Genomic DNA, 144,073 nt, shown 5'->3' with positions numbered 1-144,073 from the left:
TTGTCGACCCATACTGGCAAACTCCTATGTTCTGCCTCGGTTCGAAATGTTTCGGCAACGGTGGCTGAGCAAATGGCCATCGCTATAGCAATGAAGGACCCGTCGCGTCCTAATATATTCACGGACTCGCGGTCCGCAGCTAGGGCTTTCGCTTCGGGCTCGATCTCGCGGGAAGCAGCGGCCATCCTCGGCAGCGAGGGGGCTGCCGGGTTTCACACTATAAAATGGTTCCCGGCCCACATGGGGGCCAACGTACATCCCGATGTTCCCAACGCCAATGAATTTGCCCATGACCGTGCGCGAGGTTTCGCTCACCGCGGCGGTGCCGGCGGATTCGAAGGCGGGGACGCCGGGAGGTACAGGGACTCGCTCCTCACTTTCCACGAGATCTTGACTCATTATCATCTTTCGCGGAGGGCTTTTCCACCTCCTCACCCTAGACTCACTCGATCGCAATCGACGGCCTTTAGGATGCTCCAAACGGGGTCTTTCCCTTCGAGGGGCAGATTTAGTCACTTTTCGCCCAACATCGAACCGCAATGTCCGGACTGCGGAGAGGCGTACTGCTCATTAGCTCACATGCTCTGGCAATGTCCTGCGTTACGCGACACAGAGTTCAACAACGAAGAGGTCTGGGAGGAAGCCCTTAAAAGCGGCGACCTCTCGCTTCAACTTCGGGCTGTCCAGAGGGCCTGCGAGAGGGCGGAGGGCCACGGTCTTCCGGTCCCTGCGTGGGAGCGGCCCGCGACTGCTACCGACTCCCCCTGAAAGGGGGCGTCCAAACGCAGTTCCTCAGGACCTGAATAAAAGTTCTTTGTCTGTCTGTCTGTCTGGTACTGTTGCTTGCGCTTGCCTTAGCGCGTGACAATATACTTATTCTCGGTGTGCTTTGGACTTTTCAATTAAAAATAAACATTTTCCTGAGATATTTTTTATGTATCTTTATCGAAGCGTGAACAGCGGCGAATAATAAAAATACGCCGGATAATTACTCCGCCGGTATAGGCCCGGATGCCTCTTCTTCTGGCAGAAGAATCTTGAGCGTCGGGGTCGGTCGGCATTTCATTGGATTAATTTGTGGATATATACCTATATGGGAATGTTATGTGCGCCGAATGCAAGTGCCTGCGAACGGGCTTATATAACCCCTCAATGCTGACCAACAAAGTTGTGCCAGTAAGCGTACCTCTTTTCCACGTAATCTAAGCATACCGACCTTTTAATTGAATAGCGCATTATACTCACGGGATTATTTTATTTACTAGATCTCTTTTGCTTTAGCCATTCACGATGTGCCACTGTGGGTGTTTGCCCACACTTTGCCAATCCTCCAGTATGGGTATGCGCCACTGTGACACAGGAGGTACAGATTCCTTAAATGTAACTAGATACGTGCGGTATTCCTCTGTGCATACACCTTTCATAACGATTTTCCCCTCGACAAGCATCATGCATCGCTTTCGTCCTTAAGACGTCTCATATACTGCCTCCGCCTGATTTGGTGTTTGCATTTTGGCTTAGCTTGTGAGCGGTGGAGCGCAAAGACATAAACATAGGATGAGATTAGAGTTGTGATAAAGACAACATTGCATGAGGTCGCACGCCACGTAGAATGAAAGCAAACAATTGTACCTGTCGTTGTTACTTGTATAGGATTTGAAACACCGCACTTAACTAAAGCTTCGCTTCACATAAATTTCAGCATGTGCGTTGGGTCTGCAATAAATATTTTTCTGCACCGATCAAATCAACACGCTAAAAAGCTTCCGCTTTATTCGTGTTTATATTTTCGCTCACTACACACAGAGAACTGAAGGAAACATCATTCCTCATGGTGCGAAGATATTTACTGTGGAAGAAGTTTCAGTGAAGGACGCCAATGGGTTAGCTATGTTAGTCACCGGAAACGGCCAGCGAAGAATAAAAAAAGATCCTTCGCAGAAGAGGCTTTGGCACCATGTATGACAATGAACAAAGAGAATTCTACCGTGCTTCAGCATTATATCCGTTTAACAGATACTATTGCTCTGAAGCTGTCATATTGACATAATTGCCTGAAGGCAACACCGAGACGGATTACTGAAGCGGTAATGTAAACGTGAAATCCATGCAATTTTTTTTTTATTCACTGAATCACTGGTTGCAGATAAGCAACCAGCGAGTCGCTCCGCGTTGCTCGCAACTAGAGCGACCTGGTGACGTTAGGGAAAACCAATTTCTTTATAGCAATATTTTTGTCCGACAGATGGCGCAGCAAGTACGCAAACGCGTTTTGATTTCACTCACCGTGGTACCGTAACCGTGGTTTCACAACAGTGATTCAACCGATAGAACTGACGAGTACGGAGCAGGTGAGGATACCGTGAAGGAGTTTAAAGAGAACCAGAAGGTCAGCGTGATCACGTCATCAAATAAGTAATGGCAGTGACAATAGTCCGACAGGGCTAGAACAAGGTCCTGTGTGAGTGTTAGCAAAGCGGTGATGATATATGCATGTTTACAAACAGTTTTTTCGACCCGATCTATGTCACTGTTGGATCTCGAAATGCCATTCCAGACGACCGACGCGTAATAATTAATATATATATATATATATATATATATATATATATATATATATATATATATATATATATATATATATATATTCTACCTCAAGGGCCCCGTTGGGGCATTACATGAGATGCTTGGTGGTGATGTGGCAGTAGCAATTATTCATGCAAGATGATCCTTTCGATGGCAGTTCTAAAGTGGGAGTAATACGTCGTCAGAGTGATATGGCTGGGTAGATTATTTCAGCCTTCGGCTGTATGTTGAAAAAAGGAGTGCTGGAAAGCTTTTGTATGGGCACGATGGGGGTAAACCGCATTTTGAATGGCTGTGGCGGGAAAAGCGATGAGATGGTCGGGTGAAGTTGTTCCCCGCTGGGGGAGAGTAAATGAATTTATGATAAAGGCAAAGTCGTGCTATCTTACAGCGAGAGGCTAAGGGTGGAAGACCTAATTGATTTTCCAGTGCTGTTATGCTGTCGTTATAGCAAAGTATGAATTTAGTCGTGCGGTTTTGGACTGATTCAAATCTGCTTGCTAGGTTAGCCTGATGCAGACCAAAGACAATTTTGGGCGCATGAAAGTCGTGTAAGCGTGGAGTTCAACAGTATTCGAGTTAAGGAAGACAGATTCTTGTGTACAAGTTACGGAAAGGTGTTAAATAACTGAATAACTGAACTGAACTGTACCACAATAGTACAGAATCTACAGAATAAGAAAAAGAAATGCTTGCTCTTTTGTGAGTGAAAGTCATGACTTTTGTCTTTTCAGCATTCAAGGTGAGGTTATTATTTTTGTACCATTTAGAGAAAGAAAACATGTCAGACTGCAAGATACGAGAGTCATCAACAGTATGAATTTCCTTAAATAGCTCGATGTCATCGGCATCTAAAACAAAAGAAATATTATGAATAAAGGAGAAATTGTTATTAATAAAAATTAAAAGAAAAAGGAATGGCCCTAATACTGATTATTGTGGGACGCCGCTCTAGTTGCCGTGTACAAAGAAGACATTTGTCCATTGACGTTACCATAACGTGATGTATCAAGAAGATAACTGCGCAAGAGATTGACAACTGACGAGTCAACACCAAAATGCGTAAGCTTGATCACAAGCAGTGAGTAGCTCACTACATCAAAATATTTGTGGAGATCCGAGTAAATGGTGTCAATTTGCCCCTCCTGAGCTAGTGGCGCGAAGATCTGCATCATGGAACTTGCAAGATTTGTGATAGTGAAGTGGCGAGAGAGAAATTCATGCTGATTAGAAATCAAGGCGTTCGTTGCAGTAAAAGATAATATGTTGTAAAGAGCAAGCTCAGAAATGTTATACCTGGCACATGGCACAGAGAAGAGAAATCGGCTGGCGGATAATTATAGAGATACTACTACTACTACTACTACTACTACTACTACTACTACTACTACTACTACTACTACTACTACTACTACTACTACTACTACTACTACTACTACTACTATTACTACTACTACTACTACTACTACTACTGCTACTACTACAACTACTACTACTATACTCAATCAGTCAATCTATCATGTTTATTTAACGTGCCCAGGAACAGCCCTAAGGTCTGAGTGCTGGCACACGCATACATTATAAACCAAAAACAAAACACTGCAGGGGGAAATCATGAAAAATAAATGAATTAAAATAAAAATTGTCAAAAGAAGAGAGTACCGACAACAAAGCGCAAAGTGAATACAAAAGAAAAAGGAGGAGAAGGGCACTTGAAGAATGCATGAAATTATAATACAAGGGAAAGCTCGGAAAAGAACGATGACAAGGAGTTATGAAAGATATCAAGATCACGAAAGTAAGCGTTATAAAGACTCTGTATTCTGTGGACAGTTGAGTGTTCGTGATGACAGGCAGGAACATGGAAAGGTCTATGTTCTCTGGTGACCTTGCGTGGGATACGAAACATGACACAGCGGAGAAGTTCGGGACACGTGAGGTTACCGTGAAGGAGTTTGAAGAGAAACAGAAGGTCAGCGCGATAACGTCGGTCGCGAAGTGAGGGCAATGACAACAATCCAACCGTGCTAGTACAGGGTGCAATGTCCAGGTTTGCAAAGCGGTGATTACATATGCTTAGAAACTTTTTCTGGACACGATCAATAATGTCACTAGTTGGATGTAAAAGAGCCATTCCAGACGACCGACGCATATTCGAGTTGAGGAAGACAGATGGTTGTGTACAATTTGCGGAACGGTGTAGGAGACTTAAATTCCCTCGATAGTCTGCATACAGAACCAAGAGAGCGCATACCCCGCATCGCAACACGTTTAGTGTGAGCCGAAAAGTGTAAGGTTGCATCAAAAAGTTTATTCCTATCCTATCCATCAAAAAGTACACCAAGATCTTGATCTCGCAGACCTTACACAACGGCACAGAATTTACAGAATAAGAAAAAGAAATACTTGCTGTTTTGCATGTGAAAGTCATGACTTTGGTCTTAGCAGCATTCAAGGTAAGGTTATTATCCTTGCACCATTTAGAAAAGGAAAACAGGTCAGACTGTGATAATTGACTGTGATAATGTGACAGGAGACTGTGAGGTGTGTGAATTTTCTTTAAAATCTTGTTTTCATAGGCATATAGAAGGAAAGAAGAGTTCCGAATAACAGAAAGAACGTCATTAATAAAAATAAAAAAAGGAGTGGTCTTAATACTGACCCTTGAGGGACGCCGCTAGTTGCTATGTAAGAATGTAAGAAGACGTTTGGCCATTGACGTTAACATAACACGATCTATTAAGAGGATAACTGCGCAAGAGATTCGCAACTGACGAGTTGTGAATGTCATAAGTGCGTAAGCTTGATCAGAAGCAGCGAGTGGCTGACTACATCAAAATCCTTGCTGAGATCGCAGTAAATGTTGTCAACTTGCCCCCTTTGAAACGGCGTGGAGATCTGTGCCATGAAACTTGCGAGATTTGTGATAGTGGAGCGGCCGGTGAGAAATCCATGCTGATTCGGAATGAGCGAGTTCTTCACAGTACAAGACAATATGTTGTGAAGAGCAAGCTCAAAAATCTTGGACGTAGCACAGAGAAGAGAAATTGGGTGATAATTCGAGACATCTGATTTACATCCAGACTTAAATACCGGAAAAACACGAGCAGTTTTCCACATGTGAGGGAAAGTGGAAGTAGTCAAAGAGTTATTAAATATAGATGTCAATACTTGAGCAAATATACTGCCGTAAGCTTTTAGAATTGCGGAGGGGATACCATCAGGGCCGCAGAATAGGGAATGCTTCAAGCGATTAAGGCATTCGTGGACCAGCTTTTCATCAAACAACACCGCACTAGATGTAGGAACTGTCGTGTGCTGCTGATTGACACCAGCGTTGAAACCTGCATCTTTATATAAGGAAGAGAAATGGGCTGCAAAACAATCCGCGGCTGCTTGGACTTCTGCCCATCTAAAGTCAAGTAAGCGAAAATCCTCTCCACGTTTATTGGAGCGCTTAAGGATATACTTCCGAAATTCCGCCGGCCGGTCGGAGGCGCTCTTTTCCAAGAATGTCATATATGAGTCTTGATCCCGCTTATAGAACGTTTACAGGGAGCCCGAAAAAAGCGGAATTCTTCTCTGCACTCATTAGGCAATGGAATTCTAGATTTTCGGTGCTTTAGGGCAATTATGAGTTCAGACTAAAACCAGTGGGCATATCTAGAGCGTTTAGGCCTGTACTGGGGAATGTATTTGCGCATACTGCTCAAAACAAGCTCCGTAAACTGATCTACTTGGTCATTAACATTGCTTTTGTCGGTAACCAGTGACCAGTCGGTGGTGGACAAGGAATATATAAACCAAGATAATCACCACGCTTGAAAGCAAAGCGTGGGGATTCATTTACGCCACTGGAGGAGCTCTGCCTCAATGCTGACACAGAGGCAGTTATCTTTAGTGGCGGATGAAACTTATCGGTACGCACAAGGAAAATTTCGGAACGAGAGACATCTAAAACTTGCGCATTCGAGATGCAAAGATCTAAGACGTTTCCACAGGAATTGGCGATCAAGTTATGCTGCTGAAGGGAACAGAAGGACAGTCCAACAACAGGCTGCATTTCTTCTCTGTGTAATGATTGTAATGAGAATATCTATGTGTGTTCCAATCAATACCTGGTGTATTAAAATCACCAAGAAGAATTACTTTGTGCTTACTATGGGAGGATATTACACTTTCAATGGAAGAGATGACTTCATCAAACAAAACAGTGGAAGTATTCGGCTGTACATAGAACAATCCAATCAATTTTTCACATCGGGCTAGGCTGACTTCTAGCCATATCGACTCCCGTACACTTTCTATATACGTCTCGGTGAATTGCCAACTGTGATTAGTACACCACCACCTTTTTGTTGAGATCCACTGAAATCCCGGTCACTGCGGAAGACGTCGTCGTGCGGTGGAAAGAAGTCTGAAGACTAAATGTCACCACACAGCCAAGGTTCAGAAATAACAAACATAGGAAAAGAAGATGAGATTGCATTGCAAAAAAATTCACGTGCTTTGGTGCGAAGTCCACGGGCGTTTTGGTAAAAAATGTCCAAATTACACGCCACTTTGATCCTGGGGGGTAACTTCTGTAGCATGAATCATGTCATCGTGTAGCACCCCGCGGAACGGCTTGAACAAGCAACCCATTGGCCACATTGACGGGTCGGGTCAACCGTTGGCCACATCGACGGCTACATGAAAAGAAGAATACGATTGATATTTATAAGTCGCCAGCAGGAGAGGGGAGAAATATTCAAGGCCTTTAAGTGGTTGGTCAGGTCGGAAGAGGTTGTTTCGGAGCTCAAATTAGACACAAAAATAGCCTTAGGTCGGTGCGGCCATTGGGCTACAGATAATGTCGAAGTCTTTCGGGCTCCAAGCGAGGCTGGACTCTTGTTTTTTTGTGTAGTCTCGGGTGCTTTTTCAGTGGACGAAGCGAAATCACGTGGGGAAACGGCATCTCGTCGTTCAGCAGTGCGTTGTAACACAGGCCCATCAGCTCGCGTTGAGGCAGGAGTAGAAGAAGTAGTAAGGGTAGATGACTTTCCGGAGTCGACAGGCATGTTCACAGGCGTGGCAGTTGCACGTCGCGACAGTTCGTCGCGCAGGCAACGAACCTCTGCTCGAAGGCAGGCGACGACTTGTGTCTGTTGCTCCACGCCGCGGGAATGGTCCTTACGAAGGCGTTCATTCTCCTCTCGCAGTTGGGAAACTTCTTCGCTCAGAACGAGATTCCCTCCAGCGCGTCGAGGAGACGACGCAGACCTGCCACGCCGCCGCCAAGGTCACCCGGTGGGGCACTAGAGGATAAGGGGGAGAAAGTTTGGGAAAGGGAAAGCTGCGGGGAGCACGCCGTCGGGTCGTTGTGGCTAGGATTAACACCCTGCTCATTGAACTCACACAAATTGCAGCAAAAGGAGCGCGATACCGACTTCAAAAGATCGAGTTCGTCGTCTGGCCAGGTCACACATTTCGCATGCACACGTTTCTCCCACTTTTCACAGCGAAAGAACTGCTGTTTTCCGAAAAAAGGGCACGAGCAGAACAAGCAGGCGTCCTTACTGGGCGCCATTGCTGTAGGACTAATTGATCCCGCAGCACTGCTACTACTACTACTACTAATAATAATAATAATTATAACAATAAAACACTTCAAGCCTTCTTGGTTGCGAACATCCATCGACACTAGGGGAATGCTACATCCCAGTACGTTACATCAATTACTGGTGTAGTTCGCAATTGGTAGCATTGCCGAATCTTTTCCGTGTCACATTGCGTCGGGCTTTGTGAGGTTTTACTTCCCGAGAAGTGTCGAGTTCATTTTTGGCCTGACTGCTCCCTCTTCATTGTACCTGCATCTTCTTTAAATAAAGGGACACTTTCTCGAAACGTTGCTAGCTACTGTAACCGGTTATTTCACAATGACAGATAATATTAAATAAATAAGAGGATTGCACAAGTTGACTCAACCAATCACATCAATAAAGTTAGTTTTCGGCGCTTCATTGCACCGCACCTCTGAATGTAGCCTTGTAGCTTTATTCGGTGCCACGTACGAAACAAAACGAAATAGAATAAATAATTTAAAATGTATGAATCTCCTCATAGCCTTTGCGGTTTCAAAACATATACCCCCAGCTTTAGGAAGGAATTCCTGTAAAATAAGCACGCTTCGATCACTGTTTTAGTAGCGGTGTGCGTATATTAGAAATTTCAAGGACGAATTACGAAACATAAAGATAACTTGGGTTGAAGAAAAAGTGGGTACTGCGGTTGACTGTGGTTAGTTGTGCTTTCAGTATTCTCCATAGAATGCTTCACGGCACGTTCAATTTTGTCAGCGCATGAATTTTCCACTGACCCTATATATACCAAGTCATGTGTCAGAAATCCCGGCGTGGCTCTAAAAGGGGGAGGAAGGCTGGGTTTGCTAAGTCCATCTGAACTTTTATTTCACCTTCGTCGTCAGGCCTTAGACGTATTCGTCCTAAGCTCAAACCTTTCCATAGGGCGAAGAAAAATAAAATTGCCTGCCACCACTGGGCTATGGAACTCCTGCACCTGAGGCGCGTTGTGGGAGTCGAACGCAGTAAGCACTGATTTATCATGGAGATATTTTTCTTTTAGCCTTAATACACCAAAAACAGAACCGAGTATATACCACAGAGATAACATCGCTATGCACATACTCGAAACTATGACAAACACACATGCGTCCAACAAATGCATCCAGTCCGGTGGAATTACTTGCCCAGCATGCCACTTGATAAATAAGTTGTAGTTTCACGACAAAAACGCTCTAATAGATCGCGATCTTTCGCTATGTCATGTTGCTGGGTCTATACGGCCATGTCACAACATGAACATGTCATATATACCGCCAGTATCACTAAAAGGTAGAAACCTAATTAAGTATGGCGTGATGTCTATGGCCTATTTAGGTATTCGTTGGATAATGTCTCAAGAAAATATAGCATGTCTGCAGTTTCTAAGACAGTCTCGGCACGTGGACACAGTCGGCAATTCGTTGACCACGGCACAAAGCGGCCCCCGAAATTTAGCCAGGTTTTAGCAGGAAAGGTTTCCGAGTGAAACATTGGCGCTTGGTAGTGTATGCGGAGTTTAACGGACCATGTACACCCTAGAGTAGAGAAGACTGTGCATGTATTTCGAAGGGGAAGAAGAAGACGACGCTCGAGCCGTGGTTGCGCTCGCATCGGCTCTCGCTTTGCACCAATTTTTCTAGTGTTTTTTTCACCGAGTGCTCACTAAATGTTGTTTCGCTTCGGATCTGTGAAGACATCAGGATTCTACCGATACCATATTTGACTGCAGCGAGTGATTTTCCGCCAATTTATGGTCATTTTCTTCTTGTGAGGGGCGGCGCCCTCGCTAACCATAGCAAGCGGCTCGGAAGACCGCGCTTATGCTATCTATAGGCTTACTTTTGCCTGTGGCCGGCCCTTTGGAGACCGGTACGCTTAATTTCTTACTCAAGATGCTGTATCACGAGGATGGGGAGGATATCTCCCCGAATGAGGTTACTCAAGATCAAGGTTGGCAGTCCGCGGGGGTCAGAAGAGTTGGTGCCAAAACGCGCACGGCTGACTAATGCGCTATCGCCGCAGCCGGGAGCGCGCCGCGGCAAGCAGGTGGTGCTGCGCTAAAATCCAAGGTGCTACGAGCGGGACGGATGCCCTCACTTCCTTGAGATGATATCAAGATTGTGATCAGGCCACGAGGTGGACTGGATATCTCCAAGATTGGCGCGGTTCTGGTGGATGACGCCATACCGTGTTCCATACATCACACGTGTTCCGTGTGATGCCGCCGCTGGCATCAGCCAGGACGATCTGTGCGAAGATACGCTATGCTCGAATCTACAGCAAACTATTATGGTTGCCAGTACTCCCAAGCGCGAGAATGCGAGCCGCTACTTCCAGATGAGGCAAATACTCATCTCGGCCAAGGTACATGAGCTCAGTGCCTACGAGACGGCCCCGAACTCCACGTGCAAGGGGATGATCTGCAACACCCCCCCTTCAAAACGGCGCTGACGTCATCGATGCCAAGATTGTCAACACCAATAATCAACTCGCCTTAGCAGCCAAGAGAATAGCCCAAACTGGCACGGTCATCGTCGCATTCGACGGGCATCGTGTACCGAACTTTGTCAGGTATGGGCCAGTTGCTCATGCAGTGCGGCTGCCTCGGTCATCGCGTCGACGTGTGCCCCACTCCCGGTGACGTCATTTGCCGTGGCTATGGTGCCCCTAGCCCCGATGAGCAGCATCAGTGTACCCCCAAGTGTATACTCTGTGGTGGCCAGCATCTCACGCCTAGTAAGAAATGTGCTCAAAGGTTCAAGATCCCATACATCCTGCGTCGTCGTCGCAGTAAGCGCGCCAAGATGGCCGGTGCCGACACTGCGGACAACTTCCAGGCTTCGTCTACCCTGGGTGCTCAGCGCAGAGGACGCTCCCGTTCCAGGGGCCGCTCCGCCTCCAGAGGACGTTCCGGCTCCCGCTCCGGGTCCAGAGGACGGGCCTGTTCACGGGGACGCTCCGGTTCTCGGCCTCGCTCCAGCTCCAGGCCAGGGCACGACACGTCGGGGCGGATCAGGTCCCGCTCCCGCACGTCCACCGCCCTTAGAAGCAAGAAGAAGCTGACGCTCTCCTGGGCCGACAAGGCCCGAGGGGGACGTGAGGCCCCAGAGGCGACGACCTGCCTCGCGGTTCGCACCACGCGAACGAGCTCGAGGAGTTGCGCCGAGTTAACGAGCAGTTGAGGAAAGAAAACACGCGGGTTAAGCAAGAAATGAGTGGGCTAGCCGCGGAGATGGCGGAGATTATAGGAAGCTCGCGCTTACACGCTCACCGGCGCAACCCGCCTCGGTCGCGGTCCCGGTCGCCAGGATACGTCCGAGGCATCCCACGGGTTTAGCGTGCCCAAGCGTCGAGCGGTAGAGAACCAGGCAGGAAGACAAGAATATAAAACTACTCTCGGAACTCAAGAATGCCTTCGCCAGCATGTAGGCTAGCTTAGTAAAGGTCCAGGCAGCTATAGCGCACTCCAAAATGGAATTAGGTGCACTCAGTGAACGCATCAGCAAATTGGAGGAGGTTGATGCCAGGAGCGAACCCAGGCCGGCTCCTTCGCAGGTCGCAGCACAACGCAATGTACTAGCACCACCAATGGAAGGCGTGATTCTGAGGGCCGCCTTATCCGTTCCACCCTCCCCTCAGCCTAGACATGGGTAGTGCGGACGGGAACTTTAGCATCTGGCAATGGAACTGCGGAGGGTTTCCCAACAAGAAGGCACTTCTGCAGCAATATTTAAGAACCCTCGCAGCTAAGCTCCAAATCATCGCTATTCAGGAAGTTGCATCTAGTACCCACATCAAACTCGCGGGTTATCTCGTAGTATCATCACATTCAGGAGATAGGGCAGCTGCTACCCTCGTCAACAAAAGGTACGATTGCCTCTCGTGCGGCCTCGGCGCAATTGGCGATGGCATCGAGTACGTCGTGACTGAAATCCTCATGGACCCACCCAGAAGGGGCCTCAGAAGAAACAGCCTCTTTATCCTTAACGTATACTGCAGTCCCAGCTATCGCAGAGCGAGAACGGACTCTCTCCTCAAGAGGGCCGGCCGTTAGCCTGGCCGGTGGGCACCCCCTTGTCGTCGTCGGGGATTTCAACGCCCCACACGGGGTGTGGGGGTACACCTATGACACGCTCAAGGGACGCGAGCTGTGGCAGACTGCGATGGAAGCAGACTTGACCCTCATCACCGATAACGATTTCCCCACTAGGAGAGGCAACTCCACATGCCGGGACACTACGCCAGACCTCTCTTTTATCAAGAACGTCGGGGAGGTTAAGTTGGTCAACACGGCTCTAGACCTCGGGAAGTGACCACTACGTCATCGAGGTCTCCCTCGCGGTTGCCCGCTGTAGGACGAGGAAATTCAAGGTGATCGACTAGGACGTTTTCCGCAAGATCAGAGCCGAGCGCGCACCGACGGCCGAGACAGATTTTGAAAGTTGGTGCAAAGGCATCAGGGATGATGCCGTGGCGGCGACTAAGGAGGTCGTCACTGACCTCGACGTTGACAAGATGGATAGCAGGTTGGCCCGCCTACTGGAAGCAAAGCAAGCCCTCCTTACGAGATGGAAGGGGCAGAAGCATAATAGGAGGCTCCGCAAGAAGGTTTCCGAGAATGACAGGGAGATCGAAGAGCACTCCAAAAACCTGTGTAAACAACAACGGGAGGAACTCTGCGAATCCGTCGAGGGCCAGCTCAGATCCAGCAAGAGCTGGGGTCTGCTCGAACACCTTCTCGATGAGCGCAGCACCAGGTCCAGCCAGAGACGATCTCTCGCGCGAGCCATCCACCTAGTTTCTGACTCTACTCCGGACGAGTTGATTGTCGACAGGCTCATAGCCAAGTACTTGCCAGTCGCGGATAGCTCTGCCCTCACCCAGTTCCCGGACTACGCGGGGTGTGAGGTGCCGGAGTTGGACCAGGACTTTACTGCGGTCGACCCGCCGGGGTGGCTCAGTCAGCTAAGGCGTTGCGCTGCTGAGCACGAGATCGCGGGATCGAATCCCGGCCGCGGCGGCCGCATTTCGATGGAGGCGAAATGCAAAAACGCCCGTGTGCTTGCGTTGTAGTGCACGTTAAAGAACCCCAGGTGGTCAAAATTATTCCGGAGCCCTCCACTACGGCGTGCCTCATAATCAGAACTGGTTTTGGCACGTAAAACCCCAGAAAGAAGACTTTACTGCGGTCGAGATCCGACAGCAAATCCGCCCCTGACCCAGATGGCGTCACTAACAAGATGCTCAAGAATCTCGATGATGAGTCGATCGACTTACTCACCGAAAGTTTTAATAAAGTCTGGGGCAGTGGACTGTTCCCCACATAGTGGAATACAGCCTGCACGGCACTCATCTACAAACCCGGTAAAGCACCAGGAATCGGCAATCTAAGACCAATTTCCCTGACGTCCTGTGTCGGTAAAGTTGCAAAGCATGCCCTGCTGAGCCGGCTCACGGTGCACTTCGAGACCAATGACATATACACCCACAATATGATTGGTTTAAGAGCCGGCCTCTCGAAACAGGATGCCATGAAGCTGATAAAGCACCTAATCATCGACCGGAGCACGGCAGATACCAGAGCCATCCTTGGATTAGACCTGGAGAAGGCCTTCGACAATATCTCACACGAATTCGTTCTCCAGTCTATTTCCAGCCTCGGGCTTGAGAAGAAGGCCTACAACTTCGTCCGATCCGCCCTTCATTAGAGAACTACCAAGCCGAAGATTGAAGGATACCTCTCGCAAGAGATCACCCTCGGTTCACGCGGCATGCCTCAGTTCTCAATCATCTATCTCTCCAACAATATTCAACAACGCAATGATCGGGCTTTCCAAGAAGCTCGCCAAGATTCAAGGAATCAACCATACCATGTACGCAGATGACATCATCATCAGGTGCGCCGGCTGTAGCGACGGCCAAGTTGACGCCATGCAGAGCGCCATTGATGCGACCGAGCGCTTCCTCCGCCCCACTGGGTTCAGTTGTTCTCCATCGAAGACTGAACTACTTCTCTACAAGAAAAGACCCAGAGGCGGTGGCTATCGTGGTTTGAGACCGGCGTCCGAAAGCGAAATACGGCTTTTCACTGGTGACGGGTCCCCGGGCCCAGAGTGGGCTCGCTCCGAATATTGGCGATGTATATCGAGTCTAACGGTGCCAATGGCATCGCACTCAGCAAGATCATCGCCAAGACGGAGAGTGCTCTCGGCCTCATCCGGAGGATCGCCAACAGGCACCGGGGAATCAAGGAAGACAATATCATCCGCATTATACATGCTTTTGTGCTCTGCTACCTTTCATATTCGGCAGCCATGCATAATTGGCATGTTGCAGAGAGGGAACAAGCTCAATTCCCTCATCAGAAAGGTCTTCAAGCTCACCCTCGGCTTACCTGTAAGCACTCACACCGAGAACCTGTTCAAGTTCGGAGTGCACAACACGCTCGAGCATCTTGCGCCTCGAATCGAGGCGCAAGAGCACTCACAGCTGCTCAGGCTATCCGGCACGCCGGCGGGCCGCAACATAGTCGACGAGATGGTCCTCAACTCTGTCGATCAGAGCCCCGATGCCGTGTGGATTCCCAGCGACATCAGATCTTAACTACACATCGCGCCCATTCCCCGCAATATGCACCCCGCACACAACGTCGGCAGACGTCGGGCCAGAGGTAGAGCTCTACTCGAGCATGTCCGTAACAACCAAATTGAGGCAAGCTTCGTCGATGCCGTGGTATATGTCCAGCAACAGGCATTCGCCGTCTCCATCGTCGACTCAGCTCACCAAGGCTGGAAAACAAGAAGCCGTTAACACACCAATGTCACTCGTATCCAGGATCACTTGCTGCGCTACGGTGCGCACTTCGTACGCCTTGGTAGCCGAACAGGTTGCAATTGCGCTGGCTGTGGTCGATGGTCGCAGAGAGGCAATATATAGCAATTCCAAGGCGGCCATTAAGACCTTCCAAACCGGGATGGTCTCCCCTCTTGCCCTTCGCATTCTCCAAAGCGTCAAAACTATATCTCCCCATTTTCTCAGTTGGTTTCCCGCTCACTTGGGGTCGACTGAGGGCTCTCCTTCTAACCCTAACAAGAGCGCGCACGAGGCCGCGTGAGGACTCAGTAACCGCGCCGCCTCCACAGTTCCCCTGCCCCGTGGTTAACCCTTGCTCACGTATAATGAGATCACCAAGCATTACTATCTGTCAACACGGCTATTCCCCCTCCCGCACCCTGCCTTATGCAGGGCGTGGGCGCTGATCCTTCGACTTTTACAAGCCCGTGCGTATCCTAACCTTGCGGTTCTTCAAGCTATATGCCCTGAAAGGTATCCCGGTGCGGACTGCTGTGCCTGTGGACTAACGGCAACATTGCACCATGTGTTTTGGGAGTGTGAAACCATCGGCTCCGCCTTCAGCGAGGAGCTCTTGGGCAGCCCCAAACTCAACGACCAAACCCTGGCCGTCCGGAGTGCCCGCGATCGGGCCGTCAAGCTCGGCTTGGCGGTCCCTACGTGGGACTAGCCGGGTGGTGCGGGGTCTCCCCTGCGTCTTCTCTGGACCGAAATAAAGTTATCTCACTCACTCACTCACTCACTCACTCACTCACTCACTCACTCACTCACTCACTCACTCACTCACTCACTCACTCACTCACTCACTCACTCACTCACTCACTCACTCACTCACTCACTCACTCACTCACTCACTCACTCACTCACTCACTCACTCATGTATTTCGAAGGCCACAACATGCGATACTGTAGCGAACGAACACGAGGCTGTGCCCATCGCAAATCTTGCGAAGATTAAGGTGTCCGCTGTGACAGTCTGCTGGTGTCGCACTCACTCGGGACATTCGTTGTAGAAGTTGTGGCCTCCGAGATGGTTAATCCTTAGCAGGGGCTTTCAAAAGAAGCTCACCAAGGCTGGAAAACAAGAGGATGTGGGCTTTCAGTGCACGCCAGACATACTTACATTTATGTACTACGATATTCTTCAACCGCACCCCAACCCCTTATCCCCAAAGCACTCGTTAACCACTGGAGTCTAGGCCCTTCCACCGCAGTGGGCGACTGCCATTAAGTTAGGGTTGGTAACCAGGGGCCGGATTCACAAAAACGTTCCCACGCTAAAACTGTTCGCAGAAACAGGTATCAGCCAATCGTGGTGCTGGACATATCATTAGCGAAGGCGGCTGGCCAATGGCAAGGAGCACTTACGAACGAAAAGCTTTGGAAATTCGGTCTCAGGCCCCCCTGGGAACCCTCTCTGGGCCCTTCGGTTAAGGACAGAGCCTCTGATAGTGATGATGGTTGGAAATTTTGAGGACCACGTTCAACCATTCAACGACGTGCACTTGAGCCATGATAAAGCGTTCTTGCTTTCAGTGCCACTAAAGCAAACACGGCGCCTTAAGAAAACAGCTTCCGCTATTTTATTCGCTTTCTGAGATCAGTACGACAATATTTGCCCCAAAATATCAAGTGGGAATTTTAAACAATCCTGCTTTCTTTGAAGGATGTCCTGCTCGATTTGAAGGAGAAAAGGAACCTGGGCCGGTATTTTGTAGCGATGCCTTTCCGATGCTAATGCCTTTTCGCGCTTTCCGCGCTTGGTCAGTGGTCAGAGCGACGGTCCGCTCACGTTATCAACGGGATCAGCCGGCCGTGAGTGGTGGATGATAAAAGTAGCATAGAATAAGGCATAAGGCATCGCTTCAAAATACCGGCTCTGTCTTTCAAAGATGTATCGGCCTTCAAGTGACAGGCATGCCCACTTTAACCCGCGTGCGGAGAAGAATACGTGATCCTCGCCTTTACGAAGCGCCTACGCGGGAACTGCATGGTAAGCATTTTCATCACGCAGCGAAAAAACTGAAACCGCAGAATTTCAATGCAGATGAAAAAAAAAAAACAAGCAACAAAAAGAAGTAAATGAACCGCTTAGATCCTTGGAAAAGCGCCGGGGTCATTAGTTGGTAATGTTGAGAGCCGTCCAGCAAGGAATTTCTCGCGCGGACGTGCATAACGATCGCCAGCGAACGCACGCGTGAAGAGTTGAGCTTTTGGCGCGCACTTAATGAGGCGCCGCAATGCGTAAGACATTCAAGGCGCGCTCCAAGCGACTGAGGCTTTGAGAGTCTGATCAATCCTACCAAGGAGCCCCCCCCCCCCCTCCCCCCGTCGCCAACTGAATTGCAGCTGCATCGAACTACGCAGGGCTCTCTATCGCCGCGGTCGATCTGATTAACCGGTGCGTACAAAAACGTTCATATGTACCAGTAACGAGTGTTTGGCAAGGGTATACGATCGCGCACCCGCTTGGGACAAAGAGGAAGTGCGCGATGAAAACATCAAGCGTATTCAAAAGACCCCTCAAGAGCACACCGCGCTACGAAGGCGCACATGTATATATATTTTTCATCCTTTAATGAGAGAGAGAGAGAGAGCATACTAAATTTAAGTCTGCTGAGGATGGTGAGCTTCCGAGTCTCAGTGCAGGGCCTCACAGGCTGCGTTTTTCGCGTGGTGCACTCATTCATTCCGCCAGGTATATTTGGTCCCAGTAGGTTGTCGCCGGAACCATTCAGCAATTGGTGTCATGGTGCTCTTTGTCCATACCTGGCCCTTGCCCCATAAAATACCACGCATCATCATTCAGCAATTGGTTTGGCTGGGGTAAGTGTACTGTATTTTGGTAACGGAGTAAGATATGGAGGGCAAGTTCTCACTGAAGATCTAGAGTTACTGTAGGAAGATCCCCTGCCATGCCTCCACTGCGGAGGCTATCCAAAGACCTCGCACATACTCTCGTTTTGAAATAGGGTTGTGATGATCGAGGAAGGAATCATTTCCGCGGCAGTATTTAAGGATGCTTTTTCTGCGGTTCTATTTATTTCTTATCACCCTTCCCATTTAGTGGCAAGTCCGCGCAATATTGCGGCTTCGTTTGAGTCAATGATGAAAAATGGAAAGAATCATTTCAAAATATATGGCTGCCGTATTTTATTTTATATTGTTAATTCAATTGCATGATAATCATAATTAGAATCAATTTATTCAAGATTTAAAAAATGATGGCGAGAGCATGCAGAAAGATTTGACGATGGCCGGCCACCTCAACGAAAGCTGTGGTCTTCATATTCGCAGAAATCTTAACATAGCAGTATGGCAGAAACAGGCACTACTACACATATACCAAAACAAACGCCGAGAAACAGTATCGACAAATAGAAGTCAAAGATCCACTAAAATTATTGCAACGTGAGAAGACATACGATTTAATAGAAACGGAAGATTATATCTCTGGATTTGCCGACCCTAATGTCTTCACGTTTTCGGATTTAACTGAATAAGACTCTCTTCCCATATTGCCGGGAAAAGACAACCAGTGTTCCCCTGGTTCTCTCTCAGGGAACAGTAAAAAAAAAAAAAAAAAAACGCTGGCCTCAAGGTGCTGACCCGACGTCTAACGGCAAATCAAAGAACGGGGGGAAAAAACACTCCGTCATACAGTCTATAACGTTTGAGGGGAACTGCTTCTAGAAGCTCTAGCATTTGCACGCCGAAATTTTCTAACAATGTTGCATATAAAGAGTGACAGATATAGCGACGCTCGACGCCTTTTTCGATATACAAACAGCCGCTGTGTCCAAGTGCGGCTTCACATGAATGGAAAAGAAAAAAAAGGAAAAGAAAACATGCATTCATTTAAGTAACATTGTACTGGATGTCTAACTGGTTTGAAGACGAAGCTCAGTGTATTAGAAGGCGCAAATTATGCAGTGCTGGACCCGAATTAAAAAAGAAAAAAACTGTTTTGTTTCCTTATTGATCAACACGTCGTTTTTTGCTACTCATGACATCGCTCGGCGTGATAAAAAGATGATTGCGGTGGCGACATCCAATCCTGGAGGGCACCTGTATGAACACGGGCCGCGTATATCGTATTCAGTGCACCATGCAGCTGTATACACTGCTTTCTATGCAGCTGAATCTCTGGCCACTTCGCGCCCCATCGCACCGAATGTTCTTTCTCTATTTTGTTACTGTACCAACACATGAATTTCTGTGGTATTCTTTTAATGGTCGATACATTTATGAATTGTCAGAAAGTAGAAATGTAGACTGGCAAACGTCGCTGTAACGATACTACAGAATGGCCTTCTGCGTGTGGCTATCTAACAGGGGCTTCTGATTGCGAATCGAGCTCTGAATGCCGCAAAGATCAGAGGAAAATTTTACTAACGAATCTGGGGCCGAATTAACAAAGCTTTTCTTCCGTAAGTGTTATTTATCATCGGCCAGTGGGATTCGCTAATGATATGTACAGCATCAGGATTGGCTCAAATTTTCTCTTACGAACAATTCTAGCGAAAGACGTTTTAGTGAATGCGAGCCCTGGCTTCCATTGATGTAATTTGCAGAGAGTGGTCGAATATTTAAAAAGAAAGGCCAATCGAAAAGCACTATTCTCATTTAATAGGTAACATGACAGCTAATAGCTAGCAGGTAGCGCTAAGATTGTCTGTGTTTGAAAACTGCTCTACGGTCATATCAAGAAGAAAAACATTTAAGAAACATGAAACCAACAAAAGAAAAAGAGATATGCATTTCCAGCAGCAACAATAATCATACTGTGCTATTTATTAATTGGATTGCCGGAATACACAGCCAAGAAATCTTGTAGCAGCCCCCTCAGCCACCTGTTGGCTTAGAAAGGACAAGCAGTGCGTAGCTAAGATTTCAAAATCTTATCACTAAGTTATGACAGGACAAATAAAAAGCAATAGCATGTTACAACAGAAAAAGAAAACGTCTTGACTCTGAAATGGTGCATTAGGGTTGAAATGTCAGTCTTCAAAGATGAAATATCAAAAATATTGATACAATTTTTCCTGCTCTCCTTGGAAACAAAAGCTTCGTGCGTTTAGCCGAAAGAAGTGTCAGTTCGCCTCGCGAAGCCATTCGGAAGCCAAAAATATATAGGGGCAGCGTACTACGTGCGGTGGTATCAAGAAAGAGATATAGCGTTCTTGTGAGTGTATATTTGAGGATCTCCTGTCGGTCGTAATAAGACTTAAACGGACAACATTACTTTACTGCGCATTGGAGCGCATAAAACATGAATAAAAAGAAAAAAAAAACATACCGCAGTTTCACTCGCAAGGCTATAATTTGCTATCGATTGCGATAGTAAATAATTAGACAGCTATACAAAGTAGGGATGGTAGTTTTATCGGCTGTATAAACTTGTAACATTCGCTTACTAACTAAACTAGCAAGCATGGTGTCACGCGCACACAGGCAAATCCGAACACATCCCACTCCATTGCCGCGGTGGCGGGCGGCCACCATCTTATCGCACTTGGACTTTATACGGAACATCACGGTGACGGCGACAGCAAAAAGTCGCCTAAAGTGTCCATATAATTGCTATCGCAATAAAAAAGTAACGCGAAGGGTTCTCACACTTACTTTGGTCGAGTCAACACGAAGGATATATATCTCGATGCCCCCGTACCAAAGCCAGCTTCCTACTTTATATATTATCTCACTTAAGCGATGGAGCGCTCTACAAATTGAGCTTTGGCCTTATGTGGCATGTCGCTCCATCTACTGGCGAATAACAAAGATGCGGGCGTGGAAGAGGAAGTATAAAGACGACTGAAACTAAAGCAATAATTAACGAGTTCAACACCAAACTAGATCTAAATCAAGGTCGTGGTTTGAATTCGTCTCTCAGGATGGTGCGTTAGGCAATGCGTAGGAGATTGCGGGAGGAAATAGCAACTGAACGGCGCTTGAATATTTGCGAATTCGTTTCTTCTCCTTGCTCCTTCCTTGCTCAAGAAAGAATTCAACGGTAATCTTAGTTTCAATTACTTTGACTGCTTCAGAACAATATACTGATAGTTATTAAAATGCGAATGCAAGTTACTGCTCATGCACTTTGGATACTGAAAAGTGGGAGCCGGGATGTAAGGTATTTGGTGCGTGAGTTGTTATATCCTCCTCCCCCCCCCCCCCCCAAAAAAAAAGAAACAAAAAAGGAGAAGGTTGAAGACCAACGAAGCTGTTTAGCATACTACACAGAGGTGACACAGTATGGGGAGGCCGCGTATAGTCCGGACTCCCTAGGAGCAACGCGCCTACGAATACCGACGGCAAACAGACACGAAAATGCAATCGTCGCTGGAAGTGCGCACAACACGCGGCCTCCCCATGACGACGAGAGAGAAGTGAAATTCAAAATGGAGAAGAGCCCATTGTCCTATACACACGCGCGACGGTGCCGCCGCCCCGGGAGAGTGGCACTAAACTCGGCACGCAAGCGATTGGAACGCCGAAAAAGAGAGGGCGGTGCGAACGTAGACATGGCCGACGCGGGTCGGCCTTTTTGGCTAAGATGCGATGGTTATACTCAATAGTTTTAGCATTTTATATTACTAAGACCACTAACTGATGTTTTAGCCATTTTTTCGTTGGATTTTTTTTTGTATACACTCTTATCCCGTTATCTTTTGGTTTTGTAACCCGTCCATTATGATGTTTGTAGTTAGCATAATAAAAAAACTATGTTGTTACTCTTGTTCCTAGGACCTCTTTGGGTCCCAGGTGTGACAAGGGTAGTTCAAGGGCGGGTTAAAGGTCCCGGAGCCCACCACCCGGAGTCCATAGTGGTATGTGCCATTGCAACCGCCGTGGTTGCTCAGTGGCTATATTGTTGGGTTGCTGAACATGAGGGCGCATGATCGAATCCCGGCCTCGGCGACCGCATTTCGGTGGGGACGAAATGCAAAAACACACGTGTACTTAGATTTAGGTTTAGGTGAAAGAACCCCAGGTGGTCCAAATTATTCCAGAGTCACCCCACTACGGCGTGCTTCATAATCAGATAGTGGTTTTGGCATGTAAAACCCAATAATTTAATTTTTTTATGTGCCATTGCACTTGGACCCTTGCTTGACTATAACCGGGATCGGCCCACATTTTTGCACACGCACACGAAAAATGAACGGAAGCTTAGCCATAAACAGATTCGCTGTAAAAGAAAGAAAAAGAAAAAAAAAATCTAAAGCTTCTCCCTATCGATGACGACGAAAGGAGAAAGCATCGTCAGCTGGAGACGTTCAATTACGTTTTTAAGGTCTCTATGGTTAAAGTTTCGTTTGAGTACTGCCTCCGAACGACTGCATGGCGAATGGTGAAAGGCGCTTTTGACTCTTGCATCAGGATTTGCGCAGGACAATAGTATAACGCGAAAAGCGAACGAGCGCGTTTGGATATTATGTTGCTGCAGCAATGCGAGCAGCTGCTTTGCCACGCGTTCACTTACGAGTACACGCTTCGTAGTCGAATTTACGCTTGGGTCATTAAAACCGTAAACACTGTAAAAGGCCTCGAGCGAAGAAGATCACAGAATTCTGAAAGCCTACAAAGTGACACTCACGGAACATTAAACTTCAGCCCTAATATGTTCAAAGCACTAAAACTAAAAGCATCCTGTACATTCTTTTTACTTTGTCAGTTACTCATCGCTGACGCACAAATGCGTCAACCCTGTCCTTACATTCTTTGCAGAGCCTCTCGCTCTTTCAGGGCAGCCTGCGCGAGGCGGACAATGCAATACTGCAGCTATATGGAAGCTGCAGCTCACTGCGCATCGTTGTCCGTAGGCGAGTCACGAATCCAAGCCGGGTCAAAGTGCACACCACTGTCACTCCTTCATTACGACGACACTGGAGTTTTGCTATTTCCAAATCGCATCCTGCGACCGCGGATACGGCTCAAACGCTGCTTCGCGCCCCGTTTCCGGTGTCGATTCGAGAGTGCCGGAGCCACTCGTCTCCCTCTTGTATAGGCTCGTTTCGACTGCCGGCCAGGGCGAATGAGATTGCCAGGTCGAACTTACCGCATTGCCCGCTTGAATTTTTTTCGCTTGTCTTTTGCTGGACAGGGGCGCAATCTCATCGCGACTGTCTAGCTTTACCTATATACGCGTAGTTAAAGGTGCAGGAAGGAGCGAAAGATAAAGTAGGAGTGGGTAATAGGCGTAAGAGCGGAGGCATCACATGGCGCTCACAAAGCAGGTCCGACTTCCGTCCTAAGCCCAGAGCGCGCTGTGCGGGGAGGGCCGCGATCGTGCCATCCACGCAATACACTGGCGGACGTACAGTGGCCGCAGGCGAAGTTCCCAGGACCTTTGACGCCTGCGCTCGCGCTCCTTCACGCCGCCACGCAGGGCGGGTTTCGCTGCGAGGGTGAAGGAAGGAAGTGGAGGCGATGGCCCGCCACTTCTCCTAGCAGACCGTCATTAAGGCGAGGTCCGACTCGCCGACGTGCATTCACAATCCCGGCTCACCTTCTCTCTCTCTCTCTTCCATAGTGAGGAATGCTCGCCGGTCAAACGCGCCCACGTCATCGCGGCTTTGGTTGTATAAAGCGTGCATAGTATACGGTGCCCTCTTTTATCTGCTGCGTGGCCGGATGGCGCGCGTAATAAGATCGGCGTGTAGTAGTAGGAACGGGTATTTTGTTAATGGACCGCTCGTATCGGCTCGGCAGCAGGTGGAATCTGACGCCGGGAACCCAGAATGAAGGCAGGGCTCGCATCTCCGTTTTTACCCAATCACTGAATTTCCGGTCAAGCCTTTTGTTTCGCCCACTCAGATTTCTGATAATATCGATGAATATAAAAATGAGAGAAGAACCAGTTTTAGTACCCTCATGGCGGCCACTATAATGGAGTCATGATTTTGTCGTTTCAAGATAGAAGACAGTAAACGCATTGATACATAATACGCGCATAATAAACCTCGACAGATTAGACCTACAATGCATAGCGTATTTCCAACGCACATGTTTCAAGAAGTTACGATGTTATTATATATATATGAGGAGCACAACTTCGCGGTTATCTTTGGTTTATTTACCCAACAGTTTCGGTCAGTCCACCGACTGAAACTGTTGAGTAAATAAACCAACGATAACCGCGAAGTTGTGCTTCTGATCTTTCTAAATACTGAAAAATCTCCTACCCTTTCTACCCACTGAAAAATACAGTTAGTACTCTATGTACAGGGTGTTTCATTTTAGCTGCACCAAATTTATAAATATTGCCTGTGGCAGATAGCACAATTATAATCCTTGATCTAAACTAATCGAGTAGGCGGCCATTACTTCCACAAAGAATCAAAATGCCTAATTGAATAATTAACGTAATTACGCTAATTAACTTTTTTAATTAATTATCTTATGGCACATCTTTCAATCTACGAATTATAGTCCCTGAGTTCACAAGGCGTATTCACTTGGAACGAATTCTGAGGACTGAACCAGTTTCGAGATATTAATTTTCAAAGTGTCCGATGAAATGCATGGGCGTTCCAGTTAACTCTATGCTTCAGTGCATAAAACAGCGTTTTCCTCAAAAAGTTAAATTCCAAAGAGACGTGGTTTCGTGGCTTTTGTCCGGAATGATGTGGAGCGGGCGTTGTCATCACCGCCTTCAACTGAAATCTCTATCAGTAATGGCCTGATCTTAAGAAGTCGGTTAAAACTCCTGGAGCAAGGAGTACAGGCAGTATACACTTACCTTGCGGCACAGGCAATGTTGTCGGCATGCGCTGTTGTCGCTTTGTATGTTCTGTTAATCCAGACACGTTCAAAAGCGTATTTAACGCAACAAAAGGTTACCGCACAATCACAGTTTGCAGCATCACATTTGTGTGACACATTTGCACGAATTCACCACAGCCACTTCTTTAATTATAGTTAACACACCGGTGACAAGCAAAGTAATAAGAATTCAAAGTGTAGCCTCTACGAGATAAACTCAGAAATGTAACAAATCAATCATATTCTTTAGTAATTATCAATGATTTGCTGTCATTGACAAGCAACATTTTGCCCTCACACTCCTTGGTGTGGTCTAATTTCCACTCAAGATTGTCTTCAATCCTTCCAGTATATCAGCAGCTTTCAGAAGAGTTGAGCTTTCCTTGATATATGAAATAAAGCAAAGAGAAAATTGAATTAGGCACGCACTACGCGCATATACTGGGTGTTTGCAAAAATGCGTCGAACGAGCACGAAGCGAGCGTCCTTAACACGCCATGATCTAACTCGCTTCGTACTCACTCAATGGTGAAGCGTGGACAGCTGTGTCACTCATGGGTGTCTGCTAAAGGCTTGACAGCTATGCTTGTTGGCAGTTAACGAAATTGGCCGAACTTTATTACGCTGCAGAAATGAGCAGCTACAGCCTTCTTCACGTCTGGAAGTTGGCACGAGCATCCAGGGTGACGTGTTCAAGTCTTGCATTATATATATATATATATATATATATATATATATATATAGACAGCTGTGTTACTCATGGGTGTCTGCTAAAGGCTTGACAGCTATGCTTGTTGGCAGTTAACGAAATTGGCCGAACTTTATTACGGTGCAGAAATGAGCAGCTACAGCCTTCTTCACGTCTGGAAGTTGGCACGAGCATCCAGGGTGACGTGTTCAAGTCTTGCATTATATATATATATATATATATATATATATATATAGACAGCTGTGTTACTCATGGGTGTCTGCTAAAGGCTTGACAGCTATGCTTGTTGGCAGTTAACGAAATTGGCCGAACTTTATTACGGTGCAGAAATGAGCAGCTACAGCCTTGTTCACGTCTGGAAGTTGGTACGAGCATCCAGGGTGACGTGTTCAAGTCTTGCATTATATATATATATATATATATATATAGACAGCTGTGTTACTCATGGGTGTCTGCTAAAGGCTTGACAGCTATGCTTGTTGGCAGTTAACGAAATTGGCCGAACTTTATTACGGTGCAGAAATGAGCAGCTACAGCCTTGTTCACGTCTGGAAGTTGGTACGAGCATCCAGGGTGACGTGTTCAAGTCTTGCATTATATATATATATATATATATATATATTGCAATGCAATAACGGAGACACAGAGACAGCACCCGTTCCTGGGCCGGCTGTTCTATTCTCTCCTCGTCGTCCTTTTCTTCTAGCGCTCCAGCGCCCGCCTTGCGAGCGCTCGCGGCCAAGTTCACTTTGTCTTTACACTCGGCCACGCTGAAACTGAGTTTCCGGCGCGCTTGCAACAAAGAAACTTGTCCAGGGTGTGAGGTCGTCGTGGTGAGCCATCCAGCGCGCAACCAGCTTCTCTGGTGGGCGGCACTGGCTGTTGCGCGCTGGTCGCAGGCCTTGCCAACTGTTCTTGGAAAAGGATGACCACACATTGTCCGATAATGTAGACCTGAACATATTGAGCAGCACGGGTGCCAGGGCCGTCGGCTCCGCTTTGTTGCGGTGGCCGCCATGCCTTGGGCGCCGCACTGATTCTGAATGGCGCACCTTCACTCCTGCGTGGATGTTGCGCTTAACTGGCGATAACACCGATAGGGGCAGCAGGGGTGTTCTCGGAAATAGAGGACCGTGCACATGGTAATGGGTCATTCTGGCAAATGGTCTTGTCGGCCGCTGACGCTTGTTTGAACGCCAAACCCTGATATCCTGTAGCAGGAATCGGAACTGAACGACGGCCACCGTCACTGCCGCTGGAACCACGAGGTGTTGGCGTTGGTTGCAGCTGAACACTGGAAGACACCGCAATACTGCCACTGCTCCCCTGGTGCGGTGTTGGCCCCGGGCAACAGGCATCCCGCAGTGAAGGCTGCCCCGTGATGCCTCCCCTGCGACCCGGTACAAGTGAAACTTCGGAAGACGAGCACGAGGACGGCACCGGGTGGAGGGGGCCTGCAAGCTGCTGCTGCTGCAGCCCAGGGATGAGTGGGACAGGGCTCTGCACCATTCGGTCCAGGCCCTGGTCGGGTTCTCGCTGCTTGCGACGTAAGTCGAACGCCGCCTCGTAGACAGGCTGGCGGGCCACCTCGTTGGTGGATGGCGCCCCCTTTGCGGCAGGGGTGGCGTGTGCCGGCAGTGGGGCTTTTGCGATTATCCTCGGCCCTCAGCAGCCGTAGAGCAACGGCGGCTTGGTCCGTGTCCCAAGGGTCGCCGTACTGCTGATTGCCCGCATCGTCGCTTGAACCGGAGGTCTGTGATTGATGCGGGGGCGGCTGAGGGATCGACTCGCTGCCGCTGTTGCTGAACCGGTGGTTCTCGGCTGCGATCTTCGACGACGACGAGCCGCAGCTGATGTTCGGGGATGTAAGGTCAGCGCAGGCATAAGGGAGCGGGCGGAAAGCAGCTATAAGAGCTGCACTCCATTCAAGCCAGGACCCCTGTTTGATGCCGTCGTACTTATCCCAAGCCTTGGCGGCACCGCAAAGACGGTTTGCCGCAACCTGCCATCTTTGTTGGTCTGGCCAAGCATGACGGTCACCCATGGCATTGATAGCGCGAATCCAAGGGATGACGTCATCTTCAAAGCCGCGAAACGTCGGAATTTGTATGAAATGCGGCTGCTGGAAGTCGCAGCGTATCATCTCCGCCAGGCTACCTGTCCATCGGCCCGAGGAACTAGGGCCGGTGTCCACGGACAGTGGGGTCGCTGTGGTAGTCGTGGCAGCCGGTTCTACCACAAAGGAAGCATCGACGGCATACCTGGGTGGCTGAGGAGTCGAAGAAGTGCCGGGCATGATATTTTCGCCAAGGGAAGCGTGGACGGCGTTCCCAGGCGTAGCAGGTCCAACACGGAGTCCTCGAAGCGCTGTCCCACCGTCTTCGGTAGAGCCGACGACGACAGCCGGTGAGCCAGCACCTACGGCGGGGTAGCCTGCTGCTCTCCCTGTCGAGACGTTGCTAGGGCACACCTGCCGCAGGATCGAAGCGGTAGCTCTCCGGAGCGCCGTGCGCAGAACTGTGCTGATCAGACTCACCGCAGGCATAGGTGAGCGGGCCGAAAGCAGCTATCAGAGCTGCGCTCCATGCAGACCAGGAAAGCTGATTGATGCCTTCATAGCTTTCCCATGCCTTGGCGGCACCGCATAGTCGTTGTGCTGCAACCAGCCATCTTGTGTGGTCAGGCCAGGCATGACGATCACCCAAGGAATTGATGTTGTGGAGCCAAAGGGTGACGTCATCTGGAAAGCCGCGAAACGTTGGTATTTCCACGAACGCCGGCGGCAGGTGTGCCCAGCAACGCCTCAACAGGGAGAGCGTGAACGGGGGAAGCGTGAACGGCGTTCCTGGGAAGGAGGGACCCGGCACGCCGAAGCACCGTGCGAGGAACACTGGAGGCTGGAACACCTTAAGTCAGGTCCGTTGTAGTCGACTGCGCCATTGTAATGCAATAACGGAGACACAGAGACAGCACCCGTTCCTGGGCCGACTGTTCTATTCTCTCCTCGTCGTCCTTTTCTTCTAGCGCTCCAGCGCCCGCCTTGCGAGCGCTCGCGGCCAAGTTCACTTCGTCTTTACAATATATATATATATATATATATATATATATATATAGGATCAACCATCTGACTTTTTGGTTGAATAGTTAGTGTGATTTTCATAATTACGAGGGGCGTCCTGAAAGTAAGTTTCGTTATTTATTTTTTTTTGGGGGGGGGGGAGGGCGGGGAGAGAACATATGCACCAGGTGAAACAAACAAAGGAATGACACATGCGCAGAGCGTCGAAGAAGAGAGAGTAGCAGCAGACCAGCATGCCTGAGGCTATTCGAGTACAAATCACGGTGACAGACCGACGTGTGCCTACAACGTGGTCGCCAATGGAAGTGCGTGCTGTTAACCGGTATGACTGGGGACGTGGGACTAGTGTGTCCGTCATCCATGAACGCCTACAGGTCATGCATGGTGAAGAGGTCATGTCTCGTCAAATGGTTGTTCGCTGGTGTTGCATGTTCTGTGAAGGAAGGCAGAGTATGGAGGATGAAGAACGAAGTGGGCGTCCCTCCACATCCATGAATGAAAACAACATTACTAGAGTACAGGACAAGCCGCACTCTCGTGACGTCACTTCCGAAACGATGCTGAGGTGGAGCAGGCTGTGCGCCGATTCCTTGCATCGCAGGGCACCGAGTTTTACCAGAGTGGTATCTTCCAATTGATTGCACGCTACGACAAATGGCTCAATGTCGATGGCAACTATGTAGAAAAATAGTGCAAGGTGTATTGTTCATGATGCCATGCTGTATTTTTGGGGGGCAATAAAGTTTTCATATGAAAATAAATGACGAAACTTACTTTCAGAACGTCTCTCGTACTTGTGTAATTACAACCTCAAGTGATTTAAAATGTATGCCTCCATGGTAGAAAATATTCCTAGGAAACCTTTGAGTTTACCCATTTTCCGTATTTTAAAGCAAAATCCAACAAATTTTTTGAAACAGTATCTATATGAACTTGATAAAGCAATATAAAAAAGTCACATAATGCCGTAATCATAAATTCTTCAATTTCGCCCCTCCTATCATAACTGTTGCAAACGCAACAAAAATATTGTAAAAACTTTTCATTGGTGCTTACCTTCGCGTAACAAATTCGTATGAAATCCTTAGCAAGGGGTTTGGCATCTTCACTATAGAACACACTACCAGGAGTGGCCATCAGCTTCTGAAATGTGTTTCTTTTCGTCACAGTCACAGACTTTTATTTGCAGCGTACATCCGCTATATGCGCAAACATGAAGGACATACAAAGCAGAAACGCCTGTCAAGTGCCTGTCTTTCATCTTTTTTTAAGAACTTCATGCGCATTTTTAAAAGCAATATTAGTGCGATTAAATAAACAGGTACAGGCCAGCTTTTCATGGCACACTGGAGAAGTGGCATGTGTAATTGATTTCTGAGAGCGGTGTCCTTGCTCTACATATCATGAACCTATATCTTCTACTCATGTTGGGCTTAGATAACAATCCATCGATCGCCGCTTGTTTTTCTTTCTGAAAATAAAACCTTGCGGAATTGTCTGCCCGACGTACTGAGTATTTATTTTGCCTGCTTTTTTTTTATTACAGAGGTCGCTTTTTATAGTGGAGTCATTCTATTGGTTTTATGCAAGTGTCAAGCTTGTTAAGAACTTCGGATAATCAGCATTCCGCATCTCTCCTCTAAAAAGATTGCCAGGACGACATGGAAAGTCGTGAATGTTATTGCAAAATAAATAAAACGAGGAAAATAAGACGAGCCAAATATTTTTCCACAATCGCAAGGTGATGGGCGAGATAAGTGCGAGATAAGACTCGTTAAAAGACAACTTCTCAACGTTTGAGCATAAAATGGCAAGAAATATTGCGAACATCATTTTTTCAAGAGCTAGCAGAATTTTGGAGAATGTTATTTCGGTATAACTTCAAATGTCTTAGAAAGAACTGAACTGTCTAAAACACAAAAATAAGCCTTGCTGAAAAGTCGCAAGAGAGACGTAAGTGCTTCGAAGTCTGAGAGCTGCTACAAAACCTCGAGGCAGACGCTTATATTCCCCTGGATTTTTTTATGTTGCAGAAATCATCATCAGCCTATATTTATGTCCACTGCAGGACGAAGGCCTCTCCCTGTGATCTCCAATTACCTCTGTCCGGCGCCAGTTGATTCCAACTGGCGCCTGCAAATTTCCTAACTTTATTACTCCACCTAGTTTTCTGCCGTCCTCGACTGCGCTTACCTTCTCTTGGTATCCATTCCGTAACTCTAACGGTCCACCGATTATCCATCCTACGCATCACATGGCCTGCCCAGCTCAATTTTTTTCCTCTTAATGTCAATTAGAATATCGGCTATCCCCGTTTGCTCTCTGATCCACACCGCTCTCTTCCTGTCTCGTAACGTTAGGCCTAACATTTTTCGTTCCATCGCTCTTTGTGCGTCTTTAACTTGTTCTCGAGCTTCTTTGTTAACCTCCAAGATTCTGCCCCATACGTTAGCACCGGTAGAATGCAATGATTGTACACTATTCTTTTCAACGACAGTGGTAAGCTCCCAGTCAGGATTTGGAAATGTCTGCCGTATGCATTCCAGCCCAATTTTATTCTTCTGTAAATTTCTTTCTCATGATCAGGCTCCCCTGTGGGTAGTTGCCTAGATAAACGTACTTCTTTATAGACTCTAGAGGTTGACTGTTGATCCTGAATTCTTGTTCCTTTGTCAGGCTATTGAACATTTTCTTTGTCTTCTGCATATTGATCTTCAACCCCTCTCTTACAATTTCTCGCTTAAGGTCCTCAATCATTTGCTGTAATTCGTCCCCATTGCTGCTGAATGGGACAATGTCATCTGCAAATCGAAGGTTGCTGAGATATTCGTCATTGGTCCTCACTCCTAAGCCTTCCCAGTCCAAGAACTTCTTCTAGAAGTGGCGCATGACACAGGCAAAAAAAAAAAAAATGTCGCCGAGAGCTAGGGGGGCTACACTAGTTCAGGTGCAACCAAATTAGGAAGGCCCACTAAGCTTCAACAGTCACTCCCTCACCAGAACAGGAATTGGCCTCCCTGGTGCAGTATTCGGTCACTACCTCCCTCATGACACCTACACTTGCAGAAATAAGGAACTACAAAAATACAGTAACCAGATGCCACAAAACACTGAAATGCCAGCAGTATTCTTATTGCGCAGCAGAGCACATGGCGAATTTGAGGATAAAAAGTGACGTAGTATAAAAAGAACAAAATACTAACAACCTTGCCAAGAAATCATTTGATTTGGTTCATTCGTGGGGGATTAACTTCCCAAAGAAACACTGATCCAATGAGAGGCGGCGTAGTGAAGGACTCCGGATTCATTTTGACTACCTGGCGTTCTTTAACGTGCACCTAAATCTAAATATAGGGGCCGTATAAAGTAAAACCTTCTGATTTTATTCCAAACTCCTGACGTCAAACTTACGCAACCGTCGACGCAAGCATAGGGCGGTGACCCGCAGCGTTGTTTTATAAGCCCAATCGAACGCTCTCCTCGTTTATAGGAGGTCACTTTGCTTTGAAAGCAAATGTCATTGCTTATCTTTAAAGGTTTTTCTTATCTTAGTGGCTGACAAGAAGCGAGGAGCACGCAGAAGCGGGGGTGGTTTCGGTTCGGTCTGATATAGCACAAGGAAAGTAGATAACCGGACGAGGAGGGCGATGCCGCCGTCTGTGATTGGTGCGCTTCTCTTTGCTTCGCTTTCGGTGGCTGGTCGAAAATCTCGGCGGGGTGCAACAGAACGTTAAAATGCCGCTACAAGGGATCCTCAGCGAAGAAAATTGGCGGAGCGTTGACCCATACGTGCCTCAAGGGCTCAACAACGTTATACTGCCACGCATTTTTTTTTCTTTTATTATACGCAGATAAATTCATTCTCCCCGGCCGCGCCGAGTAGCCAGTGCCAGATCGATCAACGGGTAGCCACCTTTACTCCTTTCGGAACGGGGCTGTCGTCGGCTATTTCGAAATAAAAAAAAAAAACATTCAGTTTTAACACGATAGGGCCCCGTGCTACAGAAAATCTGGTGTCGGTGTCGGCGCCGTTGTTCGTTCGAGAAAGTTATATGTAGGTTTATGTGTATGCGACGCCTTGCAATATTACATGCGGTATATTCGGGTTATATTGTCACACCATTCTATCACTAAATTTGCTCATACCTTGTCTTACATTCTTGACAAAGTTATTCCTTGCAATTTTGAGAATGACAGCCCCCAAACAAATGTCATGAAAGAAAACACCTACAGACGTTTGACTGTGAAAACACCTTTTATGTTAGATATTCTCAGACTGAAATATTAAAAGTGCCAAAGAAAAACGGAAACATCTAAATTGTGTAAATTTATTGGCGTGGCTGTGCATTACCTCCGGGATCGGCCCACACAAAAAGCCGCGTTTCTACCAGAAAGCTCGCCTTCGTGCATAGCGTTCGCCCCCAGCGTTTCCCCGTAAACATTACGGTTACATAAGCTGCAGTTGCAGGCAAGCATGAGAAGCAGTCAGGGATCTTTGATTATTATCGCGTTCCACTCCTAAAGGCGAAGCGTTAGCGTTTTCCAAGTGTTTTTGTTTGGCATATTAATACATCTTTTATGCGTACACCTCCCTTTGAGGCCGTGAGTTCTCGCGGTTGTGTGACGTCGCTCGACAGACAGGCGAAGTGGGCGCAGCCTGCAAGCTTTTTACCAATAGTGGAGGGCTTATGGTGAAAAAGCCGTGCAATGCAAAACTTATTTTTCCTTTGTTCGATCTAATCATGCATGAGTAGTGTTGACACATCATATCAGATGAGGTCTGCTATCTATAAGAAGAACATTCCAGCATTGCAAGATGAACATCCCAGCATTCCGGCACGCAATCTCGTGGGCCCAAGCTGATTTCTGTTTGACACACACACGCGCGCGCGCAACATGCTGTGAGTGTGCGACCGCTCAATTGTGAATAGGCGCACGGCGCCCTTTCGCTTGAGCCTTGGTCCCTAGAAGGACACTACTACGTATATTTCCGAGGGACGGTTGTATTCGAGGAACGGTTGTTCGAGGACGTTATTTGTGATACCACAGAATTCCGGGGTTAAAGCCAAACCCCACATATACGATTGCTGCCGCACGCAAGCGCGGGTCAGCGCGCCTACGCATACCGAGATGGTGCGGGACGGCTCGTCAGCGTCGAAGCGCGGCTCAGTGCCTATACAGGGTGTCCCAACTATCATGTGGGAAAAATACTCAAATGCCACGTAGCTGCACAGAACTAAGGTAATGTTGTTTGACGTTGCTTGAGATACAGACAGACAAACAAAGAACTTTAATGAAGGTCCTGAGAAGCTCTGTTGCTCCCTCTCAGGGAGGCGACGAAGCCGCGGGCCGCACCCACGTCGGAACGGGGAGACACTCAGATTATTTCTAATATTCTTCCTCATTACATAATTTGTCTTCATTAATTAATCAGCTTCTCAAGTATTATAATTAGATGAAAAGTGTCAATGAGAAAATTGTAGAGCAACATGAAAAACTACCGATACAGCTTTCTGTTGCTCAATACGTGCTACATAAAAGTGTTTTTTCGAGCGTGAAATGAGCCCGCGAATACACGCAAAGTGCTCCGAGCGGCCAGTCGCGCGGCAATATGGGCGCTCAGGCTGGCTCGCTTAACCACCGGCCTGAAGCAACGTCCTGCGCATAGTCAAACGTCTGCTATATGTACGACGTGGCTGGAGTATGTGCGCGCGCTCGCGTGCTCCTCTGACCGCGTTACGTGGTGTGCGGAGCCGCTTTTTCGTGCACCAGCTGGACCGACGGATAGTACTCAAAGTGAGATTTCACATTTTGAAGCGCTATGAATAGCTCAGTACGAAGCTATGTCTGCCAAGGCGTCTAGCTACCAAACCAGTAGTGGGCGCGCGCTGGCGCGCGTCCCTGGGGGCGTTACGCGTCACTTGTATATGCAAACCGCCATTCCTTGCGCGGCGTGGCGCGGCAGACGCAATGCGCATAGACGCGATATTGCGCGTGTCGGCAAGCAGCTTTATGGTCTGGGCTTTACGCTTCATGTCTCACTTCATTTTCAGAGCCACGTTTTTGCGTACTGGAGCACCTGAACGGAGCTTTATGACCGCGCTATAAGGACTCCTGAAATTGTTACCAGTCGAGAGATATTCGTCCTCCAAATGAGCTACGTTGAGCATGTCTTGCAATACTCCACGGAAGCGTTTTGTTAAATAGAGCTACGGGAATTTATTTGAATGCGCATTTTGCAGATGTATATCCTTAAAATGGTAGTTATCTCGCAATTGTGCCTGAATGATGATTACCCTGCTACAATTCCGAAGTTTCAACATGTGGCCTGATGCAAGTAAGTAAAATAATTACTGAAAATTTGATAAATCGTGAATTGCACGCCTGACTTCTCCAAGTAATGGCCGCGTCATGAAATTATCTGCCCGAATAGGCACAATATCTCACTCTCGCACACACGACTTTGAAGAAAGTTTGTTACAGGTGTAAGGCAAGACTTCGTATGCACTGGATATTTGCATCAAGCTCTACCGCTGTTTCAAGTGAGCTGTGTGCACGAGTGGTGTTTTTTGGCAAACAATCCGGTGAAGGCCCATGCAAGAAACATTACCGAAGCTCTCTTGCGTAACAGATGCAATATAAGTTCTGTGAAGTATACAGGCTGCAAAAAAACTTTGAAACAATTTCGCACAGCAACGCCACTGCGAACTGAATCAATGAGTCCCTGTTCACGCGAGGCCAAGCTTACTACTACTTTGTCAAAAACGTGCCCTGCAGCGCAACTTTTACAATGATACAACGGTTATTTTGGTCAAACAAACTTGATCGGAACGTCAGGAACAGTGCAAGGAAGCTACGAAGGAAGCACTTCGTCCTTCCTCTCTTTTTTTTTTCTCGTCCCGTCTCTGCGCTATTCCTCACGTTCGGATATGTACCAACCAAACCAAATAATCATTTTATTACAGTAAACTTAAGAGGATGTTGGGGGCAGCGATAACAAATGCTACAACATGACCTACGTACCTTTTTTCTGCACAACCATTCTGTGAGCTGGTGCTGCTCGTGTTCATTGCCTTGTACGTTTAGTTTTGATGCTTAAAGGAGAAAAGCGTATATTATCAAGACACTTGAGAGTTTGAATTGAATTGGAGAATAATCATTACAAAAAAAGAACATCCGACACTTTTGTAAGATGCGATTAATAAACTAGCCAGAAGTCCGACACGATGTTTCAGCTAAGTATTATACAGGGTGTTTCAGCGAACACTTTCAAAATTTATTTAAGGTTGCCTGTAGCAAATAGCCCAATTCTAGTTAATGAGCTGGTCTACACGAAGAGGTGGACATTACTTGCACAAAAATTGAAATGAATCCACTAATTACAAACATTCACTAATTAAGTTTTAACTAATTACATGATGGCCCATATTGCAATTTACAAATTGTAGCCGTGGAATTCGCAAGGCAGATCCACTTAGAATTAATTCTCAGGATGACACCAGTTTCGAGATATTAATTCCCGAACATTGCGGAGAAATGCATTGGCGTTCCAGTTAATTTTGTGCTTCAATGCATAAAGCGACGTTTTGTTAAGAACCTAACTGGAACGCCAATGCATTTCACCGCAATGTTCGGGAATTAATATCTCGAAACTGGTGTCATCCCAAGAATTCGTTCCAAGTACATCCGCCTTGCGAACTCCACGGCTACGATTTGTAAATTGCATTATGAGCCATCAGGTAATTACTTAAAAACTTAATTAGTGAATTTCTGTTAATTATTCGATTATGCATTTCAATTTCTTTTCCAAGTAATGTCCGCCTCTTCAAGTAGACCAGCTCATGAACTAGAATTGTGCTATCTGCCACAGGAAACCTTTAAGAATTTTTGAAAGTGTTCGCTGAAACACCCTGTATATTTGCCGCATCAGGGAATGCATAAATATATATTAGTTTTCACCTATTCTATTCGATGATCCGAACCTCTTGTTGCATTCGCCCAAGGAATTTCGATACAGGGCTCAGGCATCCTTACTTGGTCTCAAAGTAAGGAATGCACCGTACGTTAAGGATTCAACTTAGATGGGAATTCTATAATATATATTATTTGCTTGGTTCGCTGTCGGGGTTAAACATTCATAAGTAACACAGGGGCTGTAGAGAGATGCCTAATTGAGGGTACACCATGTTCTAGTGTGCCTAGTAGAAAGAATCCTTGACATCCGCAAGTTTTCTCGCTGGGCGTCTTCCAACTTGGAAGGCGAAATCGCTTCACATATTATGGCAGCCTGAAAAAACAGTTGGCACAGAGCTGGCGATAAGGATTAGTGCATTGGAATAGGTGCAGCGGCGCGAGTTCCTCGAACTCTTGGGTGTCGTTGGAAACTCCGCGTTCAGCGTGATTTGGAAGTGAGAAACGTGAGAAGCTGACGTGTTTTTGTTGAACTATTACACATGACGTAATAATACGACTTTTTTTTTTTAATGCTCGAGCGTCCAGTTCCGATTGAGGAGCTTAGAAGCATTAGGTCGCGAAATCTCAACAACCAGCTAGATACGGGTAATTGAGGAAGCGAACGTGTTGAAATCGCAGAATCGACGCCGGTTATCAATCAAGGTACATATCCACCTAATACCCTCATCCCGAGACTATTGGCAACTCCAGAATCCGCTACTTGTGTTGGCCACACTGTCCAAATGGCGACCACATCCAGGTTACAAAATGGAAGTGTTTTTGCGTAGCGGGCCTCCGAAAGGGGCAAGAACTATTTCGCGGCGTTGCTGCACCGGTACAGGTACGATACTTGACTGCTTTCAGCCTTCATACGCAACTCCGCACTGCGACTCGCGTTGTAGTATATCACACATAGCATCTCACAATATATAGGCAGTAAGGTCTGTCGTGCTTTCAGAAGCTCAATACGGATATTCTGCACTGAATGAACGAGGCTACAAACTGTAACGTTTCCTGGTCACTGTGTCTTGGGATAAAAACAAATGAGAATTCCGTTTCAGAGTCGGCGTGCACCTTTTTTTATAGTTAGCTGATACGTGTGATAATGGAGTCTGCGTCCGATGACTAGTGGTTGTTCGTGCTCGCTGTACGCAGTGTTCGAGGTAGGGCCCCGGCTTGGGAACACAACAGACACCTGCCGCCCGTAGGAATTATCAAACCCCGGTGAAACGTGAGAAGCGAATAACAACCAATCGGATCAAGTTGAGTTTTTTCCAACAGGTTTCCAAAATTTAGCGAGGGTTTTCTTTTGAGCAATCACTGTATTACTGTCAATGCATGACTTGGAAACGAATTGAACCAGTTGTAATGGAATTTCGCTGTGTGCATAGTGTAGAAAACAAACTAGCGGTGCTGTGCGCAGGTCGAACGCTCGAAAGCTGGAATGAGCGCTGTTTGCTGTTGCTTCTAAATTTCTTGCGAGCAAGTAAACTGACAATTCATAGCGTTGAATGAGAAAACAGCATCTTCTGATTGCACCGCCAAACTAAAGCATGCTATGAAAAGGTTGTGTCGCCTCGCGGCGTTACATATGTGTAATAATCAACTTCAGGGCTTTTGAAATGTTATCATTCCTTCTACCGTGCATGCAGACAAAAGTACATTAGCGAGGTGATTCCTGCTGTCTAAAGCAGTAGTAACACTGATGCTGGGGCATAAAACTAAAAAAGTTGTCGCAGTTTCACCTGAAAGGCGAAGCATCAATTGCGATAGCAAATTTGTAGAGAGCTATACGGAGTAATGATATTAGCTTTATCAGCTGTATAAACTTGGACATGCAGCAGCACCGGCAACACGCAGAACTATTGTCGACGCCGTCGGCGTTTTTTCCCGCGTTCGCTCAAAATGCGTGCGGCGTTGGTGACTGTTGCCGGAGCCTCTGAATAAATAGGCACTTGGTGCCGCAGCTAAACGTCGCCTCCCTTCCCTCCCCCCCTCCCCCACGGCCTCTCGCGCGTCGGAAGAAGGCGCGTTTGCTCTATACATATATGGTGATTGTAAAGGAGGAAAGAGACGCCTACTTCTGCAGCCCTTAAGGGAGCACGGCGCAGAACGCGCGTTTGTTCTCCGCCGTGCGTTCACTCCCCGTGAAAGCGCGCGCCCCTCGCGCCCTTTCACTCGCACATGCAGCGTTCGGCGCGCGGCGACGATTTCATCTCCATTGATGTCATACGGAACCTCACGGCGACGGCGACGGCGACGCCGACGGCAGAAATCTGCTTTTGAGTGTCCATATAATTGCTATCGCAATAAAACGAACAAAACCGAATGAAGCTTAAGCGTACATCACTGTAAATTATTAGAGCGCCTGCCTAAACAAAGTACACTCCGCGATTTGAAACGCCAGCAAGATGTTTAAAACAAATAAAAAAACAATGTTCTACTCGCCGGGAAGAAAGAAATCATCCCAAATGAAGTGTTTCGAACAAACCGGTATAGTATCAGTCCCCTTTTCCCAATGGGGAAGTTTCCTATCCAAGTCGCTCTCCGATACACGTCGTCTGCTTCTTTGGGAAGAAGATGAAATCATACATTGCTGCCTTTCCACCGCAATGACACGCATAATGGTACAAAACAAAAGTCTTTCGACATCCGTCTTTTTTTCATTTTCGGGCTTGTGCGCTGCGGCATCACGGCGATTTGAGAACTACGAGACATTCAGCGCATGCCATGAAAAGATACCCTCTTTCGCTTCAAGCTTGAACCTTGATCGGCTGTTTTGTCGGCGTGGTCGCTAGGTAACGAGAGTTTAATTGGAGTCGCGAATAGCACCAGCTTCGAGATATCCGACAGCAAACGTGCAGTAAAATGAATTGGCGATCCACTTCTTGTTTTCTCGGGAAGCCATACGCATTGCGGGACAAATCTACAAGAAACAGCAGCGTACATTGTTGCAGGTCCTGCCATTGAATAAAATTAGGTTTTGAAGGTGGTGTTCTTGGTATTGCAGAGACCCGTCAAGGGACCAAGTTACTGCATAAGTTCAGGATCCTGTGTTCAAGGAACGATGTGCTTAATATTAATAGCCTTGTTGGTTAAAAATAAGAAGGGTTTTCGTGGTGCTCAAACAGTAACGAACACTGCGAATTCTGCCTGGAGAAACTAAATTTGGCGCGTTATTTTTTACGTACCAGAGAGAGAGAGAGGGTGGGAGAGAGAAAGACAGGGCGGTTCGCCAGTGTAGGCCGGCTGGCTACCCTGTGCTGGAGTAGAGGGGTAAAGGGAATCAAAGATGATAGAGATACCAACTTAATGAGGGCTACCAGACATGCCGAGTTACTAGAATAAAATTTTAAAATGTAGATTTGAGACAGAATTCTAGCGAGTGAATGAGAGGCCTTCTTAATTTCAACGCGGAAAAGTTCTGAAATGTTGGAAACCCGTCATAATGTACTGCTTCGCTCGACAATACAGATAAGGAATTCATGGCGCAGAAGTACCAGAATTACTCGCTGTACCTCTGAATGCAGACACTTGATCTTGAGCTTGCGCTGTGTGTTGCTTTTGAGCTTGCGCTGTGTGATTGGTAAGTCGTCAATACTCATGCTTTTCACTATGCAGCGAGGACTGCGGCAGTTGCAGCGGGCGATACGCTTAGCGAGCAAACCAGCTTGACCAGTGCCAACCAACTACATAGCGAGAGACGCGAGTTGCGGCCAATCTGGCGGCGCATGCTCAAAACAGATTGTCTACAGATTGTCTTCAACTTGTGTCCAATGGTATACAGACGGTGCCAGCGCACGCCTATGAGAACATAGCTACTTTGTTCTACGCAAGTGTGCTGGGCGCTGTATGTATCCAGGGTTTGATTCAGTATATGTCGTGGTCAAATATGCATGGGTGTATCTTAAATTAATAACACATGCGGTGTTTCTATGCTTCGATATACAGGCCACAATTCCCCGCAATATCCAGGGATGACATTCGCAAGGATTTTAGGGCTTCCGTACAGTTTGTCATTGCCCGGAAGCCTTCACTAATATTTTTTTACAACTACTATTGGCTCTTGAATACGTGAGTACGAGTACTGCTCCGTGAATACGGCTGAGATTCCACCCCTGTTGAGCAGTACATTTACACATTGCTCCTGTTCCGAGACACAGGGTATGAGCAGTAACCCTCACCTAGATTTGATAAGTCACAAAAAATGTAGTAAGCTCCTTGGGGAATGGTGGCGGTCACGCCGAGGGATCCGAGGAATCCGTAGATGAAGTCGCGCTTCTTCTGGAGCGAATGGCACTGGCGGTTCTTCCAGTATCCTGTGGGATCTGCCGTCCGGCCCATTTGTTTCTCAAGACCTACAGCCACTGCTTCCTTCCTCATGGGTAGCGTAAAAAGAAATGAGGCGATGAAAGAAATGAGACCTGCATCAGGGCCATTTACATGATCGAGTAACGAGGTGGCTGACGAATCCAAACAAGACATACGTTGACAGCTGGTTCACAGGAAGATCGAAACTTGAAATGATCAACAATGGTCGAACAAGAGATGCATCTTGGGCCAACGTTTAGACGAGGGAACCTGTTGTTCTTTCCGAAACGTTGGCTTTACAGACATCCCTTGTTCGACCTTGTTATTGTGTCTGATGAATACGTCGAAAGAAACATAAGAGTCGACAAACCTAGCCGTAATAGTACCAAGCATGCTGAGTAATAATAATAAAATTTGAAATGTAAGCTTTAAGACGGAAGTCCAGTGAGTGCCTTCTTAATTTCAACTTGGAACACCTTCAAAATGGGGGAAATCTGTCATAATATATTGGCGCGGTCGACAAAACAGATAATGCATTCATGGCGTGGAAAACGCGGCATATCCTTCTGAGCTTTAGTGCTACTCTATATTGTATTTATTTATTATTTATTCAAAAATACCTTACAGGCTCAAAGGACATTGAGTAAGTGGGGTTTACTTAATACAATGAAAGCACAAGCAAACTAGTGTAGGACAGGGTTACAATGCAAGTGAACATCAAAACGCAACGTAACAGAGTAAATTGCAGAATGTAAAACAAGTTTCCAACGCAAGTGAAGAAAAAATGCAGCACAACAAAATACGTTTCCGAAATAAGCACTAAAAGAGCCTTTGAGTGCAAGTGAAGAAAAAAAAAAAAGCAACATATTGCAAAATAAACAAAAGAACTTAAACGACGAGACCATGTTACAGCTCTTTTTAACAAAAAATATGTACCTCAAGCTTGTGGCGAAATGTGCTAAGGTTATTATCAGAGGTGATATCATCGGGAAGATCATTCCACATGCGGATGGCTTGTGGAAGTGCGGATGTGTTAAAAGCGTTCGTATTGCCAAAGATGCGCACGAAGCTGAGGTGATTATGTAGCCTGCGTGACGTGAAAAGGGGCGTTCAAGGTGTAACGAGGCTATTTTATTGCTGTAGACGTACTTCTAAAACCGGCATAGGAGAGGCATTTGATGGCGAATGGCCAATGGTTGAAGGGAATGATCAAGTTTAAGTTGAGTCACACTTGAATTATTGAAACCGCGCCTAGCCAGTCAAGCGCAGGCGCTCATTTTCTTTTCAGTCTCTCCCTTTACAGCCAGCCACAGCGGACATCGAGGTGACGTCACTCCACTAACCCTTTAAAACTAACCCGCCGAGGATGACGAGGCCGCCTTTGACGAAGATAGGTCCTCCTATCGAAACGTTGGCCAGCCTTTCTGAGGCACCTTATCCCTGTTTATAATCCTTATTCCTCGTCATAGTTCCTGGAAATGTAACGGGCGGCTCTGTTCTGAACTGCTTCAAGCATGTTAATTTGATAATGAGCGGAAGGGGACCAAACAGATGAGGCATATTCAAGTTGTTGGCGGACGAAAGTTAGATAGGATAATTTGCGAACGTTTGAGGGGCAATGACGGAGGTTGCGTCGTAGATACCCTAAAGTTTTTTGGGCTTTCGCGCACGCAGCAGTGATGTTTTCAAACCAGGAGAGGCCTGGTGTAAGGTAAACGCCAATATATTTATAACATGATGCCCGGGAAAGATTGTCTCCATGTATGTGGTAGGAAAAATGGAAACGTCACGCTTACGTCCGAAAGAAATAATTTTACATTTGTTAGTATTTAGGGTCATGAGCCAGGTGCTACACCAGATAGAGATAATGTTGAGATCGTCCTGAAGGATCAGGTGGTCGTCGGGACTGTTAATTGCTCTGTATAACATGCAGTCATCAGCAAAGATTCTAATACTTGATATGTTATTTGGCAGGTCATTTATATAGATCAGGAAAAGAAGCGGGCCTAGAACGCTGCCCTGTGGAACGCCAGGCTTGGACCGAAACTGTTAATACACCGAAACTAATAATCTTAGATCGTGTTGGAACCTGTGCGTGACCTGCTCGGTAAGTGACAGTTTCGCTGGATGGGCGAAGAAGCATGCAAATGGGACACGGCAGTGTTCCTCACCGTGGTAGCTATTTCTTTCCCGACGTGTTGCTCTATATATAGACCTGCATTACACTTCCCCCTACGCATTTCTGGCGCTGTGCCTGGCAGACTATCGCATTTGTAGTCCCTTTGTCAGCTGCAGTTTTTATAGGAATTCGTCTAATTTGTGGAGGCACTGCAAGAGCGATCGTCAACTGAGCAGTATTTTTGCTCGCTTTCCTTATCAGTGCTTAAAACTTTTTAATTATTCCCTCAAAAGCACATGTCCAAGTTGCGGAAAGTAAATCGAGCAGAAAGCACGGCCGTCCAGTGTGTGGAAAGAAATCTTTGCTTTAAATATTAAGAACGCGCGTCGCCCGCTAAGCCCATTTAAATGTGCCGGCTCTCTATTGTCTTCCGATGTGCCGTCATGTCTCAAAAAACTCCAAGCCTGTCTAGGAGCCGCTGACTGGCCGCGGGGATGCTTCTTGGGCACAAGAGGAATAATCTACACCCTGGTGAGCCCAACAACCGATCTAAGTGGCGTCACTCAAAATGCACCAGCGTCGACGCCCAATGCACAACTTTGGCGTGTATCACAGGAAAACCTAAGAGAACATGTCAATCGCATAAAAAAGTGTGCGGGCAGCGGTTTGTCAGTGCCGTTTTGAACATATGTCACGCGACAGGCTTTGAGAAGCTCTCAATATTTTTTTTTTCGTGAGCTCTTCCAATTCAGTGTTTTCGCTCTAATGAAAGGACAATACAATTTTTCCAAATCTTGCTCATTTCCTCCCAGTTCTTGAGTTTTGGCCATAATTATTGCAGTAGAGCGCTGTACCTAAATGTTTCACACCTATTGTCAGCTGTTGTCGCACGATCTCACCGTGAAATGGATTTCTGCTCTAAAACCCGTTAAGGTATAAAAACAATTTCAGTTCACCTGCATGAGAGTGCTGACTGTGTAGATGCAGTTCTGGTGCACCATTTTTAGTCCTTTAAGCAGGTTCTCAGGGCCATAAGCCCAACCTACCTGTGTAAAAGTAGAAAGTCAGTTATGAGGAGTTATGAGGAGCTAGGCAGCGACAGTTATGAGGAAACCATTTTCACGCAGAACTTTGCAAGATGCGGAGCTGTCATCATAATACAGCATGACATACCGAATTTCCGAACTTGGGCTTATGTTCGTGTTTAGACCAAGCTGCGCTATGGATGATTGCGAGTCGGCCAGCATGGTGTTGAGACCCATGGGATCCGTTGTCCCAAACCGAGGATATGATAAACATTACCTCTCGAACAAAATGATATCGTATTGTGGTGACGTACAGTGCTCAGCGATTGAAACGCGATACTCTGACAACATGACGGCCGGCGCTTGTTGCACGCCCGGTGATCGCTGGGTGATCGCTGAGGGGGCCGAATGCAGTTACAACGCATCAAAAAGATTCTCGCTTTCATGTGACACGAAAATACATAATCTAAGTGTCACCAGTGCCCACCGGTGGCGAAAAAAAGTACCGGCCGCCATGTTGTCCGAGTATCGCGTTTCACTCACTGAGCACTGTACATTCTATTATAGTTAAAAACAAGGCTGCCAGCGCAACAACGTGCGTTGTCAGGGAGACGTCGATCACTGCTTTCTCTGGTCTTGATGCGCGCTGTAGGTAAACACCACTTTCCCAACATAATATCATTCCGTAATTTGTCAGTGCCTTCGTAATTACATTCATTGTATAATGATATTTGTCAAAGCCTGCTCGATGACTGACCTTTGCAGAAACGACTATTTGAGGAAAGATGATGAGACATGATGTGTTGGCGACTTATCAGTGCAAACACTTCACGAGTTGGGCTTTAAAACGACATCCTTCGATGCATGCGTGACAGGTTTCCAAATATTTCTTTAAGGTCACGCCGCACGTTTTACAGTAGACTAGCATACGTTGAAGCCAAGTGATACAAATTTATCATAAAGCAGAAAAGCGGCTTTCCTTCGCTACAAAACAAAAATGAGTTGTTTCAGCGATGAATGTTCGGTGCATTAGGATAAGAACAGTTGTGCCGCATATTATATAATAAATTTCGCACGGGCGAATTGCATTCAAGGTAGCTAGCATTCCTGCATTTTAAGGTTCCCATCCTATTTCTACTGTTCATCCTTCGTGGGTAAATTTTTTGGGGAAAATTTTTAACTTTCTCTTCCTGTTAAAATTATGCGACAGTTTTGGAGACGACTAAGCGTAGAAGCAAAAGAAAGCCTGATTTTCTCTGGGATTGGCTGAACTTGTAAGAAGAGTCTAATGAAAATAACAAAGATGTAAGGCTTGCTGTGCACCATGGGCAAGTTGCTATAGCGACGGCTGTAGAAGTCACAGTATCGGTGCAGGTAAAATAGTGCAACTTGGCTGTGCCAGGGGCGCTATAACGTAAAATGATACCGAACTGTTTTGATTCCAATTTCTGCAATCGGCCTCCACGATTGGTCAAAACATTTTCGGGCCACTCCCAACTTCCCCTGTCTGTCACGGGACGTCACGAAAACCGCGATAGCTCCCCATTTGATATAACCTGTACACACTGATTATGCATGAGCAAACCGCACAAAAGAAAAATAATCATTGCTGGTTTGACGCCTTTTCACCATTAGCCCTCTGCATTGGTCCAATGTTTTCTGGCTATGCCTACTTCACCTGTCCGTCACTCGACCTCACAAAACCGCGAAAACTCACCATGTCAAGTGACGTGTACGCGAAAAAATGCATTAATATGCCGAACAAAACTGAAACATTTTCTGAATAGCCACAGACTGCCCCATTCCAAAAGGAATAGAAGATGGCTGCCCGCCGATCGCTCAGGCCCTCGCTATTCGCACCTGCCGGTGAGCATGTATTTATTTGCGCATGATAAACCTTTTTTCGTGGCAGTAAAACGTTATCGAGACCTTTCGGCACGCATACGACACCGCTCTGCAACTCTTCCTTGCTGAGAATCTGTTTTAGTGGCATTCTTATCCTTCCATTGCACGCCGCCACGATTTTCGACCAGCCACCGCAAGCTAAGTAAGGCGAAGCGGACCAATCGGAGAAGCCGGCACCACCCTCTTCATGCGGTTATCTATTTTCACTGTAGCTGGCTCGGCCGCATCGAAACTCTCTCCACTAGAGTGTGCTCCTCGCCTCTTGTCAGCCAATTCGATAAGAAAACCGCTGAGTGTAGACAATGTTATTGGTTTTGAAAGTGAACAAAGGTGACCTTCTATAAACGAGGAGAGTGTTTGATTGGGTTGTTCAGACAACGCGGCGGGTCACCGCCCGATGCTTGCGTCGGTGGTTACGTAAATTTGACGTCAGGAGTTTGGAATCAAAACAGTTCGGAATCATTTTACGTTGTAGCGCCCCAGGTCTCTAATGTAAGCAGTAAAGTGACACCATCGCAAATAGTTTACAGTAAATATTTTTGTAAACAGTGAACAGTGAAGGAATTTATGAACTCACCCTCCAACCAGTAGTGCCGAATGCTTTCCCGGCACTTCCTAAAGTTATAGTTCTTTCCCACATACCAGGAAGCGTGTCTAGAAAAGAAATGCAAAAATCTTCAATTACTACTAAACAATGATGATTACTATAAACCAGGGGCAAATGTAAGTATAATGAAGTGTAAGATTTAGTAGAAATGCTATATCAGGGCAAGAATCCATGATCTCTCCAGAATTTTAGACGGGCCTAGCTCGGTGTCATCGAATAAACAGTAATTCTATGCCAGCTAATGAAGAGCTACTGAATGCGTTCGATATGTTGCTCCTATAAGTAAATGCTTCGTGGAAGCGAAATTGTTTCAAGAACTATGTGAACAGTTGGTCCTGACACAGTCACAATCGTATGTGTTCGTTTAGCAGAGTGCGCGTAATATTCCCAACATGTTTCTGTTTGCGTAGAAAACAACTGTCTAGGCATTTTGTCACACACATGTATACTTAAATGTGGTCGGAGAGAGTAAAATGCCCTGTAGACACGGTGTCTAACCGAGCTCGAACTGGCACTAAAGACCATACCCGTACTGGAACATTGGCCGGAACTGAACGCTATGCGAATAGATGCCTTTTATTACTGGGTCCTCTTTGTTATCCACGATTTGTGCCATTTTACTCCCTTCTTCCTTCCCCCACTGCTGACCGCCGTTCAGGCGTCAGTAGTAAATCTTTCTTTTACTTTTTATTTATTAGTGCCATGAGCATCGAGTGACACTCTTGTTTCTTGCGCAGCACTTCAGGTTCACCTCCTGAGACGACCGGGGACGAAATTCAAAGTAAGAAAATATAGAAAAAAATAGTACAGTCTAAAATTCATGGATTTCATTACAGATATGATACCAGAGCATAAGTTTAGTTACAAATTAAGCTACTGAAGTGTCTGGAAGAATTATAATTGATTTGCTTAGACGAAATTAAAAATAAATCAGAAAAAATAGAAGAAATAGTGCACTACAACATTCACGTGTTTCATTATATTTATTTATTTATTTATTTATTATTTATTATACATACTTTCAAGGCCTAGTAGGCACAACAGAAATGAGTGGTGTACATATGCAATATTTTTAGTACAGGACAAGAATGAAAAAATTGAACTATAAGGCACTTTGAACGGCGTTATTGAATAGATTTTTTCACAAATGGAGACTGTGGAGGCGGGAAGGCGGTTCCATTCCTGGCACTTCAATTTTGTGTTAATGGTCGATACGAGATGATATGTAACTGGGTGTGATGAAAAGGTTTTCTTTAAGAGAAGGGTTAAGCTAATATATTCTATGAAAAAGACCGAGACGAGAATACTTGCGACCTAATGAGAGGTCAGGCAGATCTAGTGTTCTTTCCAAGGACGTGACGCTATAGATATGATATCAGAGCATAATTTAAGTTTCAAGCTGAGTTACTGAAGTGTCTGGAATAATCAAAATTAATTAGCTGAGCGCAGCACTTCCAGTTCACCTCTTGAGGCGACCGGGGACGAAATTCAAAATAAATCAGTAAAAAATAGGAAGAAATAGTATAGTAGAAAATTCATGAGTTTCATTATAGATATGATGCCAGAGCATAAGTTTAGTTACAAGTTGAGTTACTGAAGTGTCTGGAATAATTGGAATTAATTAGAAGTCACCGATTATCGTAAACCAAAGCACAGAACACCAGCGCGGAGGTGAGAGTGCCCCAAAGAGACACTCATGTCAAAGATTTGGGTCACCTACAGTTATTTATTTATTTATTTATTTATTTATTTATTTATTTATTTATTTATTTATTTAGTTATTTATTTTTAAACAAATAAGTACAACTCAAACTGAAATTCGTGGAAAGGGCATGGACCTGAACCGAACCTCGACCGAAAAAAAAGTCGTAACGATTACTGGTTCTGGAAACGGAACGGCTGCCCGTGCGTGCTTATAATGCCAAAAATAGCAATGAGGGAAATTTCGACTACTCGCTTCCTCTATGTCCAAAGGGTCAAAGGTGGGAGCTTCCATTCATACAATACATTGTGAATTAGTGATGATTCCGACCCCACGAACCATATACTGCCATTCATCAGCAGCAGTAGCAGTAAATGCCTGCAGTACGAGTAAAATGAAATTAACTAACCTTGTGACCGTCAAGGTAACGATGCGTACACACACCGCACGTGCGAGCAGGATTACTTTTAACAGCGGAGCTGTTTAAGCCGAGCGTTAGTCCGTAACGTGCGAACAGAACTGTGGGCCGATCCTGGCGGTAGTGCAGAAAGGGTCCTAGCGCAATGGCACATATACCCCAGTGAACTAGCGAAGCTGGCCTGCGTAAGTCTAGCTCAGCATGGTTGGGACTACTTAAGCTTAGTCAGTCATCGGTAGACAATCGATAGCCGATATAGCTCATCGATCATCGATGAATAATCAAGAAATTCCGGAAAATGCTGTGGATGACTTGGTAGTGCTTAGCCTAGCCCAAATATGTGGCCAATACCTTGCGAAAGCCAATCGATAGCCAATCGATAGCTAATCGATAATCGATCAACTATCAATGAATTCTGGAAAATGCTGGGGATGACTTGGTCCAAAAGCCAGCCCAAAAGCCAGGAATCGCTAGGTGCCAATCAGCTCCGCTGTCTCTTTAGCATTGCGACTCCAGTGGAAGCTACGCTAATTTTTTTGTTACCTTTGACGTGCAAACATACATTTAAAAAATCCCCATATCTGCAAATAGTCTCGTCTCTGAATTTCTGCCACTATATAGTTGTTTCCTCCCTATGCATTAATTTCTAAAGACTAAATAGTGGCTATGAAGGCACGGTGATGTGTTTGTTTACACAAGCGGGCGCGTGCTTATCGCGCGTCATGCCAGTCTATTCAAAAACAACAAAAACAGAGGATTGAGCAGTCTCTCTTGGCGTGGCCGGCATCACATCTGGCTCCGTGCTGCACCCTCAAGACAACAGCAACTCCTTACCTCTCCCCCTCCTAACCCTACCCTCTACACACCGACACCCGCTTTACGTGCGTCATTGCAGTGTCAGCGTGGAGCGATGCTCTGAAACACGCTCGGCATTGTGGCGTCAGACATGAGAAAAGCCGTCGCTAGGTCTAGACTTTAGTCTGCACACGACGCGCAAGGCTTGTTAACCTCCCCCCCCCCCCCCTCCCCACTCCAATCCCCGCCCTCAGTTCTGTTGTTACTTCATTGTCTCTCATTTAGCCCCTAAAAACCCGTCTGCTCGGTACACCCTTGGGGCATTCCTAAGACAATGAAGGAGGCTGAGGATAGCAAGACTGTCAGGGGAGTGCAAAGCTCTGAAGGCAAATGTCACCGTTATACGCTTTATCATTCACCCTTGTGACCACGGACATGACATGGGCGAACTATGCGGCACCGGCAGCGTCGTGACAACCTATGAAGATTGACGCTGAGTTAAGTTATTGATCCAGCCATGCGCTCGCCCGGCTCTTCCTCTCTGCAGTGTCACTTTGAGTCTGCTCTGTTCTAGCATGAACGGCGCACTATGCCTTTATTGAATTTTAGTGGTGTTTCTCTTTTGCGCAGATGCAGTTAGTGCTGGAGTTCAGCCATACTGATAGTGAAGGTGAATAATATATATATATATATATATATATATATATATATATATTCTGCTGTTGTACGTGCCGAAACTACGATCTGGTCATGAGGTACGCAATAGTTGGGACTGCGGATTAATTTGGCCACCTCAAGATCTTTAACATGCACGTAAATCTAAGTAGTTGAGCGTTTTTGCATTTCGCTCGGGCCATCGAAATGCGGCCGCTGGGGTCAAACCCGCGACCACGACCTCAACAGCGCAGCGCCATGAACACTAAGCTACCGCGGTGGGTGCGAATGTGAATGTCAGACAAGGAACCTGGGTGTGCTGAGCATCTAAAGCGGTGGCAATTTGTGTCATGAGTGGTGCTCCCGTTGCGTCTGCGGAGTGACCCGAAGTTCGAATGTTCGAAACAACTTACAAAGCAAGGCGGTGCGCCGGATTCTGAATTGCTCTCGTGAATCGTAACTATAAAGTGGCATTATATACTATAATTTCAGGATATTGCTGTACAACATAAAGTGGCATCTTGTTTTGCTCACGGGGAAGTTTTCACGTGCATGACGCACAGCGTCTTGGAGGAAGGAGCTTTATCCTATGTCTGGAAAGGCTAAAATTTGCCACAGTGCATTTTAGAACTTTCTTGTGAAATAATTTTCGCGGCTAGGTACCTTAAGTTCTCCCCAGAGTGTTCAATCCGGCAGCATGTTTTTTATTACATCCTGGGCATTGTATGTCGAGAAAATAGGGCGCTATCTCACATGTTTAGGACTATATATATTATATATATTTTATATATTTCTCGCATTTATTTTTTCTTTACGTGCTATAGATTATAAGCTTGTATAATCGCTCTTTAACGTTTATCTGTATTCACATGAATGTTTTTGAACGCCTGTACTTTTCTATTAGTAAATAATAATTTATTATCTATACAAAAAATTGTGCCAAGTTATTTCAATTATCACTGACAGCTTTTTATTATTTACTGAAAAAGTAAAAAAAAAGTAAAGCTTTTGGGTTAATCTTCTATAGCTCTGTCATGCTCACCATCAATCAAAGTAAAAGAAAACGTGTAAAAGTGGAAGTGCACGCGTTCATGCTACGAGGTGCCGCACCAGGTCCCGCACTTTAGCGACAGCAGTATGTGAAATGCCCGCCTTTGTGTGTACACTTGCTGTATGTACAAGCTGCCGAATCACGTCGTGTAGAAGAAAATCGGTCAGACCTGTGCCGCAGCTTGTTGGAAACGCTCTAGTGATGGCGTAGCGCGTGGCGTGATCTGTCGCCACAGCGACCCACTTGTTGCCAGACGTTGATAGAGGGAAAGGGCCAAGTAAGTCCAAGCCAACGCGAAAGAACGGCTCCGCAGGAATGTCCAGAGGCTGAAGGCGTCCGGCAGGGAGCGTCGATGCTGTTCAGCGCTGGAATTTCTCACACGCCGCAACGTATTTCAGGACGGAGCGGGCAAGACCTGGCCAAAAGAAGCGTCGGAGAATCCGGTCGTAGGTGCGGGAGACGCTGAGGTGACCTGCTGTGGATAAGTCGTGAAGTTCTTGGAGAACAGCTGACCGGAGGTGCTTAGGAATGACGAGGAGTGGGCAGGACCGTCGGGGGGTACGTTGTGGCGGTATAATACACCATCCCGGAGAACAAACAAGTGAAGGGACGAATCATAAGGGGAAGATTTCAAGCGATCAACGGTGGCGCCCAAGGTGGCATCACGGCGTTGCTCATCGGCGATGTGTAGCAGCTGAGAAACGGAGAAAACGCAAGCGTCGGCATCGGTGTCAGGTTATATTTGTCAGGTTCTGTGTCAGGTGTCAGGTTCTGCATATGTATACTTCTGCTTCCGAGCACGAGGGCACGGGTTCGATTCCCAGCCATGGCGGCTACATTTTGACGAGGACGAGATACAAAAACGCTCGTGGATTTAGATTTAGGTGCACGACCGATAACCCCAGTTGGTCAAAATTATTCCGGAGGAGCCCTCCACTTAGTGCTCTGCACGGGCTTACCCGAAAGCCCGGGACCGACTTCACCCGTGGGCCAGGCGCGGGGAAGATAAGCCAGTTATGACGTGGGCCTTGACAGGGTTCCGGCCTAGGAGCTTCGGGCTCGATCGGGCTCTGGCTTCAGTCGAACCCGTAATAGGCCTCGTTATGGTATTCTTGACTTGGCAAAATTGTACACCGTAAATAATGCCGCCCTTACAGGTGTTGTTGTGAGTGGCGCTCGTCGGTCTATGAAGAAGCAGTGGCAGGCAGGCCACGACAGAGTAGCGGGCGGTGCACTCTACCTATTATTGTACGAGCTAGTGGCGCCACAAGTACACAAATACTTCAATTAATGACTGAAAAAATGACCTTAAAATGAAGCTGAATAAAGGGATAAAAATTCCTTGCTTCATGTGACATGGTCGCTCATGAATGCTGCCCTTACGTGTCACCTGTTTATATAGTATATAATAGAGCTGCAACAGCTTCTAGCGGCAGTGTATTACGGAATTGTAAATTCCAATAAATCAGCCTATTTAAATTTACATTCCCGCCAATGTTATTTGTTCTAATTCTGGTATTGCACGTTGCAGTGGTTCTTCTAGATAAAAGAGAGATGAAATGGCTAACGGTGTGTACATGAGTAGTCACCTTTCCCTTCGCTTTATATTGCTGTACAAATATTTGGCAGATGTATGGGCGTTCATATCACACAGTAACGCACGAGAATCATGAACAAAAGATGTATTTTATATTTTTTTACCTGTTCACTTGTCAGCAACAACTCTAGTAAGAAAAGCTGACAGTCAAATCAGTCTCTGGCAAAGAATCTCTCTGCGGCTTATATCTTCACAATAACCGATGGCTGGAAAATGCTTCGTTTAGGCTCAAGAGGTAAAGGGTCGAACAGGGCCGGGCTGCGCAGTTACGGGCCAGGTTTGAAAACATTGGACCGGGCTTGGGTGGGTCAGCACATGGCTTTTTCGGGCTCGAGCCGGGCCCGGGCTAGAAACAACGGTCCGTGCTGTGTTCTACCTTCAGTACGGTGTCTCTGATCAAATTCGTTCCATTTGTTCAATGGCATTTTTTTTTGTGCTTGACATCCTGCTTGTAAGTGTACTTCACCAGTGTGGTATGTATAAATGTTGTACTTACTCATTCTAATATGCTCGATTCCATCATAAACAATCCATTCGTAAACTTCATCCATTACGCAGATAACATTGTGCTTCCTGCACAGCTCCGCAATCATTTCTAGCTCATCCTGGGTGAAAACCTGTGCAGTCCAAAATGCGAAAATTACATCAAGAGCTGTCAAGAAGTCACCAGAAATCACAAGGTTCGGGGAGGAACGACAACAAGCACCGCGTACCGTGACTTACTGTTCACAAACAGTTGCATAGAAGACAATAGACGCTAGTAAAGAATGCACGAGTACAGCGCACTTATATCAAAATCATTAGTTCTCGTGCAACTAGAAATGAGGCGAGGAAGTCGCAGTTATTTTAACAGCGGAGCTGTTCATAGTCGAGCCTTCGCCGTCTGTCCACCGTCACGCAGATCACGTGACCAGGAGAGGATGAGTGTCGCTCCATGGGAGGGCAGGTCACGGGACCAGCAGAGGAGAGGCGCGCTGGGGGAGGAGGCGACCAATCAGAGGCCGCTCTAGGCGTGAGGAGGAGAGGAAATAGGTATAAGAGAAGGTGTTTCTGTGCGGCGCGCCCTTTCGGATAACAAACGCTTCCTACAGAGCTGCTGCCGATGCCGTCCGTGTTTTCCCGCGTTCGCGCTGAACGCGCGCGTTGTCCGTGACTGCAGCCGATGCCTGTGGCGGTGGTTCGGCAGGTTTCTACCAGAGAACTGGACACTCATCGAGTAGCGTCGGAAGTCGCTCTGCGCGCCTCTCAACGTTTCAATATAACTTCCTGTTGTAGATCTGTGTTTACTTGTGTTTACGCGTTTGCATCACATGCAACACATGCCCATGTAACACTCGTAATACTCGTTGTAACTAACACAGCTTCGCTGTTCGACCATCTTCACGGAGTGGAAGGGGTGTTGATTTTTTTGTCAGGACAGAAGATAGCGTAGACATCTGAAGCGTTCAGTAACATTGGCTGGTGACGATAGGTGCATCGTAGTGACATACTATGAGTGAAATACAGAGCAGAGTCTGTTAATCACAATTTCCTTGTCATCTTACTTAAGTGAGAGAAACCAGGAAAGGAAGGGAGGTTAACCAGACGGACGGGACTGCTATGAGTGCGTCGTTAATACATGTACGCACGAAAGTTATGGATGGCTTTATCCTTGGCAGAACCTCCACATATGTGCCATGTTTAAGGCTAATTATCATAATTGTCCCCTATGTCTCTCTTCTGCCGTCGACGCTGTTTTCGCGAGCATGAAAACGAAGAATTGTACACCAACATACCACTATCTTGTCCAGAACAATTTATATGCAATGCCCATAACGTCATTATCGTCCACAAAATTACTGCTTATGGCCTCTGATATACATGCAATGACGCCACTGCTCTTCGAGTGTATGGAACACAATATACCTTGCATTAATTGTCCAGCTTTTTGTTGAGCAATAGCGCAGTGGTAAGGGCTCACCGGGCCTTCCAAGCACACATTGCTACAGTTCCAAGAGTTCGAATACCAGTGGTAGTAGTGGTGGTAGACTTTTATTCTTTTCCCTATGGCGATAACGAAGCTCAGAATGAGGAGACGGCCTGACGACGACAAAATAATGCCGAATACGACAACGGTCGTCATCGGAGTAACAGAATGGATGGATATGGCTGGAGGGACGGACAAGGCAAGCCTAGTTTATCGCAGTAAAACTTAGGATTTCACTGTCATTTTGTGTGGTAGAATTTCAGCGTCACCATTTTCTCGGAGTTATGTTACGCTTTAGCGTGCTTTGCAGGTCAGTGACGTACGCAATGTCAACTGTTCAGCAGCAGAGAGATACAGATATGAAAAGGAAGGCAGGGATGTTAACCTGTCCGGAGTCCAGTTGGCTACCCCGCGCAGGCAGAAGGGAGAAGCAGCAGAGTGGTTATGCTTGCCTTTGGCGATTTCTATATCTGTAGTATCCGTACTGAAGCGCTGCGAAGACATGACGACTACGTTTTCCATATCTAGAGAGAGCGTTCTATTGGGTCTATTGCACAGTGGCTATACTGTGAGCGCGAAAACAAGATGTTTCGAACGCAGCGTTGCCCATTCTCAGTGAGAGATTCAGATTAATTGGTGATTTCGCGATGCGCAGTGCTGGAGAAAAGAAGAGAAAGGATAAAAGGAGAGCGTTGCCAAGCAAACACTCAATAAATATATTCTGCGCATTAAGAAAAAATGAGCAGTGTTTGATTTGTAAGCCTCTGACAGCTTTTTCGGTTAGTCAATTTCAGGCGTTGTGGATCAAAGGGGCCACTGTGTTGGCCTTATAGTCAGATTTTGTGGTTGTATGAGCAATAACGCTTCCGATTCATGTTTGTTTCGGTTCCATTCAGTCGGCGCACTTGCACAATTGTTCGCTGCCTATTCAGGCACTTTCGAACATGTGCCTTGGACAAAGATTTTTTTTTTCAAATTCATGATGATTGTAAACACTTGCGGTAAAATCCTGTGATATTTATACTTTCTCACGCTGTTTGCACTTGTGTTGTCATCTTTTTTTTGCACCGCTTCACAAATAACCTCTACATTCTATCTCGCTTTCGCCAAAGTATGTATTCTGAATAAATTTCTGTGTCTTTTATGAACCTCACCATCTGACCTGCACCCCTGCTTAGGCCACTGTGATTATTGTGATTAAAATTCCTTCTCCCTCTTTTTCTTTAAAAGCAGTGACCCCCCATCACTAGAGTGAGAAGAAGAGCAACCAAGGGGCACGTTTTTTGTTAGTCATAACCACATGATGCTAACAGACTAAAAATCCAAGAAAATCATAGGGAAAATGAAGTGCCGTGTTAATTGAATTCTAGAAATAAGAAAAAAGTGAAATGAAAATGGACGAACAAACAATGGACGGAAAGACAAGTGGACGGGAGGACAGCCCCCGAAAGAGCTCATTTGGGAGAGCATCGCATGCATAATGCGGAAGATGTGGGTTCGATTCCCACCGGTGAGAAGTTGTGTTTTTGTTTTTCATTTCCCTGCATCTTATTATTGCGTTAGCATTCTTAGGGCACTTCACGCACTTTCCGGGGCCCGTGTTTGTATGATTGTATCTATGTATGTGTCACGGTGCGGCATAGTTTCGAGTCAGTGATGCGCCGATTACCGGGCGCCAAAACGTCGTGGGCGTGGGAACGGCCGAGCAAGACGGCTCGGGCAAGCGGCCGAAAAAAAGGAGATTTAGATTTTTTTTTTTTTTTTTTGCTGGCGCGACCTTGACGAATGCCCCGAGAGTCCGTTCTACGAACCCCTGTGTCTTCCCTGCCCCGCGCGTGCCTTGAGTGGGTTGCTGAGACGGGAGGGGTCAACTGCTTTCCGGAAACCCCGAAATACACGATATCTCTGTACTGTGTCCACAAATTGCTGGCAGCGTATGTACTGTCTGAGAATATGACGCCATGTTGCCGGGTGCCGCTGCTGCTTCTGTGCTTGTCAACGGTCCCAAGTGTGTGCGTGTGTGTCTGTGTGGTGCAGTGCGGGGCCGCTATCTCTGACAGCGGAGGGGAATCACCCGCTCCCTCGCCCCTGATTAAAAGGGGTGCGGCCAAGACCTTTGGGAGGCGTCATGAAATAATTAGGTGAACCGTCACACATATCTGCCATTCCCCGACCTAGGGAACTAGGGAAAGGAGAGGCTATTTAAGCGCATGTTTTAGTCCCTGCTAATCAGTCTAGAAGCTGAGCCTGTGATTTGCTGAGCAGCAGTCGAGGGGCTAGTGCCATCCAGTATCGCCTGGGCCGCCTATAACCACGTCGTAACTCCGAGTACCTAGTTGACGTACGTGACTACAAACCAACGCATGCAACGAAGCTCACGGTATTGTCGCGAAGAACGTATACGCCGCGGCCGCCTTGAGGAATCCCGAAACGCGTTTGAACGAGTGTGGCACGTGTATAGCGCGGTCGCTCCACGCGCGGCTGTATCGGGGGGGGGGGGGGGGGGGGAGGTTCATTAAGCATGGCCAAATTTGTTGTTCACGGTCTATTGTCGCGACCATGTCTGCGTGGTCGCGAAAACTCTGGCCCCTATTGGAGCACGACGGCTTGCCCGATTGGCTTGAATACGCGATTGGTGCAGAAGCCTGCGTCTCCCACGGGTCCGCGGGCCCCTTGAATGCTGTAGAAACACATTTAAGGAAGGGGTTTTGAGTCATTTTGGAGAGAGCAAGGACACAGCAGCCCACGACGCCACTTAACCATGGGAGACCAGGCGGTCAGGCAGGCCGTCGACGATCGGTATGACATCGTTTAATGTATGATATGTGTATGTACAGTTTTAAGGTGCCAAGTTAATGCCAAGTTAAATAAATGTAGTTTCTTCAAATGTTACTTCGCGTTGTCGTCGTACCTGCCGATCTGCACCTGCCGCTGCCAAAGCTCATCCCCCTTCATCGCCGTCTCCCTGGTGAGCTGATGCGTCCGAAAACTAACTGCTGCGTCACTTCGTTGCAGTATTTCGCCTCAAGTTAGCTCAGCCTGCTTGAGAGAAGACGTCAGATCTAGACTTCCAGGAAACCCAGTCCAGCATTCGCATCTACCTCAACAAGATCGGCTTGCCGACATTCCTCGGGAAAGCTCTGCGCGCCGACTTCATGGTTTATGGACTTGCTGCTGCTACCCGGCCTACGCTAATCCCATCGTTGGTTTTCTTTTGAACTTTGTTTCAGTGAACAATTCTTGTATATTTTATCCGCGCCCTGTTTCATTTTTATATCCACTGTTATTAGCTATATTAAGCAATATTAAGTTCAGGTGTGTTAGTTTTTTTGTGTCATTTTTGTATTATTTTATTTTATTAATTTGTGTATCGTTGTCAGTCGATAAATATCTTGTTTCTTTTTGTTTACTCCCGACTCTGACCTTTTCACTGTGTTCGCTTGAGTACGGAACGACCAACCGGCTTGTACACCCCGTCGACGACTTCGCGCCGACGGCGAACGGGTGACAGGCCGTGACAGTATATTAGTATCTGACCGTTATCCCGTCTACTTGGGTCACTGAGTAGTCCGTGGTCGAATGGGTTGCTGTGCTGTGCTCAACACAGCAGCCATCGGGCTGCTGTGTTGAGCAAACAGGGTTCGAAACCAACCATTGGACCTACTTGGATCGCTGAGTGTGTGTCAATGTGTACATACGGGCCGCTCTCCAACGAACATCCTTCACGCCGAGATGGGTCACTTAGAAGCGGGATTGGGTAGGTACCGCTGTTGGAAGTAGCACTTTCACGCTTGCTTGGAGCACTGGGTATGTGCCACTCGGTCCATGCTGGTCTTCAATGAACCTCTTTGGTGCCAACTTTGATAATTAGGTATATGCCATCTGGGATTGTGCCGTTCTACAAAGATCGCTTAAATTTATCCGATGTTGAGCGCAATCACACTCTTGTCATGAGGTTTCCTCAAGGACAGCCACCCGACGCATTAGCAGGCTGTACCAAAAATGAACCGAAGCGCCGCTTTTCGATGGACGCCTTTCATGCCAACGCTTTAGCGAGCTGCACCATGGATGCACTCGGTATGTGCCGCTCTTCAATGAACCTCTCGCCAAATTGGGTCACTGAGTATGCGCCACTGAGTGTGCGCGGCAAGCGAGGGAACAATTCCCAGCGTTCGCAGGCACCGGCTCGCCACGCTTCTCGTCTCGGAGGCCACACGCGGACTTCTCAGCAGTGCCACTAGATGGCGGAGCGTGTCAAGAAAGAAACCCGAGAGAGGAGCTCGGTTGCTGCATGACGCACTTCTCAGCTTTCGCACGCTCTGGTGCGCCATGCATTTCGGAGGCCACGTGCAGGCTTCACAGCGGCAGCGCTAGATGGCGTCGACTGTTCTTAGAGAAGCGGGAAAGAGAAATCACGCTGGCGCACACGCCTCACAAATAACTCGTTTCGACGGTAGCGATACGTTCTGTCACTATATTGATTCAATGCTAAACGCGTTACCGTTGACAGTCATAGCGAGATGGGTTCTGCCGCAATTATTTATTGATACATTTTAATTAAAACCACAGTCAATTTCACCTTTGATTTTCTTGGCTTCATTGTCCGTTGGTATCATACGCTTCACTAGGGCTTTACATAGAACCAGTAGCAGTTTACGTGAACATGATATCTCTACTACTTCTGCGCATTGTTAAGAATAAAATCTATTGAGCTGGCCATCAAAAAATAAAAATAAAACTCAAATGGAAACAGTTTCATAAAACATGCAAGCAATATGTTTGCGAGCGAAGCGTTGCAGGCACCCTGCATCATTCTTTAAGACATAATATTCCCAAGATTGAGCCATCAAAGCCTAAATAAATGCCTGTTCCTTATAAGTAATGACTCAGCATTTGCCGTGTCACCAAATTGCGCCACTCCTACAGCGGGAAATGACTGACCTTCCCGAGTGGATTGTGTGGGTTGTTGACGAGAATCATCTTGGTCTGAAAATTGAACTTAGAAGCGAGCTCCCTCGGATCCAGAACCCAGTCAGCACTTGAAATTAGGCCTTTCTTATTCTGAAAAAAAAAAAGAAGTAATGCTAAACGAGGTCAACATTATAAATTACTTCAGGTTATCATTGAGCGCATTCTACGTTACAAATTTCAGAAATATTCAATTGCGCATTTGTTAAATCTTTGATTTCATATAACACTGACAGGTCTATTTTGCATCGTTGGCAATCTGTTAAAAAACCACCCAAAGACTGCAACGCCATGCCTCACCACTTTTTCACAGTGAAGCTCAGGGTATGGAACTGGAACTGAACCTAAAACCGAAAATAAAAGTTATTTTTTGAGCAAATTGAAAAGGACGCTGAATGGGAACCGAATGGGACGCTGAATGGGAAGTTATAATTTTTTCCCACCGGAACAAAATCGAAAGGAAACGGTAGATATTCTTAGGTAGATCCCCTTATCTGGATGTTTTCATGCATGCATTTCCTGCATGCACTTGCGGCTCAATTCCATACTACCTCTTTTGCAAATGTACGGGAGTCTGCTTCAATTTTAAATGTCGCCGCACTGTTACTGGCAGTTTTCAGCTTCTTTCGTTGGGCGGCACGTATGTTAGCTTTAAACTCGTGAGTGTTGGAATTTTCTGACCGTCAAATAGTGTTCAGATTGTCCAACTGACAGACATGACCTATTATTGCTTCTGAGGTGTGCTTCCACAGTATGATATTTTAATGCGATAGCATTTAGGACCATGTGTCGCAAAAAATCCGGCGTCGGTGTCGCCATTGGCGCCCGCGGCCGAGAAAATCATCCCTAACCACGTTTAGGTATGCCACACCATTCTATCATTAATGTTGCTCATACCTTGTCTTGCATTTTTGGCAAAGCTGTTCCAGGGAATTTTGAGAATGACAATCCACAAACAAATGTCATGAAACAAAACAGCCACAGCGCATGCCTTTTATGTTAAATATTCTTAGACTGAAATATTAAAAGTGCAAAACAAATACCGAAAGCTGAAAATGATGTAATTTCTTGGGCGCGGTTGTGCACTATCTCCGGGATCGGCCCACGCAAGAGGCTGCGTTTCCACCAGAACGCTCGCCTACGTGCATAGAGTTCGCCGCCAGTGTTTGCCAGTAACCATTACGGTTGCATAAGCTGCTGTCGTCGGGAACCATGAGGGATCTTTGAATGCTATCGCGTTCCACTCTTAAAAGCGAAGATTAAGCGTCCTCCCAATTTTTTATAACTTCTTGCAGAGTAAAGAACACCATACACACTTTTGTTTAAGTCTTTCCGTGCAGCTCATGAGCCCCGTAAATTTTTTGTACAAAAAATTTAACTGGCGTTTCTATAATTATTCTTAGGTTATCGAAAATGAACATAAACCAGTCTAAACCGGTTTCAAACGTTCTTTTTAGCTGCGTAGTTAAAGTGTAACTAGACCATTTTTAGCTGAACCGAAACAAAAACCAGAACAAAAAAGTGCATTCGACCCTCTATATGAACGCTGGGAGACAAGCTGGCGCTCCCGATGTTTTCATGAAGAGCCCATGCACAGTTCTGCCTAGTTCTAAGGTTTCAACACTCATGGAATAATCATTACGCGTGGAATTAATAGTTAAACTTGGTAACCAGTTCATGAGTAATTGTTGTAGGTACGATAGAACCGCCCAAATGCGTTCTCTCAGACTCTACTAAAGTTTAGAGCTGTGATAAAAGACGCTCTTTTCTTGAAAGCTGACCACTGGGTTTGCTTACAAAGTGTGATGGCCCGACAGGCTAAAGTATCGTTAAACCTGCTTATAACGAACCTGGCTCCATATAACGAATTCCTGGCTATAACAAAGTTTTTCTATTCCCCGTCATTACTCCATAGAAGCACATGTATTTGAGACTTCTACGTAACGAAGTGGCAGCGTGAGACCCCCTCGCAATAACGAATTTTCCCCGCCGACAACCTAGAGATTTCGCCCCAAATTGTGTCATTTTTTGCGCGAGCATCAACCGGAAGCACCTTCTCCGCCGCGACGGAATGCGAAGTGGTTGCGCAGAGGACTTTCAACATGGCTCTGAGGCGGAAAAAAATATATATAAAGAAGTGAAAAGCTCGCACTTGGCGAGCTCGAATTCACGGCGACTGCCGAGGCGAGAACGAGCGCACGTGTGCGTGCGTGCGAGCGTGCGCGAGGCGGGCCTACATCCCTCGACCCGGCGATCTTGCCGCCGCGGGCATGACTTTTCCCCCTCCCTTCATTAAAACCTGATCCCGCCGCTTGCTGCAGCTAGCCTAGCCCGCCAAGCCGGCACTCTCCTTTTCCAGTTGATGTTGCCGAAGAAAAAAAAAAAAAAAAAAAAACGCCATTTTTTTTTCAACGCGCTAGCAGCGTCACTCTGGTTACTACGCAAGTCTCTGCGCTTCACTTCATTAACCTGACACTAGGTGACACTATAGGGCCGTTTATAGTAAAACCCCTATATTTATAAAAGTAGCGCCATCCACTTCCCTCCTCCTACGTTCCACTATCGCGCTCGGCGCGACCAGCGCGATCGAGGCGCGATATCGACAGTGGCACCGCCGGCGTCGGGTCTGCCGTGGCAGACGACCGCTAACGCGCTACCAGAGGAAATCCGAGGAAAACTTCGATCGCGCCCTGCGGAGACGTTTTTGAGGCGCGATTTTGCTTCGTCAGTCAGTAACTCAGTCAGTAGTCAGTCAGTCAGTCAGTAGCAACGCGACGATGCGAGACGGCGCAAATATCAAGTGTGCAGCAAGCGTTTGCGCACGCCGGATGGTAAACAAAAAAAGCCTTTTGCCCTCGCCTTGTCGGTTGCGGCAACTTAAGGCGCAGCAGCATGCCATCACAACGAAGTTTTTGTCCATAACACGTTTGATCCGTTTGTGCGTACAGCACTTTCGTCGCACAGGCCCGAGAATGGCAGTCGGAGCGCGCTGGAAAGAAAAAAATATACAAAAGCGCGACGCGAACTTCCACGTGACACGGATTGGCCAATGGGGGAGCGGAGGAAGCTGGGGCGACAGGAGGCGGCTACGAGAGGGCGAGGAGGAAGCGCCGGGGTGAGCGCGGTGGCGGCAAGGTCTAAGAATGGCGCTACTTTTATAAATATAGGGGCTTTAGTTTATAGTAAAGTCCCTATATAAGAAAAGTACCGCCATCCTTTGATCAACGCCGCTTCTCTCTCTCCTGTATCTCCGATTGGACGATGATAGCGCGCGCTTTTCACTTCTTTATATATATATATATATTTTTCCGCCTCAGAGCCATGTTGAAAGTCCTCTGCGCAGCCGCAGCCACCGGCGGCGGCGGCGGCCCTGAAAGCTTCAACGTAGACTTTCTAGGTGCGCCACCATCGACTTGGCTTTCGCAAGCAAAAAGTAAAGAAAAAAGCAAGCGCTTTAGGAGAGGAGGCGGCGGAGGAAAGAGTAGATGGCGGTACTTTTCTTATATAGGGACTTTAGTTTATAGTCCGCCGTAAAGCGAGCGCGCGCACGCTACGTCACGTTGGCGAAAACGACCCCCTCGCTACGGCGGAGCCAACGTAACCGGCATTGATACCTTGCAGATTCAATGCTGGCCGACCGACTGTAGGGGCACTCTGCCCAAGACGAGGACGACTACCCTCTCCCTCTCCCCCCCCTTCCACTTTTTCCTACTTTCTTCCCCCCATTCCCCGCCCCTCATATACTGAGCCGTGCTCCCTACAAGGGCTGGAGAAATATGCATCCTTTCCTATCCACAACCTCTACTACTATCGTAGAAGAGTCTGTTGCTTGGCCTGTTGGTACATACTTGTAGAAACGATGAAAACCCAGCCTTCAGGACGCAAAAATTGCATTAATGTCCGCTTAAAAGAACACGAAACGTCTGTCACGTCAGGAGGAGGAGCAAACCTGCCCTCTCATTGCCGAGTGTGCGGCTGCTCGCCCCTTTTGGAAGACACACAAATTATAGGCAAAGGAACCACACGTTACGAACGTGAACTGATTGAAGCGCACCATATCCGAAAACATAACAATCAATGTGTTGGTGTGCCCTCATTATCGCTGTCAAAGAAAGAGATAGCTTATTTAGAAAAATGTGGCTACTAGGTGTCATTTATTGTATTTTCTTTGACTTGTCACGTAGTATGTACGACGCATACGTGCTCGGGCTTCCCTGCGAACTTCTGTGTGGTTGTTTTTCATTAAACTTTTTGCTAGTCCCAGCGTGTGTCTGTCCTTTTCTCTCCTGGTGTTTGCGTCCTGAAGGCTGGGTTTTCATCGTCTCTACTACTACTACTACTATTTCCGACGCGACCCGACGGGACCCTCCTGAGCCATTCGCGCGTTGGTCGCGCCGACTTTGCCGACCCACAATGCCATTTCCCGCGAAGAAATAAAGCCGCCCACGCCGTTTCGCCGACGGTCGCAGACAGCCGTGCAAAGTGGCGCGCGGGCTTGGGATCGTTCTGCGCATGCTCCGAAGATAACAGCCGACGGCGCGTTCGTGGGAGTATTGACCCTTTTCGCGGAGCAGTTTGTTTTAGAGAAACGAGATAGCGCTCACGGCGGCGCGCCATACCTCTCCTCAGCGACCGCGCACGAATACGAAACCATTACCGCTTCTACCTTGCTTCTGTGCGATCAACTGTCGGAAATGCAACTGAGTTTTCGTTAACACACTGTGCTCCAATCGTGCTAGATTGAATCATGTGGATTGAAGACGAGTGCAGTAGTTGGATGCAAAAATAGTGACTGGCATGTTAAGGAATGGAATGAATCTGTGTGGCCAAGTTCGCGGACCGCTGCTGCAACTGTCCGAACGTTTTACCGGCACTTCGTGATGTACGGCTTTCCTCGAGGATACAGAAATTTGCTCATCCGCCAGCCTTGCATCGCTAACCTTCATAGAAAGGCCTTCATCTCCAGAACGTCGGCAAGAGTGAGTACCACGCGTTAAACAGTGACAAAGGGAGTAGCGCCGTTTCCTGTCATAGTAAGTTTCGCGCACGTTATCTATACACATATGTCCCAAATGGCAGGAAAACTTACACCCACTCTATCGCCGACGTATCAAGCATAAGTGAATGGGCGCACACTTTAATATATGCGCACTGTATACGCACAATAAATGACGGACTACATCGATGGCGCACGAATCGAAGCTGAATGTTTTGTGACGGTTCACAAGAGTAAGCGAGTTACTAGCTGTAATATATATTTGCTACAAGGTATCACAATGCACAAAACAGCTACGTTTCAAGCCTTGTGTGCAGCAAGAACAAATCTATCGGAACTGAGCACACCCGCGAGCGATTAGGCAGAAAATAATCAGATAGTGGCCGCACCGAGGAACTTCACTGAGTCATAAACTGACAAGCCACTGCTTCGAAATATTTGCCAAATAAAGAACAAAGAGCAAAATGCACTAATCCTGACTGAATTAAAAAAAAATGATGGGGTTTTACGTGCCAAAACCAGTTCTGATTATGAGGCACGCCGTAGTGGGGGACTCCGGAAATTTAGACCACCTGGGGTTCTTTAACGTGCACCTAAATCTAAGTACACGGGTGTTTTCGCATTTCGCCCCCATCGAAATGCGGCCGCCGTGGCCACTGACTGAATTCATGAGCGGAATGTTTGCATAGCTTGGAATACATATTTAGCTCCGCTTTTAGAACAAGCACCATATACGCTGCTTGCGCCTTTTGGACATAGCTTAATTAGCTCCGAAAGCGCTTTTGCATGTTCTCTGAAGCTGTGATCAAAGCTTTGTGTCGTCCACCTAGTCACCGTCTACGATATCTCCGAAAACAGAGGTTTTCTAAGCCGCGCCGGCGTCATACACTTCCATTAATTGTAAACAACGAGGCAATGGAGGTAGTTGAGGCAAGGAATGGACGCGTCACCACGTGATCAAACATGGCAGCGCCCACGGGATCGCCGCGAAAAGGGTCAATAGAGGAGATGGCGTTTCGGCTGGCGCAGCGCAACCGGCCTAGCGTGACTGGCCGCAAACGACGCTGGCCCGCGCGCCGATAACGTCGGACTATAAACGGGCCTTATACGAAGCTACGACGCCATCGGTAAGCGGTGAAAAACGAGTAAATACGGTAAGCGATTCTTTTTCGTACTTTCGTGCCGAACCTGCATATAACGAAATCCTCTTTATCACACAGTTTTTCGGAAATTTGCCAATTTCATTATATCCAGGTTTCACTTAATGTGTATAGTCACCACATCAAATGTCCTGCTGCTAGCAATATTTATCCATTAAATTGCTATATTCGCGCTGAGAATGAACATCTAGCTTTAAATATATGTTTCGAACGCATGCGAAACACGAAAGTCGGATGCAACGTTATTGCAGATGATGTGGCAAAAGCGGACATCTTCCGTCTTACAGGGCGGAGGGAGACGAAGACTGGCACTCCTCCTGCCGACAATATCTGGTGCTCATAACAAGGGAAGAAGGGCTCGATGATGATCACCTGCATGAGGAATACAATGTTCGGTGAAGTTCCTTGAATGTAAAGGATACTGTTGGTTATGTTGCACGAAATGTGTTGATTGGCAGCAGTTGAGCGCTTAGTAAAAGGAGACACACAGACACCTTTTGGTCTTCGCCTTTACTAAGCGCTCAACTACTGCCATTCAAGAGGTAACAAAATCCCATTTCGCCACACTTGTATAAATGTGCACGGTTGAATATATTTATAATCCAAAAGTGTGCGAATTGTGAAATTTGGCAATTACATGGAATATTCACAAAATATCACATCGAACTGAATAAGCGTGACTTCTGAGACGTTAAGAGTTGGAGGCAAACGGGTAAAAAATGCTTTACGGGCTATCCCAGCTAGTAGCTTGAAAATTCGAAGCCTTCGATGCGAATGAGGTCAATTAAGTATATGTTGCAGCCAGTCGAAGAAGCCTCCAGTATTTTTATATTATCCCTAATTGTCCATTACTGTTAGCCAACAAATCATATTTGACGTTACGGTCACTTTAAATCCTAGGTGCTAGTACACATTCGAAAATGCCCTTGCATTTGTTTGCAGCGAACGGCCTATATACTACATAGTACTTTCCGTAGGTAATATGATGGCCGCGAATTTCAAAAGCAATCTCACGTGGACGGGCGTGTGTGTGCAACAGTAGTGTTGCTTTCCATGAGGTGGAGTGTTAAGGCACATCGCGAACAGATAACTATGCTTAACGATGACAAAAAAAGAAGGAAAAATCGCTTCAAGACTGCAGCATCACAAAGCGATGGTTAGCTTTGACTTAAACTTGAATAATTTGAGCAAGGCTTTCATACCTTCAAACACTTTCATACCTTTAGCTTGTAAAGATGACGATCAAGTTTAACGGTAAACGAATTTTCAGATTTGGAAACAGGGACCTTGGAGAAACACTTAATCAATTACATTCCGAGATTTGACGTGCCAAAACCACTAGCTGAATATGAGTCACGACGTAGGGGAGGGGGGGCGGGGGGCTCGGGATCAATTTTGACCAACTGCGGTCAAAACAAAAGCCAACCTAACGAAAAAAGAAAAGCCCACTTGAACAACAACAGCCCCGTGCCATAAGCAATTTCATACTAACCTCTTCCCCAGGGTTCACTAGACCAAGGAACGCTGTGTACAGTGCTTCTATAGCACCGACTGTCACCAGCACCTCATTTTCTGGGTCAATCTTTCGACCGATTAAGCGAGAGTACATCTGGGACAGGACATTGACTAGTGGCGGATGACCCTACAAGCAGCGAAATAAGCAAAATAAAATCAAGGTGAGTGAGGACGCACTTGCATAACAGCATGCAGAGAGGTCCTGAAGGCATTAACTCTAAACTGCTGCAAAAATTGTACCATAAAAGCATTCCACAGCTACCCTAGGCCATTCTATATAAAACTTCTTAAAGGGTGCCCATAGGCCTTGAATGCTGCGCTATTGCCAGTGAGGAGAGAGAGATAGAATTTATTGAGAAAAAGGCAGAGAAGTTGGTCAAAGCCTGTGTGCTTCAACTTACTACTCTGCAGTATAAAAGGGGAGCGGAAGAGGAATGGAGAATGATTATGACAAGAACCGTGATGCGACTATGTTGGCGGTTCCAAGACAGCAGCATTCTTTAAGCCTACCTCGTGTAAATGTCCTATTCCCCAAGTGCTAGCTCGTGTAAAAAATACAGTATGATCTGTACTGTTATTGCAGGACATCTTAGTTTTAGCTAAGCACACTAAATGAAGTCTTTCGAGAAGACGCCCACATTGAGGTTTCCAAGAGACCGTCGCTCCTGCGGGAATACTGGGTAGACCCAATATACCGTTTTCTGTTTTTGTTATAAGAGTTATAAAAAAGCTGTTACTCGTAGCGAAAAGGCGTTTTTGCTGAGGATATCCTAGAAGAGGTGGACATACTTTCCGGCTATAATGTTAGTTTCAGAAGTTAATTGAATATAAATTTGCTAAGTAACTTTTATTGCCTTCGGGACATGTTTAAATGACAGATTTATTGACTTAAATGATAAATTTGTTGAAATGACAAATTTGATAGCACCAACATTTTTTACCTTCAGAATTGCACCTAATTTAATATAATCATAGTCAAATTTCAATGCTAAATTTAGGCAATATTGAAACACAGCGCGCCGAGAGCTCAAAAAGGCGGCCCCGCTATCATATCACACGGAAACGCCCCGTGACATAGAGATGCAAGTGGTTGAAAAAAAAAAAAAAAAAAAAAAACGTGAAATTTCGAAAAAAAAAGTTTTTTTGCGTTTTTTTTTAACTAGGATAAAATTGAAAAAAAAACACGTGTAACGTCGCAGAATACAGAACCTGCAAGGGAATTTCATCAAAATAAGGAGTTTGGGAGTCTGCGAAGCACCTGGGCCGCGCCGCATTCTGAAACGTTCCACTTCGGCGAAATTTCTTTTTCGCTTTCAGGCGCGTGATGAATGGCTGTTTTAGCAAACTTGGATGAGCTGATTGGCTGGTTGAGCCCGACGTCATTCAATTTTGCTCAGCCAGCCAATCAGTGCGCGCCTGAAAGCGAAACATAAATTTCGCCGAAGTGGAACGTTTCAGAATACGGGCCCTATCCCTCCACCTGGTGGCAATGACTTTGCTTCAACCAACCCTTGAGCACCCTCGCCTGTGGCGTATTGCAGATTTTCCTTTCTTCTGCAGCATGTGAAGGAAACTGGTCCGAGTTTGTAAATGTGCACACCAAGCTACGCAACAGGCTCGCAAGGGATCGCGTGCGAAAACTTGTGCATGTGCACACGAACTTCAATGTCTGGAAGGCTTCGTCCGCTGCACAGCGAAGCGTTGGCGCGTCAAGCGGAAATTAATCGGACACAGATAAATACAGACTAATGTCGGTGTTGGAGCTTTGATGGGAAATAATTGCCTTCACGCGAAATCGTGCCTAGATTTTGAACCCGCAACTCTGCTGGGACTTTTGTGATGCAATGATGTGACAATTATATTCTTTTCAGTGTTAAATAAATAAATGTGTCGGGTTTTGCATAGCTCTGTGCGCAATCGTCTTTTTTTTTCAATTTTTCATATTTTTCTGAAAGAAAACATGAAAAAAAAACAATTTTTTTGCGCGCCCCTCAAAATTTCATGAAATTTTACATCTCTACCCGTGACAAAAAGCGCGACGCGGTTTGAAACTGAATGTCGCTGCCAGTCGCGGCAGGTACTGATACAGCGCGTTTTGCCTGGCAAACATCTACCGTGACGTGCCGTGTCAGCATTTACTGCGACACGCCAACATAACATGCCATCAACATACCTAATGTTTCGTGGAATTGTGATCCACCTGCGCTGAATCCTCCTTCTTCACTCGCAAGTGGCTTTTTTGGATATGTGCGCTGTATTTTCTCTAACACAATTGATAAAGCAACCAACTAGAATAGCAGAATCAACAGGTAACACTCTTGATCTCGTACTAGCAACACACCCTGAATACGTTTCTAACGTCGCCCACCAGCCCGGTATAAGCGACCACTCCATTCTGTCATTTCGCATTAACATATCACGCCCAAAATGCGAAAACAGAAAGAAAGTTATAAAAGATTACAAAAATGCAAACTTTAACTAATCAACGAGGAACTTTGCACTTTTCTTGACGGTTTTAATGAGCGCGCGGTACAATCAAATTGGTATTTATTTTTATCCAAGGTTGACAAATAAATATTGACAAATAAATACATACCTACTCGTACGGTAATTGCGAATGCTGATGCATCATGGTACAACCGCTACATAAAACGTTTGTCGAATAAGAAAAAAAAATGCGCATACCGTTCAGCAATACAGTCCACAGATGACGGCCGCTGGGCAGCCTACGAGCAAGTTACCGCCATGTACATTGCAGGCATAAAGAACGCTAAAGGTAATTTTCTAAAATCCTCACATCCGATCCAAAAAAGTTCTGGCACGGGTTTCATTGGAAATGATGAATAAACTTTCATTGGGGGGGGGGGGGGGGGGACCAAAATGTATTGGTAGTGCCCACAGGCACCAGACGGGGTGGTTCCCTATATTTACGGGACCCATATTGGAAAAGTGATAGCAGAGTTAGTTTCATTCATCCTGCAGGCAACCTTATACCTGATGCGCGTTGTGCCCGTGTGTTAAATAAAGTCTTTGTCCGCAACGTTTCTACAGCAACTCAAACAATGCTTCCTCGTGTTAAACCTTTCAATTTTACAGTCATGTCTCCCATTATATTTGACTACAATGGTGTGGTCAAAGCTATAAATAATTTAAAAGCATCCTGTTCACCTGGGTGCGATTCCATTGATCCTAGGTTTCTTATAAATACAGTCTGCTACTCATCAATTTTATTAACAAAATTTTTTCAACCGTCCTTCGAGAACAGTTCCCTTCCCACTGACTGGACGATCGGGAGGGTTGTTCCACTCCATAAGTCTGGTAACAAACACTCACCTCTAAATTATCGCCCCATTTCTCTACCTAGCATTCCATATAAAATCTTCGAGCGTATTCTACATTCAAATCTTGTTTTTTTTTCTTGAAACGAATTCATTTTTTTGCCTTCACAACACGGTTTCCGCAAGGCTTTCTGATGTGGCCCTCAACTCGTATGTTTCAGTCACCGTCTTCATGCTATCCTCAATCGTTCTTCTTTCGCCGACTGTATATTTTTAGACTTTTCAAAAGCCTTCGATAAAGTATGCCATAATCTCCTTTTGTGTAAGTTGCAGTTACTAAATTTGGATTCCAAACTGCTTGCATGGCTGGAATGTTTTTTACTAAATCGTTCCCAGTTCGTCTCTGTAACTGTGACTTTCCTCCGAGTCCTGTTTCCTCGCGTATACCACAAGGATCGGTACTTGGCCGCTTTCTAATCTACATTAACGACTTACCTTCATGCGCTTCTTCCAACATCAACTTGTTTTGCAGATGACTGACTAATATTTCGAGAAATAACTAGTCCTAACGATACTGCTATTCTACAGTCTGATCTTGATGCTGTGTCCGCTTGGTGTGACACCTGGTACGTGGAATTAAACACTAAAAAATGCAAAGTTATTCGTGTAACTCGATCTACCAATACAGCGGTTTCATATCATCTTGACAACTTTCCTTTGGAAGTAGTATCGCCATATAGATATATTGGCGTCACTATATCCTGAAAACTAACCTGGAATGATCACATGAAATCCACAATCTCCAGCGCCAACAAAACACTTGCATTTCTTCACCGGAATTTCTTACGCACTCCTAAGTCTCTTAAACTTTTACTTTATAAAACAGTAATTTGTTCGAAGGTTGATTATGCCACCTCTGTTTGGGACCTTTTACATGACAATCTAATCTACTCACTCCAAATGGTTCAAAATAACTCCGAACCTTTTATTATGTCTAATTATGCTCGAACCGCAAGAGTGACTAATATGAAATCGAGCCTTGAACTACCATCACAAGCATCTCGCCATAAGATTTATGGCTTGTGTCTTTTTCACCGCATATTTCACCATCGTTCACCACACGATGATTTCATCTTTCTTCCCCAGTATGTGTCATTGTGGCATTGATCATCGACATAAAGTTCCCGTCCTTTTTTTGCTGGACTTCTTCTTTCTAGTATTCATTTTTCCACAGGACTTGTGAGGAGTGGAACCATATTCCTAACGTCACTGTAGACATTACAGAGCATCAACGTTTCAAAAATGTTTTCACTAACAGTTACCAAATAGTTTCTTACTTGTTCCTTGTTTCTTCTTGTTTGCATGTGCTTCTCTGTATCATCTTCTTGTGAGTTTACATTGTTTTATAGTTTGATGACTTGTATTGATGATTTGATTTATGATTACAGTATTGTATTTGTGTAGTATTGGCACATTATATAACTTCATGAATTCATGTTTCTTTTCACACAAATGTTTTTCCACTTCCCCCTGTAATGCTTCGGCCCTGAGGGTGCAATAAATAAATAAATAAATAAATAAATAAATAAATAAATAAATAAATAAATAAATAAATACAAACTTCGTCACACATCGTTACTAGGCGTTTTCGCCTCACGTAGAAGCGGGGTATGCTCGGTTTCGATATTGCCTGGATTGAGCGTTAAAATTCGATGATGAATATCTCCAATTAAGTGCAATTTTTAGTATAACTAATGGGGAGCATTAAAATGGGACTGTCTCCAAATTTGCCATTTAAAAATGCCGGTTATTTAACAAATTTATGTTATTATTCTTTTAAAACTTAATTATTCTCTGCAAAGTATGTCCGCCTCACCTAAATACTGCTCTGCAATGACGCCACATCTCATAGTTTTCTTATTAAAAATCTATTCAGTCTTAAAAAAGGCCCTTATGCGCTAGCACCTCGTGTACGCTGCAGCGGTCGCAGTCTGGGCTTCTCGCACGACCGATGAGGTACTATACCGCTGAATAATTATCAGACCAAGTCATGTTCTGGGCGCCAAACTTCTGTCATTAAACTTTAGAAGCTTGGGCTAGTATGTCTGGTGCCTTTCTTCACTTGTGTCCACCTTTTTCTGCGCTTGTGTCACGGCGCTTGAGTTTCGGTAACATACGAAACCCGAGTTCGGTCTCAAAGTTATGGGCGAGCCCGTGGTGACGTTCTAGCTGAGCCCAGTGATGAGATGTGAAGATGTAGTATATGTAGCAGATAATCAAGAAGGGAGTCTTTATCTGGTCTAACAAAAGCATCGCGCACTACGCTGCCATCATGCAAGGAAACTCTTGTCTTGGTATTCGCAAGTTCATTGCCTTCCTGACCGCAGTGCTCAGGTAGCCACTGCCCTTCTGTCTCGTGATTCGAAGTTTACAATTTTGTAGCCTATCGATGAAGGCAGTCTGTTCGCAATATTTGTCGTTTTAACTGGGACCTTTACATTCACAAAAGAGGTTGACCGCTGTGCACTAGTTTCACATTTATTCTACCTCAAGAACAATATAAATGACGTTGTGCTGCGCCACGTATCTTGCCGAAACAGCCACAGGTCATCACTGAATTCCAGGACGATAAATAATACACGAGGCATTCTTTTACGCTACCATCAGTCACATCCCCCCCCCCCCACCCCCCACCCCACTCTAACCTTGTACTTATATGCTTACTCTGTAGTAAGTAAATTACATACTTTTTGACAACTCTGTGAAGAAGAGTCGTCGTAACTACCGATCTTATTTGTTCCCACACCTTTAGCTTGAAAGAGGATATCCCGTTTGAAATCCAGCCTTGGTAAAGTCAACAGAATAGTTGCTTACGTATCCTCGAGTGTACTGATGCAAGCTATTACAGGTGATGGCGTCCTGGAGTGCATCGAGAAGGAAGTCCGGTGGTGGGTAGTCAGGAAACCCGTGAGCCAGGTTGACAACATCGCTTTGCTCGCCAGGAGGTGCAAACTGAATCCTGGCGGGCGTGATTATGTAGGAAAACATGACTTCATACATCGTCTCCCACTTTTACTTTTAAGCCTGCATTTTCTCTTACTGTTAATCTAAGAAAAAACAAAGGGTTCAAACTGCGCACATACTACACCGCACAAACTACACCATACTACACCGCACTAACGAAAGCGAGGCAGGAAAGGCGTGTCGAAATAATTTAGATAGAAAGTGAAGCACTTTGCCTTTCAGGGTCGTTGAAGCAGAAGAAAATTAAGATTAAATTCTGTCCTAATTTTCTGTTAATCAACAACTTTTGTTTCCCTGGAATAGACTGCTGCCTATCTTGAAGAATTATTTATGAATTTACGTTGTCACATGTATGCGGGAACACAATTTTCACCTTTACAGGGCTGGCGTAGCGCCCTCTCCCTTTCAAGCATGCGCTCTCTCATGTGATGCCAAAATGTTAGATAGTTTGTCTATGTCCTGTCGCAACCTCTCTTCTGCAAGAAAATTATGATTTGGCGCTGATTTGACCCTTCCTATTGTTTTTTTTTTCTTCTGGAGCCTAAGGTGATGGTGGTGGTGGATGTTGTTGCTGCAGCCAGTGTTACTCTCGCAGTCAGTGCCGGAAAAGCTCTGCCTGGGCGCCGCTGTCCAAAACACAACGCGCGCATCCACTCGTCCATTAGTTTTCCTTCGCGTAAAAATTCAAGCTGACGAGACACCTCCTTTCGCACTCTGCATGGTACTTCCGGCAAGACATGACCTTGCACACACACATGAGGAAATTCTCTTGCTACTCTACACTTGATTAATTAATCTGTTCTCCTTAGCATTAAAACGCCGACAATATCATATGAATTGCTTCGGATTACTCACTGTACCTCGGACACAACATGAGGGTACGCGCACTGCTTTTTAGATTTTCTTTTTGATTCAAGGGGGTTGCCTTGAGTTATTAATTTCGCTTCACTTCGTTTTGGTGTTTGTTACGCTATCCCTCGCTTTCTTGTTTTCTTGATTTCTCCATTTATTCAAGACAATTTACAGCAGGAAATTCTCTTGCGCGACATGACAGAAGGCATACAATGCCTGACAAAGCCCTACCACCTATACAGGAGCATCGGAGTAAAGCAGACTTAAGCGAAACATGACAAACTTCCAGAAATATATTTAAGAAAACTGAGTTATAAGCAGGTTACACTGAGTTTTCCAGAACGAATTTTGCACAGTTTCTGTTTTTACCTTCTGTTTTGTACTAGCTTACGTTTACACCACCTTATTAGGGCGAAAGCTCTACTACTCCATGTCTCGCAAGGTCATTTATCGCGTCGCAATGACCTTGAGCCACCGGAGCGCGAGCCGCCGAAGCGCAAATGTGGCAGGTGTGACGTCACGCCACGTGATTCGCTGCGGAGAGGCGTCGCAGCCGCGCTCGCTCGGTGCCTCGCCGCTGCGGTACCACGTGACTAGGCGAGGGTTTAACGGCTGCTTCGAAGGCGCTCGGTCGCTCAGTCTCGCCCATGGAGAAAGAATACAGGAGGCGCAACTCGGCTCCTTCCCGCGTCGTCATAATGTCACACAGGAGCACAGGACGTACCATGCGGCGGTGGACGTCGTGACAGCGCCCCCTACAGAACCCCGGACGCATAACGTATGGTCACGTGATGGTTTGTCGAAGCGATGCAGCGGATCCGTGGCGCGGCGAGCGCGCTCTTGCAACGCCTCCGTTGGCTCTTGTCGTCTGCTCGCACGCGACGGCTTGATGCCAGTGCGCCGCCTTGGCTACTATCGCAGATCGTCTGATCTTTCAAGTTTCTTGGTCTTATTGCCACATAAATAGTATGTGATCCTAAATAATAATCTATAAAAAATATCCTGCTAACACGGTCTACAGGTCTTCTATCCCCGGATTGCAAACCGCGCTGGAGCAAAACGTTTTGGGCGGTATCCGACAGTAGCAGACGACGCCGGGCGCCGTCGGAGACCGCGGCTACCGCGGCCACGCGCGCGCCGCTGCGACCGCGAAGGAAGTAGTTCCTTCCGTCGCCGCAAGGGGCGCTGCGCCGACGTTCACCAGCAACAGATTAGAGTACTGGTGGAAAAAAAGCAGGGAAAAGATGGATACGACCTGATCTCCTAAAATCATAGGCAGCGGTACAAGAAAAATTTTTGAAAAAGGTATACAAAAAATGCGAGATAAAGAACATGTGTAGTGTGCCTGATTGGGTCGGGCGGGCTGGGTGACTGTTTGTCGCCGCCCCGTTTCGAAGGGGATGCCAATAGATCATCATCATCATCATCACCACCAGCGCGTCTCCTCCTCTACCAGCGTGACATTATCACGACCAGTGCTCGCGCTGGCCCCGGCCCCGAGTTTCGCCTCCTGTTATTCTTTCTCCGTGGTCTCGCCATGGATGGCGCAACGCCTGGCACGCCGGCTGGGCCGGTATTTTGTAGCGATACCTTATGCTTTATTCTATACTAGTCTTATCATCCACCACTCACGGCCGGCTGATCCCGTTGATAACGTGAGCGGACCGTTGCTCTGACCACTGACCAAGTGCGATAAGCGCGAAAAGGCATTAGCATCGGAAAGGCATCGCTACAAAATACCGGCCCTGGGCAGTGTCTGTGTGCACTTCAGCGCAAGCGACAGGCTGAATCCAATCATCCAGTAGATATAGCTGGACGTCAGGCTGCGAAATCTCAAGCAAAGGCAAAGTTGGCTGCTGAAACACTGGAGCGCAAAGCGAGGTCATATTAGCGCGTTATAGAGAAGCTTACCAAGTCACGGAAGCGTGCATTAATGAAACACTGTGTGCATAGTCTTTGCAAAACCAAGCCAAACAGACTTTTCGCTCATGACAACTAGGTTTACAAGAGTTAAACCCCTTTATTTTTTGCTGATGTATCGGCCACAGTGAGTGTATGTGCCAATTCCCACTATAGGATAACAACAACAAAAACAAGCTGTAGTAGCTTACCCCGTAGGCTCTTGCATGACCTGTACTCGCTTCGCCATTTGCACGTTCAGGATTTTGTCCTAATAAAAAAAAAGCAGAAGGGAACAGCGAAAAATATTGAAACCATGCGCCCGTGCCATAGCATGCCGCTTCAGTAGAACGAGCATGTAGAAAGAGTAAGTATTAGTTGCTGTATTGAAAGCGCCGCATGCGAGTGAGATCAGGTCTTCCATAAGGACGTTCACTTCAGGCTCGGCCGACGGGAAGGCGTAAGCAGTCAGACCACCCATCAGCGTGAGCTAGAGCGTGACAGCTGCGCTCTTCTGCAGTTCAGTTTAAATTTCTGGGTGAAATTGACCGGAATTTATTACGCTATAGAAATTAGCAACGTCACCGTTGTGTATGTTCGGGAACCATTTATGAACACCTCGGATGGGGGGCTTCAATTGAGCCTCGTATATACAACCAATCGTCTGACTTCTTCAGGTAATTTGTGTTTTAGTCTAATTTGCATAATCTTACAACACTAAATACTACCTCGAGTCACTTTCGGATGCATAACTTTATCGTAAAAGCAATCTCGAGAAAATAGGTCCATGATCACCTCCTCCCTACCTGTACGGAATTTTCAATGCATTTTCAGAAACACCCAGTTCTAAAGCGCCTATGGTCGGCTCTGACATGCGAAGAGAGGCAATGAATACATAATAGCATGGTTTTTTTCCATGGACGTTTGAAGCTGAAAATTAATTCGGTAATGTAAACGGCTAATCTGCAGCTAAAAGTTATCAGGCCTTAACTGACGACATAATTCCCAATAGGATCTGGCGAAGAACATACATGCAATTGATCGTTTTAATTTCTTATAATGAGTGAGCTTGAAGGCAAGATGGTTTTTCTAACGCGTGTTTTCCACATGCGCGATGCAACACACGGCTATGCCTGAGGTTTCCTTGCTGTTTCTCGTCTGAGTAGTTTTCGTGTTGTAGCCATGGAGTTAGTTACTCTATAGGTGTAACTAAATAAACGCATTTAAACTCGCACAGTTCACCATTTTTGCGTAGAACAAATGCACTACGCTACACATAGCTATTAATAAGGCCTGGTTGAAACAAGTTTGTAGTTGCACTCACGGAAGGATGGTATATGCTATGCTGCGGTCTCCAGTACAGCAATGATGTCGGTGTAACAACGAGAAAGTTTCAGCTGTTCAAGCTCCGTGCAAGCATATCCGGCTTTCTACGCCACGTACTGCGGTTGATTTTAGCTGCGTAGGTGAGCTGTCTCGGCGAGAACGCTGAGTTATAAGCAAAAACGCGCATATATAGACCGACGTGGCTTGAGCGCGCGCGCACGCAAGCTGCGTCTCGTTGGTGAGAACAACGCCTATAGTTCGACGCACTGGTGCAGCCACCGTAACAGCAGCTGCAAACGCGCTCCCACGTGCCCGGCGTCGAGATGGTTCTACTTGCATGCGCGCGTTGGTCGCGCTACAGTGTACTAGAAGGCTTTGTAGTGAGCTCAGAGGAGGGCGCGGGCTGGTGTGTTGCATGTTGCCGCCGAGAGGGGCCGCGGCAAGGCGTCATTCCTTAAAGTTCCTATATAGGGACTTTATTATTCCTTAGAGTTGCTGTATATACTACCAAAAACTCCATTCCTCCTGAAGCTTCGCTCCGGTACTCCGGTAGGAACTTGAAGTTGTGCTGAAAGAAATGAAAAAAAAAAAAAAACTCCATGTCAACTCTTCGATCAGCGCTGGAGTTTCCGTGAGTGTTTCCGGGAAGAGAAGCATTCAAGTTAGGTTACAAGATTTGAGGACTGGACACGTTTAATATAATCGGGGTGGCTCAGTCAGCTAAGGCGTTGCGCGACTGAGCACGAGGTCGCGGGATCGAATCCCGGCCCCGGCGGCCGCATTTCGATGGAGGCGAAATGCAAAAACGCCCGTGTGCTTGCGTTGTAGTGCACGTTAAAGAACCCCAGGTGGTCAAAATTAATCCAGAGCCCTCCACTACGGCGTGCCTCATAATCAGAACTGGTTTTGGCACGTAAAACCCCAAAAAGAAGAATAATTAATAATAATATCTGGGGTTTAACGTCCCAAAACAACGATCTGATTATGCGGCACACCGTAGTGGAGGGCTCCGGAAAATTAGACCACTGGGGGTTCTTTAATGTGCACCTAATTCTAAGTACACGGGCCTCAACATTTTCGGCTCCATCGAAAATGCAGCTGCCGCGATTTGATCCTGCGACCTTCGGATCAGCAGTCGAGCGCTATAACCACTAGACCACCGTGGCGGGGCCTGGACGCGTTTGGTGAATATTCAAGATTTTAAGTGTTCTTAAATAGTTTGTAATGCATGAGATTGCATTTGTAGCGCGATTTGTTGTTTGTTCCCGTTGTTGTAAACACCATGCAAGATATTTATTTATCAAAATTTATTTTCACCAACAAACATTTTTCATCGTTATTGCTGGACTGACGCTTATAACCCCCCTCCCCGAAAAAAAAATTGTCGGGATACGATGAGAAAAACACCGGCCAATAGACAGTTTTAGTTTAGCGTGGATACCGTAATAGCGGGCTTAGCGGAATAGCGGGATCGAAATGCGCATGCGCAGAACGCGAAACGACCCATACCATTTACCGTACGCACGCTATTTCTCAGATTTAACGTTACCGTGTTTGCGTGGTGGGTGGGTAAACTTTATTGATTCACGAGAGAATCATGTGAGGGGGGGGGGGGGAGAAAGGGAAGCAGGACGACGATGGGCCCTCAGGCCGCTCTAGATGGCCGGGCACATTTGTGCTTCGGCGACCCCTCTGGCCCAGCCCACTGTCCGAAGCTGTAAGTCCGGTTGCGAGCTGCGCAGAGCAGCCTCCCATCGCTCCTGGTGTTCTGACCCTCGCCACGGGGGCTTGGGCTTGTTCGGGCAATTTAGAAAGATGTGGGCAAAGTCAGCTCTGGTGCTAGGACACAAGTGGCAGTGAGGAGAGGTTTCCCCGTGTGTAATAATCGACAGAAGGAAAGGGGTCGTAACTGTGGCCGTTTGAAGTCTTCGCCACAAAGCCTGGTCACTTCTGGGAAGAGATTTATGCGGCGGGGGGTAGATTAGGCGGGAATTTCTGTAGAACAGGGTGAGGTCATGGTAGCTGAGGAGTCGATCTCTTGCACTGCGAGACGAAGGCGGGTCGCTCTCAGCCCGGTTGACGAGTGCTCGGGCCTGGGTGTGAGCGGCCATGTTGCCTGGGTGTTCGCTGTGTGCAGGGACGCAAAGGAGGGTGATAAGGCAATTAGGAGGGGGATTTGATTCGAGTATTTTAGCAGCCGGGGAGTGGATTTTGCGATTGGCATAATTACTGATTGCGGTTTTTGAATCTGAGAAAATATACGTAGCGGAGGAGTGAGCAATTGCTAAGGCAATTGCTGCCTCTTCCGCTTCTAGGGATTCTGTCAAATTTGGAATCGACGCACAGACAATGGGGTTTTGGAATCCGTCTACAACGGCTAATGCGAAAGCTGGCCGGTCTGAATATTCAGCCGCGTCTACATAGACTGCCTGTGAATGAGGAGGGTAGCTCTTCTGCAGAGCCTTGGCTCTAGCTTCCCGTCTTGCTCGATTATGTTCCGGGTGGGTGTTTTTGGGAAGTGGCATAATGCAGAGGTTATTGCTAACAGCAGTGTGAGGAGAGCGCGTGGCCGTGGTATGACCGGGTAGGTTGATTCCGAGTCGGTGCAGAAGTATTTGACCAGTTTGTGTATGTGACAACCTTTGATATTGACCTATGAGGTGCGCTTCTACGAGCTCTCCCAGGGTGTTGTGCACCCCCAGTTGAAGGAGTTTCTCTGTGGGCGTTGATTTAGGGAGATGAAGAGCAGTTTTATAGGCAGTGCGGATGAGTCTGTTGAGTTGCTCGGTCTCCGTGGGTGTGAGGTAGAGGTAAGGGATGGAGTAGGTGATTCTGCAAAGGCAAAAGGCCTGAACGAGGCGACGTGTGTCTGCTTCTCGCATGCCGCGATGACGATTGGAGATGCGCTTAATTAGTGAAGCTGTATTGAGAATCGCAGTGCGGATTAATTTTATGGTTTCAGCGTTGGAGCCATTGTCTGAAATATTGAGACCCAAGATTTTGATTTTATTAACCCTCCGGATGGGAGTGTCATGTAGCGTGACTTGAATGTTAGAGATATCCTGTTTTTTTAGGTTCACCACTAGGAGTTCTGATTTAGCCGCCGAGCAGCTTAGACCGATGCAATTGGCGTGCTTAACAACAGTGCCAACGGCCAACTGTAGTTTTGATTCGATTTCGCCATGGTTGCCAGAATTGACCCAGATGGTGATGTCATCCGCGTACAAGGAGTGATTGACAGAAGGAATTTTGGCAAGTTCTCGCGCTAACGGGATAAGAGTAATGTTGAAAAGAAACGGGGAAAGAACTGCTCCCTGGGGCGTGCCTTTGCTTCCGAGCGTGAAAGAGTTGGTTTTGAATGTGCCTAATTGTAGGCAGACAGACCTGTTACTGAGAAAGGCAGCAACATACCGGTGCGTGCGAGAGCCCACGTTAAGGTCACTCAGAGATTGTAAAATGGCGAAGTGAGCAACATTATCAAATGCCTTGGTCAGGTCCAATGCAAGGATGGCTCTGGTAATGTGTGGGAAAACGGGATTGAGCACGTCCTCCTTAAGCTGTAACATGACATCTTGAGTTGAGAGTCCCGCTCGGAAGCCAAGCATGGTGGCGGGAAAGAGTTGTTCTTTCTCCATGTAACGGTTAAGGCGACTTAGGATCACATGCTCCATCAGTTTTCCGATGCATGAGGTAAGAGAGATTGGTCGCATATTCTTAAGGTCTAAGGGCTTGTTATTTTTCGTGATGTAAGTCACCTTAGCTGATTTCCATTCCTGGGGCAGCGTGCCCTGCTCCCATTGCTGATTCATGTAAATGGTGAGAGCGGCCAATGATTTGTTGTCTAAATTTCGGAGTGCTTTGTTAGTGATTCCATCTAGTCCTGGTGCGGATGTGGTGCGAAGTTTGCTTAGTGCGGCCCATACCTCCGCCTCTGTGATGGGGGCGTCCAAGTCTGAATTGGGGGCTCCTGTATAGGTCGGTGTTGATTCCTGCTTTAGATCGGGGAAGTATGTGGCTTTAAGAGCAGCTTCAAGGTCTAGCCCTTGTTTCGCTACCTCGAACAGGAGTTTGGTGATTTGCTTATTATTTTCCGAGCGCGAGGAGCACGGGTCTAACATATGGCGAAGGAGGGACCACGAGTTCTTCCTACATAGAGTGCCGTCAAGTCGGTTGCATATCTGAGTCCATTGCTGCGACGAAAGCTCGGCCGCGTGTTCGGTGACGAGCTGTAGCGTTTGCGCCATTTTCCGTTTTAATTTGCGATTATGTTTTTGCCTGAGCCATCGTTTCTCCATATTCTGATAGGCCTCCCATAGGTGGAGTAGCCTACTGTCTACTGGATCGCGGATATGTTCTACCGGGGCCACTTTTTCGCTAAGAGCTACGTCCCGTTGGAGCTTAGAAGCCCATTCTTCGTAATTCTGAATTTCTGCTGCCGGTTTTTTGAGTCGGATTTCGCGGAACTTGTCCCAGTCGACAATAGGTTTGAGGTGGAACTTTGGGCGTAAACTGGCACACGGTAACGTAATTGTTAGAATATAATGATCGCTGCCGAGGTTGACTCCTGTGTGCGTCCAGTTAGCTTGTCGAACGTTTTTAGTAAACGTAAGGCCTGGGGTGGTATTTCTGCTCACACTGTTGCCAATGCGTGTGGCTAACGTGCAATCAGTGACTAGGGTGCACCTATTTCGCTGAATGTATTGAAAGAGGCTGGTGCCCTTGCGAGTGTTTCTCCTGTATCCCCAGTCTGCGTGCGGGGCATTAAAATCACCCGTTACCAATATAGGAGCGGAACTTGCTATTTCGATGGCTCTATCAATTGCTTGGAATACGGCAGTGAGGTCATCTCTAGGATGAGAATAGATATTTAAAATATGTGGCTTGTCCTGTACGACGCGGGAGGAGCTCGAGGAGAATGCAATCGGAGTAAAGGTCGGAGAGGTCGTGAGCTATAAAAGAGATATTCCTCTGGATATATGTGGTGGCCCACGGGGAAGTAGGATGGGAGTGTACAGCCTGATAGCCGAGGAGTTTGCATGCTTTTAAAGGCTCCTGTACGGAGATGACGTCAGGGGCGGGTGTAGACTGCTTTATGTAAAGTGAGAGATTGTCTCTCTTCTTTTTTAATCCACGGCAGTTCCATTGCCATATGCAAAGCGAAGAGGGGGAGGATGCGGCAAGGGTGTAGGAGGGGGTTATGGTTGCGAAAGCGCTTGAGAGGGCGGGGATTGTGGCAGAGCTTCCAAGGGGGGGAGCCGAGCAACTAGCATATCGAGAATGTTCTCAATCTTATTAAAGCGTTCTGCGATTTGAGTGAAGCCTAGGTCAACCTTTTGTTTCAGTTCCCTGTGTTCTTTACGGATTTTTTGACTCGTGCATTTGGGGTCCTCATCCGAGGATTCGGGCGGTTGCGTTCTTTTCTTTTTTGCGGGTTGGGGAGTGGAATCTGTGGGATCGGTCTCTGATTGGGCTGCCATATCAGACTCCGAAGTGGAGGTGGAGATAGGTAGGGACGGACAGGGCGTTGGGGGGGGGGGGGGGGGGGAGCTGTGAGTGTACTTAAACGTTCCAGCACCAGAGCCAACTGTTGCTTTAACTCCTGATTCTCTCTAGTTAGACGTTCGATAGTCTCTTGAGTTTTAGAATTTTCTCTAGATTCGGAGTGTGCTCTACTGGAGCGGAAGGCTTGCTCTGCCCAGCTCACCTTTCCGGATTGGCTCCCGGGGTCCCGGCTCCAGGATTCACTTCGTCCAGGACTTTTGCTTCCGCCGCCACGGTTTCTGTCTTCGATTCTGGGGAAGGACTCCTTATCGAGCTGAAACTCGTGCTGCTGCTGCTTCTGCTGTTGCTGTGTCTGTCGTGGACGAGAGGGACGACTGTTACCACGTTGGAAGCGTTTCTTACATGCCCTGTCGCCCGTCATGTGGGCGTCCCCACAGACGACGCACTCCGGAGTGCAGGGGTGGTCCGCCGGGTGCTTCAGACCACAGCCTGGGCAGGTGAGGCGATTCGGCAGAGGACATACATCGCGCCTGTGGCCGACTTGTCTGCAGTTTACGCAGGCCTCCACTTTCGGGCGGAAGTTGAAGACGGCGTAAAGGATGCCAAACATTTTCACCGAGGGTGGAAGCTCCTCGGCCATGAAGTGAATGAGCACACAGCGGGAGGTACGCCCCATGTCTCTGGCCTGCACAATTGGTAGGAGGGGATTCGCCCTACGTAATTCTTGGAGCAAGTCCTGCGGCGACTCGCCGCTCCAGGCACGGTAGATAATTCCTGGTCGTGCCCCGTCCGGCGGAGCTATGTATGCATGGAATGCCAGTTTGTTGCCGCGTAGCGTGAGGTCTCTGATTTTGGCGTAGTTGGCAACCCGGTCTGCGCAGGAAGTAGACACCGTGAAGATATTCTTGGGCAGGTTGGTGCACATGAGGTCCTCCTCGGCAACCGCAGAGTGCAGCCCGCTATTGGCGAGTACAGCCGCCCGTAACTCTCCGTCGTTGTATTGGGCCAGATTGACGCCCGCACTTGGACGAAAGACGATCTTGAAGTCATCGACTGGCAACCGTGGCAGTGGTCTTATGCGAAGACGCGCCGCAGCAGTCCCGTCGACTTCTGAGGGAACGCTTGGAGCTGACGCCGTTTTCCTTGCTTGCGTTCCGTCAGCGGACGCCGCTTTGCTTGACTGCGTTTGTTCGGTTTCCTTGGATTGCTGCCTAGGCGAACGTGTTCGGGCGTAGAGGACTTCACTCCATTCTTCCGCGTTGAATTCGGCGGCAGGCAGATCCATGCCGCTCACCTGATATGCCATGTCGTTGCCGAAGAGACTCGTACGTGCGCGAGCCCTACGCCGGTGCCGGTGGCGTTAGGGCTAGCGTAGCGGCGTTCCGCCGCTCACCCGGCGTCGAAGTTTGTACAGTTCCACAAGAAAGATGAGGTTTGAGGCACTCACCGGCAACTTCGTCGAGATGTTAGCTTTCAATAGAGACCACTTTTGGCACCAGAAAAGCAGTCCTGATTCTGGAAAAGCTTTGTCGAATGCGGAGCCCATACGAGGCACGTCAGCCCTGCTCGGCCCTCTCACCGTGTTTACGTGCTTTACGTAGTTTACGTACAACATGGCGGCGCTCCCGGCCGCCCGCTTCGAACTGAATTTCGTGTTATTTTTGTAGAATTCACTTAATTCGTAGCAAATCACTGTGTACACGGCTTTCGCTTAGTCTCAAGCCGCTTCGACGACAGAGTATTTTGGATAACCTTGACGAATTTTCGAGATCGCTTCTAGTTTGAACGCGCCTCAGCCTAACGAGAGAAATTTGGATGGATGGATTGATGCTATGAGCGTCCCCTTTGAAACGAGGTGGTGGGTTGCGCCACCAAGCTCTTGTTATTATTTTGCCTAATGTCCTACCTTTATTTTTGTTAAACACAGAAATACAAAGAATTCCAGGCATCAACCTTTTTGAACCATTACTAGATAACTCTGTTTCTGTACGTCTCCGTTGTTTGTGGTCTCCCTACTTTTCTGCCACCAAACCTCCAGCCGCCTCTTACTAATCTCTACAGCTGTCATGTTTACCTTGCCCGTGCTATTCCTGAACACAAGGACTTCAAGGAGGTCAGAGGAGCCTAGACTTGCAGCCATGGGTAGATTTCTTCACATTCCAATAAAAGATATTCCACCATTTATCTAGCTTTACCACAGCAAGCTCATGCGGCTTCGTCCTGGGTGTACTTCGCTTTATAACCGCGCGTTCTAAGGCATCCTGATCTCGCTTCGAAAAGTAAGGAGCTTCCCTTTGAGTTTTCATAAATTGTTTCTTTCCTGATTTCCTTTTTTCCTTTGAGGTAGTTAGTCATAGCGGGTTTCTTTTCCATTGCCGCCACTCATAACCTTGTCTCAGCCTCTCTTACTTTGCGCTTGACGTTCTTTGTTGCCGTGTTGCTGGCCATACCGGTCGCATATTTGCTTGTAAGCTTCCTAGTTCTTTTCCTCCACTGTGAGTCAATGTTTTGCCTGTACAAATCCCTGAACACTCTTGTGCCCCATCTACTTTCTTCAGTTTTCCTCAGTCGTTCTTCAAAATCAGTTTTACTCTGAGCCTCCCTTGCTTCAAAATTTGTCCAGCCCATATCACCCTGCACAGCCTCATTAGTAGTCTTCCCGTGGGCGCCCAACGCGAGGGGTCCCACTGACCTTTGGTTGCCATCGAGTCCTGATTGTACCCCTGACTTCAAGCAAACAACCGCATTTCCACACCTTGACACCTTGACACCTTTCCACATACCCCGGATCACCTTGTACCTATTGTATCCCCATAGCGCTCTGTGTTTCATTATGGCCGCATTTCTCTTCCCTTTTGCTGTTATTGTTTTCTCCTGTGTCTCCAGATATCTATCGCTTTTGTTTATCCATATACCAAGGTATTTGTATTCTTTTACCCCAGGTATTTCCTGGCCCTGAATCAACACTGTCTGTTCACTGTTTTCATTTAATACCGTAAAACCTGATTTTTAACGCTAAATTTTAATCCTAACTTCTCACATTCTTCTCCACAGATATCAGCCAGACGTTGCATATCACTTTGCTTGTTAGCAAGCAACACAATGTCGTCCGCATAAAATAAACCTGGAAACTGCTGCTCAACTATTGTGCTGGCTTTATTGTATGAGAGGTTAAACCCGATATTGATTCCTTCTAGTGCTCTTTCCGTCCTTACCACGTACATCATAAACAATAGCGAGGATAAAGGGCAACCCTGTCTCAGTCCCTTGTTGATATCAACTTTATCCTCGCTCGTCATCCCTTCCCATTCAACGCAAACAGTATTTTCCCGATAAATCTCCCTCAATAGCTGTATACAGTCGTTGCCTATACCTTCCCCTTCTAGAATATTCCACAAAATGCTGCGATCTACGTTGTCATACGCTCTGGTAATGTCTAGCAAAGTCACATATAGCGGTCTCCTTTCTTTTCTGAATATTTCGATACACTGAGTAAGGACAAATAAGTTATTATCCAGCCGCCTACCGATTCTGAAACCATTCTTAAGTTCTCCCAATATGCTATTATTCTCTGCCCATGTTTGCAGTTTCAGTTTAATCGCCTGCATTGCTAACCTGTATATTACCGATGTAATGATCAGCGGTCGATAAGAGTGAATTTTATATTTTCCCCCCTTACCTTTATAAATTAATTTCATCCTACTTTGTCTCCAATTCTGTCTGGTATTCGCCTATGTTGTAAGCATTTTGCTACTGCTTTCAACAGAACTTCCTTACTTTTTGGTCCTAGCTCATTAATCAGTCTGGCGGGAGCCTCGTCTAAACCTGTGGCTGTGCATTTAGGAATTTTCTCTTCAGCTTTCTTCCTAGTTGAAATTACTCAGCACCAACTCCTTTTCCGTCTGGTTTTCGTTCATTCTCTTTTTTTCCTCAGAAACCCCCTCGCCATTGCCCTGAAATGATTCGGCTGTTATTTTTCGAACATACTTTAATGCCGTGTTCCTTTCGAGTTTATTTCCATCTTCGTCAAGGATATGTTGCTGTACTGCTCCCCAACTTCCTGCCTAATACGTTAATGTGTTTCCAAAATATTCTAGGTGCGGCCTTCTTTTTCTCACGTATTTCTGACAACCAACGTTCACTTTCACCTTGAATCTTTGCTTGAACTAATATTTGAACCATGGATTTTTCCGGCGGTATATTTCCCCTTTTCTGTCTATTTCATCCTACGGCAACGGTGTATTTTTGCCTGTCTGTGTTCTCGTTATCTTCTACGATATGTGAGCGCCACCTATCGGTAAAATTGGGAGATATGCGCGACGACGGCATATGGCCTCTAAGATCATAAAATTGCAGAGGCTATGGTAGACAGCTCGTACTGCTAGTCTGTTTCGCTGCAGATCGGCGGTACTGTATCGGCGGACATGGGAAGTAAAAATACAACGCGCCAGCTTCCACATGCGCTGCCTCTCGCACTTTCCGGACGAACGCACATATAGAATCACTTAGGTGCCCTATGAATGCGAAATTCAAAGCGTATTGGAATAGCCTCTCGCAAGTAACCTACGCTATCACGATATATACTAACTTCTCTCTTTCTGCGGTAACACTATTTCCCGTAACCCCGCTATTACGCTAACGTTAAACTTAAGCTGTCTAATGGCGGCCGGTCTTAGGTGCGGACCGGCAACCGGCCCGTTGTCTAAAATTCCGGCCTGGCCAGTCCAAAACCGGGCAGGTGGTAACCCTAGCTGCCGCGTTTCCTCACACCAGTGTTTTGACAGTGAGTGCCCGCGGTCATTGAGTGTGATGTGTTCATGTTTGCTGTGGGCGCTGACACCATGGTTGGTAATCTAGTTAGCAAGCGAATGTTTACAAGTTCATACGGCCCATAAAAGTACTATCCTTACTTCGTATGGCTCTCTGCTAATTTGCTATCGCAATCGATGCTTCGCCTCTCGGGCGAAACTGTGGCTTTTTTGCATGTAGCGACTGTTTCTATCTTGCAGCATACACCGTCATGTTTTTCTTCTCTTTTCCCTTAGTTTCTTTTTTTTTTTAGTTGAATGCCTGAAGCTCTGGAAGAGGCTCAGAGACCGCTTCACCCGCGAGCTCAAGGTCATGGAGCTGAATTCATCGTACCGCGAAAATTTTCGGAATATACATCGAGCACCTGCGCTTGCGCTGCAGGCGCTGCACTAAAAAGCGAAAGCAAGTTTCGGTCGCGCGGAGTACGTAAATATACCTTGTAGCGAAGCTTCCATAGAAGTCCATATACGTTCAAAACATGGCGCTTCATCGGCGGTTTATGCGTGCGTCTAAATGTCGTACAAAAATCTCTCACGTGACTCAATCCTAGGCACCTAGGGACACGATCATTTAGGGACTTCTGAGAAGGCGCGATGGTGGCCCCAAGCGACGACGGCATGCGACGGCGTGTTCCTTCTCAGCGTGATCGTTCTCTGGCCCGCGCCGACCGCGCGTTGTTCAACATTGCGTGTGTGATTGTGCTTGCGTTGCTTGTGTATTGGTTGTAGGTTCTGTGTTACTTAGCGGAAAGCCGTGAGTAGTGCTTGTGTGGCGGGGCGGCTTTGGCCTCGGTGAGCTCTGGCAATACAGAACCTGCGTTGTGTGATCCGTGTTCCTTGACAATGCGGAGGTGGAGACGATTGAAATGTCGAAGTGGCGTAGCGCCTCGGCAGCGCAGTTCAGCGAACCGCGTCCGCCTTTGCATAACGGACGTCGAGGGATGTGCTCATCTCTACAAGTCATAAAAATGTGACTGCGTCGACCGCCCACGGTTCAGCGCTGAATGTGTGGTTCAAGTACTGTGCTTGAAACGAGTGGTGCAGCTGTGGTGGCAGAACGCCGTGAAATCCGTGCTGTGCAGACGCTCGAAATATCCAATTCGTGTCGGCGTCTTGGCAACGGCCAGTTTGCGAACCGGCCAACCGGCGCCCTGGAGCGGCGCCTCTGTGCCCGCCCTATTCGGTAGCGTCGACGCAATAATATTTACGTAACCAGTCCTTGCTTGACAGACGCCGATGGCGAAGGTGCTGCGATATGCTGCCGGCTAGCTTTGCAGTTTTTCTCACATTAAAAACATGTAGCATATATACATGCCTAGCATGTGTTATAAGACAATGTCTACCAAGAGAAGATTGTCAGGAGTGCCCCAGTACTGCTCCCAATCTGGCATTACACGCTTTGCATGACCTCAGTAAGCATGATGACAATATGGGCCCATTTTCTTCAAAGTGAGCTGCTATTCTGTTTGCAAAATGGGGAGGCTAGCTAAGCTGGTTTGTTCTTTGTGTTTTGTCAATTTGTTGAGAAATTCTTGGCAATGTTCTTTTAAGGCGCTTTTAAAAGATGTTAAGCCTACCAAAAAACTGCACCATTGGCAGTGTTCTTTGGTGGTGACAGAAAAGTGAAACTGCAGACGACTAAGTTGGTCATGCCCGCATTTTTGGAAAATTTTAGAGCAATATCGGCACCCACAACCATACAACTGTGATTGAGTCATGGGTGGCCACTTGCTTTCTGCACAAATTATAGGCCCTTACACAACATCAGTGAAGAGCCAACAGGCCAACGTACTGTGTTCCCTTCGACCTAGGCAGTCTACAGTTCATTGTTGTCGCAACAGCTGATCGCCCCGCAAGTTCACAGCCTGTGCCTTCTGCTGCTACTACGGTCAACTCGTCACCCGTGCACAACACTTCTAGTTGCCCTAGTGGTAGTGCCGTTGCTTCTAAATATTGAGTAACCACACATTGTAGGCTACAAGGGCATTGTTGCACTGCATCTCATCTCCATGTGTGTTGTGTTGCTGTTTGCATACATGTCCTTGTTTGATAAGTGCTCTGAATTTTTTTTCACTACTGCAATGTCTCGACTGCACTGTGGCAGTGTTGTATGTACTATCGATTAACCTCCATATACACAAGTGCTTTGATCATGAATCTTCAAAAATGCAACCTTCATGCTGCTCCTTCCTTCACAAGAAAGCTTGCATATCAAACATTATTCTTGCCCCAACTAGAATTGGCAGGTTCAATTTGGTCACCTCACCAGGCATATCTAATCCGCATTCTTGAGTATAGCCAAAACTGTGCTGCACGTTTAATCGCCAGGGATTGCAACCAATATTTGAGCGTATCTAACTTTATGTTGTCATTTCACTACCATCCTTGGAATCATGCCAGAATGTAGTGTCGCTTTGTCTGCTACATAAAAGCATTCATAGTGAGCAGTCGTCCACCTTGCCTGTTGTTTGTCCATCCCACACATCTAGGTGCTTGCACAATCGCCTTAGCGTCCAGCACATTTTTGGTCGAACTAATGCCTTTGACTTGTCTGCTTTGCCACTTGCCATTAGGCATTGGAATGGTCTTCTCGATAACATTGCTGACATTAACAATACTGTAACCTTCAGACAAAAAATCAGTATGTTTGGGTAGTGTTCAAGTGTTTCTATTTCAGGTGTATGTACCTTTTTTATGTAATTATTCAATCGTACTATTCACTGTATAACCCAGCTTTCTAATGGTAGAATTTTACTTCACGATTTTATAATTTCTGTTCTTTTCAATTTATTGCGTTGATCTTGTGTCGCTGTTTATATTTCTAACGTTGTATAACTTTTTCGCTCCTTTGTTATGCGATGCCCTCCCCCTCCACGCAATACTTCTTCTGGAGCCTGTGACGTAGATGAATACATAAACCAGATGGCACTACAGTTTCTTGTGAAATCAAAATTGTGCATATTATTGTGGTTTTACCAATAGAAGCTCTAAATTGTAAATCGTTCTCCTGCAATGCCGGCAATGTATCCATAACAGGCCAGTTGTGTATATTGCCTAGAATTATCGTTCTTATACCCTGAAAAGTTTGGAATATCCTATCTTCCTGTCTGTCCAGGTCTTTATACATTTTTTTGTAAACATGGGTCACTGGGTAATTCATGGTAAAATGGGTAGAGCACTGGGGCTGCTGTGCTGAGGACACCCAGTTTGGAACAAAAATAGGTCACGAGGTATGGGCCGGGCCGCTCACCAATGACAAAAAATTTTTTTCTTAGGTGCTGGGCAGATTAAAATCGAATGTCAAGCACCGACTTAGCGGCAACCCTGCAAACATGCGTAGCATGTCCAGAGGGACTCGTGAGGAGCCCGGCTCATACATGACTGATCTCTGTGGTGGCAATACAATGTCTCTACATTGTTTCAATGCTATCGTATTAGCATCGCCATCATCGTGAAATGGGTTGTGCCAGAATTTTTCTTTCTAAATTTATTCGCCTGTACCTATGTGCCACAGCTGAGCTTCTATCTCAACATTAGTTGATCTCAACTGAAGTAATGTATATATAGCCTTAGCTATAATTTCTAATGAGCATGACTGATTCTCACCAAGAGTAACAGCCGCTTCAATTCCTTCACAATCTGCACCTGCATTATCAAATATGTTATAGTGAAGTGAGTCTGCTACAACTGAGGATCGAACATGTTTTCAGTTTCAACCAAACCATGCCAGTCAATTTCATGAAAGTGGCATTACAGAATTCACCGGCATTCAATTGCACAATGCATGCTTATAGGCAATTTTATATTCAGTTCATGGCAGTTGCCATCTTGGGCTGTCGTAATCTAAATTTTGTGCATAGTGACGTCAAGTTTACTTAATCCTGGAACGTTAACAACACCTGTGCACTGACTCTAGGTTGTTACAGCCAGAAAAATGGGCATGTGAGCAGCCATGGTGAGGGCGCCCCAAAGCTCCAGTAAATAGGGTGCCTGCATGCGCTCACCCCCCCCCCCCCCCTTCACCATTCAGTGCAGAGTAGGGACAACTGCGTCATTTGGAACTGAACAGAAGCTACAAAAAAAGAGGTCCATAGAAAAATTTACTTTACTTTTCATTAATTGTACATAATGACGGGAGTTTGCAGTCAGGCATTCCACTCACAAGGCACATGGAAACAAAACAGGAAAACAAAAATGAGTAGCTCATGAAAAACTAAGCCCTACAACATACAATATACATCCATCACCTGTGCACCATCAGCCCGATTACAACGTTTCTATTACTGTGCAAATATAGCTGTAGCCATTTGCCTTTGCACACTCCACTTCTTTCAGTGGTTTATGTGTTCAATTCATTAGATATCTTTAGTGGCAGACCTAATTTTTTTTGAGAAGCTCAATCACCACATACCTGTGATGCTTTGTTTCCCAAGCACCAAATAATGCCAGCAACCTCATCACGTTATCATGGCACTCTCTTAAAAGTCACAATTTTATTTGGTCGTTTTGACAAGATTGCCAAGCTGATTAAACATGAATTGCACTGAATCCTATATAATCTCAACCCTTTCCTTGATGGGCACCAGTATATCAAGCTTTAAGTTGACAACTTGACGCATCACTTTCATATTCTTCAGGATAGGTAGGTTATCTTTATGTTTGCTTGGATTATTACACATTTTTGATGGCAAGCGCCATGAACACTTCCAAATTTTGCGAGAACTTTCATTTTTCAACTTCTATTTCATCAGTGACTCCACCACACCTACCGGTGTGATAGTTTTTTTACATACAAGGAGTATGTTATACTTTCACAAGCATCATCCAAATGTGGTTCACGTTTAAGGCATTCACCAGACATGGTAAAGCAACATTTGGCGGCAGTTGCAGCAAATAGAGCAATGCAACAGTCAGAAAAGCAACCAATCTGCGATTGTACAGCAAAATCCCATTTTTGTAGCTACTCTGACGCCATTGCTGTAATATAATATGTAGGAAACAGACAGCCTAAGCTAATGATCAAAGAACCGCTCAGTGACAACACAAATTCAGACATGTGATCAAACAACCGCTCAGTGATCCACAGATCCAGACGTGATGCTGCAGCAACTGTAGAATTCCTTTCACGTGTTTTCACAGTACACCCATATGCACAAGAAATCTAACACTATAGGGTATACCATTTGGGCAGCTGCTTTGGTGCTGCTACCACTGCCAAAGTACTGCACCCCTCAGTCAGTCAATGGGCACTGAAAGCACTGGATTTGCATGTAAGTAACACGACCACAAATATGATGCAACGAGTGGCTTTTGGTCTCTCCTAAAGAAAAATTTATTGTGATAATATGTGTCGCGAACCCGAATATAATGCGAGGCGCGTCCTGAGGCTAGAAATTTCAAGGAAAAAAAGGCAATATCCGTGAAAGTGAGCCATCAGGTATAGGGTGTGTCCTTCTACATTGAGCTTATTCCAATGACAAAATTCAGTGAGGCACCTGACACAGCCACCAACTCCACACCCCCTCACCACACATTCGTGCTGAGCCCCAACCCACACGATGGACTCCCATGTTTCATGTGAGCAGTGAGTGATAATCCTAACAACATACAGCTTGTTTGAAAGCAGAAACAAACTTAAGGGTTCTGCAAACGCCACATTCGAGTTGAGGCTATATTCACAGCACAGCTGCAGTGCACGCTTGCTTGCTGTAGAGACTACCATCATAATAAACATGCACGGAATTGTTGACATTGTAGCATCGTCTCAGCGGGTTAAGATACGATTTGTTGCCCTTTTTGCACAAAAGCACGCGTCTCAATTGTGCGAAATTAGGGCACCACAGCTGCACCACTCGTTTCAAGCACAGTACTCAAACCACACATTCAGCGCTGAACCGTGGGCGGTCGACGCAGTCACATTTTTGTGACTTGTAGAGAGCAGCACATCCCTCGACGTCCGTTATGCAAAGGCGGACATGGCGACGCCACTTCGACATTTCAATCGTCACTACCTCCGCATTGTCAAGGAACACGGATCACATAACGCAGGTTCTGTATTGCCAGAGCTCACCGAGGCCAAAGCCGTACTGCCACACAAGCACTACTCACGGCTTTCCGCCAAGTAACACAGAACCTACAACCAATACACAAGCAACGCAAGCACAATCACACACGCAATGTTGAACAACGCGCGGTCGGCGCGGGCCAGAGAACGATCACGCCGAGAACGAACACGCCATCCCATGCCGTCGTCGCTTGGCGCCACCATCGCGCCTTCTCAAAAGTCCCTATATGATCGTGTCCCTAGGTGCCTAGGATTGAGTCACGTGAGGGATTTTTGTACGACATTTAGACGCACGCACGGTTTATGGGGCTTAGCGCCATCTGGGCGAGGAGGGAACACTTTCGGTGGAAGAAAAATAATGTGACTTCATATCCGTTAAAAACAGAAGTGACGTCCTTTCGCTCTCAAAAGCGCGAAAATTGTTTTCGGAGGCCTTTGATTAGAGCTTTATATTCAAATGCCCCGCCATTCGACTTGATGGGCGTTCCGAGCTTTCAGCGCGGAAAGCTATGCAGGAAAAGGTCAGCCGTACGGGTGTCGAAATCGCTCCGCTGCACATAACATACATTCTTTGGAGGCCGACGAAAGCTTTGGGAGTAGAGTGCTCGTCCTTTCGTCGGACGCCAAGCCTGTCGGCCAGCGCTGTCGCACGAAAACAACTAAAGTAAACACGCATCTGGCAGTCTCAACTCCCTAATTTTGACTGAACAGGTTAAAAACAATGAAACTACCCGCGTCACCAAATTCAGACAAACGTCGACAAGCAAAACAACAACATGCAAGGGGGGCGTATTGTAACAGGTTAAGTTTACGAGCGCGCCTTCTGCACACTTCAAGAGCTGCATTGCCTTGCAAGTGATAGCGGCGTCAACGCCCGCCGCTATCGCTGGGCGCTCTTACGGTGGGCGCTAAAAAAAAAAAAAAAAAGGTATATATTGATAATGATCAAGTAAAATAGAGTTGTCTCTTCTTTTTTCACCGTGCGTATATAAAATTTACCAGGAATTTTATTTTCGTTGAATGAATCTAACTGTGTCTCGCTTTAATTAAAAAACGCTTATTTCTTTCCCAATGTTTGTTACCTCTAAACATAGTCGCGCTTCAATTGCTGCTCCCATAACCACTCTTGCTGAGGGTGACAATTTGTTCTGAACCGCTTTTCACCCGAAGCGTCGCGACCTATTTGGATCGACCTTGGAATACTTCGAAGCCATGTTCGTTGGACATGTGCGAAGCTGATGTGGCTGCGAAGAAAAAAAGGCGCCCACGCCACTTCGCAGATGGCCGCAGATAGCCCATGACAGCCGTTCAAAGCGGCAGGCTGGTTGGGGATCGTTCTGCGCATGCTCCGAAGGGAGCAGCTGAAGACTTGCGCGCCCTAAAGGGGACATGATTTTGGCGGGCGCAGCAAAAGCGGCGCAGGCATAGAGTAACATACGCAGGGGCGTAGTTTTCGCGTTGTGGCCATTGAGTTATTCTACTAGTTACTCTAGGTGTAACTAAATAGATGCATTTCCACTCACACTGTTCACCATTTTTGCGTGGAAAAAATACATTACGCTAACTATAGTTATTAATAAGGCCTGGTTGAAACATGTTTGTAGTTGCACTCACGGAAGGACGGTATATGCTATGCTGCGGTGTCCAGTACAACAATGATGTCGGTGCAACAAGAAGAAGTCTGAGCTGTTGAAGCATCATGCAAACATATCCGGCTTTCTACCCCAAGTACGGAGGTTGGTTTTAGCTGCGCAGGTGAGCGGTGTCGGTGAGAACGTCAAGTTATCAGTAAGAGGGCAATGGAAGCACATAAAGATAAGGGCACTGATTAGCGGCTCAGCAGAGAAGCGTTCATTCCTCTTCATTTATTATTATTATTTGCCGTTTGATGTTGATGTACGCGTCGTTATTTTCTTGTGATTGTTATTGTTGTTGTTTACGAGAAGATGACAACAACCGCAATATGTTTGCTTGTCAGTTGCCTATCTCATATAGGCATAAAAACAATCTGCAGTAAGAAAATGACAAAAAAAAAACTTAGAACCCCGCTTCTACCGGGAACAGGGGTGCTCGCGAAGCTTGTCCAACCCTAGGGGAGGGGTTGGTTAGTTTTTTGAGCGTTTGAGTCACATTAAAGAGACAAGTTTGTTGGTGGATGAGAAACAATGGATTCGCCCGGCGAGCTCGCGCACGTTCACGGGCCCGCTCCCGTTGTCGTTCTTTGAAGGCTGCCTCCACTTCGGTGGAGCAGACCAAGCGCGGCCTACCCATATCGCAGCTGGCCGTGAACTGGCGAGAAACAGCGCGCACGGAGTGCAAGGTATAAGTAAACTGGTAGCGTATATTCCATAGAAGCCTACATGTCAATAAAATGGCTGGTAATTGCAACCGTCGCCATCTACGTATCGGGAGAACAACTAATAGCAAACAAAAAATAAAAAATAAAAAGTGACGTCCCAACCGGAAGTGGCAATGATGTCAAGGTCTTATGCTGCTTGGCGCGAATGTTTGAATTTGTTTCGCGTCCGGCATTTCGACCGCTACACCAGCAGTTATTTTTCTTTTTAGGCTGAGGCGAGCTTGCGACTCGCCTCAGCTGAAGCGCCAGCGCGTCATTAAACTATAGGAGTGGCGTATGTCTTGATGTGAACATAATTAGGCTGTTATTGACGGCAATTGCTCCAGTAGGTTTCTTAGGAAGGTGAGCGAATAGGATGCAAATAAATGACAGTGCCGCAGAGGTTTCAAAAGAAACGTCACATTTATTCGCCTAGAATAATGCAACCAATATAATTGACAAAACAAAACTTGTTTTAATGGATGAAAAATACTATGGCCAGCACACAGTGATAATGTATAGCAACATATGCGAAACCTTTTTACAGAATCATTCGCAATTCCGGGCGATACCATGTATTCATATCCAACAGTTACCAGACAAAACAACATTGCCCCACATTATCATTTATGAAACATTTGACTTACTAATTTTGCTTCCCGTCGGACACACAGAGCCCGTGTTACGGAAAGTGAACGAACATAGCACGACGTTTCTTCGCGGAGCGTTCCGCATTTAATCGTCAGGACGAGGCACAGCGCCTTAACGGTAACTTCCACGATAACAAAAAACCTGCACTCACACCTTTCGCCAATGAATGCCGTGCGCTACAAGCCACGCAAAAATTGAAGTGAAGCGCACGCCACACTTTGAACAAACACGCAAGGAAATAAATTTAAAAAAAAACTCGGTTGAAACCGTCGCGCTCAAGTGAGCAACGCCATTCCGCACGACATAATAGCTGGTTTGCGTAGCCTTGCCAAGTCTTGCCCCAGAGTCCCTGGTTGGCAGGGACTCTGGCCAAGAACGAACTAATACATTGTCAAATAGAAACAAAATTAACAATTGCTGTTTTAGTAGAGGAAATTTGAAACGCAATATTTACTCGTATGACAGTATGCCGATTTAAAAATTTCGAACATTTTTTTTTTCACATATGTTTCCTAGTTTCATTGTTTGTCCCCCCCTCACCTAGTCGCGCTCTAATCGTGCACCACTAACTGATATCTCTGGTGATAGATTTTGGTACGGTTTTCGTTCCAAGCTTCGCGACCTATTTAGATGGTCTTTGCGGAGCGAGCGAACTCTCCTTTCCCTTCTCCGGAGCTAGGGAGCGCTTGTGATTTCTAAGGAGAATGGCGGGATCCGGCGCGACACTTGCGAGAGCGGAGGGTTTCCGGCGCGGCAGCTGTGTGGGTGAGGAGGGTTTCCGGCTGCCATGCAGCTCCAGGTGGGGAGGTTTTTCGCGTACGACGACAGCCACACCGACGGCGCGAGTCAGGTAAAACAAGTTTCGCTTGAATAACTATGCAGATCCCACGCACGGTGGGAATTGATGTAAGCGAAGCTTTCTATGCTGCTTGCGTTGATTGACGATAATTGCTGGTAATGTTGACGGCAAGCGATAATCGTGAGGTGATGTAATGTTGCGTGCACCACTTGTGTTTGTCACTTCATTACATAGAACACAGAGCGAGATGGCATTGCTCGAGGCGTTGATGGTTGCCCGTGTACGTAGCCTACGAGAAGGTTAGCACTGTCATTGCTTCACACAGCACATCGCATCGTGCTGAAGTGATGATTTGCAGGACGGCCGCTTGCGTATAGTGAGGTTTGACGCTGCGGTGCTTTAATGCCGATTTGCCTCTGCACGACTTTCGTCAGTTCGGACCCGCATGGACATACAGTTGACGAGCCACACGGATCGAGCTCACAACGTGGGTAAGCCTTGGTACGTGCGTGCAGCGTCGCTACCCGACATTGATTGGGCAGTATGGCAAGAAGCCGTGATGCGTGATGGCATGCGTGTATGTTCATTAAAAAAAACAATTGACGCACACACACACACACGCACACGCACACGCACACACACACAGAAAGAGAGACAAGCACATCGACATAAACGTGCGTTACAAAGGCATTCATAAACACGCGAGCCACTCACTATTTCTAAATGTAGCCTATTGTTTTGACAATGAAGTGGTTACTGACCCAGTTGTGAATGCTTAGTGAGGCTAATTCCACAGTACCAATTAAGTTGTTCGGAATATAATGATATGTCATAGGAAGTTGAAAGGCCGTTCTTCAGAACAGAATATAGACATTCCGTTCACCAGGCACAAAATAAAGAAAACATCTTTACTGCCTGGCAGTAGTGGGTGCCGAGTGAGACCACGCAGTTCACGTACTAATGATGGTCGGACGTACTGGAATTAAGATGGTTTGTGTAGGATGTGGAATATGCTTGACACAGCGTCAAATATTCGTTCCACGTATGCATGTATGTTGAAGATAAGAACAAGCAAACAGAAGCACGTGCACAGGTTGTGGCGCTAGCTATACTTGTGGAAAGGAGGTGGTTGGTGATCTTGTTAATCTACAGAAAGGCAACTGGCGAAAATATAAACAGACTGGTGGCTTGCTGGGCTAGTTGGTTCAGTCCAACTTATGTAACAGCGTAAACTTACAAGGAAGGGACGACGATAGACTGTCTCACTCTGTCTCTATCGTCGTCCCTTCCTTGTAATTTTGCGCTCTTACAAGAGTTATATAAACAGAATATGGGATGAAATCAAGAAGTACGTGACAAAAGCCACAAAATATTGCGTGTAAAGGTTAATATGCAGCCTCAATGCAGTCGGCAGCATCAGACACATAACGTTAGTATACACAATGACATTAGATTGACAAGAATTGGGAAAAAAAGAACAATGCATGCTTCAGCACCAACAGAACACACTTCGTTAAGCCATGGATATATTTAGGAGCAAACATTGGTAAATTACTTCGACGAGTGCCCAAGCGAAATTGGCCAAGGGCCGACCATCGGGTGGTGCTCGGCAGATCGCTGGGAGCCGATCACGTCGGCTTGAAGAGCTTGGGCCGTAAAAAGGCCGACTTATGTTGCCGACCTCGTCGGCGCTGGCTTGGTCACGGATGCTGGCCCGGATGCGTAGGGCTGTATAATGCCGAGGACGAAAGTTTTCGCTGGCCGGAGACTTCGGCTAAACGCTGGCCTGACGCTGCTGGCCGATCATATATAGGATGCGCCCCCGCTCGCCGCCTATAGCTGGCGCCTGAATAGACGTCGCCGCCTAGTCGGCGTCGACTTCCGACTTGGGGGGACGGGATTGGGGAGCGAAAGAATAGAGAAGGAGGTCGCCTCAACCGTCTGTGGTAGTTGGTTGAGGCAGCATTCACGGGGAGGAACCGGCATGAGGCAGGCGCGTAGATGGTGGCTTTTCGGGGGAGCTTTTGGCGGGAAGAGACGTTCAGTGGCTGCTTGGTCGGCGCAGCTTCGCACGGTTTCTATGGCGCTGCGCTTCTTGTTCGCGAAAAATGGACATTTCCAGCCAGTGGATTTTCACCTCCTACGGACGTCCACATTTACTCATAAGTTGCACGTATTGTTTATGCTATTAGGGGCTAGCCTTAATTTGGAAGGAGAGCGGGTAAGGCTGCGTTTCTTTGTTTCGAGAGCTCGTCTGCCCTTTTCTATCTGTTGAAAGCGACATTATAGTAACGCGGCCAAAATTACTTGTGGTTTATGGAGCTGCACTCAATCGGCAATTAAGAGTTCACATACCAAAGCTTGTCGTGCAAGCGAATTAAGAGACTGGGTGTGCCGTGATATGCATGAAGTACCGATGTGTGCATGCAGTGCCCGTAACGTATACTATACAGGGGGTCCCAACTATCTTGCACGAAGATTTAAAAATATGCAAATGCGACGTAGTTGGACAGAACCAAGGTAATGTTTGCCGTCGCTTGAAGATACTCAGATTATTTTTTGCATTCTGTCTTATTACCTAATTAGTCTTAATTAATTATTAAACTTATCAAATATTATAAAAGTGTCAAGGAGAAAGTTGTAGAGAAACGTGAAAATCCCGATACAACTTTCTGTTGCAATTGATACGTGCTACATAAAAGTGTTTTCCGAGTGTGAAAGAAGCCTGCGAATACGAGCAAAGTGTCTCGAGCGGCGAGTTACGCGTCAATTTTGCGTGTATTCGCAGGCTTCTTTCACGCTCGGAAAAAACACTTTTATGTAACACGTATTGAGCAACAGAACGCTGTATCAGGAGTTTTTCATATTGCTGTACAATTTTCTCGTTGACACTTTTCATCTAATTATAATATTGGAGAAGTTCATTAATTAATTATTACTAAATATGTAATTAGGCGGAGTGCAAAAAATAATCTGAGTATCTCCAAGCGATGGCAAACAATATTACCTTGGTTCTGTCCAGCTATATATACGTGGCATTTGCGTATTTTTAAATCTTGGTGTATGATAGTTGGGACACCCTATACTAGTATACGTCGCGCGGACGATGTATGTACCACGTTGCAGTCGTGGTGAAGGTAATTTGAAGAAAGGCGAATTTCGCCCCGCTAGCGTGAGATTTTCGCGACGCTTGTTTTGAGGCTAAATAATGTGAGACTGCGTTTGCATGTGCGATGCGTATTTCGGGTTTGTCATGAACAATCAGGGTTTTGTCAGTACCTGTTCATAATTAAGTACAATGCTTAAAGAGTTATTGAGAGGCCACAAAGCATCTGGTAGAATATTATAGTAATACATGTCCCGTTTCTAAAACTTACGTATAGTACATGTCTGTACGTATTTCAGATACCAGAGTGGGACCATAGAATCAGCCATGTGACCTGGCTGCACAGTTCTCTGGTAAATGAGCTTGGGCAATTCAAGGAAGGACATCTTCAAGTACCCATAAAAGACTGTCATTGATTAATTCCCATTTTATGTTTGTCACAACGACTAATCTACTATTACATCATTTAATTACAGTTTCTGTTGTGTTTGTGTCTAAATAGTTCAATAAAAGTCGACGAAAATCAACTGTAGTGATAATTTGTCTACAAAGCGCTCGCCTTCTTTTATAGTGCGCTTAAGGACACAAACGTGTGCATGAATTAAATAGCGAATTATATGTGTCCTTTATTATGTCAAACTATCTTTTTTTATTCTTGTTGCAGACACCAGCATTCCGTTTCTTCATCTGGGTTGCATTTAACAGGTGGACATTACTTTCTAAATGAGCAGTATAGTGCATAAGTTGCTAATTGACAAAACAGTGGCAATTAACTTTTAAATTATTAACTTTAGTGCACATGTTGCAATGGTGGAGAAGAGCCCGTTAACATACAGGGCCTATTCAGTTGGAACCAATTTTGTAACTAGAACCAGTTTCAAGGTGTATGTCAAAGTATGGGGCAAAAATGCCTTGGTGTCATCTGTATTTTCTTGCGGCACTGTGAATATATGCAATGCTCGAGGGTAGTATTCAGTACACTAACTCATTTTGCTGACTTAATTTGACTTCTTATATCTCGAAATTGGTGCTAGTTAAAAAATTGGTTCCGATTGAATAGGTACTGCGCGCTTACGGCCTCTAATTTCGCCATTACGACATGTACCCTAAAGCAATTAATTAAACGTATAATTAGCGCGACTTTTTCGATTAAATGCTGCTGCACTTGCAAGTTATCCAGAATATAATGTCTGCAGTTAAGGTCGCTCTGCTGAACAAGCGGAATATTTGGTATCTGCAGCAGGGGCCTTAAAGGGACACTAAATAGAAACCGGAAGTTGAGCTTAAATGGTAGATTATCCTTTCACGATCACAGCCATACCATTCTTACTGCAAACAGACGTTTAATAAGCGAGAAAATAGCGAAAAACTGAAGAATAGGTGCTGACGCCCCTTCGAAATTCCCGCACTACGTGATATGACGTCAGAGATTACAAACGCAGGCCGGTCGCGATTGGTCGAGAGCGATTTATCGCTGTTAATAAAATGCAAAATGAAATACACCTTAAACGTACATAAACAGCATTTGCCAACTTTTTAAACCGTTTCAAGCGAGGAAGTAGAAGTTTAGCACAAAATTAAATAAATAAGAAAAAATGGCATGGCGATACATGTGGCCGTGATAGTTTCGTAGTTTCGTTTTTGGTCAATGCATCGTCGCGCGCGCCTGTTCCGCTCTACGGTGTTTGGTTGCGTGTTGCGTGGCTCGAAAAACGTTGACTTCGCGGGAAACAGCCAGAAAATGCCTCGTGTGTGTAGTGTTGAGGGCTGTATAAATGGCCCAAGGCGCTTGATCAGGGGCAGCGGCAGTGTTAACTCGATTGTGTCCCTTCATGTGGCGTCGCTCCGTTCGCAATGGCTCAGTGCTCTGCCGATGATAAAACGGCAAAAGAGCCAGAGAAACCGATGGTGTGCTTTCTGCATTTCTCGCCCTCGGATTATGTGTATAATCTTGCCCTCGGAAAGTATCTTGGCGTGCCCCAGAGGCCAGTCCTTTCTCGAGCAGCTGTTCCCTCAATGCGGCCTTCATCAAACCTCCTACCGGTGCCCCTGCAGCAGCAAACTGGCGGCTCGGTGAGTGCTGAATGTCATTAAATAAAGCCACGAAATAACCATACCGAGTACGTGCACAACTTTCTACGCTTGTTCTGTCGGGAACATCGTCGCCTGGCGGACCGGACGCTTCGCCTCCCGTCGACGAAAACGAAGCTCTGCATTCCGCCGGCGCGGCCGGCGGCTCACCGCCATCGCACGCGGAAACACCTACCGCTCGAGCACAAAGGATCATTTCGCGCTCCGTTTCACTGAATATCGCTGAAATGCAGTCCTGCTTTCCTAGCGAGCTCTTCGTTGCAAGGTTCAGCGGCAGCTACGGTATCCATCGCGGCGAACGCAAACGCAGCGACCATGCATGCAGCCATGATGCATCCAGCCCAGCGCCTCGGCCGTTTACGCAAGCGGTGACGAATCATGGCGCATTCTGATTCGCTGAGAGCAATGCAATCTGTGACGACACTGCTTCAGCGCCAAATCTGGGGTGAGAGAAATTGAGGAAGAGATATTTGGTCTTTGTTTACGAATTTCTCCGCTAATAACTCATATTTTTGCACCAAAAAAAAAACGGCATGCATTCCTGAAGGCCCCTCTTTTATTCTAGCTGAACTTCCTGTTTCTCTTTAGTGTCCCTTTAAAAATTGACATAAGAAAAAAAAAAGCACTCAGTGCATGTGAGCAAAAAAAAAAAAAAAAGCCTGCATATAAATGCCGGCAATAGAATGCTGGCCGTGGACAAGCCACGTTGTGACCGTCGTGCGGAAGTCGTTGGCCCGTACGGCGGCCAACCACGGCCACAATGAAGCAGCCGGCGGCCCTGACATCGGCCCGATGCCGACCACTATACCGATGGTCGGCAAACAGATTGGCCACGTGCAACAACCGAGCCCGGCCGCATATTTGGAATATCCAGTAGTTACAACGCATGGCAACCGCAGAGCCACGCTATTGGCTTACACCCCTGCGGGACGCTGTGATGTCACTCTAGCAACGACGCCAAGCGACTACTCTCGTTCTCGGTGCTTTATCGCCTGGCTCTTCTTCCCCAGCGCCACGGCTGTGCCACGTCCGCTCGATGGAGAGGCCGTGGCTTGTGCTCGGACTGATCGGACTGCTTTTCTCCAAGTGTGTTGTTTTTAACCGCTGTACGGACGTGTTCTGCGGCTAGTGACACGCCTGACTTTTTTTTTTCTTTCCTCCGGCTGTGCGCACGTGGGTGTTCGGTTTTTTTTTTTCTCGCTCTCTCCAAGTGTTTTGTGTTTAACGGCTGTACGCACGTGTTCTGCGACTAGTGGTAGGCCTGACCTTTTTTTTTTTCGGCTGTGCGCACGTGTGATATTTGGACAGTTTTTTTTTCTCCAAGTGCTTTTTTTTTAACGCCTATACGCCCGTGCTTTGCGACTAGTGTTCCGACTGACTTTTTTTTTTCTCTCTCTCTCTCTCCGGAGTGTTTTGCACAACCAGCTGTGCCAACGCGGTTGTACGGCTATGGCCGCTGCGGACAGTGATTGTCGGACGTCGACGCACTTTGCAATGGAATGCGTGAAGGACCACGTCAATGCATGCGCTGATGTTGAAGTCCTTCGTTCCAACATCACGAATGACGATGACGCTTCTCGATAGATTCTATTCTCCAAGATTTATCTCTAATTCATGCCCAATAATTCTGTGCTCCTAACTCCTTGTGTGTATATTGTCCAAAGCGAAAACTATAAATTGAAAACTGTATGCCATGGTTGTGTCCTTATTGCGGTGTGACTTGCACACAGCTTTCTAGATATAGTAATGTTTGTATAGTATGTATCCCAACAAATTAAATGTTTCCCTCTCCTGCTTGGTGTTGACGTGATGTAGTGGTCACAGAAAACATTGCCTAATTGCAACAGTATATACCCTCTGAACAATGCGCAGGCTAGAAGCAAGCTATACATGGAACGTTATGAATAAGGATGGAAACCAAATCATTTAGAAGGGGTGCTTTATTGATGATGACACTTATTGTCTACTAAAGTGTTCCGATAATGCAGTTACAGCCAGTATATTGAAAAACAGTGTCCCCAGTCAGTGTCCACTATTTCGAATTGCTGTGCTTTAGAAATTCACATAAAGCAGTGCTCTTAAATTACAGTTTTTAGCTTGCACCATTTCCAATGCCATTAATAGCAGTTCGCCTTTAACAATTTTTAGCCTCGTTGTAGAATTATTAATGTGAATTTCCTTTTGCAAAGCACTTTTTAAACAATATTTAACATGCACACCACTTACGTGATAAAACTGACATTGTGTATCTGGAACAACTCCAAAGTACCTTACATTAAGGATATCGGGACATGGAGAAAACCTGAAAAACAAAATAAAACCCGAGAGAGTTCTTTGCAAAGTGAAGAAATTGGCACATACCTGCAACATTTATTGAGATAACTTTGTAACATCCAAACAAAATAGGCTCTTTCTAGGACTGTTTCGTTTTGTGCAAATACACCAAGAGGTTAAACCAATATCTAGGGCTTGATGCCGTGTCGATGTCGAATTGCATTGATAGGACGTAAGCTGCAGGATAATCGCAAGGGTGTTTTGCTTCACTTTGAGGGTGTGGCTCTACTTGTTATTAGTAGTAGTGGTGGAATGCGAAATCTCTATCTCACAGGTTCCGATCTTGTCGGCATGGGTTTCACACATCGATCCTCACAGCGTAAGCTCTTGCACCGGCGTAGGTCTCGATTACATCAGTTGGCAGGGCACGAGGGCACTTTGGTGGTTGGGACGGAAAGTCTCGCTCTAGAAAACGCGAGGGCGTCGAAGCGCGAAGCCCAGCCACGACGCACAACAAGAGACGCGAAGGTCGCTGGTGATGAGAGCACTTTTCTAGGCTTGACACCGGTGGCGGCATCGCCACAGCCGGCAGCCAATAGCATAAACAGTCCGAATATCGCACATGCACACAGCCGGAGAAAAAAAAAAAAAGTCAGCCTATAACACTAGCCGCAGAAAACGCGCGTACGGCCGTTAAAAACAAAACACTTGGAGCGCGCGAGAAAAAAAAAAAAGAAAAAAAAACAGTCCGAACATCCACGTGCGCACAGCCGGAGGAAAAAAGAAGGTCAGGCGTGACACTAGCCGCAGAACACGTCCGTACAGCGGTTAAAACCAACACACTTGGAGAAAAACAGCCCGGCACAGCCGCGGCGCTGGGGAAGAAGAGCCAGGCGATAAAGCACCGAGAACGAGAGTAGTCGCTTGGAGCCGTTGCTAGGAGTGACATCACAGCGTCCCGCAGGCGTGTAAGCCAATAGCGTGGCTCTGCGGTTGCCATGCGTTGTACCTACTGGATATTACAAATATGCAGCCCGGCCGACCCAGAAGGCCTAGATCGGGCCTTCGTTTCTTTACCTGGCCATGGGCGGCCGCCGGATTTCCTGCCGATATCATTTTTTTTTTTTGCTTGGGCGCGGTAAACTGTTGTTGCTCTAAACGATTTATTCCAGCGCTGGAATGATAGGACAAAAAAAAAAAGAAAAATTCATTGCGACAGAAATTGCCAAGCGAGAGCGTTTGAACTACACACACTCACACTTCATTCAACCTCGATTACCTCATTATTCACTTCACCTGTTGCGCCCAGAAGAGCTATAACGAGACGGTGCGTAATGTATGATACGTACAATTCCACGCCCCTTGTAAACTAATAGCGTGAGCTGAGGATAGTTGTTCAATTACGATGCTTCTAGGCTCGGGTTCAATTCCTCGCAGGAGATTCAAATTGTCGTAATTTCATATTTTACGTGGTCATCGTTTTGAGACCAGACAGAAGCCTTCTTTTTCTTGTTACCTATTCGAGCGTACGTGCTTTTGTCGCACGTATCCCGCGCCCCTTTCCAACTGTTAGCGTGGCGCCTCATGAAGATGACGATGCCGTTTGATATATCATATAGGAAGATCTCAGCAAAGTCACAGAAGATCATTAAGTCATTTGCAATTTTTGGTTCACCTTAAAAATCAACTTTCCGATTACAAATCCGCCAAAAAAGGTCACAAAGTTAAACTAGACCTATGTCTATAATACCAATCATTTGAGGATATATGCAGTAGTCAATTAATGAAATAATGAAATTTATGAAAGTAATGAAAACCGCAGCCGTGGTCCAGTGGGCAGGACGCCCGGCTCGGCTTCCGGAGCTGTGTGGTTCGATCCCTACCGCCGGAGAGCCGCCGGTTTATGAGGTCGGTACAAGCAGCCCCCCGGCCAGGCGTCCCGATTTCCAAGGCTCCGTTGTTGGGAGAGCTTCGTTCAGAATGTTATTCTTGCTGTGAAGGAACAAAGATAAACAAAACACCAAGACTCTTCAAAAAGGAGTCTGGTGGTCCCATGCCGCCAGCTACTCAATAGGTTGGAGTCCTTCCAAGCGTCGGGAACTACCGTAGTTAGTGGCTGAGCACGTGTCCGGGAGCGCGCTTGTATACCTATTTTACCAGTAGGTATCCGGTGGCAGCACTCGTCCGCCTCCCACAGCAGCACGTTTAGCTCATAAGTGCTCTAATAAGGACTCACTGTATAATGCTTCCATTAATTAAGGGAATTTCAGCCGTTCGTTTTTCCTAATTGTACTGCATAGTTTATGGAACACGCGCATGTTGGAGCACAATGATGAACCCTTTGTTTGTTCTACAATTCAGTTTAGTCAAAGGATTTTTACTTGAATGATATCTGCGGACCTAATAGAGTATGAACCGGACTGGTACCACCTCTTGATCAGCTTCCCGTCGTTTCCACTGCGTAAGTTCCAAAATTCTCGTTGCTTCCCGTGTTGCAAGTTGTGCGCACATCGTGTTTTCTCGGTCGTTTTTAGTTCATCGATGTGGTATGTATTGGCTAGGGCTTCTGCAGCTCTCGCATACAGTGTTGCACTCGATACGATAAATACCACGTAAGAAATAAAAATTAGTATGGCAGCAAGGATAGTTAGTCGCTTACCATGCTCCAGGCCTGGGTCTAATTCCTTGGAGGGGACAAAATTTTCTTGATTTCTTTTTACGCGGCTATCGTTTTGAAGCGAGATAGCCAGGTCAAAGTGAGTGGAGGATGGCAACGAATGCTATGCATTAAAACTTCTACGATAAAATTTCTACAATTTAACGTAGCAGCTTCGTGAATAAAAAATGCACTTTAGAATTTAAATATTCAAACGTCTTCGTAGGGTTAAGATTTCTAAAAGCAAGCAAGGAAGCAGTGAAAAAGTGCTAAAAAAGAACTACCAAAAATATCTCAGGATGCTGGTGTGGATCTGAAAATCTAGGCGGAGGTTTTGCTGAGTTTAAACACACTCTGTAATCAGGCAGCGTTCTTGTCGCGATTACGCCTCTATAGTTGTCGTTTGCACGAGACAGCGAAGTCATGTGCTTCACTGTATGGATGATTGCATCATCAGTTCGTAATTTATTAACCAATAAAGGTTTCAAGCGCTTTAAATAAGTAGTAGTGCATGTTGCTGGGCTAGTTGGCTAATACTGAACAATTAGAGATCACAAAGCCTATAGCCACTTAGCACTAAAATGAAAATAAAAAGCAATGAAAACAAGTGCAGTGCTACATTTCGCCGGTTTATTCCACTTACAATGACGGCGAATGCATAGAAACATGCACTGTGCAGCTTACTAAAAGTTTCAAAGGCACATCACTGCACTCCCCTTGACCACGTTCCTGTTTGTTTCTATTTTCACGCTAAGTGGCCATAGGTTTTATCGTCTGAAATTGTTCGGCTATAAATAACGCACGATGATTGTGCGGAATGAAATAAAGCAGTAATATAAAGATAACCAAACCCAAAAGACTGAACTTGTAAGACAAGCACCAGTCATAGGCTTCAAATGCATAAATATTCATTGTGCTATCAACCGCTATTATTGTGCTATCAATGTGCTATCAGCAGCTGATGCTAACCTATTTTCTATACCGGGCTATCATGTCGAATTCCATCGTCGTTTTGCTGACTGCTATGATGAATCAGAAATATTTATTTCTAACAGTTTACCGTATAAACTACGTTATCACATTTTTCATGAATAAATGCGAATCAGTTTGGCTCGAATTTGATCATGACTTTCTTCCATCTCGGAGCACAACAATCATCGGCTCAATGCACTGTTCACCATCATCATCTTATGTTTACTTTTGTAATAAATTTGACATTATACTGAACTCGTTAAATAACGAAAACTATAATGTAATCATTGCAGGAGACATTAACGTTAACACTACAAATATCGATGATAGTTCTAGTCTCCAGTACTCCAAGTACTTTATTAGGCGCGGACTGGAATCTTTATTCAATTCTCCGACATGGTGTGCTCCTTCCGGTCGAAATACACTAATTGATCATATACTTAGTAACGTCATTTCCGTTCAAAACGCTCGTGTGAATAATTTTGATCTGACATAACATTATGCCATATTTCGCGTGCTAAATGCTCAAAATAAATTTAAAAAAGTAAATAATAGATACTCTTTTGATGCTGCGAAATTGGTATACATGTATCGCGTATTGACGGGGGGAAAATTTCTGAAGAACCATGTGTTAATACAGCATTTCATACTTAGTCTGAGAAATAACATCTGCTATAAAATATTGTACGTCTGTATTCTCCATATTGCGCTGAAATTCCACCCATAGAAACACATGGATTACCAACGGAGTACCACGCAGTATTAACAAAAAAGAAAATCTTTACAAAAAATTAAAACTCCAACCATTTAACTGCGCTTTGAGGGCACGTTTCCAAATGTATTCTCAAATTGACACCGTCTTACATAAACAGGCTAAAGGAAACTATCAAAATAAATGGCTTGAAAATGGAAAAGAATGCAGAAATAACTTGAACGTAATTAAAGAATCTTTAAAGCTTGACCAACCGGATGCTCTTGTGACAGAATTTATGGACAGATCTTACACTCTAACAAATCTTGCAGCTGTAGCCAACTCATTTAGCGAATAATTTTTCAAGAGCCTTGCATCCGTTGACACTAACCCGCGTAGCCTTTCTCGTTTCCCCCACTGCTTTTTCTTAACACTCACATCGCCAGAAGAAGTTCTTATTACTACAGTAAGTCTCGAGACCACAGGCTATGGCTTGGATTAAATTAATCAATCTAAAATTAGGCATACATACAGCTCGTTAACTATCTTTTGTCCTTTCTGACGTTATTATCACTGCATTTCGCTCAGGTGTTTTTCGAACGAGTCTCAAAGAAAGCAAACTACCCGTATTTAGAAAAGGAAAACGCAATACTGTGTCTGATTATCACTCGATAACCATTCTCGCAATTTTTAGTAACGTAATCGAAAAGCTAATTCTTAACTGCCTAATGAACTGCCTAAGAAAATTGGAACTTCTTGACACCTAAGGAATTTGGTTTTCGCGCTAGTTATCATGAGAATTATCGCTGCTAAAATTTATTGATAGCATAAAGCAGTTTATTGATAATGGGCTATGGGGTAGGGGCTGTATTCATTAATTTAACTAAAGCCTTTGACGCCAATAACCACACAATTATGTATGCTAAACTTCAATCCATTGGATTCTGCGGGCCTGCTTTGGCGCTTTCGTGATGCTATCTTACTCACAGATCTCAAGTTGTTAGCAATGGAGATGTTTTATCTTCCCAGATAAAGACTAACCAGGGCGTTCCCCAATTATCAATTCTGGGACCTCCCTCGTTCCTTATTTATATCAATGACTTACCATCATCTCTTAATTATTCCGATTACATCCTCTATGCCAGCGACACAATCATATTTCACAGTGAAAAGTATATTAGCAGTCTACTAGCGAAGTTAAACCACCAAAATCGCGAATGTTATCTCATGGTGTAAGAAAAACTTGCCAAAAATGAACCACGTAAAATAAGCTTTATGTTATTTCATTCGTCCAGAAAAATACCTGCAATAACTCCTGAACTTTGCCTAGATAGCTGCGTCATTCCATTATCAAATTCTATCACTTTCCTAGGCGTTGCACGAAACTCTGAACTCAGTTTGATTACTCACGTAAAATCAATTAATATGAAGGTTGCTTTTGGCATCCATGTACTCATTCGAACGAGGCACTGTTTCCAGCAACATATTCTGAAATCGCTTTACTACGCTTTCAATAACAGTCACCTCACCTCACCTGCTTCGTCATGGGCAACACGTACCACACACACCGGTCATCGTTCATGTATCTTCAGAACAGGTCAGTCCGAATAATCACTAATAGTTCGTACATGGCATCCGTGCCACCCATATACCGCAACCTTGAGATTCTATAGATCAAACAGTCGGTCCCAAATCAAGCAACAAATATCTGAGCAGTACAGAAGAACTATGGCGTCTACATTCGGAAGAAAAAGCAATAAGCGCCCTGTATCAAGCTTGCGGTAAAACCATTGCAATATGTGGCATCTGCAGTCGATAAATAAAACCGCTAAAATGCATTATACCTGAAATAGTAGAAAATACACTGTGAGCTGCGCAGTCCAGCGGCTGTGAATCCCACAGAGGTGCCGGTGAAGGTCGCATAAATAAGCATAGGAGTCCGCGGTCCTGAGGCTGATGCGCAGAAGTCAATAACGCACGAGCTTTATGAAGTGCAGCCTGGCCGACAGACACAGTCGGAAAAGTTAGCTACATTGTTACACTGAATTGTGCAACGGGCGTGCTAAGCCCGACACAGCGTAACGCCGTACAGGTGGCAGGATCGATAAAAACAGAGCAGTTCTGGCGCACAGCATGAAACGTATAAAGTAAAACGTCACAATTGGATGGACAGACGCCTGCATTAATAAAAGATCAACTAAAACAAAGTTCCAGCAGATCTTGTTCGGCTATTTCGAACATGCCTAAGCTCGTGTGCTATCTTTCATAAACTGTAACCGCTGTCATCATATTTGTCATTTCCAGCGCGGCTGGTGTCTGTGTTTTTCTTTTGACGCTTATTGTCTGCTAACGTCGGGGCACAAGTCAGAAATTGAGTGACGGGAAAGATTTATTTGATTGATCCGTTCTAGCGTTCCAAAGCAACTCTGCAGGGGCTCATGAAAGACGCCGTAGTGGAGTGCTGCTGATCAATGTTGTCCTCCTGAAGTCATATAATGTGCGCCTAAATCTAAGTACACGAGCGTTCTTGCATTTCGGGACCATCTAAATACGGACGCCACGGCCGGAAATGGAATTCGCGACCTTGAAGTAAACAGCAGAATGACATAGGCACTGAGCTAACGCGGAATGTGGATGCAGGAAGGAAGTGAACGTGCTTGTCGAAAGGCGAATATTATTAGTACATTCTCGCATCAGAGGAGGCGAATCAAAAGAAGCCAAGAAAAAAGAAAGAAAAAAAAATAATCGACGATTACCATACTCCCTAATGCGAAATTTGAACGCAGGTCTACACGTGTTTTCATTCCGCGATATATTGGCTGGCGCGGACAATCTGTCTCGTGCGACACGTTGCAAACGGAGCGAAGTGTGGGGTGACTGCCTCGCTAATTGGGAGATCGCGAGAGGCAGCGCGTAGGTGACGCGTGGGCGCGATTCACAGCAGCCGCCGCAGACAGACCTCCGCTCATGCAGTGCTTTGTTTTGACAAGCTCGTGGCATACCTTATCGATGACGTCATCGGTGAACAGACGACGCGCGCTACTCTGACGCATTCTCGTAGCAGTCGTCGCCGCAGAACACGTCTTGCGTGGCGTGTTGCTGGGCGCTCCGCTTTCCTCCTCACCCATACTCGTCTCCTCCGCTCTCCTCCTCGTGCTTCCGCTGCACCCCCTCCTCTGTTTTTCTTCTCGCGCTCTCTTCGCTCTCGCCGTCTTTCATGTCCCGCTTCGCGTCCGCTCTTTCATCTTTCGTTGTGCTTGTTCGCACGGTTACGCCTAGGTATAGACGAGGGATGCCGACGCTCAACGCGGGAACGGGAGCTGCGCTAGAAAAAAGAAAGCACCTGCAAAAGCGTCACGCCTTGGTCTGGTTCGCATGACATTCTAGACACATGTTTGCACTGGGCCGGTATTTTGTAGCGATGCCTTTAAAGTAATAATGCCTTTTCGCGCTTAACGCGCTTTGTCAGTGGTCAGAGCGACGGTCCGCTCGCGTTAACAACGTTGATATCGTGAGCGGACCGTCGCTCTGACCACTGACAAAGCGCGATAAGCGCGAAAAGGCATTATTACTTTAAAGGCATCGCTACAAAATACCGGCCCAGGTGTGCTGAAGTTAGATTTATTCCTGACTTGGTGCGGGAGTATTGTTTTCACTTTGTCTACGTCACGAAGCAGTTCCGTCTCCTACAGACGCAGAGACTGAGGTCATTAAAGAAGCCATTTGCCTACACACACGCACAAGACTGACATTGAAAACATTGTAGGGATCGACAAGGAGCATTACTTGCACTTTACGAAAGATACACTCTGGGATCATATCGGGACTACTCTAGCCATATATGTGCACAAAGATCCTACATGACGGTTTGTCCTGAAGTGGGTTATAGGTCACCAGGGGATAGAGGGCAATGAATGAGTCCATGCCTTAGTGTGTGATCCGGTCCTTAGCTCGCAATCCAAGCAACCCGATGAAGTGACCTTAGACCTATTGCACCACAGCTGTCACAGCCGAACATCGTAATGAACACCGTAATGTGCTCAACAAATCCAAAAACCAGACTCATCTTTCCATCCCTTTTGCAAACATACAGTAGAGAAGACGCTGTACTAATCCGCGAAGCACAGATACTTACACTTGTCAACGTTGCTATCCAACACCACCCTGAACAGAAACAGGTGTGTCAAGTATGTGGCAAATATCCCCAACACATTCGACACTTACTGGGAATGCCCGAGAGCCCTCTTTTCTTCACACTTTTTAACCCAATCAAGCAGCCCACCATCCCTTTCCTACACTTGGGAGAGCTGGACCGCTCCACCGGGAGATGTAGGTCCTACAGTATGGCCACTGCTGGTGGCCCACTCAAAACACGTCGATAGGTTCAGATAAATGGACTCAGTACCAAGACTAGCTGGGGACCCAGCTGGACTCCGACAGCGACTTCTCGGACTAAGAGTCGTTAAGAAATAAAGTTTCTTTCTCTTTCTCCCTCTCTCTGTCTGTCTACGAACTCTGTATGACTAATTACCAGCTCGTAAAGCAGGTTAAGATTTTTCTTTGTTCGTACAAGTGTTCGGCATTGATATACCTTTGGTACGAGCAGCCTGATCAAGAGAATTCCCGCTTAGAGTTGCAGTTGGCACTTTGGCGGGAAACGAGGCTTGTTTCATTATTGCAGCATTCAATATCGGCGCTCACGTTAAGCGTTGTGGGTCTGCAGCTGCCGGCACATCTTGGTGGCATATCGAGCTGCATTTTAATTTAATACCAACTGAGATGCTGAACAGAACAAATGAAGTCACCGTTAGACACGTAGAAGCTTTATGTCAAATCACGCTACTGTTTGCGCAAGTAGTAAAGTGGAATATAGATTGCGGGATCTAGAGTATTCAAAAGGTGTACAGGTAGCTTCACATGTTATCTGATAGTCATTATTCACTTGCTGGAGTTACGCTGTTTCCTACTTGCTCACGAGCCACTGCGATCCACTATGCGCTTTCTTTTCTAATAGGTAGACGTATACAACACAAACATGAAGTTATTTTTTATTTTATTTTAGAATGATTCCATGGACAACCATTTACTGGGGTTCAATGATGCCTCTTTAGCTGCAGCTGCTTTGGGTCTTTCTTTCCCGCTTTCTATGATCGAATCGGAAAGTCAAGTGCGCGCTTGGCAAGGCCAGCATCGCATATACCAATATTGACCAGGGTGCCGTTGCTGGTGAACCGCGAATGTACGAATAGAACTAAGAGAGAGCTTTGCCCTGAAATTTCGGGCCAATTAAGTCGTAATCATAGGTACGAACTGAGAAAGTACACAAACAGAGGGCTCCATATGAGATTTGGGCCCTCAGTTTTCGCAAATGCGTACCGGAATCTTTTTCTAGGAGCGCTTTCGTACTTCGAACTCGTCTAAAAGTGTTAGTTTTATTTAAGCTATGACAGCATGGCAACTTTTATTATCTGCATCTGCACTGGCGGTGATTTATTTAATTAAAATTGTGAATCGCGTGTTAATTGCTCGTAACCTTCTTACGTTTACTTGTAGTCTATTTGTGAGCTTATTCGCTATTAATATACTGCATTTTCGAGGCACGCACGTTAAACAGACAGACATTTTCTGTACACTCTTTTTAACGGCGCGGAAAGCAGACACAACGCAAAGAACAGGGCCGGTATTTTGTAGTGAGGCTTTATGCTTTATTCTATACTAGTCTCATCATCCACCGCTCCCGACTGGCTGACCCCGTTGATAACGTGAGCGGACCGTCACTATGACCACTGACCAAGCGCGAAAAGCGCGACAAGGCATTTGCATCGGAAATGCATCGCTACAAAATACCGACCCTTGGACGCGAACAGGGGCGGTATTCTGCAGTCCAATTAGTGGACTGTCCATTTCGGCTGTCGCTAATTGGCTGCTGCTTGACGTGCAGGAATCGGACTGGCTGCCACTTTCCTGCACGTCAAGCTGCAGCCAATCAGCGACAGCCGAAGTGGACAGTCCACTAATTGGACTCTTACAGAATACCGCCCCAGGGCTCTTGTGTGTGCACTGGGCCGGTATTTTGTAGCGATGCCTTTCCGATGCTAATGCCTTTTCGCGCTTTTCACGCTTGGTCAGTGGTCAGAGCGACGGTCCGCTCACGTTATCAACGGGATCAGCCGGCCGTGAGCGGTGGATGATAAGACTAGTATAGAATAAAGCATAACGCATCGCTACAAAACACCGGCCCTATTCACTGCACCAGCTTGCCCAGCAACAAGTCCTTTTGAAATATACTTTTGTTTCGTGTTTGTTGGTTTCATTCTCATCTGTGTGTTGTATGTGCCGTGAGGCTACAGTATATATGCTGCATTGTGGCAAGCAGAGTATAAATTTTTACGCGCTTAAGCCTGTTTCCCATGCAAGCGAAAACGCTCGCGATTCCTGCCGCCGCGGCGCAGAAACCTGTTCGAGCGGCGGCGGCAGCACTAGCGGCTGGAGTGGCGAGGTTCGGGCAAGTTGGAATTTCATCGCGGCTGCAGCGCGGCAGGCACCGCTTCCGAACCAATCACGGCCCGCCTCGCCACGTGACCAGTGAAGGACTAGGGCGGGAAAGCCTGCGACGATATTCGCAGCGGTGGAACATGCGCGGCGGCAATGCATGTGAAACGAAACCTCGCGAAAAGCTTCGTAGCGCCGCGTCGCTGTTCGCTCCATTCGCTCAATCGCTTGCATGTGAAACAGGCTTTAAGGGTGCTAATGAAGGAAGTTTTTTTTTTTTTTTTTTTTTGTAGCGTTAGCTACACTGGCCTAGCCAAGCCCGTTTCGCGCGGCACATCAAGAGCCGTGCTGCGCATGCGCAAGGATCAGTGATGTCACACGGCTTGCGCACCGGAGCCATCGGAGCCGGCACCTCTCGCGCACTCCGCCGCCGCCGGTCTGCGCATTCCAGAGGAGTGACGTCGTAGCCGTGGTAGACGCACTGGCGCCGGCGCGCGCTCGCTGTGCAGTCGCCGTCTGACACTGCGCTGGAGCCGCTGCGCTTCTGACTGGCGTTTGCCACTGTGGTATAGCCATGGAGAAGGAGAGCGCAAATGCTGCTCAACAGCGCAGAAGAACGGAGAAGCTTGACTTATCGGATCCCGAAGTAGTTGCCTGGCAATTAGCGGTTGAGCGTAGGAGACAACCAGGAAAGCTAAGAATCAGCTGAACCTTTGCTAACGCTACGTATATCCTGGCATAGCCGAGCTAAGCCACTGCAACTTTTTTACCTACGCAAACTTGAATCAAAGGACAAATAATTCCTGCTTGGATAGAATGCCGAAGAAATGTACGGCGGTGAATTCGAACCCAGAAACATCACATGAAATCCATGCACTACCCACTGCGCCACACAGCCGACATATTGCACCGCTTCTGATGTCGGTATCTGTACATATAATTTGTCGCGAAACTTGCGAGATGTGTTTTTGCAACTTCAGCGCGGTCCAAGGCCAGTAAAACTTATGATAATTGTAGAGTTGGTCCTATAAGTGACAGGAAACGCAACATGGATGCATATAATTGCGATTCACAATTTGTTGTTATGTCGAAGTAATTAAGCAGCCTGCAACTTTAGTGTCACTATTGAAAAAAAAAGAAGAAGAAAGAAAGAATCAGCTCTGCAAAGTATTAAATGTGCTGACATGGAAAAATATGCCGTAAAATTATTGTTATCATATATACAAGCTTGCTATTCCTAAAAGTTTTCCATGACGTCAAGCTGCTCCACTTCATAGAAAATCTTGCATCAGATTGCGTCTAACTCCTTGCATAGCAAAACTACATTCGTTACGCTTGAAAACTGTCCTTAACCTTCTTGTAGCTGCAAAGTCAAATTTCAACGTTAGGGAACCCGTTAATCGGTGTCAAAACACTCTTATTATAGGGTGCAAATAAACACCGTACAAATAGGGCTGTATGCGGTGCACTTAAATACCCGGCATATGGACTGCTTAAAGATTGCAAAACGATTGTATATATTAAAACACCTATTAACATTTACACCCTTATTGGTGCTAATGTTTTTATTAAACCCTAAAAAAAGTTTACCTTCCGTTGAGCCTTATCTCGTCTGCAAACCATAATCGCCATCTGCCTTGTATGTGTATCCTCACTTGTAAACTCTGCGCTCGCTACACTCTTAAGAAGGTTTGTACCCTTTGCGTGCTTATCTTTGGGTGCTTATCACGCTGATAACGCGCAAGCCGTTCATGACCTGGAAATATACCGGGCGCGAAGGGTTAAAAATAAGAAAGGCACGCAAGGGAAATGACGATTATTGTTGTTTGGGGAAAAGATAGGCTTTAAATGGTGCAAGGTTTTCTTATGGCATATTCGAGTGGGCGTTTCAGAGCGCTCTGGCCATGCTACAAAAGTGGTGAAAAACAACTTTAAAGCTGTATTAGGCCAATAAGCAGGTATGTAAGTGATCATTCTGCTTCGTTATCAACAGAGGAACCCGTTTATGCAAATGGTAACGCTTAGTACTTGTTTTACATGGCTTTTGTAGCGCTACCATAGCGCTCTAACATGACCACTTGAATATGCCATTAGAGCGTACTTTTTTCGCACACAAGCCGTTATTATTGGGTGTTAGGAGTATACATGGGTGATAAATAGGTGAAATAGTGTAAACACGAACACCCTTTTAGAAGCCTTATGGGTGCAAGCGTTTGTGCTGTTGCTATGCATCAATATGGTACTTGTTGAAAATGAAGTACCGGTGACACGATGACTCATGAGAATGATATAACTTGTTCACAATCTAAAGGACATCACCAAAAGTAATTTATCGTTTCGAATTCAACTTAACAGCCCCCAATTGATGAAGCACCGTAAACTCTATCAAATATTCGTAATTGTCCTTCATTAAACCGTTGTATCTGTGTATGTCCTCGGAATATCGTCGATCTTTGAGACAGTGCTTATTATCACTGGCAGTGATGATCACACATTTATTACTTAAGCATCTGTTTGGCGAACTGCCCTCGTATTCCTTGTCGAAGGTTAATTCATAGGTCAGAAACGTGAGCATTTTATGCAGCAGCATCACGAGATCATTTATTAGATTGCAATATAAGCGCAAGTTCTGATGCCTGCTTCCGTGAGTCTAGTGTTAATGGCGGACCCCTTCAGAATACCGACAGCCTCCGCCCCTCTAAACTAGGGGGCGACAGCCTCCGCACCTTCACTCCGCGCTTATATCGAACCTTCAAGTAATCGTGAATGCGCTTGCGTAACTCACAGAGTGGCTGCATGCACTGAGCACGGTGCTCCTCGAAATCCTAATGAATGAGTCGGCGTCGCACAACGCTCAATGAAAATCTTCATCAAATAGAGAGAGACAGAGTGCTATCGCAACCGTATGACTATTGGCGTCTCAGACATGCCGCTGAATCGGTGTGACGAAATAGCTCAGCTATTTTGGCGAAAAAGGGACCTGAAGGACCGCGAGGCATAGCCGGCCGGCTTGCGAAGGAACACTTAAGGTGCAGGTTGTGTACCTGCTGTCTGAATGACTGCTTTGGTCCAGAAGCTATCTGAGCTTGGCCTAACTGCGAATGGGGTCATATTTCATTCTAGGTAGTTACGTACAATGGCACCCATGAACTGTGACACGCGCGCACTCTTAAGATGAATTAACCAGAATCTAATGGCACCAATATCGGCGTCGTTGATTTGCACGAAGATCTCCTAGCGGATAACAGCTTTAAACATACGCTGCGGCTGACATATGTGTGGCACGTTGTTAGTTCAATAGGCAGGAAGCACAGCCTCTTTCAGCCGGTATCAACGTGCATCAACTGTCTTCTATAAGTCGATAACGTCATTTATTATTGTAACCGGGGATTGACCTACCTGAAAAATAAGGAGGAAGTAAGAGTCGTAGCGCAAAGCGCAAAAATGGGACCCGGGTTTATGAAATGCCGCGTACAGTGACATCATGGTACACTCAGTCGTTTCAGAAACGTCAGTTTCGATTGCAGTGCCGACTCATTGGCGAATTGATCATCGCATTCCTGCCAATCTGGCAGCTTGAATCGCATTGGGTTTAAAGCATTCTTTACTCGCTTCGTTCAATAGCGCCCTTGGTTTTAAGTCCCTTCAATATACAAAAACAAACTTTGATGAGCCTGGTCAGCCATGAAGTCTAGCTGAATAAGCTCACCATATAACCTTTAGAATTTCATTTCGTCGACAGTCATGCTTTTCTTTTCTTTTTTCTTTTTTACGATTGGGCTGTCATTACGAAATAAAGGCAACATTTCGCGTGTACCCGGAAGATTTTCGGCTGGACCGCGGCCATAATCGCTAAAAAACGTAGAGAGTGTCATCACACATAGGTTAGTGACACTGTATAAGAAAAGACGCTTAAACATAATTCTTGAATTTCACGGGCCGGAACGACGATCTCATTATGAGACACGCCGTAGTGGGGGACTCCGCATTAATTTTAATCACCCGGGGTTCTTTAATGTGCACCTAAATCTAAGTATACGACCGTTTTCGCATTTCGCCCCCATCGAAATGCGGCCGCGGCCGCCGGGTGCGAACTCGCGACTTCGAACTGAGCAGCGCAGCGCCAAAGCGACTCGGCTACCGTGGCAGGTAGAAAAGACGTGTTTACAATGCCAGACGTGAGGTACAGGTTGCAACAATACATTTTTGGGAGATGTTCGGAGTTCCTCGAGCTTTCATCATTCTTTTTTGTTTTTTCTGTCTGGTCAAACGAGACTTTTTAGTTCGATCTTTTCCTCAACAGCTAAATAAATGAGTCTTCGCTGAATTTCTGTGTTTTGAAACAAAAAAGGACAAAAATCCCGGACTATAAAGGGAACGAAGAATTTCCAAATACGTTCTACACTCCCTCCCGTATATCTAAAATACCTATAGTCCGGGGCACGCGTAAAAATAAACCCGGCCTTTGCTTTCAGACGAAAACACCCAGCCTGAAATAAGACCATCCACATGGGGCCTGTTCTTTGTTTCATTTTTTTCGTGCCTGGAACAACAGCGTTTGCTCCCCTTTCGTGGAATCGGTGAAAACAGGTCTCCTTTGTTTTACGGGATATCTGTTTTCCAACTTTTTGCGTCTTCCGCTACTTGGGCCGAAAACCCTGAGTTCTGCGCAAATCATAGCTGCGGAATCTTTACGGGCGTATAGATGTAGGCTTACGGTTACAAAAAAAAAATCTAGAATAGGGCTCTAGTGTTCCGTAACTTCCTTGTCATTTCCTGCATTTAATAACGGTCTTCCAGTTATTACTTGATAATTTTATTGACATCCCCTTCGATGTGACGTATCAATATCACCGCCGCGTGCCAGACGCGGTTGCGCTGAAACAAAATCTGCAGTCGATTGGCCCAATATCCGGCCTGGTATTGCACCGCTTCAAGGCGTGCAGCGATTTTTCTGTATTTGCGACGTGTACAACGGACGCGCGCTGGAAGGGCGCGGCGAGGCCGTTTGTCTACATCCGCAGCAACCTGCGTCCTGTTGACGTGAATGCGAGTGCTGGACGGGAATGATCGATGTCTTTGTGATAATTGTCCTCATTCATATGTCAAGATGAACGTGCGCGTCAAATGGCGAAAAGAACACGGGGTATAACACGGCGCCAAACTTTTGCTCTATTCTGCGAGCCTACGTTCATAGCAAATGCTATGAACACGCGTTGTGAACAAAATATTTTTATGGCCCGAAATGACAGGGAAAATGCGGCGATACGCATGCCTCTCCACTGCCATTGCATATGGCCGCTCATTACCATAATTCGCGCGGCTCGTCGCACCACAAATTATGGCGGAAAATCTCTGCAATGGTGGCCCAGCGCAACGTCACGCAATGTCAAAATGACGTTTACGAAACAGCCCTTCCTGTGACGCTCTTCACGGCATATTCCTTCAGCGAATCAACAAGCTGACATGCCGGCTATCTTGGAACGCCACCACATATTCGCGAAATTGCAGATGCATTGCACGGGCTTCGGCACGCTGCCATCCACTTTCTTTTTAAAGCGCTAAAGTCGTAATATAGGTGCCAAGGACCACAAAAAGTATTATTCGATAAAATTTGCAGCTCTGTATACGTCACGTTTCGTCATTCTGACGAAAACGCAAAATTGCATTTTGCAAAACTTGCGTTTCCCGGCGCAAATTTCAAAGCACGTGACCTCTGGACAGCCAATGAGACAATCAAGATGGCGGATAATGGCGGCCGTGCAGCCGCCATGCGTGTCTAGAATAGCACCTCAACTCCGATATGCTTCGGCTGTCTCTAGGCGAATCTGTGCTTTCAGTCGGCGTCACCGTAGCGCTAGAATCTTGTTTCGGCTAAAGTCCCTATGTAAGAAAAGTACCGCCATCCTTTGATCAACACCGCTTCTCTGTCTCCTGTATCTCCGATTGGACGATGATAGCGCGCGCTTTCACTTCTTTATATTTTGTTTTTTTCCGCCTCAGAGCCATGTTGAAAGTCACTCTGCGCAGCCGCAGTCACTGGCGGCCGCGGCGGCGCGCGCCCGGCCTGGAAGCTTCAACGTGGACTTTCTAGGGGCGCCACCGTCGACTTGGTATCGCAAGCAAAAAAAAAAAAAATTCCATCTCCCATCTCCCGCTAAAGGGAACCATGTGTGGATGCGAAGCTGCGGGGAGATGGTTAGCTTGAGCGGGAGATAGTTTCGCGGCAGCGGCCCGAGCGCTCATCGCGGCGCTGCCCAGGAGAGAGAATGAGGCGCGCGCTCCGTCATTTTCATTAGGGTTTTCACTTGGGCTTGTTGGTTTTCCATTAAGACCGTGTATCATTGCGCGCAAAACGACATGGACACAAGAGGGAACACGTATAACACACACGAAGCGCAAACTATCAACAGATTTATTGCGAGAAGACGTGACCTTTTTATACCTTGCCACAGGCAGCACAGCGCATGACACCAAGGGCGGAACCACACCGACACAAAAAATCAACACGCGCGTGACGTGCTATTCAAATACGCTATTTCCTTAGCTGATAGGGTGATAGATGCCATGCTAATACATTTATCTTTTAAAGTTGTGATGCAGTGGGCCTCAATAATGAGTCGTGTCATCTCATTGTTCGACTTTTCAATGATCATGCACTCTTTGAAGATTGGTCTACAGCCGCATTCATCACAATGAAGTGCCAGCCACCCTCCCGTCTTGTTATTTACGTTGTTAGCATGCTCGCGGAGCCGGTCGTTGATGCAACGGCCCGTTTGTCCGACATAAAAACGCTTACATGATAAAGGTATCTTATATACTACGCCGACACTGCATTTCACCCATTTGTTTTGGTGATTCTTGCCACATGCTTTCTTTCTTTCTTGTTCGGGTTAGTAATTTTGCAAATTTTTCCAAGCTTATTCGGCGCGGAAAACACGACTCGAACGTTAGCTTTTTGGCCGATCTTCTTGATGTTGTGTGACACTTTATGGATGTATGGGATTACAGTGAACTTTCTTTTTTCTTTCTCCATCTCTTGAGAGGTGGGGACCACGGTGGAGCCAGATGCCCTGATATTCTTAAGTTGCTTCTCCGCTACGGACACTAACAGGTGCCTCGGGTAACCTGCTTCTAAAAGGCGTGAAGTTTGCTGGCCCAAACTTCGGCTCGTCATGTGTGGGCAAGACTTTTCCAGGGCGTTTTTTAGGCAGAGATTGGCGATTGCCCTTTTATTAGTTTTGAATGGGCTGATTTGAACGGGAGGAGGGGTTTGTTTGCTCGTGGTTCATAGCTCCAGCACACGTGGTTTTCTTTAAAAGCGAACCTGACATCAAGAAAACGAATGTTGTCTTCAGTTGGAAGTTCATGGGTGATTTGCAATGGATACAGGCATTTCTCTGCGATACCAAGAACTTTTGCGGATTCTCGGCTAAAATCTGTCGGGTCACACTCTAAAAGAAATAAAAAATCGTCTACGAATCGGAACCCTTTAACCACCTTAGTGGGTCGAAGTTCAGTGACTAACGACTTGTCAAGCTGTGATAAAAATAAATTGCTTAGGACTGGTGCTATGCAAGAACCTATGCAGATGCCTTTTGTCTGTAGGTAGTATCTGTCCTCCCATTTGATGAAGGTGGATTTGAGATAGAACTGGAGAAGTTCCAGAAATTGTTCGTTTGAAATACCGGACTCATTCTGAAAAGCAACCCCTCCAAATGCGTCAATAGCATGGTCCACGCATCTTAACAAACCTTTATGTGGTAAACTGTAGTATAGGTCGGTGATGTCAACAGAAAAACCTTTAAGATTTTTCGCTGGGTGTGAGTTAATGAACCGTAACACCTCGTTGGAGTTCTTAATGAGCAACGGGTCGTCAACTGGTAAAAGTTCCAGTTTTTTCTGCAAGAACCTGGCCAAGAAGCTTGGAAAAATTTGCAAAATTACTAACCCGAACAAGAAAGAAAAGAAAGCATGTGGCAAGAATCACCAAAACAAATGGGTGAAATGCAGTGTTGGCGTAGTATATAAGATACCTTTATCATGTAAGCGTTTTTATGTCGGACAAACGGGCCGTTGCATCAACGACCGGCTCCGCGAGCATGCTAACAACGTAAATAACAAGACGGGAGGGTGGCTGGCACTTCATTGTGATGAATGCGGCTGTAGACCAATCTTCAAAGAGTGCATGATCATTGAAAAGTCGAACAATGAGATGACACGACTCATTATTGAGGCCCACTGCATCACAACTTTAAAAGATAAATGTATTAGCATGGCATCTATCACCCTATCAGCTAAGGAAATAGCGTATTTGAATAGCACGTCACGCGCGTGTTGATTTTTTGTGTCGGTGTGGTTCCGCCCTTGTTGTCATGCGCTGTGCTGCCTGTGGCAAGGTATAAAAAGGTCACGTCTTCTCGCAATAAATCTGTTGATAGTTTGCGCTTCGTGTGTGTTATACGTGTTCCCTCTTGTGTCCATGTCGTTTTGCGCGCAATGATACACGGTCATTTTCATACCGCGGAACTACCGTGGCGTCCCCAGCAGAGTATGCAGCTGTCGCACCCCCTGTCGAGCGCGCCGCTCCGGATTCCTAGAGGAGAGAAAGGGGGAGCGTAGGAGAGGAGAGAGAGGGGGAGGGGACGCGCATGCGCTGTGGGGGTGTGGGACGCGGGCGCCGCTCCGTACAGGATTCCTAGAGGAGAGAAGCAGGAGAGCGTATGAGAGGAGACAGAGGGGGAGGGGACACGCATGCGCTGTGGGGGTGTGGGACGCGGGACAACAGAGAGAGTCGCCGGCAAGAAATGCTTCGCATTTAAAAACAAGCGCTTTAGGAAAGTAGACGGTGGAGGAAAGAGTACAATGCGGTACTTTTACTATATAGGGACTTTAGTTCCGGCTGGCGCTATCCAACCGCGTGTGCGTTCCGAGTATCAGACATGACTGGCAGATGATAAGCTATTCTTGTCATCATCGCACAGCACGATCAAACCGGACGTGCGCGCCTGTGAATGGGGATGACTGGACGGCGCGCACTATACCTTCAATTATTCTTTGGCCACGCGCTCCACTTTTCGCGTTTCTTTTCATCGCGATAGTGCATATATGTAACCGCAAGGCCTTGTAACCTGCCCTGAAGACCTTCAGGTAGCATGTGTGGGTTTATTGACCAGTTTCCTTCACCTAAAAAGATCACGTACTACGCGACGCCTGCGGTAGATAGGATATTCTACATCCACTGCCTTGGCCGTGAGTGGTGGCGCTGGCTAAAACTTCCATGGTTAGTTCTAGTAGACAAACATTAATACCCCAGGAAGTGGATGAGAAAACGGCGTCGTGGTAACTCAATTGGTAAGAGCGTCGCACACACAATGCGAAGACGTGGGTTCGTATCCCACCTGCGGCCAGTCGTTTTTTCATCCGCTTTCATTTTGATTTATTTATCATTTCGTTATTTCTATTAAAAACTAAAAATAATTGCCCTTATGCTGTCCTTCGTGCCCCAATGTCTGTTGACTTGTTATGATTGTGACTATTGTAATGAATAAGAGAAGCAGACAGCCGGCCGTCCACCAGAACGCCTGTTTTACTCTGCCTCGTCGTCTTCTCTCTCTTAGCGCCCGCTTTGCGAGCGTCCGACGCCAAGTTCACTTCATCTTCACACTCGGCCACGCTGCGAGTTTCCGATGTGCTTGCAACCAGGCAACTTGTCCAGGGAGTGAGGTCGCCGTTGGTGAGTCGTCTAGCGCGCAACCAGCTTCTCTGGCGGGCGGCACAGACTGTTGCGCGCTGGTCGCCGGTCTCGCCGACGATTATACCGTCGCGGATGTGCACGTAATGCAGGAAATTTTGGAAAATGAAACGTTGCTCTGCTCAGCTGTCGCGTGCGCCTTTTCAGTGTTACCGCTGACTGATCAAGTTTCGCCGATGTGCTGGAATACGTTGAGCTCGACGAAATACCTGCTGCTGCTGATTCATCCTATCCGAAGGTGGAGCAAGGATCGTCCGCTTTGAAACCGATGGTTGTTTGCACATCTGGTTTCTTGCGTGTCTCTTGCAGTCTCTTGTGATGGTAACTTGCAATGGTCTCTTGAGCATCTTGAGGCCTCGTGCACGTCTTTCGTGTGCAGGCAGGTCTTCGATGTTGATGAGCTCGGGCGTGTTACTTGCCTTCGTGTCTGTCAGCGAGGCCTCACTCAGCGCGGGGCCAACAGCCACACATTCGGCCAATGACTGCGTTGAAATTCTAGCATCTTGCGGGTCCTGATGGCTTTGCCTGCTGCGATCCGTGGACATATCGGCTTCCTGGAGCGCTAGTTGCTCAAGTACTAAAGGAGCCGGTGCCTCCATGTGCTCCAGCATTCATGAATTCGGGAGCCGCTTCATCAACTGCTGTGGACAGAAAGTGGTCACGGTCTCTAAAGGTGATGGTACAGTGTCGAACGCTGGCGCAGAGTCCGAGACCCGCGGTGAAAAAAATGGCTCGCATCAGCGGTCTACCACGGAGCAGGCTGCGAGCCCATCTACGGTAACCTTGCCGATTGCAGCTGCAGCGGCGAGATGGTGCAGCTCCCGAACTTCACTGGGTTGCCGCCTCAGCACCTCGGCTGGCGTAGACTGCCAAGTTGAAGCAGCAGTGTTGGTCTGCTGCGTGTTTATGGGTTGTGGTGGAGCCGATGGTTTTGAGTGGGATGCGCCGCTTGGTGGTGGCCCGAAGAGGTCCCTTCATCTTTACACTATATATATATATTGCTTCGAGCAGCCTTCACCACCAATGCTCAACTTCCGCTGTGCGTACACAGAATACAGAGGTTTCGGCGATTGGGAGGCGATGGCAAACTTTTGCATTGAGTGTCTAAGGCGCACATATATAATATGACTGCTCGCGCGTCTAGGTTGTTGCGATGGCGTCACCGCTACAACTTGCCTATTACCCCTCATTCTGTGGCGTCTACACTCCGTCGACCTGCTGCCTTCGAGCTTTTCCCCGATAGGCGTACCAGTGTCCCTCTGGTGCGACTAGTTACTTCGAGGTGTTTGCCCGATGCGTCAAGTTACACTGTCACTGCACGCGCCATAAGCGGGGTGCCAGTTGAAAGGTGGGCGTCGCTGTTCCTCGGCTAGTTTATTTAAAATTTGAGTGGCACTTTCTTTTTTCCTTTATCCTGCATCTCGCCCAGCAGTCGCGGGGGCACACTGTGACAGCGCCTGCCCCCCTCTCCCCCTTCATGCGTTTACCGTTTTCTGCCTCGTATAATTTACGTGCTTTCGCCAGCAGAAGCATCCCCACACTCGCGAACGGTTCACGTCAAGGCGCTCTAAGCGTGCGTGAAGTTAACCGCGGCCTGTCAACTGTTGAAGTGACGGACCCCCAAACTCGCATGAACGGCGACGCTCATGGTCGGTTAGAGTACAATCTCGAGGGCGATGACCTCGGTAAATAGCCCGGTGTCGTCCTGTCAAAGCAAGGGAGGCATCTAGATATCTTCCACGCCCGCCTTTTCTCGTATGGTGCACTTACCTGCATGGAGCAAGACACCGTTATTTCTCGAAAAAGAAGGCTGAGCACTGCTGTTTTATGTCGCTTTTCTGTGCCCTCGCTGCTGTCCAGATGAGTGCTTTTCTGTTTTCTATTCGTTTATTGCCCCAAGCTCTTACACTACTGCATACATGCGCTCGCTGTTCAGGAGTGTCTTAAAGCCTGAGCGAAATTCTTGCCACACATTCAAAATGAATGACTTAGATCACATCCCTAGACAGCCATACACCTTCGCTTATTCAAGTGCTTGCGCAAATCATCTGTCAGTGCAACGACTACAATGCGGATTTTTAACAAAAGTGAGCGTTTTGCAAAACGGCGTGGAATCTCTTTACGGGAACGCTTAAACACACAATAAACACAAATTTTATTTCTGTGTTTATTTTGATGTAATATATTACCATGGCTGTGCTGCTGTGAACCCTTGTAATAGGAGCAGTCGGCTCGTCAAGCTGACGAATGGCAGCTTTTATTCTCCGCTTCTCTATCTGGGTGTGAGATAGATGAACTAAAATTTATTTATTTATTTATTTATTTATTTATTTATTTATTTATTTATTTATTTATTTATTTATTTATTTATTTATTGAGTGGTGCCTGAGTATTTGCAGTGCTTTTTCTGTCATACTGTTTCGTTTTTGTTTTATATTGAACTACGGTTTCTGCAGAAGCCAGGGGTTACACTGACAAAACCAGTGTGATGATTCACGACAGCCTTCACCAATATCAACTACGGTTTGAAGACGCCATCCGCGTGGTCTCCCAATAATGTGCAAGCGTGTATTAGTCACATATTTTGCAACGATTCTCGTCAAATTTCATTTTTTTTTTCCATTCAGACGGGCTGAGCACATAGCCTCCATGGACCTTGCTATCTCAGGCAACGGACATTCCGTCCGTCGAATGTTAAAAAATTCAAAGACTCGGGGTGGGGGGGCAATCATCTCAAAGTACGGCCCGTAGCTACTTCAACGGCCATATAGACCTTTTCATTGGGCGAGGAGGAAAGGGAGCGCGACGAGCCTTTCCTCCTCTCTGGCTTGTGCGAGCCGGCGCGGCGCGGCTTGAATGTGTTGCCGGTCGCGCACTGCGGAACGATTTGGAAGTGTTTTAGCTGGTTCTGAGTGCAATTTACGGGATGCCAGTTCTTACGAGGTCGTATAACAACCCCTGTGTAGCCTTTAGGTGCAGCAGTAGCTACAGTATCTAGAAATTTCTCTTGGATGTGCAAAAATGCGTGCGCGCATCATCAGCCGCGGTGTGTGTATGTGTTGTGAACTATGTTGGATGTATCGGTTTTCACTCGACGAAGAGTTGTTGTAAAACATTTGCATCAGCCACCGGCATCGTTCTCACGCTTTTTAACTGTAGTAGACTTCAAATCACGATGCCTACGTTAGCCTCGTGCAAGAGGCCGAAGGCTTTTCTCAACACAGCGAGCACTCCGATTGGCAATTAAACCCACATGATACACACAAGCTTCGTGCTTCGATCGGCATTGCCTTTTTTTGCCCTGTAAGGCACAATATACAAAGGGGATCGCATAAGGAGAATCGAACAGCTATTTGTAAGGGCACAATTTCCGTATACGATGGGTGAATACGTCGTTCTTCTTCTTCTTCTTTCTTGGGTTTTACGTGCCAAAACCAGTTCTGTTTATGAGGCACGCCGTAGTGGAGGGCTCCGGATTAATTTTGACCACCTGGGGTTCTTTAACGTGCACTACAACGCAAGCACACGGGCGTTTTTTCATTTCGCCTCCATCGAAATGCGACCGCCGCGGCCGGGATTCGATCCCGCGACCTTGTGCTCAGCAGCGCAAAGCCTTAGCTGACTGAGCCACCCCGGAGGGTCGGGTGAATGCGTCGTAGATGACTGAACTGACGAGATTAAAAAAAAGAGTTCATATGTCCTTCTTTTGCGGCAAAATAAAACCGAACACGGGATAACGACGCAATAAGACTTCGCATGATCGTGCCGCATACTTGAACCACTTGGACCATGCGCTATATAGAACAAACATATCTATAACACAACATTTAGTACTGCCTCGGACGCTCGCGCAGTCTGCAGCTGGTCGTTCGACCACCCGAAAAGTGTGATTCACACTGTACAGTATGCGGCTATTATTTACCAAACTATTTTATTTATGAGTGGAAACCTTGCCCAGCAAACAAGGCAGTCATCTAGTGTATCTGCAGATAACAACTTGAACGCTTGTCAAAGTAAACAGCATGATTTATTCTCCAGCAGTTAGGATCCTCAAATGTTTTGTAACTACTTGTTGCAGCTTAACCAGAGCTTAGAATTACAGTGCTGAGAATGCTGCAGTAAGGCAACATTCGTGAAATGAATTTTTCAGAAATACCTAACTGATATCCGAGACTGATTGTAAGCTCAAACAAACGCGCACACCTCGCGCTGGCTGCTCCGTCCGCCCTAACACCAGCAAAAACTACAGCCGCTTAATTACTTCAGACTTAAACCAGAAACAGCCACCGAGCGCATACAACACGGGTGGTCGCCCAAGCCAGCATGCTAACTGCCCATAGATGGCGCCACTGCCTACGCAATAGCGGCGCTCACGAAAAAAACGGCCTATAAACGAAGTTTGTTATCGGCGTTAAAGCCATCGTCTGCCTAAACCCTCTGACGTTGGCTTGGGGCAACATCTTAGAATGTATACAGTGATTTATTGTCGGATTATCTTGGCATTCTAGTACATGTTTGCGGCTGCTAGTGCTTCAAGATTGTTTTGCGTTGGAAAGAACTAAAGATAAAGCCACTCTAGGGGCGCTATAACGTAAAATGATTCCAAACTGTTTTGATTCCAATTTCTACAATCAGCCTCCACGATTGGTCAAAAAATTTTCGGGCCACTCCCAACTTCGACTGTGTGTCACACGACGTCGATCACGAAAACCGCGATAGCGCCCCATTTGATATAACGTGCACACACTGATTATGCATGATTAAACCAAACAAAAGAAAAATAATCATTCCTGATTCGACGCCTTTTCACCACTAACCCTATGATATCTGTCCAATGTTTTCTGGCTACGCCCACTTCGCCTGTCTGTCACACGACTTCACAAAACCGCGAAAACTCACCACGTCAAAGTGACGTGTACGTGAATAAAATGCATTAATACGCCGAACAAAACGGAAAATTTTTCTGGAAAGGAATGGAACATGGCTGCCCGCCGATCGCTCAGGCCCTCGCTATTCACACCTGCCGGTGAGCATGTATTTATTTGCTCATGATAAACCTTTTTGCATGGCAGTAAAATGTTATCGAGCCCTTTCGGCATGCATACGATATCGCTCTGCCAACTCTTCCTTGCTGAGGATCAGATTTAGCGGTATTCTTATCCTTCCGTTGCATGCCGCCGCGATTTTCGACCAGCCACCACAAACTAAGTAAGGCGAAGCGGACTAATCGGAGAAGCCGGCACCAGCCTCTTCATGCGGTTATCTATTTTCACTGTGCTGGCTCGGCCCCATCGAAACCCTCTCCCCTAGAGCGTGCTCTTCGCCTCTTGTCAGCCAATTAGATAAAAAACGGCTGAATGTATAGACAATGTTATTAGTTTTGAAAGCGAACAAAGGTGACCTCCTATAAACGAGGAGAGTGTTTGATTGGGTTGTTCAGACAACGCTGCGGGTCACCGCCCGATGCTTGCGTTGGTGGTTACGTAAATTTGACGTCAGGAGTTTGGAATCAAAACAGTTTGGAATCATTTTACGTTATAGCGCCCTAGAAATTTTTCTGGCAGTGGGAAAAAAGCACGATACCATCTTTCAGTGGCTTCAGGGTCATTGTGGCATTGTCGGTAATGACCCGGCTGACAAGACTGCCTGGTCGGTCCACAGAGACACTCATACTATTTAAATTCCACTTGCAAGGACTGATACTGCTAGATAACTTCGTTTGCTTGCTCGCACGGCGACACAAGCTTTCTTGAGCTCTCCGAGCGTGTCTAATCGCCGGTTGCTTATTCTGGACCCTTTCTTACAGCGCCAAGTGCCAATTAGCCTCTTCCGCGGGGATGCAACACTGACTGCTCTAGCACCTATGCCTTGCTGTGGAATTTACGTACGCGATATATGCTTTACGGCCGATACAGCAATGTGCGACACTTATGGTTCGGAAGAAACCACTGAACGCCTGTTGTGCTCTTGCCCTCAGTATACTGAGGGCAAGAGCACAACAGGCGTTCGCTGTTCTGCGCTGGACGTCGTATACGCGTCATCCAGCGCACAACACTTCATGAAACAAAAGTTATTGGACCCTAGTGTAGCGCATGAATAGCTGTCTGCGCAATCAACGGATGTGGCCAGTTCATGAAATGTTCTGCGCTGGACGTCGTATAAGACGTCCAGCGCAGACCATTTCATGAAACATTGTTATTGGACCCTGGCCACATCCGTTCATTGCGCAGACAGCTATTCATGCGCTACAGCAGTTTTTAAGGAACACCGGCCTCAATGAACAATTGTAGTACTGCTGTGCGTCCTGCTGGGTGCACGCTGTGACCATTCTCTCTTTCTGGTTTGCTCTTTCTATTCCTTATTTCCCTTACCCCCAGGGTAGGGTAGCGAACCGGACGCTCGCCTGGTTGACCTTTCTGCCTTTACTCTATTTACTTTCTCTGTCTCTCCCTTCAGGCAGCGGAGTACATTGGTCAGGTAACTTGTGCGAGAGCGTGACAACTGTGGGCCTCACACAAAGCTTGCATTACTTTTAGGACTCCGGAGGAAGCGCTAGATGGCATTATGTTTTATATTTCTTCTACGTGGGCCGGTGCGTTTTAGCTTCATTCTTTTTGGGTTTATTTTGACATCCCAGGAACGAATAAACGTGTGGATATTTCCTAATACAGGCTAGCGGCAAGATGGAGATGTGTCGGTGTTTCTTTCTTCGTTCTCGCGGTTTGTGTGTTTTCTGCGCTGATTCCTTGCCATAGATTTGCTCTACAAACTCGCCCCATCAGTACCATGTTATGCTAGTTCCGCTTTCCGGTATTCTTGCTCGGGCGTGAAGATTTTTCATTGTCCTTTCTTTCTTGTGAAAGCAAAAAAAAAATAAAAAAATGAGGAGTCATGTGAAGTGTACTAGCGGTAACGGAAGTACATCTAGGTTTGCACAACAAAGAAAGAAGTCCGTCTAAAAGAGCTTCCGAAGGAGCAGGGGGAAATACCGACACGCAGGTTTCTTGCCTTGATGGAAGCGTTAGGTGCTGGCACCCTGTCATTTGAAGGATCCCTTCTTCATCGTAGCTGAGCGTGGCCACACTTTCAAGGTCATCAAGCGCACGTTTCGCGTGCTGCTCTCCCACGGGCTCATTCACTCTGTGCAGCATGCGCACTGCTTGCAGTTGTGGCCCATCTTTCCCGGTACGGAGAAGGCCAAAGCTTTCCTTTGCCTTTTAAATTTGATTTTCTACGTGACAGATACAGTATAGACTCCCCTTTGAACAAACTCTATAAGGGATCGCGAAAATATGTCTGTCTTATGAGAAGTTAGTCTTAACAGACGTGATCCACGAACTCCTAAAATTTACTATTCCTGCTGCACACAAATATTCACGAGAGAGAACATTAATTTAAACAGCAATAAAACCAAAAGGGATATGCAAGCAGACAGATTTATTCAATTTGCGCGATGGAAAGCTTGTTTTATGTACTCTTACTTGAGAAACTGTGTAATTGTTGCTTGCTGCCGCCGTGCAAGCCTCTGAGTTATTGAAAAGAATTACATTACACCTGGCCTGCTTAATGTTTCTTTTTTTCATTGTCCTAATTTTGTTGAAAAAAATGCACCAGAGCATTGAGTGCATTACAGCTGAAAAGCGTTTGAAAACCGACAAAGAGCAGCGTTCTAATCAAGCGCCCACTCACAGAAAGCAAAATTGTAGGACACTGGCCTACTCGTACACCAGCGCGAGCCGCTATAATGACGCTGCTACGTTTCCTAAGAGACATGGGCTTGTTCGACAAATTTCGACTGTGCACTGTGTGACGTTTTATGCCTCATTGGGACATTGACATTGTACATGATTATGGGGTGCCTTCGCAGTATGCGTGACAGCGCCCATACGTACAGACGGTCGCTTTATATTGTTCATTCTTTTCTTCTTTTACTTCCATATTTCGCACCCATTTTTCCCCTTTCCCGTTACACGGTAACCAACCGGAGATATCCTCTGGTTAATCCCCATGTCTTGCCTTTGCTTTTATCTCTGTATCTCTCTCTCATTCAACACCGCCGGTTATTGCGACTCCTGGGCAGTGTCTTCACCGTAATTGTCAACCTGCAACCGCACCTCGAGGAACTAAACACTGCGGATAATTTAGTTTACTACTTCACGAAAGCTTCGCTTCACATATATATTCTAACATCTGCGTTGGATCTGCGCGGTTATTTTATTTATCTTTTTTGCACTGGGTCTATGGGAAGGTAACCAAATGTTCGCGCACTGTTTGGAAAACACAAAACCAGATTCGTTTTAACGGGAGTGTGCAGTATTATCGAGCAATGTATAATTTTTATAGACATAATAAATAATACGTTGGCCACAGGAGATGGTGCCGGCTATTCGTTTTCTCATGAGAAATATGGAAAAGCGTCACAAGTCACACAACGCAGATATAAAAGAGAAGCATTGTAAAAGGACGTTACACTGAGTCTTCAAAGTGCGAAATATCACAACAGAGAAATACAGCTTAAAATGTCACAAACACTAAGTACAGCACAGATACACAAGGTAGATGTCCTAAGAGAGGTAAGCACTCTCTCTCTCTCTCTCACACACACACACACACACACACACACACACACACACACACACACACACACACACACACACACACACACACACACACACACACACACACACACACACACACACACACACACATACACACACACACACACACACACACACACACACATATATATATATATATATATATATATATATATATATATATACCTACGTACAATGTTATTTACTCCAGGCATAAAGGCACATGCACTTCTTAACCAACAACCGGCTCATCAGTGGGAAATATTTTGCGACTCATGGGCAGCTTCACAGTGTCTTATGTCAGCTATATTTATTGCGGATCCTATGAACAACTCGTGTCGGAGATACGCGAAACGCATCACCACGTGATCACCAAAGGACACAACATCGTGTTTCAGTGGTTGCCAGGTGATTGCGGCAACTCCGGCAACGACCTCGCCGACGAAGCTTCTAGAAAAGGACATGACGGAACGAATCTTGTTTCTGTACCTTCATGGAGCACTGACGCAGCCCAGCATCTAAGCAAGCTAGTGCATGATTTGACATTGAAAACGTGGCACACGCCTGACTTCACTCACCATCGGTTGCATTCACTCGACCTTTCTACGCAACTGCGTCTGCTACCTGGTTTTCCCCGAAGTGAAGAAACAGTACTGTGTGGCTTACGCCTAGGAGTTGCATTACCAAATGCATACTCATTTTTGATCAAAATGATCAGTAACGCTGAATGCAATGTCTTTGGTGGCGAAGAAACTATAGAACACCTTGTGTGCCTATGGCCATCTTTTGAAAATGAAAGGCTTCACCTCTGCGCAGCTATGAACAAGCTAGACGGAATACCTTTCTCGTTGGAAAAAATCTTGGAACCATGGTCTCGCGTATCACAGCTGCAGAAGACCGCTAAAGCGCGGGTGTGATTTATGAAGCCTACCGCACCGAGCGACAGTCTGTGATGCAGAGCAGAGAACTTCAACTACGTTGGCGACATCAACAGTGGTCTCTGTCTCTTTTCTTCCCTTCTCCGTTTTCCGCAGTGCAGGTAGCCAACCGGGCTCAGTCCTTGTTACCCTCTCTGCCTCTAATTTATCCTTATTTTGTAGTGAAGAAGAGGGACAATGCAGTGGGGCATCCTTACCAGCGCTGTCTAGTGGGACAGATTCTCCAGCGCATCGCTCGGACTACGCCGCTCGCGCTCGCGGTTCCCTGAACGGATCGGACGGTCAGCCTTACGCTTGCGTGCAATAAACGCCTTTACAATTTGTCTTCTTTTATATACTTGTATTTACTGACAGTATGAGTGACCCACCGTGGTGGTGTTATAGTGGCTATGGTGTTGGCGCTACTAGCTAAATGGCAAGGATCAAATTTAGGCCCCGGCGGCCGCATTTGGATGAGGGCGAAATCTAAAAACACCCATGTACCATACATTGGGTAACCCTCCAAGAACACCAAATTGTTGAAATTGACCCCGAGTTCCCCAGTACGGCATGCCTCATAATAATATCGTGATGTTGGCACTTAAAATCCCAGAATTTCATTTTTTTATGAGTGACCGCCAGTAACTGTGAGAGTAATTTAGTGTTTGTAGAGGTGCAAATGGTGGCTACAAACACGAGGATAACTTAGAATGAATGAGTTAGCTAAGTATATAAAAAAAAAAGGTTGAACCGTCGAGAATGCGATCCCGCCGCAGCGTCAGTGTGGTCACACTGAACAAGTATTTATCATGCTCAAAACACCGTGTTCGTGCCATCACACTCAGTTTACGCGTCATTAGTCATTTTGAATACGGCCTACTGCATTCTGTTCATACTGTTCTTTTCTTTTTCTTCATTTTCCTTTATTTTTCTTCTTTATTTTCTTTTTGCTGTGGTACTCTATATACATACGAGAGCCTCGGGAAAAACCAGCAGTATCCATGTCTACTCGTGGCATTCAAACTTTTTTCAAGAATCTTTGAATGTATGCGCTGCTTGTACTGAAAGCTTAACGACTCGAAAAGTTTCGACAGTAACGCGCTAAGTGCTCGCAAAGAGTGCGCCTACTTACTCTTGCTCAAAATTCTAGTCATGGTAACACCAGCGCAATACCAACTGGCAAAAGAAACCGATTTCTCTGAAAAATAACCCTTTTCCTTAGGAAGGCAAGAGAGAAGAGTGCATTTGGAAGCCAAGATTTTCATATAAACAACAAAAACGTTTGAGTTTTGACCTAATGCGTTTCTAATTAGGCAGTAAGTAAAGAATTCTTCGACCCCCAAAAAAGTGTTCTCTTTTCGAACACAAATCGAACACTGAATGATCACTTACATAATGTACTAAAATTAGAGGGCCTTCGTAAATGTTTTCTAGTCGTGTAAAGAGCACCAAAACCAAAACGCCAACCTAATAGCACACGATGGTTTTTCGCTGAATATTATAACAGGACTTCTCGAAAGAACTTGCCGTATAGCACGTATAGAAAGTTGGGAAAATATTTCGTACGTCTCGCTAATTATATGTTTAGTTTTCGTTTAGTCTAACCTCAGCATTTAGCCGCTCCCGCCACACATGTGTTTTCCACCGAACTGAAGTAAGCGATTTTTTAAATTCACATGCACAGAAAAAGGACTTTTTTTTTTTTTTGCTCCTTCTTCTCGCCGGGAAACCACATACTTGTGAAACTCCATCAGGACTCTGTAAAGGTAGCTTTTCGCTGTCGTCAGGCTGGGCACAACGCCACAGCAACGTCGATAAATCATAGCTGATGCGGTGTAAAATTAACCGCTGCTTCTGCTTTCGGTATTTGCAGTCATCCGTGGCGCATCTCTGCGTGCTCGCTCGTCACGGATCTAAGGCGCACGTTGTCATCGGCCCCACGCATTTGCGCGAACGACTAGGCGCTTTCACTGGACGGTGGGTCACGTTCCTGTGCACTAAATTACAAAGCTACTTCCTAATTTCGCGCCATATGCGCACGGATGTTGAGTTTACGCAAGTAATACGACTCTAACCTTTGTGAGCTCGCGGCTTTTGCTACGCCCAGGTCATTGAAATCTCGTTAAAGCGCTTACAACAGTCGCTCAAAGAGCTGACTGGTCCGCTCACCAGTCTATACTTCCCTGGTGGTCTTACGAGTCTGTGACCAGCCGTTCTGTTTCTGGCGGAATGGTTCCCATTAGCATGTTTGTTCTTTAAAACTCAGACGTACACTCACAAAACATCATTTAACTAATGAAAAAAAGTACTAGTCCTTTTTTTTGTTTTCGTAGTTTTGTTTTTTCATTGAGTACAGAAGAGCGTCAAGTCATCATACAGGATATGAGCGCCCGCCGAACAGGATAGCGAACAACATGAGACGACAATGGTAGCCAGGACACCTCTACTAATCATTATCCCCATTTGTACAGCACGGTACTTGTGTCTGTATTTTCGCCTTTTCTGAGTAAGTCGCGAGGACCGGTTTGATTAGTGACGAGTTGGTTACAAAGGTGGCACGAAAGAGATAAACAAAAGCCGTGAACTGTGAAATGCAGCCCAAAGAGTTGAAAAACGCTTTCTTCATGTTGGCTTTAGTCATGCTAACACAGCACCCTGCTTCCAAAAAAATGTTATTTCATTGAAATTAGCGTTTTCGTCCACCGCCGTGGCTGAGCGGCAGTGGCGTTCTTTGTTGTGCCCGAATCCCCATTTGCTAAGCAGCGCGACTCTCACCACAGATTGCCGCATATTGTTTACTGTGATACGCAAAAACGCCCTAGTATCGATATTTCATAGTGGGTTAAGCAGCAGAATAATATCACAAATGATGGGAAAATCCGTCATTTGTGAAATGGTATTTTTAGGCTAAAGGCTAGATTATCGAAAATAATGCTGCGTAATTCTCGTTCCTGCTGCTGAGAATGAAGTCGCCGGTTCGATTCCTGGCCGCGGCGATCGCATTCTGATGAAGGTGGCATGCAAACACTTTAGTACAGTCAAATTTGGGTGCAAGTTGTGTAAAGACAATAAAAATTTATTTGTACGTAAAACATCTATCTATCTATCTATCTATCTATCTATCTATCTATCTATCTATCTATCTATCTATCTATCTATCTATCTATCTATCTATCTATCTATCTATCTATCTATCTATCTATCTATCTATCTATCTATCTATCTATCTATCTATCTATCTATCTATCTATCTATCTCGTCTCAGTAAGCATGACAAATGAGTGTATAGGCGCTATCCCGCTATTAGAGAATTTAGGCGTTTTGATTTTCAACACTAGGCTTCAAACGCTTAAGCACAGGCTTTCCCAAAAGCACAAAACCCAGTCTCCTATTGCCAAAATCTTTCGCCTGCGTCTTTCTGCAGGACTGCTGCATAAGATCATGCCGCATCCACCTTTACAAGCACACATTCGGCATAAACGCTGCCATCTTTGGCACAAAAAATCAGAATGGTATCAGCTGGGAACAAAAAGAAAAAAAAAAGGAAAAAAGCCTGGTGATAAAGGAGCGTCACGTTTCTTCAGGCGATTGGCGCTCGCTGCTAAACCAGACTCGCTGCTAACCCAAGGCAACTACGGGATAAAAAACTTTAAAAAAAGTCCGGGAGGCTAATGGTCGAAACACGGCTTCGTTTCTCCCGCAAGAATCTTAAGAAATATGGCTCCAGCGGCCTCACGGAGGCCGACCTTTCCTGCTGTATAGGCTGGCACGTCGGAACCTGTTAATTTTTTAGCTCTAGTGAGTTCTTCCTTTCGCGGCGTATTGTTTTCTTTTATTCTGTCTTCCATGTACAGAACTGGCTCTGCTTTCCTTCGCCATACGCGTGCTTTATTTCACTTGGTCGTTGGCGCAGTCCGAGGCAGGCAGGCAGGGCGGTGGGTGGTAACTTCATCCGGTCAGTCGTGCAACGAAGGTGTGTGACCTGCGGCACCTTTTCTCTTGACCTGGTGCTCTTAGTGCAAGATCGAAGGTGAGCTAGTTAACCCCCCCCCCCCCCCCACCCCTCCTCCCCTGCTACTCCTGCCCCGCAACGCACGCGCGCACTCGGTGCTTCCCGCGTTCACCTCTGCCAGCGCACACTGCGTAGTCAGTTACGCAACCGAGCACATAATGGGCTCGCCGACAGCTTTCTCCGCAGCTCCTTATCGGTAGAGATCGATCGAATCGTGCCGTGGGTGGCAATGACCTTCGACAGAGGCTTCGTTTTACTCGGAGCAAGCGCTTATTGCATTTACCCGCACGGGAGAAAATGGCGCAAAAACGTGGGTACGCCAGAAAGGCGCGTTGCACATGGCGCTGGTATTCAAGAGATCGTACACATGGTGTCCCAACTATAATGTAGCGAGTTTTTTTTTAAGAAAGAAAGACAAAAATACACGGATTTTTCTACGGCAATATAACAAAGTACATGTTGTTTAGAGTCTAGTTGATAAACCACTAATAATTTTTTTTAGTTACGGGTATTTATTTATTTAAACATACATATCTAACCTTTTTTTCTTGTTCTAATTATCAAGATTTAAACTAGGCGGTTATGGAGAATAACAAGACACGTCAAAATTAGATGTTTCGTGTAAGGTATACATCACATGTTTGCTTTTTCCGGCAAATTGAGAAATCCTGCGATATGTGAAAAATATCATGTGACGGCGCATCCGCGCGCACGGGGTAGCAGCGCTGTCAAACAGTCGCCGTAAGAAAGCAAGCTATTTATCTGGTACTGGGCTGAGAGGCAGCAATGTCAAGATCACGAAAATTCGCTGCCCTGATCGAACGGCGAGCTTGATATGAACAGCTTGCCGTCCCACTGGGCCTCTTTGATATCTGTCTCTGAGAGTCCCGAACTGTCCGAGACGCTGCACACGCAATGCTGATTAGCTGAAAAGACTGCTCGGGCAGTCCGGGACTGTCAGGGACGTGCAATCGAAGACGCCCCCTGAGGCTGCTTGATGACGCTGCTGTAACACTAGTGCGCTTGAAAACGCAGTGACATGGTATTTTTTGCATATATTTCGCGGGTTTTCTCTATTTGCCAGAAACAGTAAACACGCGATGATTACCTTGCTGGAAACAGGCCATATTGACGTGTCTTACGATTCTCTACAACCGCCTAATTGACATCTGGACAATTAGAACAACCATTAAAAGTTATATACTTACTTTTACCTAAATAACTGGACGTCAGCTACTAAAAATTACTGGGCGTTTCTCAACAAGACTGAACTTGTTGTTATTCACGTAGAATGATCTGCGTTTTTTTTTTCACAACTCGATGCATGATAGCTGGGACACCCTGTATGGGCTCAATATAGCTTTAGAATTCCAAACTCCGCCACTGCTTGTTTTGACAAAAGTATTCTTACTTTAGACATAGCTATGTCTTTAGGACAGTATGAATTGTTCACTTGATTCAGCAGGCAGACATGAAGTTTAAGTTCAACGTTGCTGTAAACACTAGTGCGCTAATGTATCTTGGGAGTAAAAGGTTCAATAAGCACGGCAGGTGTGGGTAAAACAAGGAGGGTGCCCATTGGTGTTTTAAGTTGGTAACTAAGACAGACAACGTTTTGCTCGGTGTTGTCTTTAAGAGCATACATGTCAGATATAAAAAAGTATTTCCCAGCTAACGAACAGGAAGTAATGGGAACATCGATTCCACAATCTCCTCACAATGTCTTACAAACTTTTGGTTACGACGCCTGATGATAATTAGGCTTTTATCCTTGTAGCGAGGTGCTACTCAACCGAACATGACCGTGATGCGTTTTTTTTTTTCATCAGTTTGTAGAACGTGGAATACAAAGGCTGATATTCTAGATATAAGCTCGCACGTTGAAATAACCGAGACACGACTAGTTACACGCATATGTGACCGACGCATCGTAAGTCTCGGTGAGAATAGAATCTGCCAGTGAAATATGCAACGCCGCTGTGCAGCCTATACGTGGGAGGGCTGCACACTTACCCCCGTATTCTCAAACAATGCTTTGACTCGTAACTCTTGCAACACTCCACCGAGTTGAGCCCAGCGCCACCCCTCGACTGAAGAAGACACTACGATTCTCAAGGATTGCCTTGGAGGTTGAATAAACAGCAGTGAACACTTCTGCCGAGGGGCGGCGCTGCCATCTAATTTTTTATAAGTCGAGGTGATGAAGTTTTCAGTGGAGGAACGTTCTGGAATACGGCGGTTAGCGAGATACAGATGGATCGGAGATAAGAGGACAAACATAGTAGCCCCGAGAAGCAACGTGTTCGCAATGTTTATCTAAGCTCATCAGAAAAAGATAAGTCATAGCCGGACATAAAATTGGCTCCTCCGAAACATCGACGTTCTGAAACAACAAATTTTTGTATGCGTTGTTTCAAAATTAAACAGATCGATGTGGGCTAATTCTACATGATGGCCGGCCTGTATAGACAAGCACCTATCGCATCGCACGACGCAATACATAAATTACGCACTTATTGAATAAATAATAAATTTAACTAAGTATTGCGTAAGTAACGCGACCCTTAACGCGTTTCGTTGAAGTATTTAAGTTGACATCCGGAATGTTCCTAAATTGTTCCTCGGTGTTTCCCAAACACCCAGGGCAGTTCGAAAAAAAAGAAGAGCTAATATTTAAATAACGCTGCTGCTCGCGCGGCTTGCAAACATCCTAGTTGTGCACCAAATAAAAGCAATTTCGAATAAGAATTGTGCTCCGCTGGCGCAGACTATAAACTTTTATTCCACAGTGGCTACTGGTAAGGGCGCCAGTGCGTGAAGACATGCATCGGGCTTCCCGTCATCTTCGTTTTTAGCAGGGTAAAAAAGGAAAGAGGCAGAAGGAAAGAAAAAAAAAATGCAGGAGATTAAATGCGAGTAGCTGCCAACTTACGAGCCCGTAAGCGCCGTTGCTTCACTTCACTGCGCCCATGCGTCCTCCTCTGCCTTTCCTTTAGTTTTTTATACCCTGCGCACGACGAGGCACCGCCCCAGCGATTAGCGAGCGCCCAAATGAGGGGGGCAATTTTCTCGCCAAATCACCCGGCGTCAACAAGAAGGCGAACAGCGTTGCAGACTGGCGCCCGAGACTATACTTTGCTACAGTCTATAGCTAGTAAAAGCAGGAAGAATATGCTGGCGGCGAGACCCATGGCTCGGTGAACCATGCTGGGAAGTTGCGTCTCTCCCCCCACGCCTCTCGTTTCGGTGACTCCCATGTATTCAAGAGTATACGTCCATGCAGCCCAGGCCATGGGCTATAGTGGCACGTATACGCACGCACTGCTTCACTGTGAAGCATGGTACAGCGTACGGCTGGGTGGAGCGATGCATGCGACGCCTCACGATGAAGGTGGAGATACGTGTAGTGCCTTACAGACGTTTGGTAGCATATACGCATCACTGTCCCTGCGCTGCGGGCTAATCTGCGCTCTCGTGCTTTGTAATCGAATCGCAGTGTGAAAGGTATACTCCCGTGAGGTGATGTGCCGCACATCGTACTGCATTATTCATTTTCGTTTGGTAGCCTATTCGGTGTACAGGCGTACGAAGGCAACGTGACAAAATGTTCTTTTGTTGTTGTTTCCCTTGCAACGGCCACACTCCGTTACAAAGTTGGCGGTCCGTTCTTTACATTGTGCATAGCGGCCGGAGGCGAAGCTGTAGAAGGGTAACTGTGCACAATGACTTTCCTAAACGTTTTGATGAATGATTTCGATAATATAACTCACAACTTGTCAACTTCAAAATTCGTAATCCCGTGGAGCAAATTCGTAATCCCGGCCCAAGCAAGAGGGGAGTAGCTCGCATTCTTTTTTTTTTTTTTTTTTTTTTACAAATCGCGCTAAGCACGAGTCTTTTGAGATACACAGTGGCGAACAAAAAGACATGATATTTTGCATGTGGGCCATGTGAGTTAATGGGCTGAGAATGTTCGTGCTGCATTATGCCAAATCCCTAGCCCAGGCCAATTATCTCTTGAAGACGCACTGCCATCTTACTTTATGCACACCGCATAGCCATGCACCCATTGTGTACATAATTGGCGTATTCCAGGAATGTATCAGAAGGAAACAGTAATATCAAGCTGTAGGGAAAATACGGGCGCGTTGGTGAGAGAAATTTATAATAATAGGTGGGGAGGACAGCCGAGCAAAAGGTTTGGCATGCTATACTGCAGGTTTATTATATAGAAAGAGATCAACGGACGAGAGAAAACAAGATAACGCACTCGCATCCACTCGCAAAAAAGCTCAGAAAGGCGCAGCCGTGAGCACCACGAAATCAACAAACAGGAAAGTGGAGATTTAGGGCACCGTCAATAACAAAAAGAAAAAAAATGCGCCTTTATTCCCCCTATATGAAAGTGGATGTAAAGCGAAGCTTGTGAGGACGTTAGACAAGTACCACTTGTGCAACGTCGTCTAACTGAAGTGCAGCCTACATCCTCATTCTTCTAGTACGTCCTCCAAGCGCAAGTGCGTTGTTGAACTTATTGGATTTCTCGAAGTGAAATGTGTCAGAAAATTCGTAAAGTACGACTTACGCAAAACCTACAGAAATGATAGCATCGGATTGTAATTCGAATATAC

The 144,073-nt window shown here is 46.3% G+C and overlaps 1 protein-coding gene across 3 annotated transcripts; it reads right to left on the bottom strand.

Moving 5' to 3' along the window:
• Positions 1-24,952: 24,952 nt before the first annotated feature.
• LOC119436521 (kynurenine aminotransferase-like) lies at positions 24,953-95,843 on the bottom strand. Of its 3 annotated transcripts, XM_037703386.2 has the most exons (14): positions 95,707-95,843; positions 78,227-78,286; positions 76,605-76,663; positions 73,492-73,636; positions 67,317-67,466; positions 66,110-66,196; positions 59,642-59,761; positions 53,231-53,351; positions 46,488-46,564; positions 43,937-44,026; positions 40,735-40,924; positions 35,621-35,691; positions 29,654-29,740; positions 24,953-25,191 (listed from the first exon to the last, which is right to left on the bottom strand). In XM_037703386.2, exons 1-14 carry the CDS (start codon positions 95,791-95,793, stop codon positions 25,123-25,125), a joined length of 1,413 nt encoding a protein of 470 aa, XP_037559314.1. In that variant the 5' UTR covers positions 95,794-95,843; the 3' UTR covers positions 24,953-25,122. The 3 variants fall into 3 exon arrangements, 2 of the variants coding, with proteins under 2 accessions (XP_037559314.1, XP_049514311.1); XR_007464193.1 differs by lacking the exon at positions 35,621-35,691; XM_049658354.1 differs by lacking the exons at positions 24,953-25,191; positions 35,621-35,691 and having other exon boundaries at positions 29,627-29,740.
• Between the last annotated feature and the right edge of the window lie 48,230 nt (positions 95,844-144,073).

This window comes from Dermacentor silvarum, chromosome 1, assembly GCF_013339745.2.
Source record: "Dermacentor silvarum isolate Dsil-2018 chromosome 1, BIME_Dsil_1.4, whole genome shotgun sequence".
Taxonomy (NCBI): domain Eukaryota; kingdom Metazoa; phylum Arthropoda; class Arachnida; order Ixodida; family Ixodidae; genus Dermacentor; species Dermacentor silvarum.
This window is presented reverse-complemented; position numbering and strand designations above follow the sequence as displayed.

What these genes read in the sequence shown, in the direction of transcription:
- LOC119436521 (XM_037703386.2), bottom strand. Translation starts at nt 95,793, where the DNA reads ATGATGCTTCAACAGCTCAGACTTCTTCTTGTTGCACCGACATCATTG. An exon ending in ATAGCATATACCGTCCTTCC is followed by an intron (nt 78,287 to 95,706) that starts GTGAGTGCAACT and finishes CATTTCTTTCAG; the next exon opens with CACAACTTCAAGTTCCTACC. An exon ending in TTGTGACTTATCAAATCTAG is followed by an intron (nt 35,692 to 40,734) that starts GTGAGGGTTACT and finishes TTCTCCTTTAAG; the next exon opens with CATCAAAACTAAACGTACAA.